Genomic DNA, 105,222 nt, shown 5'->3' with positions numbered 1-105,222 from the left:
CTTCATATTGAAAAAGCATCAGCATGCGTTGAAAATGTCTTGAAGTGAATTTATACATTATTAAATCAAAAAAACTTCAAAATTTGTCATTATTTTGATTCAGCCCTATAAAATTAAAGTATTTCTTGAACCTGGAATTATTTTGTGAGCCCTGGAAAAACCTGGAAATATCAGGGAATTTCATTTCGGGAAACGAGTAGACACCCTGTCTATTGCCACGATTAATGCGTTATATGTTTAGGTTAAGTTAGGTTAAGTATATTAAAAACTTTTTTTTTTCTCTTATAAGCAGGTGAAATCAACTCACCTGTAAAACAAACTGAACTGCTACGGCAAATGAAATGTAATATGTTGTTAACAAAATGTTAATTAAATCTTAAATTTGTTTCACCAAATTAGGATGATAGTGTTGTCTAATAACACAGCCTCGGCCCTCTCGAAAAGCAGCTTGGTATTCGCCGACAAAGGACTCCTCATACGGTCTCAATCTGTTGAACAGAATTCCAGACATGATTTTGTACGCCATCAAGTAGGCTGCTGTAAAACGTCATGTTATCCCACATACAAAATGAAACATAAGTTTTCTCCCGTTTTCCCGATTTTTCCGGAGAATTCCCCAAACTTTTTCCTCGCACGAACACGTTGGATCCCTTGTCGAGTGCAACAGTGAAAAACTCACGTCAATCCGTTCATCCGTTCTCAAGCCATTTCGTGACATACAAACACCACTCCATTTTTATTTATATAACAAGATTTTTAAGCTTCGAAAACTAGATAATTTTTTTTCTAACAATTTTTTTTATGAAAAAATGATCAAAATTGATTTTTTGGCTGTTTTTACTAAAGTGTCATACAGCGCCATCCACGTCAGTGATAGAGTATAAGTGTCTGAAGAAAAGTTTTTGCTGCGAACTTCCATGACGACCAGCGATGGCATTTTCTAATGCGACTGGCTCATAACTTGTAGAGAGTAGCTAAAGACGTTTGTCTTTTGGTAGTCGTTGAAAAGGACCTAATTTATTTTCTGAGAACTCTTACAGCTATACATATCGAGAGGGATTCGCGATAAGGGCCTATCTGACAAATCAATAACAATGAGAAAATAACCAATGAAATTTTTATGCGCAATTTTTAATCCCAATTGGAGAAAATATACTCCAACTTTCACTATTTCACTTTAATACACATTTCATAAACCTAGTTCCAAAATCCCCATCAATACCACACACATCTCCTTCAATTTTCCTTAAACGCACTCAAGAATGCCAGTATCGCCCAATGTTATGAGCCTGTAATCGATATTATTTTCAGTGTCGCCTATTACTTTTGCGCCGTGTTTTCATTCTGGTTTCAATTAAGCCCGCCATGTACGCCTTGTTTATGTTTTGTTTGCAGTGTCGCCGTTTACTCTCGCCGTGTTTTGATTTCGATTTCAGATGCGCCCATCACTTTGATAAACAAAAACACAGGCGTAATCAATACAGTGTGTGGTTTTGCATGAGGTGAAGTTATTATTATTATTATCTTTATTAAGGAGATTTTCAGCCCTATGGCTGGTTCATCTCCGTACGAGAGAGCGTCATAGTGAGTGGCTCCCCTGGGCTAACTATAAATCACATTAGTATTACATAGCTGGTTTCAATTTGAAGACAAAGCTTTAAAAGTTGATTAATTTAAATGTTCTAGTGTGATGTTGAAATACAATTTTCCTTTCTCGTTGTCAGGTTTCGATGCGAGGTCCAGTTGATTGGAGAGAGATGATTATCAGATTTGGTGGTACAGATCGATGTGTTTTAGGTAATTCATCAGCCGAGTTATGCTATCGGAGTCGTTATTGAGCGCGGAGCGAATGCTTTCAGCAATGCCATGTGATGCTCGTGCCGCTAGGTATTGCGGGCAGTTTATGAGAAAGTGTTCTACAGTGTTTGGAACATTACATGCAGAACAGATTTTTCTAAAGGGTCCGTCAGACCCCATGTTATGCGAAACTTTGGTGTGCCCAGTTCTCAATCTAGAGAGGATCCTCTGGTCGCGATGCTTTTTTGGGTCTTCCCAGCGTGATATATCGTTTTTAATTTTTCGCAGGAAAGGTGTTCGCATATTGTGCCAACTCACTGCCCAAGAACTTCTTAAAGATGAGGAGATCCATCGTCTTATATCATGTCCAGGAACTTTTCTTGTGTAAAACGTAGCGCTTCTACCAGATGCTGCAAGCCGGTCTGCTTCCACATTTCCACGTATTCCACAGTGGCCAGGAATCCATATAAATACCGTTTCAGGAGGTGCTTGCACTTGGATTGCCTGAATCCAAGGATGTCGTGCTACATCGGATGATAAGGCTGTGACGACACTGGCTGAATCAGTCAGTATGGCAATTGGATTTGGTGATGGGATAGTGCAAGCGATTAGGACAGCCGCGGCTTCCGCGGAGAAAATAGAACATGGATCAGGAAGACGATAGAAACGGCTGTTCTCATGGTCGGTAATACCCATGCCTACTTTGTCCTGTACTTTGGAACCGTCCGTGTAGCGGTGTGTATAGTTTTGATATTTACTACAGCGGGGATTCGCTGGTTGGAACACAACTGCCTTCCATCTAACGAACCCGACCCGTTAGTTGGAAAGACTGACAGCTGGTGAAAATGCTCCAGACTAACGCATCTGGAGCGCTAATCGTCACGAAACGCACATATACATACACATTTGTTCTATATATGGAGATTTCAATGCGACGGTTGTCAGACGTCAAAGTTTGTTTGACATCTTCTCCTGACATTCGAGTGCTTTTTAGTTGGAATTTTTTCCAACCAGCGAACATCCAACCATCGAGTCATTCCATGTAGCGGACCCCCAACGAGCGAATCCCCACTGTACCAAGAAGCTCAGCTACACTAGTCATCACCGCCTGGGAGTTTGCACCAGCTCTAAAACGAGTTTTTATTGACATTTCCACCTTGAGACGTGGCGAATTCCAACTCCTGGCTCCATTCCAATGAGTTTCCGCCACTGGAGGGAGCACTTTGTTGGCGTGTACTTGGAGGAGTCGGTTCGCCTCATCAAGGAGAAGAACTCCACCACTGCATGGTGTCGTCTTTTCTAGAAAACTTACTGCCCGTTTGCATACCGTCTCCGTAACTAAGCGTTCGAAAGGAAGCCTGCCGCTTTCTACGCACGCGGCATCAGCAGGTGTAGACGGCAACAACCCGGAAATGATACGGATTGATTGGTGATACACAGGGGCAAGCGTGGTTGCTAGTGCATCTGTTGATAAACATGTTAGTTCAATTCCGTAGAGGAGTCTGCTGTCTAGAATTGCACTGGCTACCCGAAGACGTACATCACGATTAGACATTTTGTGGCGCTTGGATAAAATTCGTAGGAGGTTCAACCGAGTTTTACAGCTCTGTTTCACTTTCTTAAAGTGATCGTGGAAAGTCAGATGGCGATCTATGTTAATTCCTAGAACCCTCACTGATTTTTTCAAAGGGATTGGCAGGCCATTTGCTGAAACTATTGAACGGATTGGACGGTGAGACGCTTTACACAGATGCATAATGGCACTTTTATCGGTCGATATTACAAAGCCCGACTTAGTTGCCCATTTGGCCACTGCGTTCACGGATGCCTGTAGTTTTCGGCGGAGGGCCTTTTCAGTTGATCCTACAGTGATGAGCATAATGTCGTCCGCATAGACGAAAATGTAAATTTCCTTTGGGAGGCTCGTGAATATATCATTCATCGCCACCAAGAAGATGGTGACGGCTATAACTGAGCCTTGTGGCACGCCAGTTTGTTCCGAAAAGTGTTTGGAACGATGATTTCCAATACAAACTTGAAAAGTTCTATTCTGGAGAAAATTTCGCAGGAAATGCAAAATGTGACCTGATAGACCCCATTTGTTGAGCTGTTGAATGACTCCAGGTGTCCAGGCGCGGTTGTATGCTTTCGCCAAATCTAATGCGGCGAGTTCGACGTGCTGATCTTTAGTTTTGGCGTCGCTTAGAACTTGCGCCAGAGTAGCAAAGTACGTACCTGTGCCGTGGCCGGAACGAAAGGCGTGCTGCCTGTGATCGAGGAGTTCATTGGATTCTAGGAAGTGGGTTAGTCGCCGGTTTACCATTCTCTCCATTACCTTGCTGATACAACATGTTAAGGAGATCGGACGAAAATCTTCAGGTGCAGAGGTAGAAGATCCATTTTTCGGAAGGGGGATCACCAAGCTACTCTTCCATTCTTGTGGTAGGGTGTTTCCTGACCACTCCTTATTTAGCAGTCGAAGGAGGGTAACTTTTCCTCTAGGTGTAAGGTTTTTTAGCATGGGGTAGCCTACCTCGTCCGCACCTGCGGATTTACCTTTTACATTTGGCTAAAGCCATTTCGAGCTCAATTAGACGGAAAGGTTCGTTAATGGGTAGGCCTGCAGTGTCATCAGGAATTTGTATTCTATCTAGATCGTCTACGGTGGCTTGATTTTGGCGGATGAAGTTGTCGCTGTATTTGTCGAATGCTGACAGGGATGCAAAATAATAGCCTAGTGCATCAGCGATGATACCAGGATCTCTGGTAATAACCCCCTCATGGCGGATAGCCATGCCGCGGGTTTTGCGCTTTCCACTGAGAGCATTAACTTTTCCCCATATCTCAGATGAAGATTGATTGGAATTTATTCCATCTAAGAAATTTTCCCAACTCTGATCTTTCGCGTCTCGAATAACCTGTCGACATTCATTCCGTTTGATTTTATATAACGAAATGGCTGACTCTTTGTCAGGGTGATCTACAGGCAGACGCTTCGCAGCTCGTAACGCCTTTCTCCTTGCTTTTGTTGCTTGTTTTGTCTCCGGGGACCACCAGGGCAAAGCTTTGCGGCCGGGTTTTGCGCTAGTCCTTGGAATACATGTTGTGGCAGCCTGATAAATAGCTTGTATGAAGTCTTGAAGATTGTTATGTTCGGAGATGCAGAGATATTCGTCGATTGCTGTTTGGAAGGAGGTCCAATCCGCTTGATCGTATATCCATCGAGGGCGGCGCGTTGTCTCCGGAGGTAATTGGCAAAGTGAGATAGTGATTGGATGGTGATCGCTGCCGAGCGGGTCGTCGCCAATACTCCAGAGTAATCGACTGACTATGCTAGGGCTTGCTAGCGATACATCAACAGCGGACTCGTGTTGACCCTTAGTGAACGTGATGGAGCCATCGTTGAGTATTACCAGGTCCATAGCTTCTGTGAGCTCAAGTAAGGTTTCCCCTCGCTTGTCTGATCTAGGGCTTCCCCATGCAGCATGATGACCGTTGATATCGCCGAGAATCAGTTTTGGGCCTTGTATAGATTCCAAAACTTGTGAAAAGGCATTTTTCAAATTTGGTATTTTGCCGCATGGCAGATAAACACTAACCACCGTTACTGGAAACGGATCATTAAGCGTAACGGCAACGATGGGAAGGATTGTATCTAATTGTATTGTAGAGAACTGAATAGATTCTAGTACTCCAATGGCAACTGAGTGGTAAACATTTGAATTCCTTTTGTATGTCCAACGGTAGCGACCGCCAAGCAATCGGTTCATTTTATCCACGGTGGTACGGTGAACTTCTTGGATAGCCAGGATAACTGGTGGGTTGCTTTGTATAAGGCATTCTAGGTCGCTGATGTTATTATGGAATCCGTTCATATTCCATTGTAAAACGAAAGAGGTCCGTTTGGTAGCGTTGATGGTGGCCATGCTGTTTGGAGATCCACTATTTGTCGAAGTTGTCGTTCTGTTCCTTCTTGGTGATGATGTAGTTGATGATGAGCTAATCGTTTTGGCAGACGGAGTTTCGGAAGATGGGGAGGACACAGGGTTATCTTGGGTTACCGCTGCTCCAACGTTGTCCTTTAACGGGGGACGAGTACGAATACCCTTGTGCGTCCCGTTGACAAAAGATGTTGAGGTTGATGTAGTCTTGACTCCCACGTTGTCCACAGGGGGATAGGCATTTCTGCCCTTGTGCGTCCCTCTTCCGGAACTTCCAGGATGACGAAGGTTGTCCGCCGGTTCCGGTGGTGGTGTGGCTTCCGCACCGACGGGGCCTCGACTGTCCTGAAAGATAACCGGGGAACACGTTGGCATGTCGCTGCATTTACGGTTATCGGCCTTGTTGACTTCGATACATCTTTGTTCGGATTTGGTGGTATTTAGCGTTGAAATGGTACCAGTAGGCTCCTCTCTTGTGTTTAGCGCGCTATTATGGACAGAATTACAATCGATGATTGGGATTAGAGACTTGCTGTACTCAATTATACTGCATGTTGTATGAGGAGCACTGGTTGGTTGAAGCGTGTTTTAATCATTCTGACATGCCCTCGTCACCACCCAATGGGGAGACGTTGGCATAGAAATCGCTATCAGGGGTAGTTATTTTTGTTTTTGGTCGATCGAAGGAGTCATCGGAATCAGTCGTAGAGTGATCTCTCTTTGGTGTTCTCTCCGAAATTTGACGAGGTGGTATTGGGCTGGTGTCGCTTTCATACATCAGGGTCGGCTGCCATTCTTTTTTCTTCTGCTTCTTTTCTTTTTTTTGGGAGAGTTGTTGCTTCGTTTTTTCTGCAGTCTGGATTCGATCTTGTGTTGACGGTATTTCGCTAGATGAAAGAGCATCCTTGGAATCAGCCAGTTGATTTTTCCGATTGAAAATGGTTCGGAGCACGTTCACTTCTCGCTCTTTGTGGCTGAGCTGCTCTTCCAAATGGGTAACCTTAGAAACTAGTTCCTCAATGGTGCCGTGTTTTCGAACCAATCCCATGCGCGAATTATTCTGCAGATCCGATTCAAGTGCCTGGATGCGATCATCTTTTCTCTTCATTTCGCTGGTCAGCAAGTCTACCTTTTGCAGTAGATCCGCAATCATGCTACTGTTGTCGGTGCTTAGGCTAGATTCGAGAGTCACGATTCTTCTATCCTTTTTTTCCATCTCCTGCTGGAGCTGGTCCACCTTTGAGGATAACTCAGCGATTTGCTGATCCTTTCCGGCTGTAGTTACATTTGAGAAACTACTTTGCCCGTGTGCCTGCTCGTATCGTCTCCTCGCTTGCGGGTATGATATACCAAGATCAACTCGGATCCTTTGGATATCATTTTCTTTGCAGTATACCGGGCATTTACGGCTTGACAAGGAGTGGCTGTGCCTGTCACAACGTTTGCAAAAAACTTCAGCTGTGCAGCGGGTTTCTTTATCGATGACGTGGTCCTTAGAGCATGTTCCACAAGTTGGACGTGTTTGTTGGCAACGCTTACTGGTGTGCCCGAAATTCCAGCAATTATAGCACAACATTGGTGCTGGATAGTACGGTCGGGTTTTGCACCGTATCCAACCGAAATCCACGTTTGGGGGGATCACCGTTCCACTGATCGTAAGAACAATTGTTGACGTGTTTTCGACTTTGTCTCCATTTCGTCTGGTGATACGGCGAATGTTGCGAACTCCCTGGTCAGCTAGGCCTTCTTCAATCGTTTTATCGTCAAGGCCGGCAACCGACTGGCAATTTACGACGCAACGGCAGACATTGAGGGTCGGGTGTTCAATAATTTTGATTCCGGTTCCGTCAGATAGCGAAGTCAGTCTCAGGAGCTTTGAGATCTGATTTTTGCTACGAATTTTCAAAGCGTAGGTTATGCCATCTTTCCCTTCCGGGAAAGCACCGTCAATTTTAGCACCCACACATTTCTCCACCGATGAGCGTAATAGGAAAGGGTCATTCGGTAATCTTCCGCTAGTTGCTTCCATGCGCAGAACCTGGATTGCTCCATATGTGCCTTCGGGATCCATGTAATTCGGCAGTCGTGCTCCAGCAAAGTCACCATCGAAAAAATTGGATGAACCTCCTCCAGGGTCCCCGAAGGAGGGAAATTCATCCGGTGCCAACGCCATGGTTGGCCACCCGGGGGTTGTTTTTATGAAAACAGCCTCAGCTCTGAGCTCCTTGTTGGCACCGCAGGCAACAGATCAGTGTAGCTCCACTATACGGTATCGCGCACTCACTACGAAAACACTGTCAGATTTTGTGGGCGATGTCCCTTGAAAATCGCTCGTGTCGCGTCCGAAAGACGCGGTTGTCTGACCACGGGAAAAAACTTAGTTCAGTATCCGGATGGTCGTGAAATTGGCTCCGAAATAGGCCGCGATAATGAAAAACTTGATTAAACTCGAAAACTATTGTTATTTGGATGTAAACAATCCCGCGTGTTGCAAAAACGTCTGTTCGTCTCGTGAGGTGAAGTTTCGTCTTCTACAAATTTGAGTTTTTTGAATAGTTAAATTATCGAAAGGGGAAAAGTTCAAGTGCAGTGAATAGACAATCAAGCTACAATTTCACCGCTATAGTTTCCTAAATTGTGTACATTTTGTAAGTTTCGCCTAATTCGCGAATCTTTCTAGATATCAAGGCTTGCTGAGCTACCACTTCAACACATACGAGAGGTGTTATGAATAACATAACTCAGTTTCTTCAACTTTATAAAGTTCATATTATATAGTCCTAAAGTTGGAATGGTAGAAAAATAAATAACACGAGGAACGTCATCGTTGACCATCACCTAATTTAACAACTCCCATCCACTTTCGTCACAATTTAATAATTTTGAACCTTCTAAATTCAAGACCCAAGCCCCCATAACTTACTCACCATCCTCGTCCTCCTCCTCCTCCTCCTCTCGCCGCAAGCTACCAAACAGCTTCGAAGGTATCGCTTGCTTCTCAACCGGCATTTTCTTGCTGACGTCCTCCTCTTCGGCACCCTCTTCTCCTTCGACTTCCTCTTCCTCGTCATCATCCTCGTCCTCGTCGATGTCGATTTCGTCCGGATTCATGACCTTGTCCTCCTTCTTCGATCCACCCTGGGTCTCGCCCCGGACGAACATGATGTTACCTCCGCTGGCACCCACCGCCGCAATTGCCCTAGCACTAGTCTCTGCTGCCTTAGCTTCCAGTGCCCGCATAGCATCCCGAGGTTCTGAACCGGCCCCCGTCACCGCCGAGTTGATCAACGTGGCCGACATCATGTTGATCTGGGTGTTGTACGTCGCCTGGATCGATCGTTTGATTCGGAGCATTTCCCTCATCGTGTCCTCATTGCCGTGACGGATCTCGAACTCCTTCCACGTTTGCCAGAATTCGGCGGTAATGCGCGGGTCGCACATCTGGCTGCAGTGAGCGTAGATTGCCCTGGCCCGATCGATTTCGCCCAGTTTGGTTTCCATCTCGGCGAACAGCGAGCACATCTGGCGGGATTGAGCCTCTGGGAGCGCTTCAATTGCCTTTTCGTAGATCTGGCGCGTCCGTGGGATTCCGTAGATTTCCGCTGCCTTCTTGATGTAGAGGTTGAACATGGCGAACGCTTCGTCTTCCTTGACGGCGGTCGTGGCCCGTTCGTAGACTGCCATGGCGTGTCGAGCGAGGCCGTGGTCTTCCTCGAGCTTGGCGTAGAGAAGATACAGGTTCTTGGCGAGTTCCGGAGGGCAACCGTCCAGGCACTGTTCGAATAGATCACGTGCGCGTTCAAGCTTTTGTCCGCCGTATCGTTTGAGGAACTTCGTCAGGTAGGTATTCCAGATGTCGTACACGTTCGGCCATTTGAAGAGTGAGATACCTTTTTCGTACGCCTTGAATGCCTCCTCAAAGTAGTTGTGTTCTTCTAAGAACAATCCGTAGTTGATGATGATTTGAGGGGTGCAAATCTTTAAATCGATGATTCGGTCGTAAACTTGCTTGCAGGTTTGGAAAGTCCCAAACGATTCCTCCAAATCTGCGTACATTGACCAAAGTTTAAGGGATTTGTAGACGCGCATTTGAACCGTCTCGGTATCATCGTGATAAGCAACTTTCCGTTTGGGCATGGCCGTTGCTCGTTGCATGATTTTGAGAGCGTTTTCGAAATTCTCTGCGCGTATTTCCATCTCGGCCCATTCGCACCAAACGCTCGCCAATTCGTCCACTTTGAGATAGTCCACTTGCACTGCTTTCTCAAATACAATTCGGGCATCATCCAGTTGTTTATTCTTTTCGTAGAACTTTGCAAACTCTACCCATAGCGTGTACAATTTCCCGACAGCTAATTTCGGTTGCACCGTGTGGACAGCTTCGGTGTATGTGTTGATGATCTCATGAGGCTTGCCTTCGTACAATTCGATCCGTTTGTGCCATTCCGCAACGTTGTGTGGATTCTGTCTGAGTAGGACACTATTCAGCAGCAGTAATCGTCGTTCCATGAGATATTCAAATCGAGCCATCCTCAGTTCCACATCGATTTCATCGGCCTCTGTCGGGGTTGGATTCTTGGCCATCTCTTCCATCACCTTACTCAGGCTCAGCTCCTCGAACTGAGCATAAGCATCGAACACCTGACTGAAGTCTCGCACGGTCGTTACAGTTTGAATGGCCTCCTCGTAGATATCCCTCGCTCTGTCGAACAAACCACTTCGGACGTAATAATCGGCCAGCGAGTTCCACAAATGTCCCAACTGATCCGTGTAACGTCTCAGTCCTCCCCGGATAATCGCATCTACGTTCAGCGAGTGCACCTTATCCGGATTCTTAGAAATCAGCTCACACAACTCGTTCCACAACTGATGATTGGATTTGCCATGCTTCGAAACGAAGTTTTCATTATCCACGATGCTTGCCAACTGTTGAGCCGCCTCATCCAAATGTCCTATCCCCGTCAAAAATTCCACATATTCCTCTGCATCCTCCGGACACAGCTTCAGATATCTCCTCCAAACCCGGACCGCCGTCTCCGGAATGTCAAACTTTCCCAGAAACTCCAAATACAGTGGCCAAATTCTCTGATGCTGCGTTATCGGCAAGGCTCGCAATGCCCTGTCGAAAACCTGCCTGGTTCTTGTAATCCGGCACTGCCCGGTCATAAACGAACAATAATCCATCCAAATGCGTGGCATTTTGTGCATGAAGACCAGTGCCCGCTCGAAAGCATTATTGACTTCTTCGTACTCCGCATCGGTGATGCATTTTCCCTTGACCTGCCTCCGCAGCGTTTTTAAATAATTGTACCACAGCTTATACGAGCCGGGAAGTTCCTTCAGGGCCCGCTCGAACACGGTGTTGATCACGAACTTGGGCGCGTTGCGTTTGTGTTCCACGTATCGCATCCAGTGCTTCACCGAATACGCATTACGGAGGATTTCCTCCTCGTACGGGAGATCTTCCTCGTTCTGTTTGTGAGGTGGGAGAAGTGAATAGCGTGGTTAGGTATACGGATTTAAATACTAGGAGAAATCGAGTACTTACGAAGAAAACATCTGCCAGATTCACTTCCGCGGAAATCGGCATTGTACGTTGATGCTGTGGATCTATCAAGTTTGATTTTAAATGGAAATTAAGCACAAATAACAGGTTTAAAACGTTTAAAACCAACTTTTAGGGAGATTTTTGGTGAAATCTCGAAACGTTTGTAAACAAGACCGCCGCTGTTTTGACATTTCAGAGCACGCTCAAAACGTTTCTTGCATGCGTGTCCACGGTGTCCTCTGCCTGTGTGATTCTGACAGCATTTTGAGATGCATGCCGGCTGTAAGTTGTCGCAAAAACGGATTTTTTTTTACTGTGGTGGCGAATTGGAGCCAAAACAAATTGCGCGATGACAACTTGCCGGCTGATCATTTCGGCAGTGCGTCGAAGAAAACCAATAAGAAAACTCGTGCGCGAAATGTGTTTTCGTAATACCGTAACATAGAAAATAATTAAGATTATAAAATTTAACTGTTAAATTGTGACTAAATCGAATCAAATTGACGGGAAATGTTGCAGTGCATCAGGGCTAGCAGTTGGCAGCGATACAGCTTGCGGCACGTCGGAAATACATTTCCTGGACACCGGAGGTTAAACTCAACACTCGAAACGCCCGATGTTGATGTCGCTTTGAGCACGGGGTGAGTACCGGAGATTCCGTAACATTAAATGAAAGAAATTTTCTCAGAAAACCGTTCCCCAATATTTCACTACACGGAATCTCATTTTCCATGGTATCCATACATCCGGGACAAGCGAGAAAAACCCATGAATTCCAAATGATCGGGACATACCTGGGAAATTATTAAACGAACCGGGAAAATTTGTATTTCAAACACAAGAATAAGTAACGTACCCCGGGGCAAGTGGGACATGAAATAACGATGATAGTTCAAACAAATTGTTCAATATAATTTTCAAATGCCAATACTTTCAAATCCAACAACAAGATCACATTTTTGCAACATATTAGGGCCCATTCACAAATTTCATAACGCTGAAGGGGATGGGTGGGTGTCCTTGAGATGTTACAGCTCATATAAAATTTGAAAAATATCCATACAAAACGCGTTACGAGGGGGTGGGCGGGTATCAAAAATTACCATTTTTAGCGTTATGAAATATATGAATGAACCCTTAGCTAAGTGTGCATGAAATTGATCGAATTATTTTGAAATTGTTAAAACCTTAGAATAAAGTTGTAAAATGCGCCATTAGACGCAGCAGCTAGGGGTCATTCACACATTATGTCACGCTCCACAGGGGTGGGAGGGGGGTGTAGGGTGTCGAGCCAAGAGTCCCATATACTCAAAATAATCCAAACGTCATTGTTACGTGAAAACATACGTGGTTTTTTTGCATCCCTCTTTTCACGTTGCACTTACGTGGATCGTAGGTAGCACCAAATGAACACATGAACAAATAAACTTCGCCAGATCCATCGAAGTTTCACGTAACAGCTACGTAGCTCTTACGAAGCGTCTCAATACATCCTTGATGATTTTGCATTGAATGTTATTGGGATAATAATAGGTAACCTCAGTAAAAATGACCGAGTCACTATTTGGTGGTTATGAATGGTTTAGTGATCTTTGTCTTAGGGTTCATTCATATATTTCATAACGCTAAAAATGGTCATTTTTGATACCCACCCACCCCCTCGTAACGCGTTTTGTATGGATATTTTTCAAATTTTATATGAGCTGTAACATCTCAAGGACACCCACCCACCCCCTTCAGCGTTATGAAATTTGTGAATGGGCCCTTAGTCAGGTGAAGTGGAGGTAAAATGAATTTGAAATGATCTACGTGATTTTTCATGTAGCAATGACGTTTGGATTTTTTTGAGTGAATCTTTTAGTGCTACTCTCTAGGAAAATGTTTGAAACTTGTAGGAAAAGTTTTGATTTTGGTGCTTGTTTTGATGGGTCTCACTTACTCCGGGTATAGAGATATGTTGGGGTAAGTTAGACCATAAAATTTTGATTTAATAATGAAATCAAAATACTTGTTTATCTTAAGCAGCTTGCAGTAAAACTTAAAATTGAAGCTTACTGAAAGTAATTTGATTTATAACAAAGTCTCGTTAATAAAGACAATTCTTTCATTCATTGATTTATAACACAAGTATTTTTGCGAGCAAAGCAAGACATGAAAAATGTTACAATTTATCATGCCAGTTGAAATTGGTGCTAAATTGACAATTGACAAAAAAAACAATATTTTTGAGCTAAATATATTCCGTATCATTGTATTTAGAATTTTCTAGAAGAATATCCCCTTTAAAAACTTATCCTAGATGAACTATGACGGAAGGTCCCACTTACCCCGAATTCTCACTTGCCCCGGGGTATGTAATGTTTAGATTTGATGCACTACATGCGAAATTAGAAAACTTTATCAAAGGGTGCCCAATTCACTCGTACACGTGCACTCGTAAAGAAATAGGTAGCAGTTTATAGAATGTTTTTACCAGGACCTGTGAGCAATCGTTAGTTTCCTGGAAAGATCTATGACAGATTTGTCTTATAATTTCATGTACGATGCTTTTTAAATTTCTGTCGTCATGGTATTGAACAGACCCAACGGAGATCTTACCGAAAATCATTGAGATCCTTGGAAAAATTCTTCAAAGGTATATACGGTTTTTTGACATGGTTCATCTTGAGATGCTTGGTAGATTTCCATTAAAATTCATGCCAAATTCTTATTGATGTTATCTGCTGGAACCTAGGCGAAAATTGGAAAACCACTGATAAGATTGTATGGTCGGTGTTTAGATAGACCTGTAGTTCGGTGTTTTGTTTTTCAATTCTGTTACAGATGTTTCATCAAATAGATCAGCTTTAAAGTAGATGTAGTACCGTATACCTTTTAATTCCGCTCCTAAATGCTTATCTTTGACAGATACGCGTATTTCGACTACCTGAGTAGTAACTGACACTGGAGAAGACTGCAAGTGGTAGTCGAAATACGCGTATCTGTCAAAGATAAGCATTTAGGAGCGGAATTAAAAGGTATACGGTACTACATCTACTTTTAAGTTTCTCTATTGAGATTCTGCTCAGAGGATTCGAACATTAATGTCCATATCTACTTGTTCTATAATTTGATTTTCGAGATTAATCAAATATATTTTCATGCTCTTCGACCCATTACAATGTAAACAAGTTGAAAAAAAAAACTGCAGGTGAGGGGTAATTTATGAATTACGTCACGTACAGAAGAGGAAGGAGGGGGTTACAAGGAAACGTGACTACTGATATAAAAATTAAAATCCATACAACAAGTATGATATATGCAAAACTTTGCGTGACGTAATTTATAGACGTACCCTGATAAAGAAATTGCAACATAAAGAATAAAAATTTCAGAGGAGAAAGATGCCTGCCAGTGACTTCAATTCAATTTTCTGCTCTACCACGTAAGTGAGATACAGACATACATACATTTCTATACTTGTACATGTACAATTATGCAAACTTACACCCTTTATACCAAAAACAAAATAAAATCTTACGTCAAATATTTGATTATAAAAAACTACAGATGTTTTAGAATAGTCTTCAAGAAGATTCTATAAAACTTGCCAGCTGATGATGAAAACATAACTATCAAAATATTTTTTTCTGGGTCAAGTTATTAGTATTCAATGTGGCTCGGATCTTATAGCGATCGAAATATATATTTGGCAATATCAGAATTTCGTTAGTGCTAATCAAAAGTTAGTCCTTCAGTCCAATGAGAGTCAAATATTGGACTCCAACTATTACATGCTTTACAGACGTGAATATTTGAAGCCAACATTATTCGTCTATAACGTTGAAGTAACTGTAACACTAATGCATATCGTCTTATCCACCGATATAACCGAATCCACGAGGTCCAAGATTTTTGACACTAGAGCGGGCCAGAACACCTAGGGAGCATTCGGAAACGTGCCCGCTCAAATCGTCCCCTTAATGCTACAACTAGATAACTCAAAATTTGGAGTTTTTGGGTTGAGTATGCCAAAATATTGCTTTTATTTAGCTCTATTACATATCCAAAGCTCATAAACGTGTGATTTAAAACAAAAAAGTTATAGTATATTTTCAAAACTAGATATCTCAACGTAGAACAAACGTATTTTGTGCTAAAACTAGGTAACTCGAGTTACCTAGTTTGAGCGCTGAAATTTGCTCTCATGCCATTATGTCGATTTGGGTGCTACAACTGGATATCTCAAAAAAATTAAGAAACAACTGGCTATTACGAAAACGAAATGAAAAACAAGTCTCGAGTAGAGATCCCGCAGTATCTATATGATCATCAATTGAATCATTGAATGAAAAACTTCGAAATTATTTGATGACAGCATACACTGAGAAAAATCTACACGTCAAGGTCGTGTGTTTTACTTATAGATTTGCGCAATGAGGAAAACCACATGATTTGAGTGTGGTAGCCATATGGATTTCATCATTGATTTCACGGTATAAAAACATGTGTATCAACATTAGGTTGTCATGTGAAACAAACATGAATTTCCAAATATTAAATCATGAAAACCAACTGATTTGCTTATTGAATTCGAAATGTAGTAGCTTTAGATAGTCATGTGTGATAAAACATAAATGTCATGGGACTGAAAGAAGAAATTTGGTAGAAGAACTTTTGCTCCCCAAAATATGGATCCGAGGCTCCTCTACTTGTCGCAAGCTCTCTTGATTTTTTTTTCAAACCCGTGAGCCAGCAATAAGCGGGGCGCCGCAAATCCATAATTTGGGAAGCCAGGGATAAGCATATTTCATTTTTTTTTTTCGAAACTGAAAGCTAGGAAAATCTGTTAGTGGAATTCGATTTTTCTACTAAACTATACATTATAATCAATGTTTTCTTATAGAAAGTTAGAATTCTCGTACATCGGTCAACTTCACTAATAAAAGAAAAATCGAATCCACAAATTTTCATCTAACACTTTCAGCTTCAAAATTTACTTCTTCTCTTTGGAAGCATGATGATGACTGTCGTTCAACACGAGGTCCAACCGCAATTCAGTTCACTATGCATCCCATGGATTGTTCACAAACAATTTAGAAGCTTTGAACATGGAAATCGATAGCATAGCTCATGGATTTTATCATAACAATCTCATTGCGCATATCAAAGAATCGACCAACTTGAACATGATGATTATGACACAAGATAACCATAAGCAAAACACACTAAATCCGTGTTGGAGTGATGATCTATGCGTCCATAGGTTGACACATACGAATCTGAAGAGAAAGCTTTGGGAACTTATGTGGAAAATATATGGAATCCCTGTTGTCGGTTGATGAATCAATCCATGAAGCAAAACAAAGGAATTTAATGTGTAACACACACGAAGTTTGCAAGAAAATCATAGCAAATCGATATGGACGTTCATGAATCGATCCATAATTTTAAACACACAGATCGAGCGTGTGGATTTTTATCAGTGTACAATAAATCTCGAAAACTTATTCATATAGACTCAAGTCAAAAAAGTATACAAACTTACTTGATCAATTCTATGTGTTTCGCAGACGAAATTATATACGTTTTGCTTTGAAGCAGCTCGATTTTTCACTTTTAGAATGTTTAATTTACGGATTTACAAAACGACGAAAGTAAGATTTTCAACTTTCGCAACCTAACCACTACTTTCGCCGCCCCGCTGTATGGAAAGACAAAGTGACTTAACCACGAATCAAAACAAAACACTACTTGAGTCGATTTTACACTGGTAGAAAAACGTCGCAAGTAATTGAATAAAACGGCTTATCATTTTATCATAATTTTTTTTGTGGGAAATCATAGGAACTCCCTAGTTTTTCAACGCGAGCTGTCTTTATGCAAAATTTAAGCAATGTACACGGTAAAAAAATGTCAAAAAGGTGATTCATTTTAAAACAGTTTTAGAAGACAGGTTGTGATTCTTCTGAATTAATTTTCTCAAAACCGTCTGGAAGTTATTTACGTCGATTTGAAAAAGTAATCGAGAAATAATTTATTAAAATTACTTACAGTGGGGATTCGCTCGTTGGGGGTCCGCTACATGGAATGACTCGATGGTTGGATGTTCGCTGGTTGGAAAAAATTCCAACTAAAAAGCACTCGAATGTCAGGAGAAGATGTCAAACAAACTTTGACGTCTGACAACCGTCGCATTGAAATCTCCATATATAGAACAAATGTGTATGTATATGTGCGTTTCGTGACGATTAGCGCTCCAGATGCGTTAGTCTGGAGCATTTTCACCAGCTGTCAGTCTTTCCAACTAACGGGTCGGGTTCGTTAGATGGAAGGCAGTTGTGTTCCAACCAGCGAATCCCCGCTGTATTTATGAGAAGTTAAATCATGACTATTCATCCTAAAATAGATTTGAAAATATTGATATGAGCTTTGGTCAAAGAATTGAAAATAGCAATTACATAAGATGTGCGTGCTTCATTTCCGTACACAATCCAGAGGTGTATCGGAGATTTTAGAATTGTTTTCATTGCATGCTGGTGAAATTCAGCTTTTTTGACTTAGATGTGGGGAATTTGATTTAGACTTGTTTAGGTAGACGTCAATCAAGAAACGTCTAAATATTTCTTAGCCTTTTACCATTTACTGTGGTCTTAACGTTCAGCAAACCTGTTTTATTGTATGTCTGAAGGTATGGTCGTCAAAATCAAATAAAACTAAGTGTAGTTTTAGACACTAATGTGAAAATAAGTATGATTTCTTGCAATATACCATTGACGATGAACCGGAATATTGCTGTGTGCGTTTGAAACGCAAATATCAAATGCGGGAACACCAAATGCGGTAAGATTTTTCACAAGAAATGCGGTGTCAAAGATAGATTTTTCTTGCTAGGGCGGCGGTGATTTCTATAAACGTTGCTAGGTGTCCTTCGATTGCTTTGTGTTACCGCATTTGGAGGACGTTCAGTCAAGGTTTGCATCTCAAATGCAAACAGCAATATAAACCATATAGGACCAAAACTATCTTTAGTTCACATTTAAATCAAATGGACTGCGAAACGCATTCATACTATCAATTTTTTTTGTTTTTGATTATGAGTGTGTCATCCAAACAAATTTTCTCATTCAAATGTGTTGTTAATAATGTAACAAAATTTGACGCACCGTCAATGTTCAACGGTACCGAACCTTTGTATTTGTTTAAACTCGTGCATGGTTTAAATATATGTTATTTCACGAAAACAATGCTCACTAAAACAGTTTCCTGCACCTTGAAGAACATTTTTTTGAACATTACAGCGGGGATTCGCTGGTTGGAACACAACTGCCTTCCATCTAACGAACCCGACCCGTTAGTTGGAAAGACTGACAGCTGGTGAAAATGCTCCAGACTAACGCATCTGGAGCGCTAATCGTCACGAAACGCACATATACATACACATTTGTTCTATATATGGAGATTTCAATGCGACGGTTGTCAGACGTCAAAGTTTGTTTGACATCTTCTCCTGACATTCGAGTGCTTTTTAGTTGGAATTTTTTCCAACCAGCGAACATCCAACCATCGAGTCATTCCATGTAGCGGACCCCCAACGAGCGAATCCCCACTGTATACAGTACAGGAAGGTGTCCGGTGCCTGGAAATCTTCTTTTTAATACTAGTTGCCATTTTGGTGTTGCGAATCATCTTTAAAGATATCAATTTTATAGCATTTGAGTTATTTTTATGCATTGGCTTAAACTAGGTATCTCGGAATATGAAGAAATGGTTGAATGATTGTGTATGCTACAACTAGATATATCGCAAAATTTTCAAATTATGATTCTTTTTCTAGGTTAAAAATTATATTGATGCCGGAATTTGTACATAATAGGAAAAAGAATGAGTTAATTAACGTATATACCATGAAATAAAATTAGTGCAACACTCTGGAACGGAGGACCATGTCCTTGAAAGATGGTCAAATTTTCAAAGTCGTTTATCTCAAAACGTCGATTTTCGAGTTATCTAGTTGTAGCATCAAGGGGACGAAATGTCACAATATTTGGATCGAGTGAGTTCAGCAAGGAAGGCTCTTTACTGCTACCTCAACGTGTTGCTATGGTTCTAAAAAGTAAACAACCATACAAAATTACGACCAAACAATGGAGAAGGCGTAATCAATTTTCTCGAAAACATTCATTTTGGTAATTAAGTAGAATTTTCTGATTAAATTGGCAACAACGCACTGCAGTAGCGCGTAGTTAATAAGTGCTTGCAAACAATATCTTTCAAGCGCATTTATTACCTGTAATTTTGCGAATAATAATTTTTACTTTTCCACGTTAAGCCATAAAACTGGTTCTGGATTTAGGTTGGCGGCTATTCAATTTTACTCCCATTTGACAGCCGCCGTTCACTCTTGGAGTTCAGTTCATGGATAGATAAGTCAATTTGTCGGTTTTTTGTTCTTCGCTCCCTTCAAAAGATCATTTTTATCCTTCAATAAATGGTCTCATTGTTCATCTAAAAATGCAAGGAGCATTGCATCCCAAATAAGCTATTGTTGCTCGAATCGATAGTAAGTATCCATTGTTTTTATCCAGGCAGACTAATTTCTTATTGATTGTTTCCTTGATGTTTCGCACATAAAAGCAACTCCCAGCTAATATGTTTGCGAAAATATCTCCTTTAATTGATTATCGTTTTCGGAGATACCAAATTTTTGATCACTGGACTGGACGTGAAGGCCCCATACTCTGCGCACTTAAGGCTTTTCATATTTCAAACAATTGTAATTAATTGAAAACAAAACACAATACTCTGAAATTTTAGGAGCAAATACTTATTGATCTTATGTATAAGGAAAAAATATAAAAGCTTCACTAAGTAATGATTTTTATTGCAAATTTTTAATTTTTCTCAAAGGTGTCCGTGTTCCTAACTCTGCGCACTCATTTTTGCAATGCTCCTTATTCTGCGCAATTAGGTTCCTAACTCTGCGCACTCGATAAATTCTTTATAACAGTTGAAGTATTTTACTAAAAGCATTACTAGAATTTTAACACTGAATTAATCTTCATTTTCTTGCTTTATACGGCTTTACGTCCCCAGTGGAGCGTGGAATGTCTTTAACATAGAAGTTTACTAAGTGAAGTAAATTTTATATATAATTCAATCCATGATAATTACTCTTACTGAATGCCATGAAGTGCAACTCTCAAAATAATCGAAATCATCAAATGATTTCCAAAACATGTAATTAACTTAGTGTTCTAAAATCTAAACCAACTTACAAAAAGGGTACAAACTTCGTCTTTTTTGCGTTCACCCTTGGCGTGTAGAGGAAAATTAGCTTTGACTGTTTATGTATTTTCACTAGAAAATATAAAAACCAAATTTTCTTTGGTTCGGTTCGGATCCGGGTTTAGTATTAAATAATTGTCTCGGATTCGGGTCGGATCCGGGTTTAAAGAGGATAAATAAGAACCTGGTTCTGGTTTGTTATATGTGAAACCCGAACATTTCTACTAAATACGAAGAATAGTTTGAGCGAAAGGGTATATCCATTCTTAATGTATTGTTCATCACTCAACCGAAAAGTATTGCCACTCTCTAAGCGTGACGTAATTAATGAACGATTCCTATTACAGATCAACAACAGTACTTTATTGGCGTTTCTTACTCAATATTGACTCATGAAACTATACAAAAAATCAACATTATTTTATTGCATGGTTAGGGAGTATTCAAAAATTACGTCCATCATTCAGGGGAGGAGGAGTCTACGAAAATGTGACAATGCATGCAATAGGTACTGTAAAAATCGCGACAGAGGATTGAGGGGACGGAGTGTAGAAATCTTTAAAATATGATGGACGTCATTTTTTAATCTTCCCTTACTATGGTGGTCCCCTCAAACAATTTTCCAAAGTATTTCTATTCCATATCTCGATGGTGTCGACTTCGATGGTCGATGGTTCCCTTCAATATCGACCTCTGGAGGGTTGATTGTATGTTGAAAATAACGTTTTATAACTGCTGCGCATAGTAAGGAACATAGTTGAAAAATGGTTCCTTACTATGCGCACTTAAGAAGAATAAGAAAATGAAGAGAAAATAAGTTGCACTTCACCAGTGATGATTGCTCGATAAATAAACTAGTGCCTACGTACTAAAAATCTGAAATATATTCTCTTTAATTTGCTTAAAATGACTTAAGTGATGAGGTACTCCCTTAGCATTTTTGCTAACGGGTAGTCAATTTGGACGTTTTTCAATATTTTTAAAGGTATTTTATTTTTTATTAAAGTAATAAACAAAAATCTGCCAAGAAAATTCTTCGCGTACTTTTTTATTACTATTGTAGCAATATATGAAAAATAAATTTTGAACAAAAGTGTAAGTATTTTACCAGATTTTGATGGATTTTGGTGAAAGTGCGCAGAGTTAGGAGCTGCGCAGAGTTAGGGGCCTTCACGGTAGGCGAATAAAATATTTGCCGACTAGCGCCATCATGAACATGACTTCCGAACTAAGAAGGTTTTACGCGAATAGCTTTCTTTGGATTTAATCAGTTGATTGATATATAAGTGAATAAAATGTGTGCCCAGTAGTGCCATTTAGGTAATTTCCGAAGTAATAAGTTTCCAGGCGAATAGGTCTCATTTAGTTCTTCAACTTTGTCAAAAACAATAACTTTATATTCAATCATTGGATTGAGATATAAGCAAATAATATGCTTGCCTACAAGCGCCACCTTGGGGGAGTTTTCCAAACTACTATGTTTCAGGGCGAATAGATCCCAATTAGTTGAACACTTTTGTTGAAGACACCAAATTCGAATCTCATCGCTGGACTGATATAAAAAAAATAAAATATTTGACCACTAGCGCCACCTTATGAGTGCTATAAGCTTTTATGTGATTAAAAATCATGTAGTTGTTCAACATTGTTGAAGACACCAATTTTGTATCTTATAACAGAACTGAGATGCAAGCAAATACAATATTTGCCCACTATCGCCATCTAGTGAATGTTTTCCGAACTAGTAAGTTCTCGGGCGAATAGATCTCATTCAGTTGAACACATTTGTCGAAGACACCAATGTTGTATCTACATAATAACTGAACTGAGATATAAACGAAGACACCATATATCTCATAACTGGACTAAGATATAAGTATATAAAGTTTTGGCTCACTAGCGCCATCTTGGGAGTGTTTTCCGAATTTATAAGGTTCTATGCGAATAGATAATATTTAGTTGTTCAACTTTGTCGAAGACACCATTTTTGTATTTCATAACTGGACTAAGATATAAGCAAATAAAGTTCTGGCTTACTAACGCCATCTTGGGAGTGTTTTCCGAATTTATAAGGTTCTATGTAAATAGATAATATTAAGTTGTTCAACTTTATCGAAGACACCGTTTTTGTATCTCATAACTGGACTAAGATATAAGCAAATCAAGTTTTGGCTCACTACCGCCATCTTGTGAGTGATTTCCGAATTTTTAAGGTTATAAGCGAACAGATATTATTTAGTTGTTCAACTTCGTCGAAGACACCATATTTGTATCTCATTGCTGGACTGAGATATAAACGAAGCAAATATTTGTACGCCGGGAAGTTGTTTCATATGTTACTTATACATGCGACATTTGTTGGGGTCTGTGCGCCACCTGGTGAGTTAATTCTGAATTAAAATGGTAACCAAGTGGAAGTCAGCAGTCATGTGATCAACTTTGCAGAAGACAGTTTTCTCCTAAACCTCTTTATTTTCAAGATATTTGCACTACAAGTACTGTCCTATTTATAGGACGCTGGGCGTTCGGGGCTCCTGTCCTATTTTTAGGACGCTGGGCGGATATGGGTTAATCATAAAGACTAAATAAAAATGAGATAGTTCGTGTAGAAATTTAAATACATCTATAGGGTAAATATATATTTGAATCAATATTTTCGATTTTTAAAGGGATTACATAAAATAAATAGTATTTGTATCAGTTTAATTTATGAATAGGTTTCTGGGGTATGGTGCATTCTGAGGATTGAAATTTTGGGGAACGGAATTCTGGGAAATGTTATATAATCGTACCGGATTGGCGAATTTTGTTCATGGTTTTAATATTTTAATCCATTTCAGCCGCGTGATTCGCATTTCCTCGGGCAAGTATGCTCGATTCGCTGACGGTTGTTCCGTGGTCAGCGTAGGCGATACGGCTGTGATGGTGACAGCAGTGGCCAAACCGAAGCCTTCCGGCGGCAATAATTCATTTCTACCGTTGGTGGTGGATTATAGACAGAAGGCGGCAGCCGCCGGAAGGATTCCCACCAACTTCCTGAGGAGAGAACTAGGTCCTTCGGAGAAGGAAATACTTGCGGCACGATTGGTGGACCGCTCGATAAGGCCGATGTTCCCGGCCGAATACCGGAGCGATACCCAGCTGGTGTGTAACATGTTGGCCATCGATTCGAGTAACTTGCCGGATGTGCAAGCCATCAATGCGGCCAGTGCAGCGCTGGCTTTGAGCGATATCCCTTGGAATGGACCGATTGGAGCCGTGAGGGTTGGCTTGGTGGACAACGAAATTATCATTAATCCGACGAGGAAAGAGCTTCAGTTGTCGTCGCTGGATTTGGTTGTGACGGCGGCAAAGCAGAATCTGGTGGTCATGCTGGAAGGAAGAGGAAATGTGGTGAACGAAAACGAACTTCGGATGGCGATCAAGAAGGGAACTAAGGAAGCTCAGTTGATCATCAACGGGATTGAGAAGTTGCAAAAGTCTTTTGGAAAACCGAAAAGGACATTGGATCCGTTACCACAGGCAGCGGAAGAGATTGAAGCTGCTGTCAGGACAATGGCCGAGATGAGACTGCGAGAGATTTTCAGGGATTTCGCTCACGATAAGCTAAGCCGGGATCAGGCTGTAACGAATTCGAGAACTGATACAATCGATAAGGTTTGGTCGAGTTACCCGAATGTGGATCCAGCTTTAATTACGGATTGTTTCAACCGATTTAGCAAAACCGTGTTTCGAGAGATGATTTTTGAAGAAAATCGTCGATGCGATGGGCGGCAGTTGGACGATTTACGGAAGATTTCCTGTGGTGTGAATCTACACAAACCGTTGCATGGTTCGGCGCTGTTTCAGCGCGGCCAAACGCAGGTCTTTGCCACCGTGGCGTTAGATTCACACGAAAGTGCTTTAAAACTAGACCCAATAACGTCCCTCGATATGGGCGTGAAATCGAAGAATTTCTTCCTGCATTACGAGTTCCCACCATATGCCACAGGAGAAACGGGAAAGATTGGTCCCGTGGGCAGAAGAGAAATCGGCCATGGAGCACTGGCCGAGAAGGGTCTAGTCCCCATTATTCCTCACGAACATCCGTTTACAATTCGGCTCACAGCGGAAGTGCTCGAATCGAACGGGTCTAGTTCGATGGCGACGGTTTGCGCTGGATCAATGGCACTGATGGATGCTGGCATCCCGGTACAGGAAGCAGCAGCCGGTGTGGCAATCGGACTGGTTACCAAGTATGAGAACAACGATACGAAACATTTGCAGGACTATAGGATACTGACAGATCTGCTGGGTATCGAGGACTATATGGGCGATATGGACATGAAGGTTGCGGGGACGCGAAGGGGCATGACGGCGATCCAGGCGGATATTAAGGTGCCGGGAATTCCGTTGAAGGTAAAGCAAATAGTTTTTAGGTTAAATTGTACAATGTCAATTTTGAGGGTCCTTTGCAAAAGCCCAAGCTATGGAGTTTGTTGGCAACGTTACATTTATGTAATTATAAAACAAACTATGGATGGTTCCTCACAACAAGTGTAGGCATAAACCCTCATTCCTGTTTTATACAATTTTATTGTACACATCACATACCTTTCTGTTCTCGTTATTTCTAAAAATAAACCTTTGAATCGCACAATACTTCTTTCAGGTCGTAATGGAATCTCTGCAGAAGGCAATGGAAGCTCGCTTCCGGATACTAGACATCATGGACGAAACGATTGCCAGCGCGCGGACGTTGAAGAAAGACTGCTGGCCAGTGACGGATCAGCTGCAGATTGAGCCGCACCAACGCTCCAAGCTGGTTGGTCCCGGGGGAATCAACATTCGGCGGTTGTACCTGGAGACGGGTGTTCAGTTGAACCAGGAAGACGAACACACGTTTCGGATATTTGCCCCTTCGGAGGCGGCCATGCACGAAGCTAAAGAATACCTGGAAAGTTTGATGAAGGTGGAGAAGATTCCGGATCTGGAGTTCGGTGCCATCTATACGGCCAAGATTGTGGAACTAAAGGATACCGGAGTGATGGTGACGCTGTACCCGTCGATGCCGCCGGCGCTGTTGCACAACTCGCAGTTGGATCAACGGAAGGTAAGTGCTGATGGGAGCTAGCGACGTCATAAGACTAACTAAAGCGAAAGCATGTTGTTCTGCACTGGGAAAATTTGTGGGTATTTGGAACTCAAGTAGGATATCCTTCAGTTAGTAACTGTGGAAGTGTTCTTAGAACACAATGCAAAGAAGCATGAGCTGACCCAGTGAGGACGTAATGGCATGAAGAAGAATAATAAAATTCCCCCATGAATTCTGCCAAGAAATTTCAGAAGAAATTTTAGAGAACATTCCTAGCATGGTGTCAAGAGATTATCCTTGCTAGAATCCTAACATGTCTTTTTGGAGGAATAATTTACGAAATCGCTAGATGATTTTTTGATAGAATGCCTGGAGAATTTCCTATAAGAATACTTAACGGTGGTGTATACGGCGAAGTCTGCGACGCAATTCATGCATGTTTATTCGTATATTTTTTTTTTTTGAGAAATCTTAATAGGAATCTACAGGAATTGATGAAGACAATTTTAAATTAGAAGATTTTCGAAGCTATCCTGATCAGAATCCAAAAAGAAAACACTAAGGGATCCCCAGAGGAAGTCTTAGCTGTATTCCTGTACGGCGTTCCAAAGGAATTTCTGAAGAAATTTGTTTGGAATGGAGTAATTTTAGCAGCATTTAGCTTCCATTTGAAGCAAAGATGACATACATTCATTCTTCTGCTTGAAACCAAGATGGCGTAAAATCCAAGATGGCCACCAAATTGTTTCACTCCAAATGATATCCTCATTGTTCACTCAACTTGAGGAAAGATCCATCGATCGGAAACTTTTTTTTGTACAAGAAAATATGTTGGCATTGTCTTTTCTTGCCATTACATCGAAATCGTAGGAGATATTTTAGAAAATCGCTAAATTCAAAGAATAAATATTTTTTGCACTTTCTCATCGTAAAAAGCTCCTTTTCATCATGCCAATCTGTCATGAAACGACATACTTTCCTGCACTGAATTTAGTAGTGTATGTATGTATGTAGTAGTGTATGAGTTATGACGCAACTAATTTCAGTTGCGTATTGACCCATTACGCCACGCTTTATTATTACATAACTGTTTTTAGTTGCGCAATAAATTTGTACATAACAATTTTTAGAAATTACAAAATTACGGTGAACATATTTATATGATTTCCGATACTCTCAAATGGTCTCTTACGAAATTGCAAAAATATGTTGTACTAGTTGCTAAACTCGATTTTTACAGCACTCGTCGTAATGATCGAACTCGAAAAGTCTCGTTGAATAAATGTATGTTGCGTACACTTGCTCAACTATTTCTTAGAGCTGATCACAATTAGTATTTTTTTAGTTTTTCGATGGTGACTTCAGAATTTAGCAAGAGCGGTGTACTTATGTTAAAAAACGGTTTATTTTTTAATCAAAATTAAAATAGCCTTAACTTTGAATGAATTCCTAATCCTTCACTATGTGTTTCAAGGGAAATGTGAGACATAACATGCGAAAAAACCCCTACGATATATCGAAAAAAGAATTTTTGCGCAAACTGTTCAGCCTGCAATTATTTCCATTTTAGTTAGAGAGTTGCTCGGATAGCCAGTGCAATGCAATGATAGATTGCCGTGAAAATAGCTTGAGAAAAGAGAACGGGTTTGGCTATTCAATTACTTACGATCTACACAGAAATACAAATGTTCAGTTACTGATTCTGGGTCCAATTCCTCGTTGCAGATTGCTCACCCTTCCGCACTGGGACTGGAAGTTGGTTCCGAAATTCAGGTCAAGTACTTTGGCCGAGATCCGGTATCCGGATTCATGCGTCTCTCGAGGAAAGTTCTCCAAGGCCCTGCCACAGGTATGATCCGAAATCTAGATCGAAGTGCTTCTTCAAGTAGTTCCAACGGTACGTCCGATACTTCCGAAGGGAAATCCTAGCTTTATTTGCAATAGTGCCCCTTATATGTACCAAGGTGTGTTCATCTATGGCTTGAATTGCCAATCGGATGTAAACTGTGTAAATAATTCCGTGTGATTAAACGTAACTAGTAACTCAAACTACTTGATTTTCAGTGTTGAAAGAAATTCTCCTTATCGTCTAATAAGTTTCCGGCACAATCAAGGCAAGGCCTGCTGTTACTAGTTGAACCCTGCTTAGACCGGGACTGATCTCGATCGCTATCTGGCATATTAGGGCGTCTCGGGAGATATTATTGTACAACGGGATTTCAAATTGATCCACCCGTGAACTCACGCTTCCAGGTCTGTTGCTGGATTGACCATTCGCAACCTCCTCTGACTCAATATAATCCAGAAAGAAATTGCCAGTGTAGCACGACCCAGCGAGCTGCTGCGAACCTTGTTGAATCGCCAGCTTACCATTGTTCAGGTTACCTCCGTCAATCTAAGAAACAAGATAATTTAAAAAATAATATTGGCGAGCAATTTCTGAGGATATATCTCACCAGCAAAGGACCTATCGTGATTGACTTCTCTCGTTTGCGATCGTCAAAGTAAGCCACTAACTTCAACTTCGTTGTCGACACGCCCAATTCTTCGGACTTGATCATCTTCATGGTCGTCAGGAAAGCATCAACGCTAAACAAATTTTTAAAGTTGATCTCTTGAACACGAGCCTCCTCAACGATCTTGTTGTACAATTGCTCCGTTTCCCGAGTTTTGAATCCAATCGCTTTCAGATACTCGATTACCGTCTTTGGACCGCTCCAGATTCGACGCCATTGCAGAGGAACCTGGTTGTCACAGATGGTAATGAGCATGGTACGATCCTTCGCTGAGATGGTTGCTAGTTCCTTCATAGAGTTCTTGAGCATCTGAAGCGTAGCGTTGATCAAGTCGTAGAGACTTCGCACGATCGCCAACTCTGACAGTACAAAGATCATCCATGCATCTTGGCTATTCTTGTTGCGCTCGATCACTGTGTCCAAGCGGCTCGCAATTGTTCCACTCTGAAAATGCTTCGCAGCTCATATATGTGCATTGATAGGATATTCTGAAATTACCATAAGTTTTCCCCACAAATTTATAATGGGTTTGACGCGCTTCTCGTAATTCTGGTTACTGCCACCACTGAAGTATTTTTGTCTAAGCTCCTTCAACGTATTTCTACAGAAGATCACATCTCTTGAGGCATTCGTTGATATCGGTATCCCGTACATATTGGGCGTATCTGAATCTGGGAGTTGATCAACCGCTTTGACATAGTCCTAAAAATGAAGGTAATTTTTATGATCCAGGAATCTCATATGGTACCAACTCAAATGACTTACATCCAAATGGTTGGAATTCGGAAAATTAATGTTCATGAACATCGGTTGCCAACGACTTGCCATGATTTTCTCGTCGAACATTTCCCGCAGAAGATACTCCAACTTCTCGAAATCGCTGTCGTTGTCAATCCTTCCTCCGTAGCCAACCTTCTCGCATAGGCCTTGTATCAACGGCCAGGCAATCTTCAGTGTGTTTGATCCTTCGGTGTACTTGATCAGTTGCATCGAAGTTCGAAGATCAGAATCGGAAAAGTCGTACCATTTGCTCCAGCCTGAGGAACAAATAATATGATTGAGATACACATAAACTAGACTCATAGCAACTCACCTTGTGGAATGTACGATCGCCGCTCTTGAATGATCGAATGCAGCATGAACAATCCAACGTACATCTTGATCGATTTGTAGTCCCGCTTCTTGGTCACAGTTCCAACATGCTGGTCCAGCAACATTTTCATCTTGTATTTCAACCCCTTCGGAGGTTCGTAGAGTACCTTGTTGCACTTCTTGATGAAAATCTCGTACAAGTTTCTGTCCGTTTCCGATGTTAACCATAGTTTGAAGTCTTCTACCGGGTTCATCGACTTTAATGCCTCATCCAGATGACGAAGCCACTGTGGAACGGTGTGAATGTTCTTCACGCACACCCATCCTCCGCCAGTGGCAGCTTCCTTGATCAGTTTCATGGCATCGATTTCATGACCTTTGCTGATGGCCAGCTCTGCGTATTTGGACAACCCGATCGTCTGTTTGGCGAACTCTCGAACCTCTTCCGAAGGATCAATACCGGACGACGTAATTAGCAGAAGGGGTTCGTCGGCTGAGCTTTCCTCTGACAGCAACTTGATGGAAGGTCGTGTCGTGTACAATGTCTTCAGGCCAAGAATATTCTGAACTGATCGAGTTATTGTTCGAATCAACAAGTCAGGCCTTAGTACTTGAGCTACCATTATAGCTTGGAAATCGGTAACTCCAACAGGGACGCTGGCATCATCGTCTTCTATATACTTCTGCCAAACGTTGACATTCTCAAGATTTAGCTTCGAATACAACTCAGGATGTTGTTGCTTCATAGACAATACTTTTGGAACGCATTCCTGCTTAATCCAGGATGGAATCTGGTGATCCGAGATTTGATCTGCGTTTGTAAAATTGAAAACAAAAGATTCCCACTCTTTCTCCGGCAACAGCTGAGGAAAGGCCTGCTTGCAGATGTTCAATCCTAGAATCATTTGTTCATCTTTAGGGATGCTACGACTCAAAAGTGAAAATATTCTTCGCACCAAGACTTTATATAGTTCTTCAGTTGTAGAATGTTTCTCATTTTCGATAACATTTAAAAAGATTGCGGTGAACTTGGATACGTTAATGTTGTAGAAACGTCTAATGCCCATATAGAACCGAGAGGCCATGCTGCAGAATTCTCGTCTGCGGTTGTAGTGTTCCATCAGTTGATCACGTATGCCAACGAACTCAGTCAATGATTGCTCGATTGAGCTTGCGCTAGCCTTGATGCTATTCAAGGTGTTCAGAAGAGGTTCGTTCTTCAGGATGTCGCCTTGCGACGAGGACAGCTCCTGCAGGAGACGATCTTGAAGACTACGCTTCTCTTTCGTCAGCCGACCTTCTTCCTGAAGTAGCTCAACTCGTTTTTTCTCTATTTCTGGGTCCTTGGCCAGAACCCATTTAAACTTAAGGACATCTGAAAGTCCAGAAACCGTTGTAGTAAACATAAGATTCATGAAGTTGGCTTGCAGCTCAGGTCCTAGATTGAGTTTATCGTTCTGAGTTACCAGGATAAGTTTGAAGTCGTCGTGTAAATCGATCAGCTTATTGCCAATTTGAACCATTCGCTTGTTGAAGCGGCTGTGGATACGGGTGAAGACAAGTGAGAGTAGAGGAGTCTCGATTGCATTAACGTTACGGATTATGAGAATTTTACCGAAGCGAATAGCCAACTCGAGTATGTAACTGAAACGATCAGCAGATTGGTTTGTCAATTCATACGTTCGAGTCGAAAGATTCAAGTAGTTCGTTAGCCACTTTTGGCCTAGCTCAGTTGGATCTATCAGCAAAGGAACGGGTGTCGTTCCGAAAGGCAGCAGTAGAAATTTATTGAGCATAATGGCATTTTCTTGGTATTGTTGGTCAGCAGTAAGGCCCATACTTTCCCAAATAATCTTGTCTTGGTTGGTTACGAGATCATCGAGAATGAAAGGTTGTTCTTTGATCAACTCGGATATTTTCGCCAAAGTGTTTTTCCTATCCTCCAACGACAGATCAGAGAGGTGAGTGATGCAATAAGCTGTCATGAAGCTACGCCTATCCATATGAGTGATTGTTTCATTCAGCTCTTCTAATTCCTTACTCCAGCTAATGTACTCCGAACTTAAACTCTGTACCAACACTTCTGCACAATGCAAAGTGTGTTTTGCTTCTTCCAGCTTAATCTCAAGCATCGCTGCCTCCTGTGTATAGACGTTCAACTGTTCAGATAGCTCTTTAACCTTGTCATTTACGTTATCTAACCCACTGGACAGAGATTTCATTTCCCTCTCGGCTTTCTCTAAATTTTCCTTCAGCTCGTTCTGTTCTCGCTCTAACGGTTTTATGCTCTGGATCACCTTCGAGTATTTCACATTGGCAATAACCCAAGCTGCCAGAGGAGCTGCCGCTGCAGATGCTCGTTTGGCATTCTTCTGATCATACGACTCCGCTTTTGCTTGCAGTAATTTCTCTACTGCCTGGCAGTTTTCCGGGTTGATCCTCACTGGATCTAATGAGCGAATATCTTCTTTAACACCACGCTTAGCCAAAAATGTCTTCATGCTGTTCCACGAGGTATCTCGTATGCCCATTAGGCGTAGAACACCCTCTAGTATGTCCCGTACTGTTTCCGGAGGAGCTCGCAAGGATCGAATCTCCGACAAAGCTTCTGTTTTGATTTGACCTACCGCAGCACTAGCTTCCCGTAGTATTGGCTCAACTTGACTAAGCTCTTCTTCTATGACCTTCTTTCGCTCCATAAGCTTAACGCTGCTCTCTCTAGTCTTTCGCTGTAGTTCCAGCAATTCAGTTTTTTGATCGTTGGCACCTCGCATAGTTGAAGAAATCATCTCCAAAGAGGTGTTAGCCAGTTTTCGCTTCTCTGCTAATGCAGCCTGCTTTTCTTGAGCTTCTAGTTTAAGTTTTTCAACCACTTTGTGAGTTTCCGACAGTTTATCGACCCCAATCTGGATCTTGAATTTGTAGCGTTCCTTATCGGTCTTCTCGCTCTCGTAAACGTGTCGATACGTTCTAACCAGCTGAATGCTTCGCTTCGGAGATCGAGACCATTGGCAGATGTTACTGTCAACCAGATCATTGAAAAATACGGGTACGGGCATTTGTTGCGAATCTATACTTGTTTTGCTAATTTCTCCAAGATATCGAGTTAGACTGTCGACGGGGGTTATTTTTTTATCCAGAATCCAAACCATTTCCGACTTCTGGTACAACGAAGAGTAATTTTCGAATAATTCCTTAAGCTTTGGTGAGGAATATTCCAGGAGAATCACCAAATGAAAATTATTGCTCAGACGTTGCAAAAAATAAGCCGAGAGGGACAGTTGGAATGATTCCAAAGCTGCTTGGGCTTTCAATGGGTTCGCCAAGTTCTCCAAATCGTCGCCGAAGAAGTCCGACATATCAGCTCCTTCGAGAATGGCTTCGCAAGTCTTCATTACATCTTCCAGATAGTCAATAACTGCATGATCGATGTAGAAAACGACTGGCTCGTTCTCGATGGCGCAGTTTTGCATTACGATTTTTATATCGTTATTGAAGTCGTTGATCGTGTAGTTTTTGGTAGTTTGTGGGAAGGCCACTTTAATGTTTAACATGCTGGACGCAACGTAAAGAGCCTCTAGACGACAGGAACCAATTCTTCCGCAAAGTACAAGATTTGCTTGAGGCCTCGATAGCACTCGAACCATTGCGGAAACTGTGTCCAGGAAAGTTTCCGACATCGGAATGTCTACACAGATTACTTCCGAGTCTAGAAATAAAGAAAGTATTAAGTTTAATGAATTTTGAATTAGAAAAATTGCATTACTTACTGCACAATGAGATGACCTGGTTGACGGTGTCCAACAGATATTGCTTGTCCACTAGTTGTAATTCAGAAATTTGTTGACCTTCCTTAGGAATGAAAACGCTCTTGCTGTCCATATCGAACAATGTTCGGAAGTTATTCCGCACGATCTCGTCAAAAGCTTGCCGGTCATCATCGGTTACGAGACGGTCACGAAATATGCGATCGCATTCATACCTTACCGCTTGACTAAAATGCTCCTCCGGATAGTACAGCACACCACTAACCCAACGTTCGATCATCTTGGGAGTAAATCGGTAGTGTACCGTTGCGCCTCGGTTGAACTGAGCTTGAATCTCAAAGTACACGTTCATGATCGCTCGTGCCAAGTCGTTCAGTTTCAATTTGATCGATCTGCCTAGCTGATTGTAAATGGGCAGAATCATACTTTTCATTATGCTCTCCATGTCGGAATTGCTGGGATAACCTATTTGTATTAGATGACAAATGGATAGGAATCTTGGTGACACCTGGGACTTGGTTAGGTTGGAAATGGACGCACATATTTGAATCCCAGACACGCTTATCCATTCAAGTGAATCTGAGTAGAACCCGTTGCGGTTGATGAGCTGAAGGAGAAGTTCGACTACTTCACATGTACCCCAGGAATCAACGCAGCACAAGTCAATATTTTTGAAGTAAAGAATTATTCGAGAAAATTTGGGTCGGTATTCCTTGCCCTTGACAGTGGTTATGACCAGTGAGTTTTGCTTCAAAGTGTTCAAAATGCTAGATGTTGTTAGCTGAGCACTACAGTTAACAGTTACTAATTGATATCCGTTGAACTCGCTGACAATGGTTTGTAACAGGATACTCTTTCCATTTCCGCTAGGGCCCACAAGTAATGCCACTTGACGTTCCTTGGATTGGAGAACACATTTCAAAAGCTCACCGCTGAGCTTCATCAAAGGTGTCTTCACCAAAACATTGATATATACGTTTTCGCTAATATACGCTCCGGTAATCTCATCCGTACTATACAACTCGATCATATCTCGAAACGAGTTGTAATAATGATATTCAGCCACGGAGCTGTCAGTTATTGTTACATCTGCCCACGAATATACCTGATTCGAAAGCTTGTTCTTATCATCCAAGTTTAGTACTCCACACAGTCCACATAGAAGGTTAGCACAAAACTGTTCGGTAGACTTCGCACTGTCGATTGCTACCAGTCCAGCTTCAGCCAAACTGATCATTGAAAATCCTGATGGACGTTGTTTCTGATCATCAACCCAATCAATCGCCCGATAGAAATGCTCCTCTATAAATGACTTCAGAACATCGCCTTCGGCATGCTTCGCTAGCCATGCGTTAACGATCAACTGGTACGGTAGGTCTTCCGCGTTCAAATTGATGATTCCCATCCTGGAGATTGTTGCTGGCGATGCCGTTGACAGATCATGTGTCTCAAACAGGAAGTTGACATTGCTCCCAAACTGAATTCTCCATCCGGATGGTAACGTAAGCAGACGATTGTCGTCCAGAACAGAGTTAAGCGCTTCGATCCACTCCGGGTCAATGTCTCCGTCGCAGATAATCCAGGATATGACAGATCGAGGTTCAGCGTTGACGGCTACAGCCGTTGAAGTCAACACACCATCGGTCCATTGACGAGTATCGGGGTCGAGCTTTCCAAGTAGCTGAATTCGGCTCATAGACTTTGGTGAGATGATGTGCGTCCTGATTGTTTTGCCTTGTGCAAGGAGCGCTTCCTTCAAAATCGAAATAATGGTAGATTTACCGGACCGAGGAGCTCCAATGACCACGACTCCCATTCGTTTCTGCAGTTGTGCCGCTAGTTCAAGACATTTTTCAACTTGTCGATTGTTGGGCTGATATCCGAGGATAGTGAAAGCTTCCAAGACCTTCGATCTCAAGTCTTCATTTTGACTGTCAGCGAGTTGAATGTTCGGAAAAACGTTGGATAGTAAAATGTCGAAACGTTTGCAGTCCGAAAGGGTAAGCCGGGACATAGTGTTCGACCGGATCACGTTGACTGCTAAACCAGCTTCTTGATCATAAGACAGTTCGCCTCCGGAAACTTTGAGCGCAGATCCGCATGCCGAAAGGATCGCTTTCAGCTCTCGAAGACCCCAATCGTAGTGACGTTGTTTAGAGAGCATCTTCTTAGCAAGCTCAAACAGTTCTACGATTTGATCACCGATGCGATCCGCGTTTTTGAATCCTTCTACAAAAAGCGTTACTCGTGCTATTTGCTGTGGTCTCGGAGCTTGCATGGCGATTGGACGAAATAGGGCCTGTAAGTTGAGCGGCAGCTGCTGACGACCACCGTATTCCTCTCCCGCTGGGTTCAGCGTAACAAACACGCAACAATGATGATTCAAAGGAACGGTTTCGTTGCTCAATTGCACCTCTTGTTGTTGGTCTTTGAGGGCAATCTGGAGTGGTTGAATCAACATGGATATTGCTGATAAGGTAGCTTCCTGTAGACGATTGAACTCATCGAAACAACCCCACGCTCCACACCTGGCGAGGCCAGATAGGATCAAGGCCATGGCAGCCGTGTCAATGTTTTCGTCGCAGTTGAATACCAATACCAGTCTACCGAGCATTGCACCTAGAGATTTGACGCATTCGGTCTTACCAGTTCCCGCAGGTCCAAAAGGATTTCCACCTAACCCAAGTTGCATCGCTTGGGTTAGGGTGAGGTAGCAATTGTGAGCAAGTGATGTGTAAACTAGTTTGTTGTAATTTCCGAGAAATTCGTATGAATATTCAAACTCTGCATAAACCATTTTGACGATAACATTTCCGTTACGTTCTTGGTAGAATTTAAGTTGCTGAAGCCAATACCAATCTTGCAGATTCGTTACATTGTGATTACTCAAATAATCCACAGTTGTGGATTGATAAACTAGGTCGATCAGTAATGATCTAAGTTTAATTTGTGTAAGTGAATCTGTATTGTGGTGAAGAAGCGTTGAAAACTTGGCGATCTCGTTCTGGATATGTCGCTTAAGGTCGCTGAGCTGCATGCCAGATATGGCCTTCTCCACTCGACGAGTAAAATTGATCGAATTGACCAAGCAAATTACTTGCATAGGAAACTCACGTACAACGCCTTCGTCGTACGTATCCACCTGGAGGCATTGCTTAATTAGATGTTTCAGAGTTGATTTTATCTCCAAGACAAAAGTATTTAACCAATCTTCAACAATCGCGGTGATTGCTATGGGACTTGTCAATCGTAATTCGTCACCTTCTTCGCTACAGAAACCTAAAATACGCAAGCTTTGCTCTTCAATGATTAGTTTGTAGATTCCAGGAAATAACTTGCGAATGTGTTTCTGAATGATGGCTTCTTTTGATGATTGGCCTAGAATTTCCAACAGATCATCGTCGGACAAAAAGTAGAACCTTGAGAAGGCATTACGTTTGGATGTTATGTATGAGCTCAGTGCATTTTGGCAACGAGATATTTGGTTCTGCAGTGTCTCAATGATGGAGACTACGTTGTTGATCTTGTTAACCGATACGACTCTAGGGTCGTCTGCGATCTCTTTCATTATGTACCGGAAGTTTTTATCGATGCTCTTGAACACGGCTTCCTCTCGTTTCAGCGTGCCAACTCCGAAGATTGGTTCCAGATATATCCACTTTTTCTGAATCTGGTTCAGGTGTGTGATAATGTAATCTAGATTGTTAAGCTTTTCTTCCCAAATGTCTGCTTGATCAGAAAACGATTCAAAAGACGCCGAGTTCTTGGCTGACTGAAGAAGAAACTGATTGTCACCGATTTTGTTTAGCGTTTCCGTGTAGTCCTTGATCAGAGAGACCGTTGATCCTTTAGAATCTGTGTGTTGAACCAGTTTCAGCATGGCAGTAGCACTCCACTGTTCGAGTTCAACGATGGCCTGTCGTATGACGTGTTCGGAGGCTGCCTGGCGTACTATGGATTGAATTTCCGTAGTCTGCTGTAGAAGATTGTCACTGACTGCGAGGACATCCCCAAGGCAAAGATCATGTTGGGTTTTCGAGTCTATTTTCAACATCTGACAAATTTTAGCCCAGTGTTTTTCGATGAGAGCTTCCGATTGCAGGGAGATAAGCTGCGGTTGAATTGTTTTGTATCTCTCTACGGTGGATAGTATTCGCGAACTTGCAACATTTGGTGGTTGGTCGAGTGGTTTCTCCCACTTGGATAAGAACTCAGTGAGAATGTGTGGTCTGCGTCGGTAGATGGTCCATTCTTCGTTCGCGATGGTATCATAGTCATTCAGGAAGTTGTTGAAAATCTCCCAATTTTTGCCTTGTTCTATGATTTCCGACTCCAGCTTGGCGAATATGGCGTTGAAATCCTCTGGAACCTTGATGTTGAACTTCTCCGTTTGTTTCCTAAAATAATAATACGTTTGATTTGCTTCGTAGATCTTTAAAACATTATGAACTTACTGTAATGTCTCTCGTTTGGCAATGATACTCTTCCACTGACCTTGACGTTCACGGAATAAGCTCATATCTGCGTTATCGTTGGTCTAGAAAACATCAATGTTATTTATGTGTAGTCACATTACATAATTCTAGTCCTACTTCTAAATCCCGTATTGTAGACTCCCATCGAATGGAGAATTTCTCCGCTTCATCGTTCAGCTCATTGATCTGCCGCAAGATGTTCTCCTTGATAATATCCAGACGACCTTGCAGCAATGTCTGATGATTCTCAATCAGAGGCTGCAGCTGGTTCCATTGCGTCTGGATACCGTTCAAAGCGGATACTCGCTCTTTACACCATCCCGCTAGACATCCGTCCTTACCTTGCAGAGACTTGATCATTTCGGTCATTTTCGGTAGATCACTCACAATTTTCTCGTACTTTGCACTGGATTCGGATATCCCTAGTTCATCTTGAGGAATATTTTGCAGCACTTGGAACGAGTAGGCTAGATATTCCTGAAGTACGGAGATATTATCCAAGATAGAAGTTCTCAAACTGTTTGCCAGAGCTTCCCAATACCGACGACTGATGGCGTCAATATCTGAGCAAAGTGGAGCATAGTTAACAATCAAACAATCGATTTCCTTCTCAGATGTTTGAATACGAGCTATCTGCTGACTGAACTTTTTACAGGCACGGAAGTTGTTATCCCAATGTTGCCAATTTGTACAATGTACTGTACACAGTTGCTCCATATCAGCCATTCCAAGTGACACCCATGGAAGCCAACTATCCCGGAATTCGATTAGTTCTCGGAACACAATATCTGCCTTTTCGTACAGCACTGAGAAGTGTTGAGCGTTTCTTTCGATCATCACTTTGAATATATTCGGACTTTGTTCCGAGAGGCCTTTAAAACTTAGAGGTTTCTCTATGAATCGACGCAGCTGGGAGTAGTATTTGGACTTGACCTCTTCCAATGTAGGACGAAATTGTATCTGCTGTTGCCGAAAGACCAAATCCACGTGAATATCCGGCAGTTTTTGATGCACGTCCAATAAGCCAGCAACGTACTGATATTCGAGAACTTTGTACAATTGGTGGTCCCAATGTAGTTTGAACGGGTTTAGGTTCGTGTAACCTTGTCGCTCCAGATTGAATATAATTTCACGCAAATTTCGCATCTCGTCCTTCCAAATATTACTTTGTCGGATGAGATCCGTTTCCATAAGCTTGAGGACAGATTTCTTAGCCTGTTCGTGGTACCCCGTAAGCTGATTGTTATCCTTAGATAGTCGTTTGACAGCGTCTTGCAAACTATTGATGTATCGTTCGACTGAATCTTCGTCGTTCCATGATACGGACTCGCTTTTGACCAAGTTTGCAAACTCCATAGCATTCTTGAGCATGATCGGGCGTTGACAGGGAATCATCCGATCACCGATGGTGTTGTGGAACGTCGCAATCTGCTGCAGTCGCCGAGCGTACGAAATGAATTTCATAGAATGGGAGATGCTCTTCTGGATTTCGGGATTAAGCTTAAGTCCGAGGTTCTGCAGGTGTCGAGCTTCGTCGCAGAAGGTGACGATCTTCGGACCAAATGTGACTTTCATTAGTTGCCGCTCTGTTTTGTCGAAGATCACCACTGGTTGGTTTTCGCGAAGGCTGTTTTCAGGATTAAATAGAGGATTCTTAAAATATTAAGTATAAGGATTGAAACCTACCTTAACTCTCCTTCGCGTATCGCACTCATTGAGTTCTCGGTCCAGGTTTCAAAGTTTGTCCGGATCATCGCCTGAATTTCTTCTTTAAAGTTGGAAATTTTCTTCAACGTCTCGTTGAATCCCTCCCGATCTGTTAACACCTTCGAAGCCACAGCCTCCAGCTGAATGATTTGTTGTTCTACCACTCGATACCAACGTGTTTCGGAAACAATCGGCGTTACTTCATCTTCGGTGTAGTTGGCCGTCGTAAGCATCTCTCGCAGTTCACGTATAATCATGGGGATACTTTGGAATAGTTGTTCACGTTCAACAGTTAAGGCTTTCATTATGTACGGACGATTGAAGATATCCTTGTATCGATTGAAGACGTGGATCGCCTGCCGTGGATTACCAATGCTTTCGTAGATCTTCTGCTTTAGGATAGTTACCACGTTTTCGTCGACCTTCGCAAAAGAAGATTCCATGCGGGATTTCGCCACTTCCCAGCGTTTGTTACCAAGTGGAGTCAAGTCGTAGATATTGATTTCTGCAACAGGTTGAAAGATTGAAATTTGATCGGAAAACATGTTCTACATACCTTTGAAAGGTTCCGCAATATCGCTAACGTGAAGAAAGTATTCATCGTTGTCGAAGAACAGGGCGTACAGCAAGTCCTTGGAGTTCTTGATCTCTAGTATCTAAGAAATTTTAATACTCTAAAGGTGTAATGTACAGCTAAGCAATTCAACTAACCTCATTGAACCTCGTACGGAATTTGTTCAACTGTTTCGAGCTGTACGGTTCTCCGATCCACGCATGGAGTTCGTAATTCGGCCAAAAAAGTCTCGTCAAGCTGTCAAATGTTTGATACCACGATTCCAACGTTTCCCTAACGTGGTTGATAGCTTCGTCCAAATAGATTGAACCCGCGTCCCAAACTTCTAGTTCGGTGAGATGCTCGGTGCACGTGCTGACCACGTGTGATGCTGGGGAGAAGTATAGATAACTGTAGTCATCTAAGTATGTAACATATACCGATGAAGGAGTTACAGATTAAATCGAAGATGCTGCACATGCGATTCTGTGGATAGTGGTTAGGGAGTCTCCATATTTCATCCAGATGTGACTGACACACGTCAATGAATTCGTCCAAATGATGTAGACTGTTCTCTGTACCTTCCCTAGAAGCAATGTGAAAGTGTCATGATTTGTCCAGCTAAATGTCGGCGATCGTTTACTTCATATTTTCATTTATTTTCTGCAGAATCGCTGCAAACGACTTGGCCGCTTCGCGGTCCGCCTTGGTTGGTAGGGTGCGTGTTTTCTGTTGCCAAAAGTTGATCTCGTCTTGTATGGATAGGATTCCGGATTCAGTCAGTCCAAGCGATAGACCCAGATTGGAGTGTAGATTCTGGAGGATCGTCTTGACCTCAGTCGAGTATTCGGATTTCTTCAGAATGTACGGTGAGAAAACCCGTTGCAGCGAGTTGTAGATGGACTTGGCTAGACCACCCTCTAGGGTGAGCATACCGATTTTCGGTTGCGTACTTTGACTGTGATAGTCCAGGTTCGGAATTTTGTAAAACAACAGGCTGTAATGTTCGTCGACGGGTACAGCGTTCTGGAACAGGACTTCGCCGTCAATGGACACGGCCGCCAGGATTGTGACATCATCGTTTTCCAGAAAGTCTTTGATAACCTCCACATTTTCCGCCGCGGAGGCATTGAAAAATTCAACTGTACAACAAGAAATGCATCGGTTTAGCTTGAAATTTCATACTACACCAATGAAAAATGATCTTACCTGCTGTGTCATGTATAAACTTTTGCCTATTCGTCATTTTTAAGATGTTAGAATTAAAAAAAACTCACATTTTTACACAAATTCAAGTCATCTAGTAAGCAGTTGAAAATTTTCTGTTGTGCATGTTTGGTTTCTATGGATACGATAGCCGGGTGTCGCTAGGAAACCACGTGGTCTGGTCGCCATGCCGGCCGATACAGGTTGTTTGTAAACAAGCCTGGTCCTTCGCGCCGGTATTCAACAGGCATGGAAACAAACCTGTTGCTCTTAGCAACCAAGTGGAAGACCACGTGGTTAAGGGAGTGTGCGCATAAATGAGAACATGGGAAACACTTGTTGAGTTGCGAAACAAATATTTATTGAGGAAAATAAATCAACAATTTAACATACACTTTGAATATACACATATATACGAACTATTCAACAGGTGAATGATTGTTTCGAATAGAAAGCAGCTAGCAACGCCAAGATTGCTACTAAAGATGACACATTAATCGCTGAAGAGCCGCCTGAAAATAGAAGAAATGGTTTTTAACAAACTTGTTTCGGTTTCATGAAATTGTTTCGGTAGTAATGCATATAGTAGGGGAAATTAATTATTTGTTTCAAGAATTCAGATCTTTCGATTAACAACAAAGTATACTAAAATTGTATAAATGAGTTAAAAACTAGTCATTGGACGAAAATTGGTGAATTTTCTGTGATTCTTTATTATATTATATTTTAGTTTTTAGAGCATCTCTTCCACAAATTCCTTCGGAAGCTTTCTTAGCACGGATAAAATAGTTATGAAAATCAGTCAGATTTGTACTGAAATCGGAATAATAATTTAATCTATCCAATTCTCGAAACTATTCAGAACGCGTTGTGACTGAAAACCAATATCGGCAAGCTCAATGATTTCCGCAGTCAGAGGCGCGTCCACGTTCATGGTTTCGAACAAACGTTGGCAAATATTTTGTGCACGGTTAAGCTTACAAAAAATTCAACCCTATGGAATCCTAGACTGCGGATTTAAAGTTACTATATTTGAGGGACTCAAATGCAAAGGAGTGTGTCATTTTGAGTTAAGGAACTTTTACTGGTTCAAAGCGTTTGAACGATATTTTCAGGTGGTTTTCTCGCTCAACAGAAGAAATAACATAGTTCATAGAAGACTGGCTTGTGTTTTTTTTACTTTCGTACAATTAGTATAGAATGAAAACTTGCTGAAACTTCAAAGTAGATCTTCTCAAAACTAGTTTTTTTTCACTGACACCCCTTTGCTTCCAAACCACCTAATCCATATATTTCCTTGGGACATCCTGCAAGATTGTCGGTCAAAACATCTTGAATTCTATCAATAAATTCTCCAGAAAAGCCGACAAGAATTTTTAGGGATTCCCTGTGAAACTGTCTTTTGGAATTTATGTTATGGTTCCGCGAAAATTTTTAAAAAATGTTTTGAAAAACTGCAGGAGTAATATTTGAATGAAATGCTGGAGAAAAAATATATTTTTCGAAAAACCTCTTGAAGAATTTTGGATTCTGGGAGGAATCGTAGATGAATTTTTGGTGGAATTAACATGAACCTGCGGAGAATATTTGAAATAAACTTTTGAGGATTTCCTCGGGTGAAATTCCGTAGAAATCTTAGGAACATCTTCTGGAGTAACAACTGGAGAAATCAGTTAAAGGATTAGTGAAAAAATATCTGGCGAAAAGATAGTTTTTTTTTTTTTTTTTTAAAGGAAATCAAAGAAATACACGAGGAAATTACTGGAGGTAATAGCTTTGGAATTCTCAAAGATTTCCTGGAGCAAATTCTGGAGAAATTTGTCTTAGCATCCTTTGAAAAATCTCTGAAAGAATTTCTGGGAAAATTGGTAGAGAACTCTCTAGAATAGTTTCTGGAGAGCTCGATGTAGGAGACCCTGAAAAATATGTAAATAAAATCACTATGATAATTCCTGAAGCTTTTCCTCAGGTAATCTGAGACGCAATTCTTGAAGAGCCTGTTGAACTCGTCATAGTCTGTGAAGGTTTCTTAGAATCCTGTACAATTTTGCATTAGAATTCAATGCAAGCATAATTAGGAATTTATTAAACAAATTTGACAGAAATAGATCAAACTGCTCATCATTACAACCAGTGAGGTTGTTCTAATTTCCAAGATAACAAATTGATAAACAGTCAAAATTCTGTTCATTTGTGTAATTTTTTTTTCTTTGCTCCAAATCAAATTTATTGCAAAAAAATTTCAGAAGAAACTGAAAGTTCTTGAAAATGTTCCATCACGCAGAAACTCCATTAAATATTTCTCTGGAACTTATTCAACAATCGTGAGAAAAACTTTCAGAAACTCGTCATACACGATGGGACTGGTCTTAGATCAATCCATTACTTCATCCAGAGATTCTTCAACAAATTACTCTGGAACGCTCATGGCAATTTGTCCCAGAACTTAGAGCACGGTTGTGGGAAATTTTCGGAAATTTTGCCCAATTTTGTTATTATTGTTATTCCTTTACGCGTTAACGTGTTAAAAAACGTTATCTTGTTAATAGGTTTTCATTGAACAACTGTTTTTCGCAAGTGTCGGATTGTTTCGCGGTCTTCCGCAGTGTTGTTCATCGTAGAAATAACTATCGAGGTCTGTGTTCAGAATTTTTATAGATGTCAATGGGCGACCTCTGGCGATTTTTTTTGCACAAGTAAGTTTTCCCATAGTAAATCCCTTACAAACTTTGAACGGTTGGCGCGTAAATCTCGATTACTTTTTCAAATCGACGTAAGTAACATCCATACGGTTTTGAGAAAATTAATTCAGAAGATTCACAACCTGTCTTCTAAAACGGGGCGGCGAAAGTATTGGTTAGGTTGCGAAAGTTGAAAATCTTACTTTCGTCGTTTTGTAAATCCGAAGATTAAACGTTCTAAAAGTGAAAAATCGAGTTGGTTCAGAGCAAAACGTGTAGAATTTCGTCTGCGAAACACGTAGGATCGATAAAATAAGTTTGTATACTTTTTTGACTTGAGTCTATATGAATAAGTTTTCGAGAAATATAGTTTCACCGATCGAGCTGAAATTTTGCACAGTTGTTATGGGACCTAAATGCAATCCGAAAAGTGGACTGGAGCGAGAATCTAAATGTTGTTCCACACTAATATACACTCCCGTGCAAAAGTTTGGGTTCACCCCCTAAAAAACATACGAAAGTGTTCTGTCCATATCTCTGTGATCACACGTCCAATTGAAACTCTCTAAGCCGCATTCAAAAGGCAAAGATTTATTCTTCGTATGTATTTTTCCAAAAATATTTTTTGAATTTTGTGTGCTAAACATTTACTTAAAGTTGTGACATTTTAAGAAAACAGTGAAAAAACATTGCTAATTTCTTCAGAATTGGATCAACCTATATTTTAAAACAAGGTGTCAATAGAATCGTAATCTTATATTCTTTGAAGAGCACTCACGTAATTTTTGCTGAAAAACAGTCATTTAAGTTATCGTGCAAAAGTTTGGGTTCACCTGAGCCACACGGAAATCATTTTTGTCGATATCTCTGCCATTTTTCAACCGCTTTTGATAATTCATAGCTTTTTCAAACGCAATTAATGGCGCATACATTATTGGTTTTAGATTTCACTGATTTTTCGTGTTTTAAGTAAGTAAAGATGAACCCAAACTTTTGCACGATACACCATGCTGAGAGTAGAAATGGAATGTTTTTTAGGGGGTGAACCCAAACTTATGCACGGGAGTGTATGTCTAGAATAATTTCAGAAGGAAAATTCAATGTATTTTTTCCTGGGTAACTTATTTGAAGAATGATCGAAAATATTTTGAAAGATTCTGTGTAAGAAAATCAGCATAAACTTGAAAAACGTTGGTTAAAGTCTTAAAGATAATTAATAAGGTAATTCCTAGTGAGTCTTCTGGAGGAACTTAAGAAGCTATATTTAATGGCAAAATTAATCGATTTTCTTGGCAAATACTTAGCGAAATGCTTAGGGCTGGTCGAATCTTCCTTCGAATCTTCAGAGGAAGTTAGTTGAAGAACCACAGGAATACTTTTACTTCCGAGATCAACATAGCTAAAGAATTTGTGAAGAAACATTTAGCAAAATAGCTGGGAAGGGAGGAGTGAATTATTAAGATATTCAAAAATAAATAAACATTTCATTAGAAATAGTTTTATCAATTATAGGAAGAATCTACATTCTAGGATTGAACTATTGTGCATTCCAGAGTGGAATTTTCAGAGGCTTTCTAGCAGAATTCTGGGAAGTCCAAGAGTAAAGGACGGAATTCTGATAGATTTCAAGGTTAATTTCTAAAGAATATTCTGATAAAAAAGAAACGACAAAATGTTGAAGCAGGTAGAAACAAAAGATGGACAACAAAAGATAAGTAATTATTTATAATCTTTTCTCTAGAGGCGAAACAATTAAAAGTTATTAAACCCCCTCTGATTTATAAAAATAAGATTGTCGAGAGGCTCCATCAGAATACTTTTTAGATATTACTCTATCAAAATTCTTTCCTCGACTTCTGGACTTCTTCAGATTTCTGACAGAAAGCCTCTAAGAATTCCACCCTGGAATTGGACAAATCAACTTAATTGCTTAATTCTTATACGTACGGCTGAAAATCCATAAGGAATTGCTCAACAAATTTGCAGAGTAATGCAAAAATTTATACCATAAGACATATTTTGAAATGTTTTGAAAAAATATCGTTAATATTTTTGCGTTCAACTTTTACAGTTCAATAAATATAAAAAGTCCTTTCAAAAAAGTTTGTTTGGGATTTATTTAGGAAGGTAAACATTCGCATCTACATCAATCAGTTCGCCATAGTATCATGAAACTTCGGAGTGAAAAAAGTGTTCAAATCGCGTCAGTAGTGAATGATCCCTGACGGCATAGTATCATGAAACTTTGGATTTCATGATAAACATTTCCTGAGAAGTTAGGAAAAATATCGTCAGTAAAATTTCCATCCGTTATAATGCCAAGGATTGTTTTTCAGAAAAGGCGAAGAAAGAGAACAACATATTTTCGTTAAAAATTCTAAAAAAGTACTTACGCTTTTCTGTTAAGTATATATGTATTCAGGAATTTCATTAAAAATCCGTAATTCTACAGTGAGTTCTTGAATTTTCCGACAGAAAATTAGAAAATATGCGTTTATTAAGAAATCTAATATAAATTGGATATGAATATGGAGTGATTCGTAGCGTAATTTGTAAAGAAATTGCTAAAAACAAATATTGAGGTATTCCGGGAGTAGCTTTTGAACCAAAAATAGAGAGTGGATGGATTTCTAGAACCTGAAAGAATGACATTTCTTTAAAAATATCCAGATAAATCGCTAGTGCTCTTTGAAGAAAAAAAAATCTAGAAAATATTGATACTTTTGAGTATTTTAGTGGAAGAATTTTTGAAGGAAAAGTTGGAAGTATTCTGCAATAAATATTATAGGAATGTTTGTTTTTTTAATTTTTCATAGGTAGGCATATATTAATAAATTTTAAAGTATTATTTTCGAGAGAGTTTTGAAGGAACGAAGGGAACAACATCGAATTGATTGTTATAGAAATCTAAAGATTTTTCTGTGACAAAAATGCAGATGGGTCTACGGAGAACTTCTCTGAAAAATCGGTAAGACCAATGTCACTGTTGAATCCTTTTCAATTGCTAATAAAATGTGGAATCTTAAAATAACTTCTGGAAGAATCATTGAATGTTTTTTTTTACAGGAAGTCCTAGATAATTTGTGCTGCGATTGTTTAAAGAATTACTTCAAAAATTTTCGAGAGATTTTCCGAAAAATTTGCCAAAGGAAGTTGCAGAGAAATTTTGGGAAAACCCTCAAAAGAAAAGTTAAAAAAAAAAAACTGTTGGTGAACTCTCCAAGAAATTGTGATAAGAATTCTTGCTTAGTAATCTCAAATTTCGATGAGACTCCTAATTTTTTTTGTAATATATCTGGAGAATTCCTCAGTAATTGGAGAAAATCCTATACAAATTACTATTGAACAATTGGATGATATTTTGATCTTGCAATTGAAATGTGTATGTAATAAGTACGTAAAGTACCTTGCTGTTTAAAATAATTTCAGATCAGAATAGCCTAGAGAAACTTCAGTAAAATCTGTTGAATAATAACTCTTAGCCTCGGGAATGATTTTCTATGGAACTCCCAATAGGAACTCAGTAAACACTAGTAAATGAGTTTATGTTAAGCTCTAAAAAAGTACGGAAATAATTAATAAAGAAATCTTTTAGAAGCACATGTTTGAATAGGTACCCGGAAAAGTTCGTACAAGGATCACATCATCATGAATTCTTTGGAAGCATCCTTGAATGAGTTTTTTTTACTGGATTAGACAAACAATTAATATTTTTCGCAGTGAAAAAAGAAACTGCAAAAAAAGTTGCAAAAAAAAAAAACAATAACTCACTGTGACTGATGCAGATGCCTCCTTTCTCGTAGAATCCATGAGTGCAAACACACTCGTTCATGAAGCACTCCATTGTCTGCTCATGGGGGCCACGATGGAACTGGTAGCACTCCTTATCTTCGTTACAGCTCTCACCGTGCGCTGAATAAGTTCAAGTATACCCAATTGAAAAATTCTCAAACCCCAATGTAGTCTATCAATACTCACAGACTCTCCTCTTGCACAGCACGTGTATCTTGTGTTCCTTGTCGGTGCTATTCTGGGCATCCATCGGGAACGGATAGTACTGCTCGTTGCAAACACATTTCCCTTCGCTGCACAGCGATCCGATACCCAGCTGGGCGATGCATTGGTTCGAATCGCTACACTCCTGTTCGTAGTGAACCACCGGCAGACAGGTGGTGTTCTCTGCGTTCGCCACAAATCCTCCCGCGCAGATGCATTGCTTTTCGTGGCATATGGAGTTGGCCGTTTGGTTCGTGCAGTCCTTGTCCTGTTGACAGAACTTCTCTGTCGTTGCTGTAATTGAGAATTAGTTATGTATTTGTCATTTTTTTAAATTTTTAAACATGCGAACTAACCGATTATCGAATGACACTTCTTCTGATAGATGACGAAGTGGTTGGAGCAGGTACAATTCAAGTGCGAGTCATCGCAATGCGAGAAGTGATCGTTAACAATGCACTGTTCATCGATCTCGCAGGTTTTTCCCAGTTCAACGGATTCTGCGCACGCAAAAATGATTAATTACCAACCTAACCTCAAAAGGTGAGCCCAACCCCTTCCGCTACTTACTGCTCATGCACCGCTTGGCCTCCCGGCTCGGAATAAATCCCTCTTTGCAAATACATAATTTGGTTTTCTCGTTACAGTACGAATTCTCCGCCATGCAGGGACATGGTCCTCCGATTTGATTGGATGCTTTGGTGACCACCGGTTTGCAATCGGTTTGATTACCGCCGTTTACCAGTTCGCAGTGGCAAGTACCGGTCGAGCACGTGCTCTTGACGGCACTGCTATTGTACATTTCGCACTCTTTGTCATCGTCGCAGCTCAAGTCGAGCAGTTCTGCGTCATCAATAAGAGGTCGTATGTTAAATTTGAACATGATTTACCGCTGTTCCTACTTACCACTGGTACTAACGGTGCTCCACAGTGCTAGGAAGACCACAAGAGTCAGTGTTTTTTGTCGCATCTTCAAAACTTATCTCGCGATCACGCGATCGATTAGGCGGGGAGTTTGGCTGAAGAAGTGTTTAACCTTGGTCGTCTACCCACACTGCGGCTGGATGGTAGTGACGGTAATGATAGACAAAGAGTCTCTTCAAAGGTCACAATGGCAGATTTTTTTTATCTGCGTTCAGTACTGGTATAAAATTTCTGCTTTCGGGTAACCCTGAGGTCTGATCGATTTTGGCGATAGATCGTTATGATCGGTCTTGCGAGGGGTGTGTATGCGAAATAAAAGGCAATTAACTTAGCTTGTTCCGTCACACAATGTGCTCGTATGATAACGCGGAATTATTCTTCATTTTTTGTTAGTAACTCATTTTTTGTTAGTCATGAAGGATTAGTTGTTGTGGATAGTGGCCCAATAGGAAATGGTTGTTGAATTTTTTTTCAAAGTAACTTTAACAGAAATTTAAGCATTCCTGAAAGAATGTCTATTTTAAGCCTAGGTAGGGTTACCATCCGTTCTGATTTAGCTGGACATATCCTGATTTTGAGATTAATTTTTCATATTTCAAGTTTTGTCATGCTTCTAAATTCCCTTCCCTTTTCCTGCTTATAATTTTGATGAGCTACTTTTATATCGCAATTAGAATTAAAGAGATATCCGAAACAGGCAAACAGGCAATCTCTGATTTGAATGTAATCTTTTTGGAATTCAAAAAAGAATCGAATGAGCGAGATTATACGATTGTTGTCATCGTTTAAGATGTTCTTAAATAGCAAAATTTGCAATTTAAGTGGAGATAATATTAAAACCGATCATGGCCGCAACTACGAGACTACGTCTACCTAACTCTTGCCCTGCACATCATTACTAACTTTGAGTTTCTAAACAGATGCTTAAAGAAGGCTCATTGGAATTATATCATCGTTGCAGGATTATTCCCAAAATTCTTGATTTGGCTTTGAACTTTGGATCCTTTATGAATTTCTGGCAAGATCCTTAGCAAACTCTCACAATGACAACTTATCGGAAGCTTCTTTGCGAAAATTTCTTATCAAATTCTTTGTAAAACTACGAAAGAGGTTTAGTGTTTTAAGTGTTATGCCTATTCCGTCTTAGTATTTTAAGTATTGCGGCATTCCATTGCATCTTTAATAAACCTCCGAAAAGATTTTAAGTGAATTTTTAAGTTTTTTTTAGATTCTTTGAAATATACTTGGCTGTTGGCTGACATTCTAAGTTTCTCAGTTTTAAAAAGCAATTTACTGATTGATTATAGCATGTTCATAGTCGATACTTGAGGTTGATGAAAGTTTTTGATAGTTACATGGTATCATGTATGAAATATCCTAGAACCCGCTCAATGGTATGGAAAATGGCACTAGGTTCACTCTGACTTAACGCCGATCAATTCATCAACGAAAGAAAAATTGAAAGAATAAATAATCCGATTAGCGCAATTGGCATTGCCTCATTATGATACACCGAACATTTCTATGCGTCATGAGGCTATTCCTCTATTTGACGCAAATCAAATGTATCCCGAGTACACCTCAAATTCAACCAAGAATGACATCAATCACACTCGCAATAAATCATCGCAATGCGGAATTGGTCTGCCAACGGTCAACATTCAAAAGCCAACCCGTTACTGAAGTGGTTGGCGCTTGAGTCAACAACTATCGGTTGACACACCGTCCGTCGTGTAATTGGAGGATTGACGACATTTTTCAAGTGTCCAGACAAGTGACCAAGATTTTGAGATTACGCTGGTTTTTTTTTGTAGTGGGGACTTCCGATGCGATGGCACACACCGGTCCACGATTCAGACATTTTTTGAGGTTTTTGTGGGATTATAAATCGAGTAGAATCATCTTGAGAGACTGATGTACGCCTCGGATGACGGAGTTAATCCTCAAAAGCCTTAATAAGACTTGATTGTTTTAAAAGGCTCTTTCTCCCAAACTAGGTTATTCCATTATAGTCCGGTTAAAACTACTTAGAAAAAAGAGCGCGGCTGAAAAATGTTTCGTTTAGGATCTTCCCCAGCTCTAGACTATTTTTAAATTACAACAAAGTTGAAAGATCGTATTTTTGCAGAGACTTAAGCTACCACAGATTCTTGAAAAACTTTCTTTACGCATTCATCACCTTTCTAACTTTTGCTGCCTCGCGATTCAGGCGGTTGAACATGTCTATCAGCTTTCCAAATATTCGGCCGACAATGTCCATATCATCCGTGAAGCAAACTAATTAACTGGATCTGTTAGAAATCGTGTCCCGGCTGTTCAGCTCGGCTCTCCGCAAAACACCTTCTAGCGCAATACTGAACATCAGGCACGGAAGTCCATCACCTTGTCGTAGTCCCAGGCGGGTTTCAAACGAACTGGTATGCTCGCCTGCAATATTTACACAATTTTACATAAGGAGTGTATCGAAAAGTAGTCGCAAACTTTCAAAACAGTCTCAAAAATAATGGGTTGAACCTACAAACAATTTTTTGATAAGAAATGCTTAAAAATGATGATGTGGTGATATTGTTTCAATAAAGTGGCATTTTGCATGATAATTTTGCAAATTACTAACAGATGTCGATGAAAATCTTGCACACCTCTGAAAAAATTGATTTGTTGATAAATGTGTAAAATTTTTAGAAAAAATGATTTTAGTTTATGCTACTATATTCTGTGCCACAACTCTCATGACGAAGTGTAAAAAATATTTTGAAAAATTCATTAACAAGCATTTGAGAGCAAATACAAAAATCGAAAAAAGTCGATTTTTAAGGACCTCGTTTTTTCATTTTTTCTTTCTACACGTTAATTGTAATATCGAGCGATTGTAATGAATAAAAATTGTTTTTTGATTGGAAAAGTTTCTTTGCATATTTATGAAGTTATGTAAGCAAAAAATGTTATTCTATATAATTGTCGCTGTATATGACAGAGCTTCAAAAATTGATTGGATAAAAGTGACTTTCTAAAACCGACCTTGTTCCAATAATTGAGCTTTTTTTTTTGAATTTCTTTTTACGTGCTGTGTGAAGTAAACATATTTTCCGATGGAATAAGCTTTTCATCCTATTTTTTTTTGATATACATTTTGTTCAATACAAATCATCGAATCTTCATAAAACACTTCAAAAATGTAATTTTGTGCAAGATTTTATTTTCCATGCTTTATAAACCTTGTTGTATTTATATTCAGACTGTATATTATTCAAAATTTTTTGAGCTGCTTCAATATTTGATGACATGATGAAGATTTGCGTGAAAAAAGCTTTTAAAAAGATCAACTATGCTCCGAGATATATCGTTTTGAATGTTTGCGACTACTTTTCGATACACTCCTTATCTTTCATCGTTGGTCTTATCAGTCTTGTGAGCTTCCCGGGAAAGCTGTACTCGTCCATAATACTCGATACGCTCCTGAAACTATCGTATGCCGCATTTAAATCGATGAAAAGGTGTTTCATGCGACCTGTGAGCAATACCTAGGGCCGTGGTCACCAAAGTGCGGACCGCGAGCCGCGCTTTATGTCTATATCTCTTGAATCTGATCTTAAATTATCTTAAATCTGAATCTGAATCTTAAATCTCTTATCTTAAATCTGAAGTTCCCCAAATTTATGTTTCGGGAAGCTGTTCTACTCTCAAAGTTATCATGAACTTCAAATTAAATTATTACGAAAACTATCCACCAACAGAAATAAAAATGGTTGAAAAAACAGTGTTGAGGATCACTGATCTAGAGGAATTAGTTGAGAGATCTTGGGAGATATTCATTGTAGAATTTAAGAGAAAAATAACAGGGAATCTATGAATAAACTCTAGGAGAAAGCCCTGAAGGAGTTCTGTGAAGGATTCGAAAGAACTGAAAAATTGAAAGCATTGAATAAACAAGAAGGAAATTTGTAATATAATCTTCTCTATTTTTCATGGAATTTTCAGCAATCATCAAAACTAAAAAAAAAAAACAGTTTATTCGTTCAAATTTAAAGAAATCGTCATGGAAATTTATATCATCATTGCATCATTGCATATTGCAAGTGCAATGTAATGATAGATTTTCTTGAGCATTGCTTGAATTTTGAGCAAAACAAACTGGAAAATTTGTAAAACGATGATGGTTATTTTCCTCTTAAGGAAACTTTTTGAGGTATTCCATTTTTTGCTCCAATGCATGCTTAACCAACACAGTTACATAAATTGTCAATTTATGGTAATCTAAGGCTTCATATTGTAGGCAAGAGAGTCAAATTGGCAATGTTTTATTTGGGCATACAAATTTGCATTTGATCGATGATGATCAAGTCTTTAGAACAAGAATTTAGAAGAATAAAAATTCTCCACGGGCGGAATGCAATCCCGCTTGCCTTAGTCACGATGAGGCGAGCCCTCATGTTAGGCGAAATGGGTTGCAAACCACTAGTTTATCGCAACCAATGCATTCAGAACCTGACCCTTATTATTCAAATTTCGTTTCATATAATCGACCATAATTTTTGTAATATTCTGTGATTAAGGTGAGATGAGTCGAAGCCAAATTTCGAATTTTCAAGCAGTGTTGCATTTGAACGCGTTCAGTTTGCGTTCCAGTTCAAACTTTTGAACGAGGGATCAAGTAGGCTTGAACAATGAGCAGTTCAAAAAATTGAACCCGTGCAAGCTGAAAATTGAACGCGAAACAAAAACTGTAGTCATGGCAGATACACGACGTATTGCAATGCGGAAGTTTTGCAAAGATGTTAGAAAACATTTATGGCTACATATAGGTGTAATGGTATACATTCAATATGTTCTGATGTAGTTTTTTTTTTTTCTGATTTTCAACTTCATTATGCGTTTTGAAGTGAACGGGCCGTTCATGTGTAGGTGCAGAATCTTGCACGAGAGTTCAATGCAAGGTATCTAGAAGGGAGGTACTTCAATGTGTCAGAATGTTGAATTCGCCATTTTGAAATACCAGGTGATAGCTGGCGAGTTTGTTTTGGTTTGAGGGTGCTAACTCAAGACGTAGTGCTTTTCATTTCACTGGTCATAGAAGAAATGTAGCATCCTAGTAGCTTTTCCTCACTTTAATCAATAAAACACTTGCAATTTTACATCCTCTAAAACACACGAAGAAGGTAAACGTTACTCAGAAATGCGGGAGGAAATTTTCACTTACCAGTAGGATTTGTTTTCTGTGGTAAACAATCCCTAACATTTCCATAGAAACGATACATGAAAACATACTCGCCAGCAAGCCAGATCGCCAGCTGTAGCTGACCTCACTTCGCACCCACTGACTGCTTAGATCACTGAACCTCCCTTCAATCAATCTTGGTTCAATGCTTACTAGGTTCTCGTGCAACATTAGAACGCGTTCAGTTCACTTTTGGCTCGCGTTCAGTTCAAAATGCATCACTGTTTTCAAGAGCACTAATTTGGAGAACCGGACACCCGACACTCACTGGTGGTGACTGCTATAAATGGAATAAATCACGTAAGAACAGAATAGTTTAAGAAAGCTACGCTTGAACTTAATAATGTAGAATTTGTAGTTAAGTTTTCATAATTTCTCGTTTATGAATAGTAACTAGTATTAAAGATCGAGATTCATACCCCTACGTCTATGATGCTCATTTTTGATTTCGCGATAAAGAAGCCAGCGATAATCATCCATCATTGCTTCATCGGCGTCTGAGTGCCTTTTGGAACTGAAGACCTCTTGTCTTGTCCTGAAAAGTGATTAAACAGGAACCAGGAAAGCAAAATAAATCCAAACAGGGAGCCGGATCCTATTCTTGGCACTTTTGATTCACTTCGGCAGTGGGGTTTTTTTGAAAGCTAGAGAGCTAATTTTTGGCCACAATATGCGTCGTACTGAAGCGCTCCTTATTGTAAAGTTTCAAACAATTCGGCCAAGAAAAACCCCCTATGCCAAAGTGAATCATGGAAGTGCCCAAGTGGTTCCGCACTCTAGGAGCCAGGAGATAAGAGATTGATTGAGCATTAGAGCGGGCATTTGTCTAAGATTTAAGACTTCTTTTTGAGAATTCCTTGTGACATTACGACAAGTATTACTGTATGTGTTTTCCCATGATTTTCTCTAGGAATTTCATCAGAAATTTATTCAAGTATTTGCCAAAATGTCCAGATATCACAGTGATTATTTTCCAAGAAATTTCTCCAAGACTTTTACTGAGCATACAAATTCAACATGATTTTCTCCAAGGAGAACCACAGAAGTGGGAAATCTCCAAAGATTTTTTCAGAAATTATCTGAATTCCTCCAAAAATTCCTTAAGAAATTTTTCAAGAAAGACCTAACACCTCTAAAATTTTATCCAATGATACATCAATTGATTTCCTTGAATGTTCCAGGTCAAAACGACTTTAAAATTTCAATCAATAACTTCACCAGAAATTTATAGGGATTTCTTTTGAAATTGTTTTCAGGATTCATATAAGATTTTAACTAGGAATTTCTCTTAAGGAAACAGTTTGGAATCTAACTTTTTAATTGCACTAAAACTTCAATGCCACTAATCTCGCGAAGGAAGCATCCAACAAGAGTGAACCTTTTTTTTGCTTTTATGACGCGAGTAGGGTCACAAGTCGGCCATTGTGTCGGCCATCTTTGGATTTTGAGAAGTTGCACCTTAAGATACTTTCAGCAATTGCTCTAGAGATTCCATATAAGATTTCAACAGAAATTCCTCCAGTAATTCTTTGAGATTTTTTTTTAGTGAAGGTTGGCTTGCTGTTGACAAGAAAGGTAATAGCTTATCTCGATGCGTGGAAAATTTGTTCCAGAAATGTTCAAGAAAATTACACTTCTTTGATTGCAGTAGGCAGTTTATAAAAATGTCGTTTCAAATAGGATTCTCAGTAGGGAATTTCTTGAATCAGTCAAGGATTTCTTTATTTTTCTTGAGCGATACAGCATAAGTCTTGAAAGTTTTTTTTTCAGGAATTCTAACAGGAATGTTTCCAGGGAAATACCTAAGAATTTTACATGAAAAATAAATCCGTGAGATATGTTTGAAGGAAATCCTAGAGTAGCCTCTTGAGTAAGTTTTAAAGTCACCCTAAATAATTTGTAAGGTACCGTAAAATGGGGAGTTAAGGACTCATGGGGTTTTAAGGGAGTGAACTTCTCAATCAAGTTCGACAAATCACAGAAACCTCGAAAATCGATATATAAGTCATCTAAAATGCTCGTTGTTTGTTCAGAGGATTGTGAACTGCATTATGTAATAGGAGCTGTCTATTAATATGAAGTATTGTGGTTTCTAGAAATTGAAAACCTTTCAAAACATTTTTGTTCAAATTTTATGGGCTAAATACATTTATCTACAAAACCATGAAATATATTTGAGAAAAATTCGCGAGTAAGGTAGAAGATAAGGAAATTTAATTGTGATCATAGTACAGACAAAAACTTCATAAAATTATGTCTGGGTTTCGATTTTTAGAAACTTTTATGAAAAAAGTCTCGTTTTGAAAATAAGTTAAGGAATTACCTATTCTAACTTTTCCAAGCAACTAATTTCATTAAATTTATGCCGTATTATATTTCAATATAGTTTTGAGTTGTTCCGTCAAGTACAATGTAAAGTTAAAGGATCTATTTAGTAAGTCACTAAATATCTCCAAAAATGACTTATTTCAAAATGTGGTAAAATTCGTAGGAAAATCTAAATAAAAACTGATTAATGTGAATATGGTTTTTTATGATAATATTTTCATAAGTTGTTCCATCACGTTGGAGAAAAGTAGTGCATATAGGAATGATTATCTTATTTGAAATGGTTTTGGAGCTATTAATTCTTTTAAGTTTTGAGATTTATTGGCGTAATTTCGGTCCACGGGTTACATTAATAAACAATCGTTTTGATTAAAGCCGACGTTTCGAGCATTTATTTGCTCATCTTCAGGGCAAACTACAATTTACAAAAATATATACTATTTGTCTGGTCAAGTCCGAAACATTAATTAATACTACTTACATCATTGATTTGTTTTTAAGTCAAGTGGGTTTGGACAAACATTGATTGAACGGCTAACATCATTACACTGCAATTACAAATAAATTTCGGACATAATAACTTAACTCACATAATTTTAATTTGAACGGAGCACAAACTTACACAGCTTTCACCCGAGCACATCTAAACAGGTTTGACCTAAATTACGCCAATAAATCTCAAAATCAGTCTAAACGATCGATCAAATTCTTTTAAGTATTACCTAGGTCCTAGATAAACAATTATAGTATAAGTTTATTTTCGAGCTTTTTTTGGAAAATATATAGTGTGCGGTATAGTGTGAGCGATTGCGCTCTGTATTGGAAACTTTTCGTTAGGATTTTCCCGATCATGCCACTGGGTGTTGCATGCAATGTTCTGCGCAATTGCAACTCTATTTGATGAGATATTGCCCTTTTAATCCAAATCTGATCCATATCTGTGTGCTATCCATAACTGTGGGGTGACTGTAATACCTGAGGAAATTACTGGAGATAGTAGCTTTGGTGTTCTCATGGATTTCCTGGATCAAATTCTAGAGAAATTTTTCTTAGCATCTATTGAAAAATCGCTGGAAGAATTTCTGGGAGAATCGGTAAAGAAATTTCTAGAAGTATTTCTGGAGAGATTCCTATAGGATACTCTGAAAGTATACTAAATAAAAACACTATGAATTCCTGAAGCTTTTCTTTGGGGAATTTTATTTATAGTCTCCGAAGGTTTCCTGGAGCCTGTGCAATTTTGCATTAAGCTTCAATGCAAGCAGAATAAGAAAAGCGAGACTTTAGAGGCCATTTTGGTTAAAATAAATACTTTAGAGACCTTTCTAGCCCTTTCAAGAAACATGCATGGAAATTGAGATCAAGTCTTTAAAAAGAAACCTAATACCATACCTGCCCTTGGGATTATTCATTGGATCAAGTTTTGGATTTGTATCACTCATTTAAAAAAAGATGAATATACTTTATATGTATAAAATGTATATTATTATATGCTATATATAATAACATTATTAAATAAATTTGACAAAAATAGGCCAAACTGCTTGCCTTTACAACCAGTGAGGTTGTTCTAATTTCTTCATCTTGTTCTTGATAACAAATGGACAAACAGCAACAATTCTGTAAATTCGAGTAGGTTTTTTTTCTTTGAACCGAAAGTGACCCGGCTAATCGCAAAAGTTTTCAGGAGAAACTGAAGGTGCTTTTAAAATGTTTCATTGCGCAGAAACTTCATCAAATACCTTATCGTGTCTCATGACATTGATCGAGTTTTTATGTATGTTGAACAGATGATAGATAGTTTAATTAATTTTTCAAACTTTCTGCTGATCTTGTTTTTTTTTTGTTGAAATGTGGATAGGACAATCCTTTGACTGTCCTATCCAGGTATTTTTGTGCGTAGTACATGTCCTACCTCTCCTACCTACTTACTTCATGAAGTTTATCATCTTTTTTGTCAGGTGTATAATGTTGAATTTTCCAACACTAGTAAGTCTAGAATTCCAATGCATTTACAAAATAAAGTCATAACTTCTACAATTTGCAACCGAGTTCAATAATCAATTTGATCCATTGATTTCTTTTACTTTTAACAATTTTTTCGTGTAGTTAAAAGTAACAATTTTTAACAGTTTATTCTTAAATAAAAGCTTGACAATTGTTTTTTAAGCAAAACAATAAACAAAACCCTATAAAATTGCTTGAAACAATCATAAAGAACTAAACTCCGATGAAAAAATTATGTTCTGGAGATCGAAATCAATATTAGCATTTAAGTTGAATCATTAATTTAAAAAAAAATATCAAATTCAAAATTTGAATGTATCTTAAAAACGGCTCTACTTAGAGATTTTTTTTTCGGATTTCTGCATTTTCGGATTCGGTGCACGATTTTACATGAACAATGATAATCAGCTCATCGAGCTCAAAAATGCTGTAAACTAGTGATAATAAAACTAGATTTTTTTTTTAATTTTTCACCTATAGAACATTTTGAGCCAAGGAATACCTGAATGGTTTGACCATAAAATTAACCCCTGCGAAGTAAAATTTTAAGTTCATTGAAGTTTGATAAAATCTTGATTCTATGTGCACCTTTCAAATTTATAAGAGCACAAATCTAGAGAACTAATCAGTATTCCGAGCTGAAAATTTAATTTATTGGTCATAATAAGCGAGTAGCTTAATCAAATTTCTCAGCGTGAATACTTGATTTGTAATCTAAATGCATGCTAAGTACGCATTTTTACATAATTAATAATGCATTTCCAAGCAAAAAGTTGAGATATTTAGGTAAATTAGTAGGAATCGCGTAGCACCTGTTAAGGTACTCAGTGCTCCGGGAGCACGATCTGAAAATCGCACTAGACTATCTAGAGATCCTAAAATCCTAGAACAATTATACCTGATTGACATATTCACATGTATCATTCGTTTGTATATTCAATAGAAGTGCTGTGTAAAAACCAGACCTTGCATTCCAAGCTAATCAATTGTAAATCCCATCATCACAATACGCTTGATGGAAAAAATTAAATCCGTTCCAACGTCTTCCATACCCACAGTACGCCGAACTAACGTCAACATTAGCTGTGATGATATGCAAATTAATTGAGCCATTATCGCTATAAATCCCTCTGCGCCAGGTTTTTGTTGTGTGCTCCGGTCAACATAATTCCCTAATCGCAGTTGCCGCGGTAGATAATCGATTATCAAATTTCGCTGGTCACTTGCAATATGGTTTGCATCGAAAACAAACCACTGCACATGGCGTTGAAGGTGCAATCATGCCTGACGCGTAGGAAAATCGCACTTTGCGTCCAATCACGTTGTTAACGCAGATGAGTTGCCGATGGTAAATACGCTGCGGACGCAAAGGTGTTTACCATGGACAAATGCATGTATGTGCATTAGGGTAGTCATTCGTGATTGATGCAATTCACGGGTGGTGCAGGTGCATCCAATGGGATCAACCCCATCCCCACCACCAGAAGATAATCACGTCTCAAGTTGTTTGCTAAAGAGGATCGGCTAGAATGCGCCTTCTGAGGAACTGTGGTCTAGGGAGGGTTCAGATTAATCCGATCAGTTGTTGTACGGTCGTACGCCGGATTAGGTCGCACAGACGAAAAGCCTTCAAGATGAGTGACGGTAACATTTCGAAGATTGGAAAGTTCTACCAAGGATCCACAGTTTTGATTACTGGGGCTTCTGGATTTCTTGGTCAGGTTCTGCTGGAGAAGATTCTGCGGTCGTTGAATGTCGCGAAGGTATACGTTATGATCAGGGCTAAGCGGAATTCAAGTGCCGATGAACGACTGCAGAGAATGCTGGATGGGGTATTGTTCGATCGAGTTTGGCAAGATCCTTCTAAATACAAGGAGTTGAGAAGCAAAGTGATACCGGTTGAGATTGATTTGGATTGTGAGAGTAATATGATTGCGGAAGAAATGAAAATGCGACTGCAGAAAGAAGTCGATGTAGTGTTTAATCTGTTGGCATCGATTAACTTCAACGAGCCCCTGGATTGTGCGCTGAGGACGAATGTGGAATATACTGATCGTTTACTGGGGCTTGTGAGCCAAATGAAGCGGCTGAAGGTGGTAGTACATGTGTCTACTTTCTTTTCGAACTGTGACAAGAGTATGATTGAAGAACGAATCTACGACGATATCGGCTTTGGAGGGTACGCCAACATCATGAACATTGTGTCCAATTTGGATGACGCAGAAATACAGGCTATGGAGCCACATTTGATCGGCGATTTTCCGAATACCTATACCTTCAGCAAGAAGTGTGCGGAGGTGATGGTGCGGGACAAGTATGGAGCTTTGCCGATCGGAATTTTTCGACCGCCGATTGGTATGTATCAAAGACGATTGGGATGATGGGCCTGGTTGACTTTTTGTTTCAGTTCCGTCAAACTGGGCTTCTTTCCAAGAGTAGTTAAAATTCCAAGAGTAGATAAAAAGGGAATTTCAAAAGGGATATCTTGAAAATTAACAAAGAAAGATTGGAAAGTGATCTTAGTCGAATTCTTGGTTGAGTTCATCACAAACTCCGGTCAAGTGGTCAAGTGAATAAAACTCGAATTTAGTCTCGTATCATTTAATTCCTACTAGAAATTCGCGTTCTCTTTTTGATACGTGTATTTCAACGTTGACTGTAAATACTCTGTACTGCGCCATCTTTTATATCGATATGTAAACATTGAATGATAATGATAACTTTCACATTTATTAACCGATCGACTTGATTATCCATGTTTTGGATTTGTAATAATATTTTTTAATTCAGTACAATTTTGCCCATGAATAACTTTACACCTCGCTTTCTATTAAAAATAGTTTTGCAGATGTGTTAACTCAACTTTCATACCCTTAAACATATCGTGATCAATTGGCATCATCTGGCGGCATTAACAAGCAAAAATGCTACATTTGAGGAATAGAAAATCTATTCGAGATTCATGGAACACCATTCCATAAACATCTAGTAACTGTTTGGGTCGGCGAAACAGTAAATTAAAATCGATATTTCTGGCTCAGCCATAGTCCAAAAATTCGTAAAAAAGCTGTTTGGTGGTTACTGACTTCAATAAGACGGTGCTTCATATCTCTCTGCAAATAAAATTGTTCAGTTTCTGCAACGAAAATTCTATGGATATCTGATGTTCAAAAGAAGAAACATTGGATTTGAACTTGGGGAGCCTGATTTGAGAATTTCTTGAGAATTAAAGAGTTGTCTTACAACGAACCGTTGGGTGACTGTAAAATTCCGTAAAATGGAATAATCTTGATTATTTTGGAATAAAATCTGTGCATTTTGTTCCACAATTTTTTACTTTATATTTTTAGAACACAATACAGCTAACTCTCCCTTACTCGATATTCCGTATCTCGATATCGAGTTAGAGAACCATAGTAAAAGTTGGTTTTCATGGCTAACTCGATGGTCCCTTGGATCGTAGTTGCATTGGTTTTGTGTTCTGTAACTCGATACCTCCCTAACTCGATGGTCCCTTCAATATCGAGTAAGAGAGAGATGACTGTATACAGAAAAAAAAATCACCTACTAAAATTTTTGCAGCTCAAACGAATACGACAATTAAAATAACCATTAAAATAAATTATGTTATTTCGTTTAGAATGTTATAAGACCCGCACTCCTAAAGATACCCCGTTTGACAGTACTGCAATCCGAGGCAACATTAATCAGTTTGTTTATATTTAAAACATCATTTGAAAATGTAAATGTTGCATGTTTTTTCAATAAGTGCTGCCACTCATCGCTCGTGCCTTTCTACCAAAGATGAAATAAAGACCTCCATGTTCCTTGTAGTTGTACAACATTTTATGGCACATAAGGTAATAGAGCAAAAACTAGAGTGTCATGAATAGTGTACTGCGAATTGTGATCTTTCGCAGTACCAAGGGACCATATGCAGTACTAGAAGTGGTACTAATTCTGAACCCGACTGCCATGTCTCTATTTGTCTCTGTTTCTACTGTATTTCGTTTTAGGATAGTTTTGAACATGTTTAAAAACATGTTTTGATGCATATTTTTATTCAGCTAATTTGGGGTAAAACTGATCACCCAAGTTCGGTAGTATTTATAATATCATAATTAACTAAATTCGTGGTTACTGATGGCGAATATGAAGTTTAAGCTCTTACAAGTCATTTAGTTTTCAATTCAAAAACACCTTTAATTCCGAAAAACACCTAAATATAGACAATCTCCCATAAAAATGTTGCACTTTAGTTGATCATAATTCTCATAAATTTACAAGAATTCAACAAGGTTCTACAAATTTAATTACGGAATCATTCTCGGAAATCGCAATTTTAGTGAAAATAACATTTTCCTTGTATATATTTGCGGAATTTGTGTGAAGTTTGAATTTTCGGTAGTGTAATCCTTAACCATTCAAATTATTGTTTCGAAAAATACAAAAATTGAAAAAATACGCGTGAACAAATCTTGATTTCCGCAATAACCTTTTTTCATAAGCTCATGAATATGAGAAAGAGAAGCATCATTAATGCATTGAAAACATTCCAACGAAAAATTATTATTCGATTTTTTTACTGGGAGGGTCATTTTGATAAATGTTACCCCGCACGGTGTGCTGGAACACAGATATTATCGAACTTGCATGCACCTCCGATCTTTTTTCACTAAAAGTTTGCCTTGCTAGATAAGAAAAGCTTGCAGCGTATTAAAAAATCTTTCACCGGAAAAAACTTGAGAAAAGTCGATTTTTGTCATTTTGCCCTCTCTTTTTTTTGGGGTTCATAGGAGAATAATAGAGTTACACTAATTTAGATGGATTTCAACCGCCTGAAGACCAATTCAAAGTATCTTGAACACGAATGAATCATTAGACGTTCCAAATTAAGCATAAATATTACATACACCTACACAACATGACCAGCCCATGGCAGTATGCCGCATTTTATAAAATAAAAAAAATCACTTGTCGCCTTAGAACAGCTGGGATACCAGTACCAAATTTATGTTTTGTACATTAAACCGTTATTTTTTGTACACGTGTAGTTTACAGTCCAGTAGTAGATGTTCATAATTGGTGCAAAAAGTTTGAAATAAAGCACATAAGTTTGATATTTGCATAAAAATGATCCCAATACTTTTTTATGTTAATACATCTATTTCAAATATGAATTCCATCAGCGAATCTACTACAACTATTGTAACATCAGTTTTAAATACCCGGTTCAGTCCACTTTTTGGATTCCAGTGTGCTAAATTTCAGCTCAATTAGTGAAAATTTAATTTATCGTCTTAACTTAAAACGACAAGTTTATACCTACGTCATTTTGTATGGGTTAACATACTAAGGCAATGAATCGTCAGAGGTCATCCATTAAATTCTATAAAAATATGAACGCAAATCTCGCAGGGTATTTTTACAATGAAGAACATTGCCGAAGGCCACGAAGCAAAATAATAATTTACAGCTGAAATCAAGGTCAATGCAATGAATCCGCTGGGCTTGGGACTATGTTCTCCAGGGAGTGATGATTTTAGGATATTTGATCGCTTTTGTTAGTAGTTTTGATTAAAAGTTGGATGAATTTCAAAGCAATGGCAACCTTTTTATTATAAAATTCATATTTTATGTTCCGACCTAAAGATTGTGGCCAAACTACTGCATAATACGGCTATCATTCATCAAAATCTCTTATACTTCGGGAAAATATAATATCTGGCTGGCGAGATTACAAACTGAGGGTGGGCTATGAGCACAGTCAGACCCTTGAATGTGGAATGTGGGTTAGTGTATGGGAATGCCATTGGCGGTTTGCAATCTTCTACGAGGTTTTTCCTTACCTAACAGGGCGTGTGCACCGGGTTGCGGATAGGTGCAAAGGAAGATCAATAGCATAAACTTATAATAATAGAGCAAAAAGCCGTTCTATGATTAGGTAATGTTCAGCGATCTCCTATGATGCTCTAGTACTATAAAGTTTTTCACTCACTGATAGGCAATATAAAATATCATCAATTTTCTATACTTGACAAGGTTTTGAAGATAATCAATGACTGAAAGAACTACCTATTAGGAAAGCAATATCAGCTAAGTCTATACATATACAAATCGTCCCCTTGATGCTACAACTAGATAACTCGAAATTTGAAATTTTTGACTTCAATTTGTCAAAACAGTTTTCTTAATTAGATCTGCAAAATATCCACAGGTCTTAAGCGTGTGATTCAAAATATACAAGTTAAAGATTATTTTTCAATCATAATCTCTGCGATTAACCATCACTTTGTTAAACGGTCATACTTTCAAAGTTGCACATCTCAAAATTTTGATTTTCGAGTTATCTAGTTGTAGCATTAAGGGGACGAAATGTTGACCATTGGGTGACCATTAACCATTAACCATCAACCAATCAATCAAATACATTCGACAACTTCGACCTCTTATTCCTTTATCTTTTACTACCTGATCTTAAGCGGCTACCTGAACTTTATCCAGCAAAATTCCTTCTATATTCTCTGAAAGTTTTCAATATTACTGATGGCAAACGGAATAGCGTTTTTTTTTGACTAGCAACATTTTTAGTGCTGTTTTTTTGAAAATATAATTTTTAGTTTTAGCTATATGAATCTACTATGGCGATGTGTTCAAACTGTGAGGTTCTAGAATATTGTTCCAGCGGATACAAAATCTTTCTCTAAATCATCTAATCATCTAAATTTATCTAAATCTTTCAAAAAATCTGTAAGCAACAAGACCAGTAAAAGTCAATGTCACATACAAAATCGCAGTGCTCTATAATATTCGTATAGCTTCTTCTTTCTGGCGTTACGTCCCCACTGGGACAGAGCCTGCTACTCAGCTGTTATGAACACTTCCACAGTTATTAACTGAGAGCTTACTTTGCCAATGACCATTTTTGCATGTGTATATCGTATGGCAGGTACGAAGATACTCTATGCCCTGGGAAGTCGAGAAAATTTCCAACCCGAAAAGATCCTCGACCGGTGGGATTCGAACCCACGACCCTCAGCTTGGTCTTGCTGAATAGTTGCGCGTTTACCGCTACGGCTACCTGGGCCCCTCATATAGGCTATTGAATATTTTTATAACATTTCTACTATCTTAAGAAAACTCCTTACCTTTTTAAACAACAAATTTAAATGATTCCAATAATTTGGAGAAATTTAGAACATTGATAATATTGATTTTTGGAATGATGGCCACTGTAAGTTTATAATGCTAAAAAACGAATTATGTCAGTAAATGTGAAGTCGATAAAATACAGCATACTGTTATGGGCTGGTCATATTGTGTAGATGTATGTAATATTTATCCTTAATTTGGAACGTCTTATGGTTATTTCAGGTTCATCATGTGTCCCATTGATCTTTAAGCGGTTGAAATTCATCGAAATTACTGTAACTCTATTATTGTCCTATGGGACCCATATATAGGTGGAGTACAAAACACAAAAAACGATTTTTTTCAAAATTTTGCCGATGAAAGATTTTTTAATATGCTGCAAGCTTTTCTTGATTACCAAGGCTAACTTTTAGTGAAAAAAGATCGAAGGTTCATGCAAGTTCGATAATATGTGTGTTCCAGCACACCGTGCCCCGCTGATCAATAATACCCCGTTTTACGGTACTATTTACACATTAAAATGCACACATATTAAATGCCGATCTCAGCTGTGCAAATCTGGGTTAAAATTTGTTTACTGATATGACAGTACCCTTGAAAGTTCATTCACGAATCAAAAACGCAAAAACGATCATTATACACAACCTCTGCATCCTTTTTGTGTGAGCTTGAGCGCTTCTCCAGTATTGCCAGATCAGTTGCACTTACAAAAGGTACGAAACACATGACTGCTTGGGACTAACAAACACCCTCGGTGTATAAATGCAGATGATCTTCAATGCTTAGGCAAGACGGGTATGTGATTGAACCCATGAGCTTTTGCTTATAAAGCCGAATCGATAGCCATTTGACCATGAAGCCCACCACCAAACACCAACTGTGCACCCTTTTTTCATGAATTAACGCTTCAGGAAAGACATTCATTGTTCTTTTTCATTCACCAATCAATATTCCACCAACATTCATTTAAGTATTTCTGCAGGATTTTTTAAAATAGCTTTTTTATGAAGAAAGGAAGGAGAAGGAAGGAATCTATCTAAAATATTCCCGAGAAAATGTCACTGGATTCGTGTAGAATTTCTCTAGGATTTGTGTTTTGGTATTTCTCCATTTAGATTTTCAATCAAGCGTAAAACACAAGGTATAACTCTATACTAATATTTGTTGCAAAGATCTCGTCTAGTAAATCTAGTATTTTTTACCTGATTCCCCGAGGCATTTTTCTAAGATTTCTGTTATTAATAAATTCAATTTCTCAACAGATACCCTTAAATATTTCTTCTTGACTATTTTCTCTAGAATTAAATCCCAAGTTTTAGAGAGATTGTTAATATTTATTTCAATATTGAATTTAAAATTGTAGTATTTTTTTTTCTGTGACTATTCCATGACTATGTTCCAGAATTCCATAAAAGATTCTTACATCAATCTCATTGAAGGAATTTCTTTGAAGATTCCAACGATATTTTTAAAAGTATTTTCAGAGATATCTCTGAGAACAACTGCGAAAATTCTTTTTATTTTTTTTGCATACTTTCTAGGATTCCTTCAGAATAAATACCGATAACTACTCTGAGTATCGAGAATTGCCCATAGGTTACCAAAACTGATACAGAGGTTTTATATAAAAGGTTTATTTGATCTATAAGAGCGAATTACTTTAGAAGCTCCTAACAGTTATTTTCGCAGGATCTCTTCTTAACATTGTTTTGAGCACAATTTAACCTTCCAGTCGTCACGCGGTTTGCCACCGTCAGAATCTTCACGCTACTGTTGTAAACGAAAAGCGAGGTTTATTTTTAACAGTATTGTACAAAATACAACAGCGCGACGACTGAAGTGTTAAAGATTCATCCAGAGGGTAATCCAAATTTCTAGACTATTTAAACCTAAAATTCCTGAACATTCAATTCAAGACTTTCCTCAGCAATTTCTTCTGAAAATTTCAGATTTTTTTTAGGAAGTTCTCCGTGGGATTTTTTTTTTGAGAATAAGCCTTGTAGAAATTTAAGGAACCCAAGAAGTAACATCTTGACTACAGAGATGAGCTAGCCATATGTATTAAAAATCATTAAAAAAAACGTGAAAATTTATCTTTGAAATGTGATTAATTTTTGATTTGTTGCTTAGAGATAAATAATTATAAAAATAAAACCCTAAGAAAGTATTGCATGTGGTCTTGAAAAAATCTCTGGAATATGATCTTTCTTTGAAAGAATTCCTGAGTAAACATATTCATGGGAAATCGCAGGATGAATGCTTTTCGAAATCAATGCGGAATTTTTCAGATAATTTTTGTGATAATTGTTCAAGGAAATCAAAACATAATACTTTATATACTTCTGGTTCAATTCTTGGGACTCTCTGAAATTTCATGAAGTTCCGGAAATCTCTATATATTTTTTAAGATCTTTTAGTCCTTAAAATATTTCTAGGGAAAATTTCTAGAAAGGAACCAAAAAAAAAGATTGCCGAAGAAAAAGTTGCTGAAATTCTTCCCGGAGAATAAGTGGAGTTAAATGTTGTGGTAGCCGCGTGTGGTATGCTTCAATGTGCACGTCAGACTAAGTATTACCTGCTGCTCTGAAGAGCGTCTGCTGGCTGTCGCGTCACCATGCAGGGTACATGCATGTATTGGGATACACTGTACTAGGTGGCTCAGTGTATATTCATGAGCAGATAGACACTTGTCACCACATCCCCCTTTCTTTTAACTAAATGTCCTTTGGTATACTTTCTTATTAAAATTCAAATGATCTTGTTATCGTCAAATATAATAGAACGTATAGTTCTAATATTTCGACCTCCTCAATTTTATTCATCATGTTCAAGTGAATTTCGTCTTTCTCTTCGATGGGAGCAAACAATACAATATTTGCCATTTCTTGTGATAAGAGTTTGAATTTCTTATTTCATAATTCATCTCAAGTTTAACTAATGATGAGTTTCTACCCTTGATTTTAAAAGATTGCAAATCTCTCAAATGAAGATATATACCCCATAAAATACAAACAAAAATGTTTTGAAAAGTTTTCAATATCTAGCAACCACAATACTTCATATTATTGGATAGCTCCTATTACATAAGAGCTGCATTATCCTCCGAACAAATTGAGCATTTCAGATGATTTATAAATCGATTTTCCACGTTTCTGTGATTTGTCAAACTTGACTGAGAAGTTCAATCCCTTAAAACCCCACGAGTCCTTAACACCCCATTTTACGGTATCTATCTATCTATCAATCTATCTATTTGGCCACTGATGAAAATAGGAATTATCTTACAATGTTCACAGAAAAATTGAAACTGAAGAAAAATTGCTTCTGGCGCTACATTCAAAGCATTCTGGCTTATAACACAATAAATCACATTTTCTTCTTTATTTTTTTCATATTCACGTTTTTTTTTGTTTTTATTACAGCAAACTGTTTAAATGCATTTTTTTAATAGTGATATATGCTTCTGCTATGCAAATTATTGCTAAGATAATCTCATTTTTTTCGATTTAAAATCCTCAATTGACCTTAAAAGTAGCAGGTGAAACATGCTCTGCATAATCCTGTATCCAAGAATAATTCAACAGTTCTAGATGGAAACATTTGCATGTGCGATAATGCATCAATATCCGTCAGAGTCTTTCGTAGATATAGACATTAGAATGCACGAACATTCGCATACGCTCGGCATACACAGTTTGTTTTTTTTCTCTGAAAAAAAACTTGCACATGATTACTAGACTCATCAGAATACATATGGAAATATAGCCCATTTATAAAAAACCACACCCAGATTCTGCATGTTTTCTTAAATACATATAGTTTTTTTTCTGAGTTTCACTGCCACAACGTCTCAAAGGAAACACACTCAAGTGTATGCAACCAATATACCTTTTTAGTATCATCCTGAGCATACGATTTCTTCATATAAGTTCTACGTGAATTTTCCATAAATTCTGAGAACCTAACTAATTGTAAACACTGTTTAAGTTCCCGCAGCAACATGATTTCCTTAAATATATTTCATTGTTTTTTTTTATGGAATATAAACCAGTATTTATATTTCATATTATTCAATGTGGAATGAACTAGTTATTCAATTTTACTCTCAATGCATTCAACTTCAGCGTGCTCTTTCCAGTAATTCAGTCCATTTCGATCCTTTTTTTCGTTCCAGTGAATTGCATCACAACCAATCATATAGTGCATGCACTCTTGTTTAATCTAATTAACACTCAGTCATTTTCAATTTTCAATTCAATCCAATTCAATACTTTTAAACCTTTTAAGCGAAACTACTTAAATCAAATGCATCAATCTAAAAAAAAAAGGCTGTGACTATAGTCTACAGTATACTGATTTGAGATATATTTTTCGCTCGATGATTTTTTTTTATTCTGTGTTTTATATTGTTCTTTCCGCATAGTGCTTTTGAACCTTTGTTTTCCGTCACGCCATCAGTGAATTTAATCACAGTTCTTTTTTTTGTGCCTTCCAAGTGAATTGAATCACAATACTTTTTTTATGAGCAAGCAACAAATTCGGTCACTGTCGATGTTTTTAGTTGGTGTATTCCCTTTGTAGTTTTTTTGCTCTGTCAGTTAATTCAATCACGACTCCTCTTGTTCTTTATACACAACCTCAGTGAATTCAATCACAGTTCTAATTTCAACTCTAAATTCCAATGCGCTGTCAGTGAATTTAATCACAACAAGAATTAAACGCAATCTCAGTGAATTCAATCACAGTTCTCTTTTGCACTCTCATCGGGTTTGTTACCATTAATTCATTGCTCTGTCCATGAATTTAACCATCACACTTCTTGTGCTTTCCAATTACATTCTAAGAAATCGTCTACACTCTCAGTGAATTCAATTTTATTTTTATTTTTCCTCTTTCAGGTTTCAATATCATCATTTCAGCTTGCCATTCATTTTCATATGAATCCAATTGGCTTTTTTTTATTCTCAACTAGTTGTCCTGGCAAACGTTGAATTGCCCAGTAGGCCGACATTGCAAAATTTGCATACCTTTGTTTTTCATCATCCTCTGTGCAATCCTACAAATAATATTTTGTTCAATCACGTCGGACCCCGTAAGGACAACAGTCTTGAGAGAATTTTTCAAATCGTAGATCATGTTCTCAAGTTATTTCATGACATACAAAAACCTCTCAATTTTTTTATATAGAAGACAGAAGATGAGCTTACGACTAAGGTTGGAACTCTAGTGATCATGACTAAATTGCTTGATACATCGCGGTAGCTCTTTAGCATAGAAACAATAATTAATCATTAGTTGATAGATGCTTACAACAATCGACGCCATCCTTGCTCAAGGCTATAGTTTCTATATGCTTCTAATGAATTCAATCACAGCTCAAACAAATCCAGTTTTATGTACCTTGAGTGTGTACTACCACTCTTAGATGTACATTATTATATACCATTAACAATAAAACGGATCTACAGCGTACGGCAAACAGACAAAAAATGCCTGAAGTTTTATAACACGTCATGTTTATCAACTACAATGTGTCGTACGACAGCATTATTTTACAGTGGTATAGCATCTATGAAACACTGTTTGCAGTATCGATAGATAAATCCATCTGGGGCTTCACCGGGAATACAGGTGTCTAATACTGGTTTTATATGAGGGGAATGCCATATCGTATGATTGCTGGAAAACATTTCTGCACAGTGTCGTATACTAGCCCGAACGTACTAGCCAAAACGCTAACGATCGGCCAAACTAGTGCTGGACTAACAAGTGGTTGCACTGACGCAATAACCATCCGTTCATTTCAAAAGTTGTCACAAAACTGATTCTTCCGAACTTCAGCCCGTTTAATTTTTCACGATTTTGTTTCGCTTGGTCCCTTTAGTTCCTTTTCGCCCACTATTTGATTTTTTTAATACACGCTCCGAATAATGCAATATTAGTCGCAATCAATTTACTCTAGCTTTGTCCATAACAGTGCGTTGACTATTCACCACACACAAATCCATCGTTACAAGTGCTCAATAATCGACTTCATCAAGAGTTTGGCTTTTGCACAAGAGAATTCAATAACAGTTCTGTCGATAACATTTTGAATTGCTCTACAACTACGCTGTCTTTTTTCGCTTAAAACGCAGATCTGTATTGATTCCCGACGTACACTTTCATTCATAATAATATATGAAATTTAAATGACCACCGCAACCAACAAATAACAAATAAACTATTGTAAAACTTTATAACTTAACTTAAAATTATACTATAAAATAGCACAATTTGCTGAGCTTTGATCGATCATCATTTTTTTTTATGTTCAATGCAATCAATCAAATTAAAACCATTTTGTTTATAAAACCATTAAAATAAAGAACTCTTTCATCTTGTTAATTAAACTCAAAAGACTTGACAGTACTTTTAGCAGCACCGCGCTCGTACTATGTACAACAAGCATTTTTTGTATGATGCGTGTGCGCAGTACACGATGCGTCCGGTCTTAGTTTTATCCGAACTAAATTGGACACTAAATTGTTATGGACAACTAAATTGGACACTAAATTGTTGGATATGAAAAGTGAATTTAATCACTGCGTTTTCTGTATTTCTAGTGAATTGAATCACATAATCTAATTCATGCTTCTTTTTTTTTCAACTTAATTGAAACATCCACTCAAAACGTGTTGGTAATACTGAGTACCTTTGTTGATCTGAACGCCACATCTGAAAAGCCCGCTATTATGATTCGTTCTTATACTAAGTCGTGATGGTAGAACAATTGCTTCAGATGAGCTTTCGAGAAAAATCGCTCCTCACTGCAAAAATTGCTAAACATTGTATCCAATAAATACTTTTTAATTTTATGTTGAACGAAGATTTTATGTTGAAATGTACACAAAGATTGGTCATAGATTAACGCACATAGTCAAGCAATTTCATAATACATATCTTTCATCACAAGTAAACTCCTACCTTTCTGTGCTGGTCCACGCAATACAACCCGTTCAATAATGTAGCATACCTTCACCGAATCCAAGCCGATGCCAAGATGATCTGAAACACAACGCGCCACACAGCGCAACAAACAATCAGCCATCATCCACGACACATTCTTCTTTCAAATGGCACCTAGTTAACACTTCAGTAGTAAAGCTGTTGTATTTTATGCATCACTAGTTGAAAATCCTCACATTTCGTACACAACAACAGCGTTGTGACCTTGACGGTGACAAACCACGTGATGATTCGACGGTTCAAAATCACACCACAATGCATGCGAGCCTCATTTCTTTTCTTTTCACACAACATTACAACTTTTCCCTTGTTCTGCCACGCGGGAGAAAAAGTCAAGGTCACCGTGTGCACTGCTTCGGTACAGCGTCAGCAAACTAGAAGAGCATTCTTCTCTGTTTCATTTTCTCGCACTGATTCCAAATCAATTTCTTTCACATTCTGTTCCGAATATTCTTCTATTATCCACTCACTCACCTGTATTAAATAACGTTAAATTACACCGAAACACAAACATTAGCTAATTGTTGAATTGAAACTTTCAAATAACAAATTCGATAACTTTTCTGTTTATCCTCGTCGCCACTTGTGGTAGCCGCGTGTGGTATGCTTCAATGTGCACGTCAGACTAAGTATTACCTGCTGCTCTGCAGAGCGTCTGCTGGCTGTCGCGTCACCATGCAGGGTACATGCATGTATGGGGATACACTGTACTAGGTGGCTCAGTGTATATTCATGAGCAGATAGACACTCGTCACCACATATGTCATTGGATTTCTTGACGAATACTTCGTAGAATTCCTGGATAAATTAATTTCAAGATAACTAAACAGAGTTCCAGAACAGATTTTTGGCAGATTCTTCGAGGACCATTGCGGACTGTTGATAAAATATTCGAATGGTTTCTCGTAAGATCTTTGGTAACAGTAGGGTGAGGGGAGTGTTTAGGATCATCAAGCAGCACACCCCCCCCCTAACTTGAACTCCGCTTGATAAACTCAGGGAATTCTGGGTAATGGTACATTCAGGGATATGGAGTTCGGATTCTTGGCATTGGAGGTAATCGTATGGCATATATATTCCAATAAATTCTTCCATCGATTGATTTAAAAACTCATAAAGAACTCTCCAGTCGCTTGTAGTCTTCCTCATTGTCATTTTTTTTTAATTTAAATTTTAATCTAGCAGCTTAAATGAATCATCTTTCGTTACAGTGAGTTCAACGTACCAGGAACCCGTCGCCGGGTGGATCAACAACTTCAACGGCCCATCCGGACTGGTGGTTATGCTATCGGAAGGTCTCTACAGTGCCGCTTTCGTGGATACCCGCAAGCGTCCCTTCCTGGTACCCGTGGATTACTGTGTCAACGCTCTGCTCATCTGTGCAGTTGACATCGTGAAACAGCGTTCTCTAGCTTCGAACATTCCCGTCTACAATTATACTAACCCTGGTGATATTTTTACCTGGGAACAGATCGTCGCTCGGTTCTACGAAGGGTTGGACCCGGTGAAACGGATGTTGGCGTGAGTTCCACTTATAGTTTTCAAAATGAAAGAGCCCTCAATTGAAGAGACGATTTTTTCTTTCAGCTACCTTCTAACGGCAACCGTCACTCGCAGCCCGGTGCGATACGCCATGTGTAAAACGATCATGCGTGTGGAGGGCTTCTTCCTGGATGTAATGCGACAGCTTCGTGGTCAAGCTCCCGCCATGTCCCAGGTTTTCGAACGGATGATCAATCAGAGCGAGGTGCTCAAATTTTTCACCTTCCACGAATGGACCATGCGGAACGAGAATGTCCAGCGGCTTTGGGGGGAGGAAGTCAGTCAGGAGGATGCTGAACTGTTTCCGTTCGATTTGACCAAGATGGATTGGGACGATTACTATAGGAACTTTATACCGGGCGTGGTCAGGTACGCGATCGCTCCCAGGAAGGAGAAGGACGAGAAAACGAAGGCGGTGGCGGGAAATGGAGAAGTGAGAAAGTATTCGCTGTATAGTATTTGGAGTTTTCTGTTCCATAGTTTGCTGAGCTTGTTGAAAAATTTTACTGGGCGTTAGGGTTAAACAAAGGGAATAAGGTGGATTGTGGAGATATTTGAATATCAATAAAATCGATCTTTAATAAAGTTGGCACTGGCTATATCAAAGTTATTCCTCATGACTTCCTATCGTGGTAAAACAGTTAATTTTACCTATATACAAAACAATAAGGACTGTGACGAAATAAACTTGGAGAAATTGAAGTCTTGTATGTTATGGCATAGTTTTAAAATATGGTTCAGAATCATTGAGGTATGAGTTAAATTTATTTGCAGTTACTGATTTATTTTTGACTAAATTTCTTTCGTCAAGTTTGGTTTGTCATGATATTTATTAATAAAGTTAACGTGTATTTCTGACGTAAGCTTACGCATTTGGATTTTACACGTTAAGTTCGTCACAGTCCTTGCCGCATCCGCTCTACTCGAGGTCGCTGTATTCGATTACAGCTTTCGCTCAACATTAGATTGGTTTCCCATGAAATGCAATCTGACGAAATAAACATAGGTTATGCGAATCAAATTAATCATAACGTTGCGTGCTATTAAACTCATTCAAGCTTTATAGCACACTAAGAAACACTGGTAAGAATTTAAATGAATCATATCAGTTTGGTACGCAGGTTTGAACGCACGTTAATTGGTTTTTAACTCCAACATGACATCCGTTCAGCAATTCTACAAAGGCTCAACGATCCTGATTTCCGGGGCAACTGGATTTCTCGGTCATATTTTGTTGGAAAAGACCCTTAGGACCCTGCAGCCACGCAAGGTGTATCTTCTGATCCGAAAGAAAAAGGGACTGGACGCCCAGCAGCGGCTGCGTGAGATGATGAGGGGAGTAGTTTTCGACAGGGTTCGCTCGTTGTCTTCTGTAGCCAAGGTGGAAGCAGTTGAAGTGGACTCGAGTCGACCGGATTTGGCTTTGGATGCAGAAACGCGTCGTCAGCTGGAGGAAGAAGTTGAAATTGTTTTTCAACTGGCAGCGTCAGTTAGTTTCAATGAATCCCTTGAAACAGCGCTGAGAGAAAACGTACAGAACAATCTACATCTGTATGAATTGGTGAAATCAATGGAAAATCTACAAGCGGCAATGCAAGTTTCGACGATTTACTCAAATTGCGATCTTAAAACTATTGGTGAAAAAGTGTATAACGGTGTTGGGTTTGGAGGGTATAATTCTATCCTAAAACTTCTAAGAGGACTGGATGACAAGGAAAAGGAAGTGTTAACTCCATTCATCCTGAAAGGTTTACCTAATACGTACACTTTCGCCAAAAAGTGTATTGAGAGTCAGATTGAACAAGAATTTTCCCATTTACCATTTGGGATATTCAGACCACCTGGTAGTAAGTAGCTCACAATTCGTTCACAATTTGTTCAATTTCTATGGGTATTTCATTTACAGTAACGACCACCTACCGAGAACCTCTGGTAGGATGGATCAACAATCTGTACGGAGCCGGTGGGTACGTCCTACCATTGATTTTCGGATTGTACAGTGCGTTCTACGTTGATAATGCCACAGTTTTGATGCTTGCCCCCGTGGATTATTGTGCTAATGCCTTGCTATTGAGTGCTTCCGATGTGGCGAGGAACTTCAACAACCGTGGAAGTGATATACCTGTCTACAACTACACTGGCAATTATTGTCCAAATGCTGGTGATATGTACAAATATTTAACCGAAGGATTGCCGGTGCCTCAGAGATACATCTAGTGGGGCTCGATTAACTCTTCTGCAAAATATTATGATCCAATCAAATCTTTTAAATTCCAGCCGTCACTTCATGCACACTCGTACCTCGAACGAGACTCGCTATCGCTTTGCCATGCAGCTGATGCGAGTTCACGCCTCGGCCCTGGATCAGATACGAATTATGACAGGGCAGAGACCGGGCATCCGGAAAGCTATCGATCGTGCGCTTCAAATGACGAACAAATCGAGACCCCTGACGGTAACAAAGTGGGACATAGAAAACGCAAATATCAGGCGAATCCAGCAGAACTTGGACCCGAAAGAGCGGAAAATGTTCAACTGCGATCTGGGGAGTGTCGATTGGCGCCAGCACTTTGCGGGTTTCATTCCTGGGATTAAAAAATATGTGCTGAAAATGGCGTGAAAATGTGCTTGAATTTATTAATTTGTATGTAGTAAAATACAATTGGACAACACATTTGCAACTTTTTCGATTTTCCATACAAATAATTACTTTACGATTATAAATACAAAACTATCAACTTTGGTGGGCTAGTTCTCAGTTATTTTTAGATTTGTATGAATTTTTAACAGCAAGTCGGACATATCTTGGATTTCAACATATATTTTTGAGCATTTTTTCCCATCCACTAGTTTGAAAACAAATAACAATTTGACTAAAGTGAAATTTTCTACGAAAAAAACAAATGATTTATCCAAAAAATATGAAAGACCTATCCTCCGCAGACATTATCATTTCGTCTAAATGTACAAATTTGCTGAAGGAATCACGAATGAAATTTAGATTTTTTAAGCTATGTCAAGTATTAAAATTAGTCAAAAAAAAAAAAAAAAAGAAAGAAAGATAGTTGACCCGTCCTTTGAACTCGTGTAAAAGAAAAATATATGTTGAAATTCATGTTATGTTTGAAATGCTGTCAAAATTCCTACCAAATCTGATCATAAATTACTTTAGATCTAACCCTAAACAGATGATAATTTTGTATGAAAAACCGAAAAAGTTGCAAATGTATTGTCTAATACAGTACTTAATGTTTACGCCACATTTTTTGTTTTTTTACATGGTCCTTTGGACCACGTAATATAATAGTTGTATAATTTTCAATTAACATTATGTTGTGTTACCTACAATAGAGTTTGGTTTATTTCTGGAAAGTGTTCAAAATCTAAAATTCGTTTGCTTTAATCGATGTGCCAGAAGTGTTCGTGACAGAAATAGTTAGTTTTGAGGTTATACAATTATCTGCAGTATTTGAACATAATAAGAAGACAATTATTCCTACAACGTTAACATAACACAGGGAAAAAACCTTTTGACGTAGTCGTGCAACAAAAACAGTTATTTTCACAGTTCAGATAATTGCATCAAATTATCGTAGGCACATAGAGTAAACTGGGGCAAAAGTTTAATTTTAGTGGAATAATCAATATTTAAAAAAAAAAAACAATACCGGTGGAAAGAAATAAATGCTGAACAAGGTTTTGTCGAAATGCTTACCCTTTAAGTTACCGTTAGCTTACGTTTTAGTTATATCAGCTTTAAAACTGATTGTCTTAAATGGGCAAGAGTTGGAATCAAGTATGGGGCAAAAGTTCTCTGGCTGAAACACAAAATATCTACACTTTTATGATAGGCCTACTTTATTTCATCAAAAAATTACCCCTGTATTGGGTATTAATTGTAATATACCCGAACAGTTTGTCGCAAAGCTATGTAATAACGTGAAGCTTTGGTGCCGTTGTTCGCACGATCAGGCATATTTTGCTGAAATCATAGGTAATAATTAGTTTTTATGCAATTTGAAATTATTTTCGTGAGATAATATATGGGTCGAACTTTTGCTCCACAATGGGTAAAAATTGATTTGGCATTTATGGAAAAACTAATACGCCTCAAAGCATATTTTTGATAGACCTATGTAATATTTGGAGGTAAAGTCTCATACTTGAATGGCATTCGAACCACTACGACATTTATAATATTTGTTTTAATAGAGATAGAAATTTCAAAATGAGAATCTTGTCCCATTCGAACTCTTGCCCCACTTTACACTAGTCATTTTTTTTAACCTGCGTGAGGTATTTAAGAGCCAGTTCGCGAGAGCCGCAACCCCTTCTTGTATCGATGTTCTCCGATCAGGCTGAAATTTTCAGGGATTGTTCTACTATATAAAAGAAGATGTTTTGCAAAATTTTAGATTTTTATATTAGGGGGAAGTGGGACAAAATGACCCCCAATGATTTCATGTCACTAAACATGCAAAATCACTAAAACTGATATAACTATAGTAAAACTGCACGGATTATGTTGAAATTTGGCATGATTACTCTACGTTATATAAACTGTAAGATCAGCATGGTATATGAATTTTGAAAGTACTTCAAATCGAGAAAACAAGTTTTTCATAAAAAATAGTGATTTTCAAATCGATTTTTTTCTTACCAACCGAGCTAGGTTGGTTGGTTTGACTTTATTAACGAGATTTTTAGCCCTGGGCTAGTTCATCTCGGGAGACCGAGCTAGGTCAAAAACCTAAATATGACGTTTTGTAGGGCAACTCATGGACTTTCATTTGAGGTATAATCCAGATATGCCGTTTCAAAAATTTTCGAAAAAAATTTTTTTTTCGGGGTAGTGTTTCAACTTGAGCCATTTTGCGAGTACCGCAACCGCCTTGTCTAGAGAGGTTGTATTGATGTTCTCCGATAGAGCTGAAATTTAGAGGAGTTGTTTTCCTATATGAAAGAAGATATTTCGCAAAATTTCAGATTTTTGTATTAGGGGGAAGTGGTACAAAATAACCTCTAAAGATATAATAAATAAAAAATATACAAAATCAATTAAACTGCTATAGCTATAGTAAAAATGTACGAATTTGTATGACATTTGGCATGTTTACTTTACGTTACATGAAATTCAAAATGAACATGGTACAGTCAACTCTCCATAACTCGATATTCAAGGGACCATCGAGTTAGGGAGGTATCGAGTTACAGAACACAAAATCAGTACAACTGCGATTCAAGGGACCATCGAGTTAGCCATGAAAACCATCTTTCAGTATGGTTCTCTAACTCGATATCGAGATACGGAATATCGAGTTAGGGAGAGTTAACTGTATTTGGATAAAAAAATGTTTCAAATCGAGAAAAATCTGTTTTTTTTTTGTAAAATTATTTTTTTTTTAAATTGACTTATTTTAGGTCAACCAAACTAGGTCAAGAAACTAAATATGAAGTTTTGTTGGGCAACTCAAGGCTTTTACCGTGGTGAATCATAATCCGGACGGTATGAGCAATCGGTTGAGTGGTTCAAAAGTTATATTTTTTTTAAATAAGAAAAATGCAAAATCGCGATTTTTCTGGTCACTCTATTTCGGAAATGGTCACCCTTATTAAAAAAAAAAAATGCAAAAACACGTGTATCCTTATTTCGGATAAGGAACAAAGTAGCAACTTTTCACGGAATTCGGTGACTCACTAGATCGGTTTTTCATGAAATATATCCTTATCCTTATTAAAACTAAATAATTACAGATTGCGCCCTGAATCACCCTATAATAAATTAAAAAAATTGAATTTGTTTACCTAGTAAGAGACTAAATGTAAGTAATAAAAATATGATGTATCTCTAACCATTCAATTTATAGCTTTGATCTGATCTTATCGGGGACATTGATATGTTCTCTGAAAAGACCTCAGAAAGGCTAATACGTTGAAACAACTACAAAAACAGCATATTTTTCAATCAATATAGTTGTACAAATGTTGTGGGTGTATTCGTCGGCACTATCACAAATATAAGTTCACCACTGAGAAAAGAAGTTCGTCTGGAGTAACTTATTTTTGTTTGTTAATTATTTATCAAAGATAACTGAATTATAAATGCGTGTAAAGCGATCAATTATGTTTAAAACAAAAAAAAAAAGAATTAAAATAAACATATTAACCTTCAATTTAGCATTTTATTGGTTAATATTACCAGAGTGTCCGAATATTGGTACCGTCCAAATTTTGATTCACTACGGTACACCGCGAACTAAGTTGCCCTACAAAACTTCATATTTAATTTTTTCACCTAGTTCGGTTGACAACAAATTAGTCGATTTGAAAAAAAAAAAACTAATTACATAAAAAACAGGTTTTTCTCGATTTGAAACATTTTTTTATCCAAATAGAGTTAACTCTCCCTATCTCGATATTCCGTATCTCGATATCGAGTTAGAGAACCATAGATGAGAGATGTTTTTCATGGCTAACTCGATGGTCCCTTGAATCGCAGTTGCACTTGTTTTGTGTTCTGTAACTCGATACCTCCCGATTTGAAACATTTTTTTTTAATCCAAATACCATGTTCATTTTGAATTTTATGTAACGTAAAGTAAACATGCCAAATTTCATACAAATTCGTGCATTTTTACTATAGCTATAGCAGTTTAATTGATTTTGTATATTTTTTATTTATTATATCTTTAGAGGTTATTTTGTACCACTTCCCCCTAATACAAAAATTTGAAATTTTGCGAAATATCTTCTTTCATATAGGAAAACAACTCCTCTAAATTTCAGCTCTATCGGAGAACATCAATACAACCTCTCTAGACAAGGCGGTTGCGGTACTCGCAAAATGGCTCAAGTTCAAACACTACAACGAAAAAAAAAATTTTTTTTCGAAAATTTTTGAAACGGCATATCTGGATTATACCTCAAATGAAAGCCCATGAGTTGCCCTACAAAACGTCTTATTTAGTTTTTTGACCTAGTTCGGTTGGTAAGAAAAAAATCGATTTGAAAATCACTAATATTTTTATGAAAAACTTGTTTTTCTCGATTTGAAGTACTTTCAAAATTCATACACCATGCTGATCTTACAGTTTATATAACGTAGAGTAATCGTGCCAAATTTCAACATAATCCGTGCAGTTTTACTATAGTTATATCAGTTTTAGTGATTTTGCATGTTTAGTGACATGAAATCATTGGGGGTCATTTTGTCCCACTTCCCCCTAATATAAAAATCTAAAATTTTGCAAAACATCTTCTTTTATATAGTAGAACAATCCCTGAAAATTTCAGCCTGATCGGAGAACATCAATACAACTTCCCTTGGAAAGGGGGTTGCGGTTCTCGCGAACTGGCTCTTAACAGTTACCGCGAAATCGAAGAGATCATCAACCATAGTGAATGTGCGAAGTATGAACAACACCGGTTCATCATATTCAAAAGTAGTTTGGTGAAATCTGTCATGTAGCAATGACCACTTCCGCTGCGGTCGTTGAGCACGATTGTCCAACATGGAAAGCACTCATGCATTAACAATTGTTGTTGTTGGTTACAAACATCATGCTTTGAATTTTACGCCTTTTTTCAAGGCTGTCTGTATTGAGAACTTTGAACTCAGAAGGATATGCAGGTAGATTTATTGGATCATGCCAAGGTAAACGACGCAGGGTCAACCAAATGAATCTCCGTTGAACACGTTCGATGCACAATGGACCAATGCACGAGTTCACTAATTTGACGTTTGAGCGGTGCCGAATTTACTAGTTGCCATGGCCACGTAAATAACACGGCACCGCTAGAACGTCAAATAGTGAGCTCGTGCATCGGTCCATACCTACGAAACATTATGGACTAATGCACGGGTTCACTAATTTGACGTTTGAGCGGTGCCGAATTCACGGGTTTCCATGGTCACATAAATAACACGGTACCGCTAAAACGTCAAATGGTGAACTTGTGCATCGGTCCATTGAGTATTCAAACAGTACAGGTCTGTGAAATCTTTCGTTATTTTTTCTAGATGAATCCCAGTTATCGATTTACCTTGGCTGTTATTGACGCATAGTGATTGTTGAAAATCAATATCGAAAACAATGTCATCCCTTAACCTGTAACTGCAAGTTTGGATTCATTCATAACATAGTCGAGCAATAAGAGATGTTTAGAGCGACCAAACGTTATTACGACCACTTTGGAATGCTGACAAAAAACCTTTGCAACAATTTTGCAGACTGTGGAGGTCTTCCACTGATCGAATCACCAAATAAGTTTAGAGTCGTCAGTATAGATGATTTTGCAGTCCACATCTAAGCAGTCGATGACGGTTATGGACCCTTTGCGTATTATGGACCCTCTAAAGAAAGACATAAAACTAATACTTAAAGCTACTTTATTCCTATAAAAATCCACCTGGGGAATTTCACTTACATTGTCAGTGCTCCACGATAGTTTTGAAAATTTGAACCAATGACTTAAAATGACTCAACTTTTTGCTTCAAAATACGCTCTTATTCATACCAAACCATATCTAGAATTTTCAAGAGTTTTCGACCAATCGTTCAAGTTTTCATTTAAGACTACTGTTTTGTCCACTCCTGAAAATTTAGAGTAGATTTCAATTAATCTTCACCTTATGATGCTTTCGGCGTTATGGTGGATGACAAAACACAATTTTCACGAGTTTGTAAACACGGTGTCAAAATTTCGATCATTATTGATTTTTCATGTACCTCGGATATTTTTACGAACACATGTTGTAATATAAATTGTCACTTAAAGTATTTTTGAATCACCGTAATTCACTGAAATCAAATAATGAACTATAATAAGTTAGTTGTAGTAGAAAGCTTACGAAAGATCGCACGATACGATCTGTGTGATGACTGAAGAATAAAGATAGTTGAATTATAATGCTTGGTTTTCGCGTGTCATAGTCCGAAGGTTTACAATGTAAAATGACTGATTGGTGGTATCAATCCGGAATTCCCACATACATTCAGCATTTGGGCTAAGATTTTTTAATTAGGAAATTAAAAATATTCTGCCGGTGAAATTGTTCCATACTTTTTATCTGCAAAATTAAATTTTCTTGTATATAATACGAAAAACAACATTTGAAATTAAATAAATCCAATTATTCCCGACATAATATTTTGAAAATGTATGATTGTCTTGTCGGGATACTTATCTTCGTCGAAAACAAAATCTGACGTACATATAACTTATAGTAGTAGTAGATAGTAATCGAATGTTTGATACCGTTAAACAACATTAGGAATATTTCACAAGATTCTTTTAAATGAATATTTTTGAGAGTGCTGAACTTGTGGTTAACCAATTTAGATATATTAATAATAAAAGAAATATTTCGCTACAGAAACTCGCTTAGTTGTTCGAAAAAACAACAAAATTTCCTTGCCAAAGCAATTCTGACGCTTTCAAGCCGAAAAACCATATTCACTTCAGGTTTGTTCTAATTAATAAGCAATAGTCTCAAAAACATCTCAAGTGTGTAAATGAAGCTCTTTTAGCTTTGTTTATGTGTGACAAAAGATAAAAAAGCAGTAAAAATATTTCACCAAAGAGGAAAAATAGAGCAATTGTAAAAAATGTTGTGAATTTTATTTTAATTTATAATTATTAATTAATTAATAATTTTGAATTATTTTAAATAACAGGAAGCATTACAGATTTGATCCTTTTACATTTTGGAGTCCTAGCAGGCTTGGAGCAAAAGGATGAAAAATATAGCAAAAATCATACAAAGACACAAAAGCGATAATTTAAAAAACCCGAGACACTTTAAAAGAAGAAAGCATTAAAGTTCCAGAAAACATCATTTATTACTTTCGGACAGATATCGTGACTTGACTTTTGGTTAAAAAAAACTTTGATGTTTTTACAGTTACAGTTCGTGCTTAAAGCATGAATGACTCTTTATTTTTGGCACATCAACATGGATAACGGAAAGGGAAAGCATCGTAAAGCTGGTGAAAGTTTGGCAGTATTTCTTTTCTTGTTGTTGCAAATTGAATTGTAATCATGATGAGAATCTTATGGCAGAGGTTGATCAACAATGGTATAGTACAGAGGCGCGTCCACGTTCGAAACCATGGGTAGGACAAGCGTTGACAAATATTTTGTTCAAAGTGAAGCTAAGAAAAATTTTAACCCTGGACTGGTAATTGAAAGTGACTATATTTGAAGGGCTCAATCGCAAAAGGGTGTTAGTGAAATTTTGATCAGTTTTGAGTTGAGTTGAGGAAATTTTACCGTGTCCAAGCGTTCTAACGATATTTTCAGGCGATGTTTGTTTCTCCAAAGATTATTTCAAAAATTATCTGATTTCCTCCAAACAATCTTTGAATTTTTTTCAAGAAACTCCCAACTCCTCCAAGGTTTTATCCATCGATTTCTCTGGCATAACCTCCAAGATTCCCGGTCAAATCGTATTCTAAAATTCAATCAATAACTGCTCCAGAAATTTCTAGGGATTTCCTTTCAAATTGTCTTTCAGGATTTTTAAAAGATTTTAACTAGGGATTTTTCTACCGGTACCAGATTCAGCAATTGCTGAATAACTCCAGAGTTTCCTTCTAAGATTTCTACAGAAATCCCTCAAGGAATTTTTCCCGCAATGAACAAGGATTTTCTGCAATAACTCCTGGACGCTTAAGAAAATTTTAGAGGATATCGCAGAAATTTTCAAAGAAATTTTTCGAAAAATATTGGACAGAAGCTCTATAGAAATTTGTTTTTTTTTTTAAATTCTCTTCTATAGAAATGTTTGTAAAACTGCAGTAGTAAAACTTTAAATAAATGCTGTAAAAATCATAGAAAAAAAAATAGATTTGTTCGCAGACCCCCTCATGGAATTTTGGAATGCCAGTGGAGGCAGTTTTTAGACCCCCCCTTCCCCCATGGTAAGTTTTTTTGTATAAATATTAAAAATAATTTGTATGCCGCGTAAGAAATCTTAAACTTCTTCTCCCCCCATAACCCCTTACGTAATTAATGGACGGCCCCTAAGCGTTCTTCGAAAAATTGCCGGAGGAATTTTTGGGAGAACTGTAGGTGAATTCCGGCGAACAATTTCGTCGAATAGAAGAAATTTTCTTCCATTAATCACCAGCAAGAAAATTGTCTTTTCTTCAAAGAAAATACGCGCCGGAATTCGCCTATTGGTAGATAAATCTCTAGAATAATTTCTGGAGGGATCTTTGTTGGAGACACTGATAGTATTCTAAATAAAACCACTTTGATAATTCCTTCTTCCTTTTCATCGGGAAATCTGAGACGAAATTCTCGAAAGCCTGTATAACCCTTTATAGTCTCTGAAGGTTTCTTTGGAGCCTGTAGAGACCAAGTATCTGAATAGAAAGTCATGTCTTTATGTGCATTCATTGGATCAACTGTTGTTTCCATCAATCTAGTGCTGTGTATAACACGACGTAACTGGTATAAGGTTAATCCATTCTCAAATAATCCAAATTTGTGGTTAACGGCGTCAGTCGTTTAGGCGTACGCTATTTCACGAAGCGTGGGTTCAATTCCCGCTCCAGTCGGTGGAAACTTTTCGTCAAACGAAAAATTTATCACTAAGCTACTAGGTGTTCCGTGTTGTCCGTTGCCTAATGTTCGTGGTTGTTCAATCTGCGCAGCGTTTGACTGAAGACGGTATAAATTGATTTTTTAAATAATCTCCTGATAATTCTCTATGGATGTTCCAAAAACTTCTCAAGAATCACTTCCAGAAATGCTTGAATGAATGATTCATTCAGAAATGCCACAGAGGATTGCTCCATTTGTTTTGCTAACGGTTAAAAAGTTTCTTGTCGCAATTATTGCAGTTAGTTGCCCAGGATTTTGACAATAGATTTTCTCAATCGTTCTTCTCACAAGCCAGTACTTTTGGGGGCCATGCACAAACCCTTTACTAGACATGAGAATACCATGAAAACCCTTATCGTGTTTTTCACCCTCCATAAGAATAAGTGCGACGTTGATCGAGTTTGTATGTTTATTGAACAGATGATAAATAGTTTAATTTATTTTTAAAGTATCTGATGATCTTGTTTTGTGTGTCAAATCGTGGGTAGGACAATCCTTTGACTGTCCTCCCCAAGTATTTTTGTGCGTAGTACATGTCCTACCTGTCCTACCCACATCCCGCGCCACTGGTATAGTAAGTGCAAATAACTTTATTTTATGGTACAATAATTTTGAGGCATATACTCAAATTTCAATATTATTTGAATGTTGGAAATAAAGCTAAAAAAAGATACCGTAATTCGGGGTGTAGTTGATCAGTGGGGAGAAGTTGATCATTCCCGTACCCACATGCATGAACTGCCAAGAGAGCTATTATCCGTTTTCAATTATCACAAGTTGTGTCATATCGTATTACCTGATAGCTGCTCTTGATGTTTCTGAATTTGGTTCGGCGTTCAATATAGTTATGCCATGGAAAAACAGATTTTTAAGGAAATGTTCGATGAACTGTTAAAGGGCTCTACCCCAAACATTCGTCTATTGCCAAGGCTATATAAAGACACCATTTAAAAAAACTGTTTCGTACATTCCATATATGTTCTGTGAACCCAGTTTTATATTTGCATTGAGGATAAAAAATCATTTTCAGAGATAAAAATGTTCTTTTTGTGAGCGAGTTGCCAATTTCAAAGAAAATTGCATACCTTTAGGCGTTTTATTTGGTGTATTCTGGATTTCACAACATTCAATTCTAAAATTGACCGATTTATCAACAACTTGTAAGATTTTTGAGACTTGATTCGGGATCAGTGATCCCAAATTTAATATTTAGCATGTTTCTTTATTTTAGGAAACATGTCACAGTAATTGATCAACTTCACCCCGGAATCAAAAATTCCACTTTTTGATTTCTAAAAAATATTTTTGTTATTATGATAACAATTCGTAAAAATTTCGTTTCTATAATTCGATAAACATCCAACCAGTACAGGTTTTAAAAATATTTGGATGAGAATACATGCAGCCTACTAGGAATCATAGAACAGAATCGCTCAAAAGTGATCAACTTCACCCCATTTTACGGTACATAACTTTGAATTTTCCAAGTTTAGTTCGTCACAGTCCTTAATTTCCTTGAAGTCTTTAAATCAAATATTAGTCTACATTTGCATAGTTTAACTTTGAAATATAAAAAGTTTGCTCAATCAAATAAAACAAACACATGCGGCGACTTTTCGTCGCTGTCGCCGAAAATAATCGCGTTGATTTGGGGGAGCCTTAACACGGAGCTGCCTCCCAGTCGAATAAAAAGCGAGTCATAATATGAATTTATTGGTCACTCTACAGCGAGTAAGCTTGATCAATAGCATATTGTGATCGATTCGATCAATAACGACCTTCCATAGCAGTTATACATCTAGGTACTTTCGTAGTGACCGATTTTACACGTATAAAACCATGCTGGTCGAATGAATTGTAGTGTTTTGACTGACTACGGCTCAAGGGCCATAAAAGCCTCAATTTACCTACTATCGAGATGCATAATGTCGTCTTATAGAAAGATGAATGTACTTCGTTGCGAAGGTGCTACGCTACGCTATGAAGGTGCCAATTGATTTTGAATTTACATGGAAGATACATCTGATCAGCGATAAGTTTACACGCTGCGTTTTTTACTAGTTCGTTTGTGTTTACTACTTCTAAATTCAGTTGTACAGATCTGTAAAAATCTATGTAAAAATTTTGTAATAACGATCTTATGAACACGCGACTCATGAATTGATGTCAAGTGTCGGAAACATAGCTCATAGCTTATACTACGTTCAGACTAAGTTAAATATAACTTACGTTACGCAATATAGGATCTCTGGATATCAGATATCGTGCATCTAGTTTTCACTGGAAATAGCAAGTATGGGGTTTGATATCAAGTTACTGTATATGCCGAACACTTAAAGCCAACAGTAACGCAAAAGTGTCTGATGGGCATATATCAGCATTTTTCTTATATTTTTTTTGCAAAATTCAACTCTAAACCATTGTGTGTGTGCTGAAAAAATTACTTATTATAAAATAGTAATATATTATCGTTTACTATCATTTTTATGTATCGAACAACTTGTTGCTTGCAATTCTTCTTCTTGTTGTCGGCTTTGTGGCCGTGTGGTTAGTGTTACCAAACATTTAGCCGCATCGAGTCAAGGAGTGTGGGTTCGATTCCCGCTTCAGTCCGGAAAACTTTTCGTCAGGAATGTATATCGACTGTGCCACTGGGCATTGCATGTTAGTCCGTTGTCTTGTGTGGTGCTTCTTTTAAAGGGCAAATCATAATCATAATGTACTTATTATTTTTTTTATTTGTAGTTTTCATTTCGTTGTAGAGGATGGTTTGCTTTGATTTATAAATTCGTTTGATATTTGGGTACAGACCCGGTAATCAAGCTGTTTCGTTTCAAAAAAATATTTTGTCAATTTTTTGGATGAAGCAAGTAGACAATTTCATAATTATGGATCCTCTAAGCATTAAAAAATTGGAATTAAGTCCGAAAACAAGTTGAAAAAGCGAAAGTCCGGCTTCCGAAGTGTCCGGCACCGATATATTACTATTGTACATAAAAAACCGTGGTCTGTCTATCTATATGTCCGTCACGTCCGTAATGACGAATTCCATGTCAAATCGGCTAGTCACAGAACTCGACCATCCAGGGCTGGGAATGGTAATAATAGTAGGCTTGAATTTCGCGAAAATCACGTGGCTCTCTCACTACAGTAGTTTAAAATCGTGAATCTCATATAGTAGCCTATTTTGGGTACATGAATTTCTTTAAATCAGTAGTGTCATTGAAGGCTGTAAATGCGGGAAATGCAACGGAAAATAGAACATTTTTCTACAGTAGTTTTGGGTTGCCCTGTGTTTTGCAATTTTCAAGGTTTTTACCTACAGCAGCGATAGCAGAGAGTTTCACTGGCTTTGCTGGCTGTGATTTGTTACGCTTGCCTACTGTAGTGTGAAACTCATAACTTTTCCCAACCCTGCGACCATCTTCGATTTTGATTAAATTTTACACATGTTTTTGGTATGGTAGAATAAGTGTTTTCAATAGAAAAATTGATCAGTTTGACTCAAGTATAACTTTTGAAAATGGCCTATAAATTTTTGCATGCAACTTATTTGAACAATTCTTACTCTGAAACTGTTGATTTAAGAGAAACATTTTCTATGCAGAAGATATAGTGAAACGTTTGGACTATAAGAAAAAAATATGCACTGAAAAAATATTTTATTTATTTTCATAAAAAAAATCAAAAACAAAACTTAAATTTTAAATTACACAAAAACACCATTTTAATACTTTTTAAAATTTTCTTGATAGAATCTAGATAGTAAACAGATGTTTGAGACAAAGTTCCAAGATGGAGAAATTTTTAATAAAAACGTTTTTCTAAGAACAATTTTTGGTCGATTTTCAAAATATTGATTTTTTGTCAAAATAAATACGTTTTGATGATACAGTAATAAGTAAATAAGTAAGTGGAAAGAAATATGGACTTTACTCTCGAAAACGTATTATTATTAATGGATAAACGCGAATAACTTATGAAAATGGCCATTTGCAACTTCTAAAAATCACATCTAATCGCATATGACTTGATGTTATAGGTATAACTTACAGCTTCAGCTCACACATGTAGGTTTTTAATAAATTTGATATTGATATCTGTCTGAGCTTTCGCAGTATCAAGGTGTCGAGGGATTCGAACCGACCGAATAGTCTATTCTCGCTGATCCGAACAGTTATAGTGACGATTTTCTTCAGAAGGGAATGTTGGTCTCGATATGAACTAGCACAGGGCTAAATATCTCATTAGTAAAGATAAAAAATAAAGCACATATTACAAATATATGTTATGAATTATAGAAGTTTTGTGGCATGTGATTGAAATGAAATCCATCAGTGAAGATGTACGAAGGTTTTTAATAGCGTTAATAAGTGCCCGGTGAAATAAGTCACGCAGGGGAGCAGGAAGAAATTTGAATCGTAATGTGGTGAGGCTCAGTCGATCGTCAATCAGATTACGCTCGGTACGTCTTCGTCCATGGTTCGAATATTCGTTGTAGTGGAACATTTCAAGTTTTATAGTTTGATAGGCAAATAATAGCGGTTGTGACGAAGTAGATCGAAACCCTAGCAACTCGTTATTAAAATTCTAATCCAAACTTAGTTATTAGTCATTTCAAGTTTTAAGTTTCAAGAGTTTGTGTAAGAGTGAAGAAAAGCCTTTTTGTCGATATTTTTTTTTTTGCATTTTTGAACGTGAAAAGACTTACACTTTGAGGTCAACGAATGTTAGCGTTTAATACCAAGAGGTGTAACTTTTTATTATATGTCTTATACATTGAAGGTACATAAACGGTAATGTGAGAACTTTCGATGCTACTGTTCCGTGTTGCGCTAGAAGGAACCGGATTCAACTACTGAGATCAATGTTTTACGAGATGCAGTAAACTTGTTTGTTTAGAGGGTGTTATGGATTATTTTTAAACATTAATTGAGGAGTGCAAGTGAGGCTTTGATTAGTGTAGATTCAAGTCTACTAAAGTTTTACTGCTTCCAAGATTTCAAACAGTAGTTTTAGGTGATATTTCAGTCATACAGGAAAAATAACACAATTCATAGGAACTTGGGATAATTTTTCTGGGTTACATACAATTTATATTGAGCAACTGAAAAACTGTCTAAAAAGCTTCAAAGCACAAAAGAAGGTTTTTGTTGCTTACACCCCTTTGCTTCTGAGCCAGGGGTAGGAGCAACAAAAAACGAACGAAATTACACTAATTTACTCGGTCCATCCTTATTGCGGCTCATGCCTAGGCTCGAATGTTTGCCAACAATATCCATATCATCCACGATGCAAAATAGTTGCTAGATCTTGTGGAAACCGTGCCTTGATTGTTAAACATATATCAGTGGTTGACATTTTCTAGCGATTGTCATCTTGCGTACAAAAACCCGGAAAAAATCGAATAAACTGTAGCGCCTACCCGAAATTTTCACGCAATTTTGTGCACTGTCTATCATTGCTCTAAATAATGATTAGATTGACAGTGCGCATCGTACCTTCGTGCTGTGCGTACACGAATTCTCTCTGCTCTTGGAAGTTTTCTTAAAAACTACCTAAAGCAATAAAACAGTACTTTTCAGTGCTACAAAAACAGTACTTTTCAGTGCTAAAATTAAAAACGGTACTTTTCAGTGCTACCAAAACAGTACTTTTCAGTACTATTTTTTCTACTATTGATCCCTTTACGATCCTTGTTTGGACCCGTGCCTTCGATTTTTCGTTGGACCCGTTGGCGAAAGCTAGCGGTGGTAATCCTACTTGGACACCGTCTAGGGAAAAAAACCTCTCGAAGGTCACGTCTTCTTTCGTTTAATAACTAAACATGGTATCAACAACTAACAAAAGGAAGGGTGAATCTCTGAATTCACTACTTCCTTCCAAAAAAGTGGGTTTTAAAACTGTCACTACACGTGGCAAGAATGGAAGAAAGGACGTTTCTCCGGAATGCGAACTTTCTTCCAAGGGTGAAATGAATAATTATATCGAAATGAGCAATCAGTTCGATGCTCTAGACAAATTTTCCGAACACCAAATCGATGCAGCCTCTAGCCCAGGCTCTTTGATTCAAGTGAGGAAGCAAAGAGTGCCGCCTATCGTGGTCAGTTGTTCCGAATTTGCGGGATTTAGGCAGGAGATCTTGAACTCCATTAGGGGAATCAAGGTTTCCTTCCAAATCGCAAAGAAAGGAGACTGTCGCGTTTTGCCGGAAACTCTTAAAGATCGTGAACTTCTTCTCAAACATCTTGAAGAGAAGAAGCACAATTTTTTTACTTATGACGACAAAACTGAACGTTTGTTCAAAGTTGTCTTGAAAGGTCTCTCAAGTGACTATAAATCACCTGAAGAGATCAAAAATGGAATAAATGATTTACTTGGATTTTCCCCAGTCCAAGTAATCATTATGAAAAAGAGAACCCAATCTGGCATTGTTCGGAAAGGGCTTTCTCAAGAATTTTATTTAGTTCACTTTAACAAAAAAGAACTAAATAACATTAAAGCTTTAGAAAAAGCAAAACTTTTGTTTGATGTCCGTGTGACATGGGAACATTTCCAGAAACCTTGAGGAAATTACCAGAACCCCACTCAGTGCCGTCGGTGCCAAAAGTGGGGTCATGGTACAAAAAATTGTCGCATGGATGCTAAATGCATGATTTGCGGAGGTTCTTCTCACGCCAAAGACGTCTGTCCAGTGAAGGAAGATACCACCAAATTCATATGCTGTAATTGCGGGGCTAACCATAAGTCCAATTTTTGGAATTGTCCTTCACGCAAAAGGGTCATTTAGGCTCGTGCCAGGCAGATGAAAGATAATATCCGTTACAATAACGGTCGTTTCCGGAATTTGCCTGGTAGAGTATCGAACAATGCTCATTTTTCAGTTAACGATCGCTTGATCATGAATCATACCCATCAGGAAGATCATAATCATGCTCATTCACTAACTAATTTTAATCCGTCGGGTAGCCGTTCGAATCTTTCAATTCGAATGTATCTACCCACGGTAAATCCTTTGCCGATATCGTAGCAGGAAATTCTACCTCCTCCCCTGTTCGATCAATTGGTACCCATTCTACTTGTTTCAAATCAAATGGAAAAAACCCTACCGCCACAGGTAACTCCGCTTCTTCGTCTACCGGAAATTCTAATGGGAAATCACATGACATGTCTGCCTCTGATTTTAATTTTCTAACTGAACAATTGAATCTAATGATTGATGCAATGTTCAAAGCCACCACTATGACTGAAGCAGTCCAAGTAGGTGTAAAATTTACAAATCAAATTGTTATTGGATTACGTTTTTCTAATGGATCCAAATAATAATTTAAATATTTTAAATTGGAATGCTCGTTCTCTGAATGGTAAAGAGGACGAGCTGTTTAACTTTCTTAGGTTAATAACGTGCATATAGCAGTTATTACCGAAACGTATTTAAAACCTGGATCTAAACTCAAAAGAGATCCTAACTTTTTTGTTTATCGTAATGATAGACTTGATGGGGCATGTGGGGGAGTTGCAATCATCATTCATAGGCGTATAAAACATCAACTGTTTTCATCATTTGAAACTAAAGTTTTTGAAACTTTAGGTGTTTCTGTTGAAACACAGTTTGGTAAATATACTTTCATAGCTGCCTATTTGCCTTTTCAATGCTCTGGACAGCAAGTTAATTTGCTCCAAACTGACTTGCGTAAATTGACTCGCAATAAGTCAAAATATTTTGTCATTGGTGACTTTAATGCCAAACATCGGTCATGGAATAATTCTCAAAGTAATTCCAACGGCAGAATTTTATTTGATGAGTGCTCTTCAGGATATTTCTCAATTCAATACCCTGATAGCCCCACATGTTTTTCCTCTTCTAGAAATCCATCTACGATTGATTTGGTCTTAACCGACTCTAGTCATCTTTGTAGCCAACTGATTACTCATGCTGATTTTGATTCTGATCATGTCCCTGTTACATTTCAAATATCCCAAGAAGCGATTCTCAATCCTATCAGCTCCACTTTCAATTATTTACGAGCCGACTGGAATATATATGAAACGTATGTTGACTCTAATCTTGATGTTAACATTTCTTTAGAAACTAAACTTGATATTGACAATGCTCTTGAAACTTTAACAAATTCCATTGTTGAAGCCCGGAGCATTGCAATTCCAAAATGTGAAGTAAAATTTGAATCCGTGATTATAGACGATGATCTTAAACTCTTGATCCGTCTTAAAAACGTGAGGAGAAGGCAATTTCAACGCACTCGCGATCCTGCTATGAAAATTATATGGCAGGATTTGCAGAAAGAAATCAAGAAACGTTTTGCTCAATTAAGAAACAAAAATTTTGAAAATAAAATTTCTCAATTGGACCCTGGCTCTAAGCCCTTTTGGAAATTATCTAAAATCTTGAAAAAACCTCAGAAGCCAATACCGGCATTGAAAGAGGAAAACAAATTATTACTAACTAATTGCGAAAAAGCTCAAAAACTTGCTATGCAGTTTGAAAGTGCGCACAATTTTAATTTAGGACTTACTAGTCCAATTGAAAATGAAGTTACTCAGGAGTTCGAAAATATTCTCAATCAAGAGAACGTTTTCGAAAATGCCTGGGAGACTGATTTGGAAGAAGTGAGAACTATTATTAAAAAATTCAAAAACATGAAAGCTCCTGGCGATGATGGAATTTTCTACATCCTCATCAAGAAACTTCCAGAAAGTAGCTTATCATTTTTAGTTGATATATTTAACAAATGTTTTCAATTAGCATATTTTCCTGACAAATGGAAAAATGCTAAGGTTGTTCCAATTTTAAAACCAGACAAAAATCCTGCAGAAGCTTCTAGCTATCGTCCAATCAGTTTGCTTTCCTCCATCAGTAAACTTTTTGAAAAGGTTATTTTGAACAGAATGATGGCCCACATCAACGAAAATTCAATTTTTGCCAGTGAACAGTTCGGATTCCGCCATGGACATTCGACCACTCATCAACTTTTACGTGTAACAAATTTGATCCGTTCCAACAAATCTGAAGGCTATTCTACTGGTCTTGCTCTTCTAGACATAGAAAAAGCATTCGACAGTGTTTGGCATAAAGGTTTGATTGTAAAATTAAAAAACTTTAATTTTCCAACATACATTGTTAGAATAATTCAAAGTTATCTGTCAAATCGTACACTTCAGGTTAATTATCAAAACTCCAGATCTGAAAGACTTCCTGTAAGAGCTGGTGTTCCTCAAGGCAGCATTTTGGGACCAATATTATACAATATTTTCACATCTGACTTACCTGAGTTACCTCAGGGATGTCAAAAATCATTGTTTGCGGATGACACAGGCCTCTCCGCCAAAGGACGAAGCCTGCGTGTCATCTGTAGTCGATTGCAAAAAAGTTTGGATATTTTTTCTTCATACTTGCAAAAATGGAAGATTTCTCCTAATGCTTCCAAAACTCAACTAATAATATTCCCACATAAACCAAAAGCTCTTTATTTGAAACCTTCAAGTAGACATGTTGTCACGATGAGAGGGGTTCCAATAAATTGGTCAGATGAAGTTAAGTATCTAGGGCTCATGCTAGATAAGAATTTAACTTTCAAAAATCACATTGAGGGCATTCAAGCCAAATGTAATAAATATGTAAAATGTCTCTATCCCCTTATAAATAGAAAATCAAAACTTTGTCTTAAGAACAAACTTTTGATATTCAAACAAATTTTCAGGCCAGCCATGTTGTATGCTGTACCAATATGGACTAGCTGTTGTAATACCAGGAAGAAAGCTCTGCAGAGAATTCAAAATAAAATTTTGAAAATTATTCTGAGACTTCCTCCCTGGTATAGTACCAATGAGTTACATAGAATATCCAATGTTGAAACATTGGAACAAATGTCAAATAAAATAATAAATAATTTCAGGCAAAAATCGTTACAATCTTCTATTGCCACGATTAATGCGTTATATGTTTAGGTTAAGTTAGGTTAAGTATATTAAAAACGTTTTTTTTTCTCTTATAAGCAAGTGAAATCAACTCACCTGTAAAAAAAACTGAACTGCTACGGCAACTGAAATGTAATATGTTGTTAACAAAATGTTAATTAAATCTTAAATTTGTTTTACCAAATTAGGATGATAGTGTTGTCTAATAACACAGAACACCTAGATATAAGAAATGAATGTAATGTTTGGAATGATACTAATAAAGAAATTAAAAAAAAAAAAAAAAATGATTAGATTGACTAAGGGACGAATGATCCTCGGGTTAAAGTCCCCCTCATCAAACAACAACAACATTAGATTGACTCATTCTCTAATCCTAATCAGTCTCATAGTTAAATTTATTCTTGTGGTACACGTTATGAAAACACACAAAATAAAAGTAAAAAATCTGTTCACCGTGAAAAAGGAGGATCGATTTGGCCTCATAGGACATGCAGAAGGATAAAAATTTATTCTTCGAATGAGATGTCATTTGCCTGTATGGACATCAGATATCAACAAATCGATACCTACTGTGTGAAGTGTGTGATGTTATGAAACACAGTCATTGCACAGCCTTAAACGGTTTGGTCTACCGTTTTTAATTAGCCTGAATTAGCATATGTTTGCATTTCACGACAGAATATCAAAGAACCAAAGAGTTTCAATTTAGAATTTATTGCTCACGTTTCAAAGTGGCCGTCCTGAAGCCGTCGGCAGTTTGTGCACGTATGAGTCGGGAGCGCTAATTTGGTCAGGTGTAATCTACGAGCATGGCACCAGTTATTCGTTCATTCTACAAAGACGCAACGGTATTGATTTGCGGTGCCACTGGCTTTCTTGGCCAAATCCTGCTGGAGAAAATTCTCAGAGTGTTGGAGCCGCGAAAAGTGTATCTGCTGATACGCAGGAAGAAGGGGTTCGATGTACAACAACGACTTCATAAGCTGATGGAGGGAGTGGTGTTTGATCGAGTTCGATCGCTGCCTATTGTGTCCAAGGTGCAGGCAATCGAAATGGATATGACTCAACCAGACTTAGGCTTGAATATCGAGAATCGACACTGTCTCGTAGAAGAAGTCCATGTAGTGTTCCAGCTCGCTGCGAGCGTAAACTTCATGACTCCATTGGAAAGAATTCTGAAAGAGAACGTTCAATACAATCTTCATCTGTACAATTTAGTGAGAGAAATGAAAAACTTACGGATAGCGATGCATGTATCCACGCTGTTTTCCAACTGTGACCGAAAGGTTATACTGGAAAAGGTTTACAGTGATGTGGGGTTTGGAGGGTACGACTCCATTGCAGAACATCTAAGTAAGTTGGATGAACAAGAAAAAGACTCCGTGACACCGATGATAATCAAGCAACATCCGAACAACTACACGTTTTCGAAGAAATGTATCGAAGCTAAGCTACAGCAGGCGTTCTCCGATATACCTATTGGAATATTCAGACCCCCTTCCAGTAAACATCCACCACGTGGTATTTAACTGCAATAACTGAACAATTTTCAATTTTAGTTAACGCAACCTATGAAGAACCTCTCGCCGGATGGGTGAACAATCTGTATGGTTACGCTGGATACACAGTTCCTGTAATTATTTGGCTGTATAGTGCTTATTTCATTGATGATTCTACAACACCTCAGTTTGCCCCGGTTGACTACTGTGCAAATGCTTTACTGCTGTGCGCAGTTGATGTGGCAAAGAACTTTAAACACAACCAGCGTGAAATTCCAGTCTTCAACTACGCGGACAACGGATTACCTACATTGAAAGATATTTTTAACTATTCAATTGCAACATTACCATGGCCACGGAATTTCATTTAGTAAGTTTTGAATCGCGAGGGGTCAGATGGACGTTCACATTTCATTATCGTTTCAGTCGTTACTTTATGATCACCTGTACAACCAACGAGATTCGGTATCGTCTGGGGGTGAAGATGATGCTTGCCCACGCCTCGATTCTTGATCGGGTCTGGATTTGGAGAGGTTATCCCGGCGGTGTACGGAAAGGCATCGAACGAGCGTTGCAAATGATGGATAAAACTCGACTGGTGGGAACAACGACTTGGGATGTGGAAGCGGTCAATATCAAACGAATTCAGCAGGATCTGGATGAGGAGGAAAAAGCGATTTTTCAGTGCGATTTAGGGAATGTGAACTGGGAACGCCATTACAGGGATTATGTGCAGGGGATCAGGAAATACGTGCTAGGGGCAATGAGAAGTAAACTGTAATTTGTTAAAACGTCTCAAGGAATTAACTACTTCAAAGTCTAACTGTTTGCACAAAAACGATAAAAAATCGCGTGAAATAAATATAAATCGCCCAAAACTTTTCGATCCGACGAAGTTCTGATGTATTTGGCGGGTTTGCCTCCTTCGGGACCACATTAACGCCCTACGTTTCGTACCAATCCATTACAGGCTTGGCGTAATGGCACGAAGCGAGATCCGGCCAGAACAGCGTGGGACCACGGTGAGAACGGAGGAAGGGCAGCATGCGCTTCTTCGGCAAGCATTCCTCTCGATAAATCTGCCCGGTTATGGTGCCGGTTGCAACGAACGGCTTGCTGTACCGTCCACACTCGCAGATCGCCTGCCATAACAGGTACTTCTTCACGAATTTGTCCATATTTTTCTTCCGGAACTTTTCCGGAGGCCGGGGATTTGTTTGGTGTTCGTCTTGATGCACGTCTCGTCGTTCATGACGAGATAGCTTGGCTTGACCAGCCACTCACGGAACAGCTTCCGCGCACGCAATTTGGCCAACGTATTTTTCTTGTCAGTCCGGTTTGGCGCCCTCCTGACCTTATAAACACGTAGTGCATCCCGCTTCATGCTCTGCTGGACGAACCACTTCGACGAATGGACCATTTTGGCTACTTCTCGGGTGGAAAGGTTCGGGTTGTTCTTAGATGTTTTAGATTTTCTGGGGTTTATAAATTAATTTTTAAAAAGTGCTTGCTTAACTGCATATGTATTGTTTTGCGGGGTTAAATGCCCCGCTTCAGTCCGGCGTTAGCCGAGCTGTGAAAGTACGCATACAATCATGTTTATTTATAGGTTGCATACATCCGGGCGTTTGTTCAGATGTTATTGTTCAATAATAGTATACATGTTGATGCAAAAAATGTACATTTGTAAGGTTCCAATTTGTGCGAAACTTCAACGTGGCATTACGTTTGGCAGAATTTGAATTCAAACGGCTGTTTTGGTGTTATTAAATAGGGGTGGGCGTTTTGCCCCCAGAGTTGATTAAAGTTTAGGTCCTTCGATAAGCTTTTTTAGGACAAATTTAACATATTTTTTGCATGTAATACAAACTATGACAGTGCACAAGTTGGCTCTCGGCGATAGTTTCAAAAATTTGGTTATTCATCGACCTAAAAAATGACCTTGAAAATCGCACAAAATTGCAACGAAACGATTTTCTTGAGAAAAACACATAAAAAAATATTAAGAGAAGCATCTTCGTCTGCTGGAACATTGTCATAACGCCTAAGATTTGCTTGCGTAGCTAGGGTTTACGGGGCCCGGTGCGGAGTCAAATTCAGAGGCCCTCCTTATTAGGGGTTTGTGCCAATTGACTAATCAATTAATCGATACAATAATATACTTTTTATCAATATTAATATTAGGGATTGAAAATAATGGACCTTGTCTTCATCTAATGTTGAAGTCGTTTTTTAATTTTTGTTTAGGGACCAAAATGTCCATTAATGAAGAGTAATATACCGATACGACCACTTCAAGACTGATAGCGACTAAGTGTTCTGAAAAAATAAGCCTTAGAGCCCTCATGCCTGTAAAATGTAATCAAAATGAGACTGAACAGGTACCACATTTCCATAGGGATTCCTAATCCGACCAGACAACTCTCAAAGCGTCTTTTCAAATGTTTCTGTGGGATTCAATGATTTTCTTCATAAATTTCATCACAATGTAATTCAGGTATTTTCTAAAAGTTGCTTTCAACTATTAATTCGAAGATTTCTTCTGGAGTACATTGAACGATTCCTTCACAGATTTCCTGAAGAATTCCTCCAGAATTTTCATTCGGGGTACCTTGAAAAACTCAACCAGAACTTGTCATTGGAAACTGACAGATTTTTTTACGTTGATTCCGTAAGAATATTTTTCAAAGGAGTCGTCAAAGAATTGTTATAAGATTTCTCTAGGAATTTGTCCAAGAGGAAGCTGTGGATTTTTTTTTTCAAATTTCATAGGATTTATTTTATCCTTAAAAAAAACCTATACACATTTCTGAATAAAATCGTAAAGATATAAAGATATTATTGATGAAATACATGATAAATTCCTACAAGAGAAACGTTTTTCAATGATTTCCGGATCTCTTCTAGACTTTCGAGAAGAGTCTTCAGAGAAACTAATTGGAAAATTACCCAACCAAAACCCCTGGAAAATATCGAGTGGAACTCTTTAGGGAGCTAATAATTACAGTAGGATTTTGAATTTTACTTGAATAAATTTTTGAATTGAAGAATCCAAGTAGAATAACTTCAAAAATAATTCAAGAAATCTTTAAAAGCAATTCTTATTTATGGAGATATTTATGAGGAACCCTTGGTAGGATTTATCGTGAAATTCTTGTCAAAAATCCTTAAATATTTAGTGAATAAATTTATGGAGCAATGCCTGGGATGATCAGTGGGATATTTAATGAAGAATTAGTTATGGAAACGGCTGTTAGTATTTCTGAAAAATTGCTGTGAGAGATTTTCGAGGAATTCTCGAAAGATTTCTCGACATAATTTTCACACGAATTACAAAAATCGTAGAATAAACCTTTGTTATTTTCTTTGTCAAATTTCGGTAGGAATAGTTTTTTAAAAATTCTTTGTAATACCTGCGATTTCTCTAAGAACTTTTGAGAGTATTCATTGTGATTCCGTTGTTGAGCTGCTGAAAGATTTTCTGAAGCAAATTTTGAAAGAATTCCTCCTAGCATATCTTTAGAAGTCATTTTAGTTCAAGGCCAATTCCTGGGAGAACTCTTTGAGGAATCTTCATAAGAATTATTATGGGGATCCCTGAAGAAGTCATTGTACGTATATATGAAGAAAGCTCTAAATGAATGTGCAGAAGATGAAAATCTATGAACCTATGAAGAAGTCGCGTAGTAATCTTTGGGGCCTCAAGAATTCACATAAAAATCATTGCAATGTGAAAAAGGAAAAGGAGAATTAGATCGATTAGATGTTTTGCGTAAAAAAGAGACTTCAGAGAGGTGAACACTTTGTTCGCGTTATCGCGTTTAGTCTCTGGTATTTTTTAGGAATGTATAAAATACTGCGTATAAACATTCATTTCAGCTTGGTTCAGGATGTGGATCATAATAAAATGTTCCTAAACCTGTTTCTGGCTTCCCAAGTTATATGCTGGCCTCTAATATTCGATGATTAACAGAACAATACATTTTCGAATCCAAAACTACGATGTTCTGTTCAAAAGTACTGTTCTATAGCGTTGCAATAAACGCTACCTTTATCAATATGGTGGATGATATAGGGACCCCTCCTCATAATCAATTCAGAGTCCCTTCTAATCTGATTTTCCTTGGTCCAACGCATTTCAGTTTGTCAAAAACTCATTTTCTAATCCTATGCGAAAATTTTACCATGATTTCGGGGCCCCTAATAACCCGGGGCCCGGTGCGGACCGCACCCACCGCACCCCCCTAGCTACGCTACTGCGTAGCTTTTCTAGTTTCGAATGGATCTTGAAAACTACTTGACAGATTGCGATAGAATTTTGAAAACATATACATGACATATTAAACCAGTATTACCCAAAATTCCAATAATTTTCACCCACGCGATAAAAAGTTACACCCAAAACAAAGTGTCGCATTTTTTCCAAGTCCAATCTTTAGGGCTGATTTAAAAAGTACAATACTCAAATCTACTTTTTTGATTCTCTTTATTGAAATTTTGCTCAGAGGTTTCGAATACGTTAAAGAGTTATCTGCAAAACGTTGAATATGTTCAAGTTCAGTTTTTGCTGGTGAATAGTAGAAATTATGAACATTTTGTATGAGAGATAAACTTCAATATTTGAGCGTTATTTTCTCAATGCTTACTTATTCAATATGGGACAGTTATGCTTTTATGGACAGAAAAAAAGTTGGGAGAATCACGTAAAAAAGACATAGGAAAACGAGGCTTGAGTGCATTTATCTTCAATCGATAGGTGCATCGTGCCGCTTATCGGTGCGTAGAACATAGCATCCAAGTTCAGCATTGCCATTGAGAATTCTTAGCGCCACCAGCGTGTATTGTGATCTCGACAAATTGCTCGGAGACACGCTTTTCGGTGAGATTTTCTATTAGATGCTTAACAGTTGTAAACATCACATGGCTGTTTAAACTGTTTGAAGATTAATGAGGTGCAACGCGCGTGGAGCATTTACCTATAATATCATTAGGCATATATACAGGAAGTTCACGACCGTGCAAGCTTGATGTTATCTGTTTTGTTGAAAAGATCTGAATTGTTGAATTTATAGAAATTAGTGTTATAATACAGGTATATCTTTACATAGCTAGAAGGCATTAAAGTAAAAACACTTCCTCATAGTAATTAAGTAAGTACAGTCAACTCTCCTTTACTCGATATTTCGTATCTCGATATCGAGTTAGAGAACCATAGTAAAAGTTGGTTATCATGGCTAACTCGATGGTTCCTTGGATCGCATTTGCACTGGTTTTGTGTTCTATAACTCGGTACCTCCCTACCTCGATGGTCCCTTCAATATCGAGTTAGGGAGAGTTAACTGTAATTTAATCGTTTATAATTACTAATGACAATGACTATTTCTACACTTTTTCTATATTAAACTTTGGGAGGGATTATTAGAGTATGTTTAAAACTACAAATGAACTTTAACACTTCACTTTTTGCAAAAAAAAATAAAATACTAAAATCACTAAGGTGAGCAAATACCTTTAAACTCTAATATGTGTTGCTTATCTTGACAGATAGGCCTATTTCGTCTGCGACTTACAGACTTCTTCAGTGTCGAGTGCTCGACACTGAAGAAGTCTGTAAGTCGCAGACGAAATAGGCCTATCTGTCAAGATAAGCAACACATATTAGAGTTTAAAGGTATTTGCTCACCTTAGTGATTTTAGTATTTTATTTTTTTTTGCAAAAAGTGAAGTGTTAAAGTTCATTTGTAGTTTTAATGACTATTTGTTTCATGGATTAGTAGGCATAACAAGAACAAAAAGTTTAAAAAATGATCCTTCAAATTTATTAAAATCTCTCGAATTTCATTTTCTAGAATTCACCACATATTTCAATACTCCCGGGAGAAATCGGTTCAGGTGCGTTTTCCAATCAACGTTTCTGAGATCACATGGGAATCGGAGTTTGTCATGCACGTTCAGCCCTTCTATTACTTTGATCATGTTTCGATTTCCTATTCCCCATTCTTGGACACAGAAAGGTCTAAGTAACTTCACTTGCTTGATAATTCGTTCTGTACTGGTAATAGCAAATGTTGACGATTTTCTTCTTAAGACCCAAGAGACGCAATCGACGATGACCGCTGGCATTCTCATCCACCAGAAACCAGCTTCGCAAAGGAAATGATTGTCACTTGTTAGCGTTAGGAAGCGAACCCTATAAAAGGATATTTCGATGAAATAGCTCAAAAACTGATCACACATTCTTCTAGTGTTACCTCAAATAGCTATAGTAAGGCGTTATGCCTTCCAGGTACCAGCGGTAAGCTTCCTTCCAACTGCAATTTTTGGTGGCATCCGTAAAATTGTACACCTGCACCGTTCCTGGACCACTCGCGCTTCGTTGACAATGTTTTCTGAACACATCAACAGCGCAGCACAGCATTCCATTTATGCAGTAATCAACCGGTGCTAGATATGTTTTCTTCTCAAAACTGAAAGGCAAAACGCTCAGCAATCCGTAGTATAAGGCCAATATCAACCCACAAGGCCCGTGGTATTTGTAATACCAGTCCGGAAAGGGCTCACAATATGTCGAACTCACTGAAATCACAAGAAGTATGAGTTACCCGCTCGGAGTGATCCAGCCAAGGTAGTACCAATAGGGGGTCGGAAGATTCCGATCGGTAGCTGACTGAAGTTGTCGTTGATCATCGATTCTGCACATTTTTTGCTGTAGGTGTAAGTGTTTGGATGTTTATCGAGTATGAACGAAGTGAGGGCTTCTCTTTCCATTGGCTTTAGTTGCGCTAGAATTTTCCGGACGTTCTCGTATCCGCCAAAGTTAGTGTCGGGGTAGATGACTTCCTCTATTGTTGTACGATCGTAGTTGGAGAAGAAAGTTGAAACGTGTAGGAAAGCCTTCAAATGGTGGAATGTGCTGATCAGTTGCAGAAGTCTCCTGGAATACTCGACGTTAGTTTGAAGAGCAGCTGAAATGGGCTCGTTGAAGTTCACATTTGCCATCAGGTTAAAGACCACCGTGACTTCATTTGCTAGGTTCTCCCGTAAGGATTCGCCAAAAGAGAGATGTTCTTGATCAAAATCAACATCTAGTGGAACTACGCAGACTGGCAAATCATCTTGGCGAACCTGGTCAAAAAGCTACAAGAAATGCTCATGTTATATAATGTTGAACTTCTTACTTCAGACTTACTTACAACATTATTGAACAGCTGCTTAATCCGCTGTCGAGCGTTTTCACCTCGTTTCCTACGTACAAGAACGTAGAGTTTACGAGGATTAAGCTGTCGTAAGATTTTCTCCAGCAAAACTTGACCGGCAAAACCCGTAGCGCCAGTAATGAGAATGGTTGAGCCCCGATAAAACTCAGATACTTCCAAGTTTCGGTCAACATCCATGTCGTCTTGAATAGGAGATTGAACTGATCGATTCTCCAACATTATAAGCAAAACCAACGAGTTTGATTTTACTTAGGTCTCGCGATTATCGGTCATGCAAAGTGATTAATTATTTAGTAGCGTGATCTGTCCTGTCTGAGAAACAATGCGTTTCAAGGGGGAAAACGATCGATTGCATTTAAAAACAACTGTCACGTGTAACATGATTCGCATCATGAATGGACACTATATGATACTAACTTTTCTACGGGGCTAGAAGTTGTAGTGCGGACTCAACGGAGTTTATTATAAGAAACGATTATGATTGAAGCTTAACTTCAGGTCACCGATTAAATTCTTTGATTTTGAGTGTTTCATTCATTCTGAATATTTCATCGATTAAATTAGTCTCTTTCGATATTGTCGAAGAAAATTATTGATAGCGTTTTTTTTAAAGACATTTTGCAGATAGATTTACATTTTTATTATCATAGTTCTACAGTCAACTCTCCCTGACTCAATATTTGGTATCTCGATATCGAGTTAAGATGCTTACACGGAGAACAGCGTTGCGGTTGAAAATACTTTATCGGAGGGTTAAATTAAATACACAACGCCACTTGATTTGTGCAGACTAAATTCGCATTTATTTAGAATATTTTGTGCATTCAATTTTACCATGGCACTATTTGTATAGTAAAAATGACTATATCATGGTTAAAAACTTGCAGCAGACCAGAATCGAACCGAGGATCTGGGGATTGTCAAGCGCGAACGCTAGCCGCTCGGCTATCGACGCGGTTGGATTGAGAGGGAACAAAACGCAAATAAAAAGCGTTCATGATAGCTCAATTGTTGTTGGAATAGTAAATTTAAAAACACGTTCATGGTTCTCATTACTGCAACGCTTGTTTCAGTGTAAAGATTGAACTCGGAAAAATTGCGATACTTTGTTTTGGGTGTAACTTTTTATCGCGTGGGTAAAAATAAATGAAATTTTGGGAA

General features: G+C 38.2%; 8 protein-coding genes across 8 annotated transcripts; 4 read left to right on the top strand and 4 right to left on the bottom strand.

The window, feature by feature from the left end:
* Positions 1 to 8,594: 8,594 nt before the first annotated feature.
* Positions 8,595 to 11,472, bottom strand: LOC110679261 (pre-mRNA-splicing factor SYF1). Its single transcript, XM_021853487.1, has 2 exons — positions 11,287 to 11,472; positions 8,595 to 11,210 (listed from the first exon to the last, which is right to left on the bottom strand). The coding sequence occupies exons 1-2, from the start codon at positions 11,326 to 11,328 to the stop codon at positions 8,658 to 8,660; spliced, it is 2,595 nt and encodes an 864-aa protein (XP_021709179.1). The 5' UTR covers positions 11,329 to 11,472; the 3' UTR covers positions 8,595 to 8,657.
* Positions 11,473 to 11,662: 190 nt separating this feature from the next.
* On the top strand, positions 11,663 to 27,676 carry LOC5567179 (polyribonucleotide nucleotidyltransferase 1, mitochondrial). The gene is made up of 4 exons (XM_001651558.2): positions 11,663 to 11,927; positions 23,394 to 24,951; positions 25,205 to 25,645; positions 27,353 to 27,676. The coding sequence occupies exons 1-4, from the start codon at positions 11,797 to 11,799 to the stop codon at positions 27,554 to 27,556; spliced, it is 2,334 nt and encodes a 777-aa protein (XP_001651608.1). The 5' UTR covers positions 11,663 to 11,796; the 3' UTR covers positions 27,557 to 27,676.
* On the bottom strand, positions 27,286 to 41,048 carry LOC5567180 (cytoplasmic dynein 2 heavy chain 1). The gene is made up of 14 exons (XM_021853486.1): positions 40,947 to 41,048; positions 40,381 to 40,879; positions 40,193 to 40,323; positions 39,896 to 40,128; positions 39,741 to 39,840; positions 39,164 to 39,689; positions 37,595 to 39,104; positions 37,457 to 37,539; positions 33,006 to 37,399; positions 29,237 to 32,944; positions 28,909 to 29,180; positions 28,642 to 28,845; positions 28,084 to 28,587; positions 27,286 to 28,022 (listed from the first exon to the last, which is right to left on the bottom strand). Exons 1-14 carry the CDS (start codon positions 40,981 to 40,983, stop codon positions 27,717 to 27,719), a joined length of 12,507 nt encoding a protein of 4,168 aa, XP_021709178.1. The 5' UTR covers positions 40,984 to 41,048; the 3' UTR covers positions 27,286 to 27,716.
* Positions 41,049 to 41,287: 239 nt separating this feature from the next.
* Positions 41,288 to 48,721, bottom strand: LOC5567181 (tenascin). Its single transcript, XM_001651560.2, has 6 exons — positions 48,527 to 48,721; positions 48,191 to 48,463; positions 47,977 to 48,120; positions 47,603 to 47,914; positions 47,396 to 47,536; positions 41,288 to 41,455 (listed from the first exon to the last, which is right to left on the bottom strand). Exons 1-6 carry the CDS (start codon positions 48,588 to 48,590, stop codon positions 41,367 to 41,369), a joined length of 1,023 nt encoding a protein of 340 aa, XP_001651610.1. The 5' UTR covers positions 48,591 to 48,721; the 3' UTR covers positions 41,288 to 41,366.
* Positions 48,722 to 59,636: 10,915 nt separating this feature from the next.
* On the top strand, positions 59,637 to 74,406 carry LOC5567182 (fatty acyl-CoA reductase wat). The gene is made up of 3 exons (XM_001651561.2): positions 59,637 to 60,449; positions 73,466 to 73,775; positions 73,842 to 74,406. Exons 1-3 carry the CDS (start codon positions 59,729 to 59,731, stop codon positions 74,311 to 74,313), a joined length of 1,503 nt encoding a protein of 500 aa, XP_001651611.1. The 5' UTR covers positions 59,637 to 59,728; the 3' UTR covers positions 74,314 to 74,406.
* Positions 74,407 to 74,908: 502 nt separating this feature from the next.
* LOC5567183 (fatty acyl-CoA reductase wat) lies at positions 74,909 to 76,470 on the top strand. Its single transcript, XM_001651562.2, has 3 exons — positions 74,909 to 75,643; positions 75,703 to 76,012; positions 76,074 to 76,470. Exons 1-3 carry the CDS (start codon positions 74,953 to 74,955, stop codon positions 76,414 to 76,416), a joined length of 1,344 nt encoding a protein of 447 aa, XP_001651612.1. The 5' UTR covers positions 74,909 to 74,952; the 3' UTR covers positions 76,417 to 76,470.
* Positions 76,471 to 95,724: 19,254 nt separating this feature from the next.
* LOC5567184 (fatty acyl-CoA reductase wat) lies at positions 95,725 to 97,730 on the top strand. The gene is made up of 3 exons (XM_001651563.2): positions 95,725 to 96,848; positions 96,905 to 97,214; positions 97,271 to 97,730. The coding sequence occupies exons 1-3, from the start codon at positions 96,155 to 96,157 to the stop codon at positions 97,623 to 97,625; spliced, it is 1,359 nt and encodes a 452-aa protein (XP_001651613.2). The 5' UTR covers positions 95,725 to 96,154; the 3' UTR covers positions 97,626 to 97,730.
* A 4,910-nt stretch (positions 97,731 to 102,640) lies between these two features.
* LOC5567185 (fatty acyl-CoA reductase 1) lies at positions 102,641 to 104,249 on the bottom strand. Its single transcript, XM_021852699.1, has 4 exons — positions 104,038 to 104,249; positions 103,477 to 103,981; positions 103,096 to 103,420; positions 102,641 to 103,034 (listed from the first exon to the last, which is right to left on the bottom strand). The coding sequence occupies exons 1-4, from the start codon at positions 104,236 to 104,238 to the stop codon at positions 102,683 to 102,685; spliced, it is 1,383 nt and encodes a 460-aa protein (XP_021708391.1). The 5' UTR covers positions 104,239 to 104,249; the 3' UTR covers positions 102,641 to 102,682.
* Between the last annotated feature and the right edge of the window lie 973 nt (positions 104,250 to 105,222).

The sequence above is a fragment of the Aedes aegypti genome, chromosome 3, assembly GCF_002204515.2.
Source record: "Aedes aegypti strain LVP_AGWG chromosome 3, AaegL5.0 Primary Assembly, whole genome shotgun sequence".
In the NCBI taxonomy this organism is placed as follows: Eukaryota; Metazoa; Arthropoda; class Insecta; order Diptera; family Culicidae; genus Aedes; species Aedes aegypti.
The sequence above is the reverse complement of the archived record's forward strand: the minus strand, read 5'-3'. Positions and strand labels throughout refer to the sequence as shown.

Bases quoted from the DNA above. Each gene is read 5' to 3' on its own strand.
- LOC5567181 (XM_001651560.2), bottom strand. From the start codon at position 48,590: ATGCGACAAAAAACACTGACTCTTGTGGTCTTCCTAGCACTGTGGAGC. The intron at 47,537-47,602 runs GTGAGTATTGAT...GAACTTATTCAG, and splicing joins GCTGTGCAAGAGGAGAGTCT to CGCACGGTGAGAGCTGTAAC. The intron at 41,456-47,395 runs GTGAGTTATTGT...TTCTATTTTCAG, and splicing joins AGGCATCTGCATCAGTCACA to GCGGCTCTTCAGCGATTAAT.
- LOC5567185 (XM_021852699.1), bottom strand. From the start codon at position 104,238: ATGGATGTTGACCGAAACTTGGAAGTATCTGAGTTTTATCGGGGCTCA. The intron at 103,982-104,037 runs GTAAGTAAGTCT...CATTTCTTGTAG, and splicing joins AGCAGCTGTTCAATAATGTT to CTTTTTGACCAGGTTCGCCA. The intron at 103,035-103,095 runs GTAACACTAGAA...ATCCTTTTATAG, and splicing joins CCTTACTATAGCTATTTGAG to GGTTCGCTTCCTAACGCTAA.
- LOC5567184 (XM_001651563.2), top strand. From the start codon at position 96,155: ATGGCACCAGTTATTCGTTCATTCTACAAAGACGCAACGGTATTGATT. The intron at 96,849-96,904 runs GTAAACATCCAC...TTTCAATTTTAG, and splicing joins AATATTCAGACCCCCTTCCA to TTAACGCAACCTATGAAGAA. The intron at 97,215-97,270 runs GTAAGTTTTGAA...TTATCGTTTCAG, and splicing joins TGGCCACGGAATTTCATTTA to TCGTTACTTTATGATCACCT.
- LOC110679261 (XM_021853487.1), bottom strand. From the start codon at position 11,328: ATGCCGATTTCCGCGGAAGTGAATCTGGCAGATGTTTTCTTC. The intron at 11,211-11,286 runs GTAAGTACTCGA...CCTCACAAACAG, and splicing joins ATCTGGCAGATGTTTTCTTC to AACGAGGAAGATCTCCCGTA.
- LOC5567179 (XM_001651558.2), top strand. From the start codon at position 11,797: ATGTTGCAGTGCATCAGGGCTAGCAGTTGGCAGCGATACAGCTTGCGG. The intron at 11,928-23,393 runs GTGAGTACCGGA...AATCCATTTCAG, and splicing joins GATGTCGCTTTGAGCACGGG to CCGCGTGATTCGCATTTCCT. The intron at 25,646-27,352 runs GTAAGTGCTGAT...TCCTCGTTGCAG, and splicing joins CGCAGTTGGATCAACGGAAG to ATTGCTCACCCTTCCGCACT.
- LOC5567182 (XM_001651561.2), top strand. From the start codon at position 59,729: ATGAGTGACGGTAACATTTCGAAGATTGGAAAGTTCTACCAAGGATCC. The intron at 60,450-73,465 runs GTATGTATCAAA...CTTTCGTTACAG, and splicing joins AATTTTTCGACCGCCGATTG to TGAGTTCAACGTACCAGGAA. The intron at 73,776-73,841 runs GTGAGTTCCACT...TTTTTCTTTCAG, and splicing joins CCGGTGAAACGGATGTTGGC to CTACCTTCTAACGGCAACCG.
- LOC5567183 (XM_001651562.2), top strand. From the start codon at position 74,953: ATGACATCCGTTCAGCAATTCTACAAAGGCTCAACGATCCTGATTTCC. The intron at 75,644-75,702 runs GTAAGTAGCTCA...TTTCATTTACAG, and splicing joins GATATTCAGACCACCTGGTA to TAACGACCACCTACCGAGAA. The intron at 76,013-76,073 runs GTGGGGCTCGAT...TTTAAATTCCAG, and splicing joins GTGCCTCAGAGATACATCTA to CCGTCACTTCATGCACACTC.
- LOC5567180 (XM_021853486.1), bottom strand. From the start codon at position 40,983: ATGACGAATAGGCAAAAGTTTATACATGACACAGCAG. The intron at 40,129-40,192 runs GTAACTCCTTCA...ACTTCTCCCCAG, and splicing joins CAGCATCTTCGATTTAATCT to CATCACACGTGGTCAGCACG. The intron at 28,023-28,083 runs GTGAGATATATC...CTTGTTTCTTAG, and splicing joins TCACGATAGGTCCTTTGCTG to ATTGACGGAGGTAACCTGAA.